At 42.9% G+C, this 140,722-nt stretch overlaps 10 protein-coding genes across 23 annotated transcripts in view; 6 read left to right on the top strand and 4 right to left on the bottom strand.

Annotated features, from left to right (window-relative positions):
- Positions 1–8,487: 8,487 nt before the first annotated feature.
- Positions 8,488–20,300, top strand: si:ch211-159i8.4 (matrix-remodeling-associated protein 5). Its single transcript, XM_066648708.1, has 6 exons — positions 8,488–8,678; positions 8,791–8,920; positions 9,146–9,536; positions 9,729–12,866; positions 13,833–14,736; positions 18,392–20,300. The coding sequence occupies exons 1-6, from the start codon at positions 8,488–8,490 to the stop codon at positions 20,298–20,300; spliced, it is 6,663 nt and encodes a 2,220-aa protein (XP_066504805.1).
- Positions 20,301–22,295: 1,995 nt separating this feature from the next.
- On the top strand, positions 22,296–26,688 carry rab33a (RAB33A, member RAS oncogene family). The gene is made up of 2 exons (XM_066650043.1): positions 22,296–22,630; positions 23,765–26,688. The coding sequence occupies exons 1-2, from the start codon at positions 22,376–22,378 to the stop codon at positions 24,209–24,211; spliced, it is 702 nt and encodes a 233-aa protein (XP_066506140.1). The 5' UTR covers positions 22,296–22,375; the 3' UTR covers positions 24,212–26,688.
- A 1,903-nt stretch (positions 26,689–28,591) lies between these two features.
- Positions 28,592–32,530, top strand: selenot2 (selenoprotein T, 2). Its single transcript, XM_066649123.1, has 6 exons — positions 28,592–28,907; positions 29,501–29,611; positions 30,237–30,363; positions 30,596–30,683; positions 30,824–30,966; positions 31,277–32,530. The coding sequence occupies exons 1-5, from the start codon at positions 28,702–28,704 to the stop codon at positions 30,943–30,945; spliced, it is 654 nt and encodes a 217-aa protein (XP_066505220.1). The 5' UTR covers positions 28,592–28,701; the 3' UTR covers positions 30,946–30,966; positions 31,277–32,530.
- Positions 32,531–33,304: 774 nt separating this feature from the next.
- On the top strand, positions 33,305–38,701 carry rnf4 (ring finger protein 4). 4 transcript variants are annotated; one of them, XM_066649136.1, is made up of 8 exons: positions 33,305–33,400; positions 34,324–34,400; positions 35,409–35,523; positions 35,855–35,931; positions 36,070–36,082; positions 36,777–36,894; positions 36,985–37,036; positions 37,482–38,701. In XM_066649136.1, the coding sequence occupies exons 2-8, from the start codon at positions 34,389–34,391 to the stop codon at positions 37,629–37,631; spliced, it is 537 nt and encodes a 178-aa protein (XP_066505233.1). In that variant the 5' UTR covers positions 33,305–33,400; positions 34,324–34,388; the 3' UTR covers positions 37,632–38,701. The 4 variants fall into 4 exon arrangements, with proteins under 4 accessions (XP_066505233.1, XP_066505237.1, XP_066505234.1 ...); XM_066649140.1 differs by lacking the exon at positions 33,305–33,400 and adding an exon at positions 33,456–33,487; XM_066649137.1 differs by lacking the exon at positions 33,305–33,400 and adding an exon at positions 33,550–33,993.
- A 1,205-nt stretch (positions 38,702–39,906) lies between these two features.
- On the top strand, positions 39,907–95,427 carry fgfrl1a (fibroblast growth factor receptor like 1a). The gene is made up of 7 exons (XM_066648940.1): positions 39,907–40,331; positions 41,245–41,341; positions 62,509–62,781; positions 86,903–86,980; positions 89,147–89,431; positions 90,925–91,278; positions 92,895–95,427. The coding sequence occupies exons 2-7, from the start codon at positions 41,269–41,271 to the stop codon at positions 93,299–93,301; spliced, it is 1,470 nt and encodes a 489-aa protein (XP_066505037.1). The 5' UTR covers positions 39,907–40,331; positions 41,245–41,268; the 3' UTR covers positions 93,302–95,427.
- Positions 95,428–105,618: 10,191 nt separating this feature from the next.
- LOC136673828 (probable E3 SUMO-protein ligase RNF212) lies at positions 105,619–111,855 on the bottom strand. Of its 7 annotated transcripts, XM_066649564.1 has the most exons (14): positions 111,127–111,230; positions 110,928–111,015; positions 110,367–110,478; positions 109,926–109,987; positions 109,768–109,842; positions 109,594–109,650; positions 109,441–109,499; positions 109,291–109,350; positions 109,134–109,186; positions 108,515–108,587; positions 107,134–107,176; positions 106,978–107,041; positions 106,790–106,859; positions 105,619–106,223 (listed from the first exon to the last, which is right to left on the bottom strand). In XM_066649564.1, the coding sequence occupies exons 3-14, from the start codon at positions 110,473–110,475 to the stop codon at positions 106,079–106,081; spliced, it is 870 nt and encodes a 289-aa protein (XP_066505661.1). In that variant the 5' UTR covers positions 110,476–110,478; positions 110,928–111,015; positions 111,127–111,230; the 3' UTR covers positions 105,619–106,078. The 7 variants fall into 7 exon arrangements, with proteins under 7 accessions (XP_066505661.1, XP_066505662.1, XP_066505666.1 ...); XM_066649565.1 differs by lacking the exons at positions 110,928–111,015; positions 111,127–111,230 and adding an exon at positions 111,672–111,855; XM_066649569.1 differs by having other exon boundaries at positions 108,515–108,584; positions 109,318–109,350; positions 110,928–111,201.
- Positions 111,856–112,095: 240 nt separating this feature from the next.
- Positions 112,096–114,163, bottom strand: si:ch211-255i20.3 (transmembrane emp24 domain-containing protein 11). The gene is made up of 5 exons (XM_066648709.1): positions 114,034–114,163; positions 113,286–113,377; positions 112,998–113,123; positions 112,371–112,517; positions 112,096–112,245 (listed from the first exon to the last, which is right to left on the bottom strand). Exons 1-5 carry the CDS (start codon positions 114,161–114,163, stop codon positions 112,096–112,098), a joined length of 645 nt encoding a protein of 214 aa, XP_066504806.1.
- Positions 114,164–115,821: 1,658 nt separating this feature from the next.
- spon2b (spondin 2b, extracellular matrix protein) lies at positions 115,822–120,443 on the bottom strand. Its single transcript, XM_066649870.1, has 6 exons — positions 120,247–120,443; positions 119,149–119,356; positions 118,787–119,010; positions 118,295–118,486; positions 117,766–117,949; positions 115,822–116,351 (listed from the first exon to the last, which is right to left on the bottom strand). Exons 2-6 carry the CDS (start codon positions 119,345–119,347, stop codon positions 116,137–116,139), a joined length of 1,014 nt encoding a protein of 337 aa, XP_066505967.1. The 5' UTR covers positions 119,348–119,356; positions 120,247–120,443; the 3' UTR covers positions 115,822–116,136.
- Positions 120,444–125,826: 5,383 nt separating this feature from the next.
- On the bottom strand, positions 125,827–134,466 carry wfs1b (Wolfram syndrome 1b (wolframin)). Of its 3 annotated transcripts, XR_010795991.1 has the most exons (9): positions 134,327–134,466; positions 132,698–132,896; positions 131,579–131,655; positions 131,049–131,193; positions 130,729–130,902; positions 130,558–130,632; positions 130,304–130,467; positions 126,505–129,713; positions 125,827–126,087 (listed from the first exon to the last, which is right to left on the bottom strand). XR_010795991.1 is itself a non-coding variant. In XM_066649841.1 (8 exons), the coding sequence occupies exons 1-8, from the start codon at positions 134,327–134,329 to the stop codon at positions 127,878–127,880; spliced, it is 2,673 nt and encodes an 890-aa protein (XP_066505938.1). In that variant the 5' UTR covers positions 134,330–134,466; the 3' UTR covers positions 125,827–127,877. The 3 variants fall into 3 exon arrangements, 2 of the variants coding, with proteins under 2 accessions (XP_066505938.1, XP_066505939.1); XM_066649841.1 differs by having other exon boundaries at positions 125,827–129,713; XM_066649842.1 differs by lacking the exons at positions 131,579–131,655; positions 132,698–132,896; positions 134,327–134,466 and adding an exon at positions 131,274–131,379 and having other exon boundaries at positions 125,827–129,713.
- A 2,524-nt stretch (positions 134,467–136,990) lies between these two features.
- The window catches only part of jakmip1 (janus kinase and microtubule interacting protein 1), an 18,268-nt gene continuing 14,536 nt past the window's right edge, over positions 136,991–140,722 (top strand). For 2 of the 3 annotated variants that reach the window (XM_066648825.1, XM_066648827.1), the window contains exons 1-2: positions 136,991–137,070; positions 139,649–139,939. In XM_066648825.1, the coding sequence (XP_066504922.1) occupies positions 139,802–139,939 (138 nt within the window). In that variant the 5' untranslated portion in view covers positions 136,991–137,070; positions 139,649–139,801. Of the gene's footprint in view, positions 137,071–137,446; positions 137,557–139,648; positions 139,940–140,722 lie in introns of those variants that run through there. The other variant, XM_066648826.1, reaches the window with a different exon arrangement.

Raw genomic sequence — 140,722 nt, forward strand, 5'->3', positions numbered from 1 at the left:
TCCCTAAAGTGTGCTGACCTGTGGTCCCTAGGATTGAATCTCAGTGTCCCGGTCATTAACCTATGTTACAATGTGAGCATGGTGTAACTGTATGAGTTAATATTGCTCCCTCTGGAAATTTCAAGCCAGATTTTTTTTTCTTTAGACAATAAAAATGCTGTAAAAGTGGAGGAGAAAATCACTCCCATCTGATTCTGAAAACACATCTGATCCTGGTTGTACATCATTAGAGTGGAGTGTTTAAAAGCGGGTTTCTGGGAGAAAACGAGGCCTGGGGCTGAAAGAGAGAGTCACTGAGGCCAGAAATACTCTTCAGGTCTGCCAAGAAGATTTTCCCAATTCTGTTCAAAATAAAAGGCACTGAAAAGCCCCGTCTTTCTCTGTTGTGGTTTAATAATTAGCTCTTTAGTACAGAGCATATTCCGAGTAATGGCAGAAAGACACTACAGCAGGAAATGGTTATTTGTCATGTTTTTTGGAAATAATCACAGCCATCACAGCCACAAACAACCCACAAATGTGCAAGACAAATGTAGGATATGAGCTCTTTCAACTGTTATTATTGTCTGTTTAAATATGGCTTCGTGTTTTAAAAAAATATTGTTTCACTGCAGATTCCTCAGGTTCTGTTTTCAGCACATAATCTGAATCAACAACCAGATGGAACGCAGTTCAAGGTTTAAAGATATCACCAGCTGTAAAGTACCCAGACTGAACAGACCAGGCTTTAACTGTGTGCTCTGACTCCGACACAGACTCAGGCGGCATCTTTTGGGCAGATGTTATTCTGGTTCGCCATCTGCTTTTTGGGTTGAACTTTCTCTGTTCTGATGTTTTGGGACTTTATCCAAGTCCAGTGCCCTCGGGTTCTGTTGTTCAGTCCAGGATAATAACACACACACACACACACACACACACACACACACACACACACACACACACATGCACATGCACGTACATATAGGCCCAGAGACCGCCACCATCTGCTACCACCCCAATGCTTCAGAGCCTCAAACTTGCCCAGAGAAATCTCCAGAAATCCTCAACTCTTCCACATCCCTCATTAACCACAGCACAGTCCAGGGGATTATCAGAGGCGAAGGCAACCCGCTCCCTTCATACTCACTAATCAAATCTGTAATGATCAATTGTAATTAAACAGTAGGAAATGAGAGGGAACGCCAAAGGTCTCCTGGGAGAGGCAGAGGGAGTCTCCGTGCTAAATTAACACTGGACTCTTCACACTTTCTGAGAAACTGAGAGAGGAAATGAATTTGCAGAGATACTCACCCTAAACACATGTTTTCATGATGTTAACGTCTTCCCAGATTGGTCTCTTATGGACGAATACACTGCCCAGCATTTTTTATTATTTTTTAAAGAACACTAGATATGCATTTTACTCTCAAATTCAAATTTTACACCTTCAAATTCATTGTGATGCTCCACTGAACTGTAACAGGGAGAGAATAGAGCTGCTTTCATTGCTATTCCAGGTTCAGGACTGCAGAAATTGCACTATGTATATTTGGGAGGAGGGTAGGTAATCAACCCTCCTCCTATTTCCCTCCCCCTTGATTTTAGGGCAGTGCTGTAAAAGCAAATTACACTCTGCAAAAGCAGGGGGAGCCCAGGAGCAAAAAATACCAAATCTTACCTAGGGTTCCTATGGTTCCGTGATATATTAGGAATACCTAAGATTATAGGATATCTAAGAATATACATAAGATTTAAATGAATAAATCCAATAGACACTGACCATGTAATTATCAGTATTACATATTTGGAGGGAAGAAAAGGCAAAAGGACTGTGGAATAAAGTCCACAATACAATAGCTGTGATGAGTTGGAGTGTGATACAGAACTAATCACCCAACATCAGGACCTAACCTTACTGAGGTTTATGCAGCCGAATGCCATCAAAACCTCACAGCAATGTTCTAACATCCGTTGTAAAACCTTCTCAGAAGAGTCGAGGCTTTTTTCAGAAGAAACAGAGGGTACTACAGGTGTCCACAGATTTTTGTCGGTGTGGTGTAGGAGCGGTGTGAATATTTTTGGATGTGTGTTATTTCCAGGCGCTGACAGCAGAGCAGTGATAATGGGGAGAATGGAGGAGAGAATGTCTGTTCTCTGTGGACTCAGATCACACACATTCCTCTTGTGTGTTTAACAAAAGTCAAGAACTCTGAGCCAATGACGGCACGCCAGAAGGAAAAAAGAGCATTATTTTTTTATTAAAAAGCTTTTACAGCAGCCCAGAAGCTCAATGCCAGCGCAACCCAACGCTGCTCTTTGTGCGAGGAGCCGGGTGTCTTTGTGCCTTTTGACAGAGGATTAAGGGCGTAACTCTGAGTTCAGGGAGAATCTTCCTGTAGGAAACGAAGTGTACTCTTTTTGGAAATGTGAATATATATATATATATATATATATATATATAGCCATCTAACCTCAACACATTGATACTTCCTCAATAACATCACTGTCCTAAATCCTTCTCCAAAATAGCAACTTTAAAAAAGAGAGGGAAACCTGACTGACGTCATGTGACTTAATGTAAAAAAGATTTTGTTCAAGCTCAGGGGCCTTTCTGTGAAATGCTGATGCAGTGTAAAGAGCAGCTGGTTTTAAGAATGTGGAAGAAATGGAGAAAAACCTTTAGATGGCACATATTCCCCATCGTGTGTGTGTGTGTCTGTGTTGCCCTGTGAAGGACTGGCGCCCCCTCCAGGGTGTATTCCCGCCTTTCGCCCAATGATTCCAGGTAGGCTCTCGACCCACCGTGACCCTGATCTGGATAAGCGGTTACAGATAATGAATGAATGAATTAATTAATTAATTAATTAATATTCTCCATCTGTGTTTCACAAGGGAATGCAGTTCTGGGGTTTTATTGAAAAGTCCTGATTTGGTCAAAACATCACAAGGGTCAAACATCACAGCAGCCCTGTTCAGAACGCCCACTTTTCAAACTCAAGGCCCGTGGGCCAAATGTGGCCTGCCGTGTCATTTGATGTTGCCCACAAGATCTTAAAAGATCTGATTGACTGCAATCTAGTGGCCGTCGTTTCACGGGTAAAACATAATCGGCATGAATTGTGGGAAATGGAGTTTATGGTCAATGCACGCTTTTAGACTTAATTTTTAATTATTCCGCCACTAATTCTAAAGCATGCATTTAACTTAAACTACATTTCCCACAATGCATGCCGATTATGTTGCCCGCCAAGTGACGGCATTCCACCACTAGATTGCAGTGTATCCTCTTCGATGTGATTTTTTTCAACAAGTGGAATTAAGAAGTTGCTACAAATATTGATCCCAAAATGCCCAGGAAAATAAAAACGTTTGCAGCAGAATATGTTCACAAGAGCTACGGCCCAAAATGACGCAGCTGTGAAAGCTAGCTTTATTGTAGCTGAAGAAATCGCTCGCTCGTCTAAGTCTTTTTCAGAGGATGCATTTTTGAAGCAGTGTATGCTGAAGGTCTGTGAGCAGGTGTGTCCCGACCGCTCATTTTGGTTCACATGTGTTTTGCCAGAATCTCTTGGTAAGACCAAGTTATAATAATTGCTGAGATTGTGCCACCCCTAAAATGCAAATATTACATCTTAATACTGAATACAGTAATTCACACAGGTTCCCATTTTAATAATAATTTGCTGGAACAAAACTCATATGTAATGCTCATATGTGTCTAATGTTTATTTATTTTTCTTATAATTTACCAAAATTTCATTTGATTTCATTTCATTTAAAGGCAGACCTTACATCATTTTAACAGGAAACCAAACGTCTATCTCTCTGTCATTAAACCATGCCCTGTTTATTCACATCTTCCTGTTTCTCCTCGAGTCTCAGATTGGCCTCGGGCTCCAGCTGAGCAACAGACCAGATGCAAATTCATTCACTGTCTGCAGAAAAAAAAACACCAGGGTGAAGAATGAAGAGGGAGCATTTCCTCCTCCAGCAGAAAAGCCCAGAGAAAAGAAGGGAACGTAGAGTTTCCTTAATCCATCCTCCAGTAAAAAGGCTGTTACTGTGATAAAAGATAAAAAACCATCCACAAAAATAACACACAGACAACAACACACACACCAACACACACACAACATCAAACACACCAGCACACCAACACACTAACACTATACACACCCCAACACACTACACCCACACCAACACACACACAACATCAAACACACCAGCACAATACACCCACACCAACACACTAACACTATACACACCCCAACACACTACACCCACACCAACACACACACAACATCAAACACACCAGCACAATACACACACAACACCAACACACTAACACTATACACACCTCAACACACTACACCCACACCAACACACACACAACATCAAACACACCAGCACAATACACACACAACACCAACACACTAACACTATACACACCTCAACACACTACACCCACACCAACACACACACAACATCAAACACACCAGCACAATACACACACAACACCAACACACTACATACACCAACACAATACACACCCCAACACACTACACCCACACCAACACACACACAACATCAAACACACCAGCACAATACACCCACACCAACACACTAACACTATACATACCCCAACACACTACACCCACACCAACACACACACAACATCAAACACACCAGCACAATACACCCACACCAACACACTAACACAATACACTCCCCAACACACTACACCCACACCAACACACACACAACATCAAACACACCAGCACAATACACCCACACCAACACACTAACACTATACACACCTCAACACACTACACCCACACCAACACACACACAACATCAAACACACCAGCACAATACACCCACACCAACACACTAACACTATACACACCTCAACACACTACACCCACACCAACACACACACAACATCAAACACACCAGCACAATACACACACAACACCAACACACTAACACAATACACACACAACACCACAAACACCAACACACTACATACATCAACACACTATACGCACCCCAACACACTACACCCACACCAACACACTACACCCACACCAACACAATACACACACAACACCACAAACACCAACACACTACATACATCAACACACTATACGCACCCCAACGCACTACACCCACACCAACACAATACACACACAACACCACAAACACCAACACACTATATGCACCCCAACACACTACACTCACACCAACACACTAACACAATACACACACAACACCACAAACACCAACACACTACACCCACACCAACACACTAACACAATACACACACAACACCACAAACACTATCACACTACACACACCAACACACTATACGCACCCTAACACACTACACCCACACCAACACACTAACACAATACACATACACTATACCAACACACTATACGCACACCAACACTTGTGTGTGTGTGCAAATGAAGATGATCCAGAGACAAGGTCACACCCACCATTCAGGAGCCACAGGTGAGAGAGAGAGAGAGAGAGAGAGAGAGAGAGAGAGAGAGAGAGGGGGGGGGGGGTGGGAGGGGAATGGAACGTGAGTGAGGTTCAGTCAGAAAATAAAGAAAAATGTGAGAGAGAGAGAGAAAGAGGGAGAGAGAGAGAGCGAGAGCAATAGAGAAATTAAGGAGAGAGTCAGACAGAATTTAGTGATACAAAGAACAGAGAGAGAGAGAAACAAGAATAAGAAAAGAAAGGAAGAAGAGAGTGGAGAGAGAGATAGAGAGGAGAGACCAAGAGTGAGACAGAGGGAGGGAGAGAGAGGGAGGGAGAGAGAGACAGAGAGAGAGAGAGAGTGGGTGGACGGAGGCCAGGTTCAGGAGCAGCATTCCTGTGTTCCGTTCGGAAGAAAGTTTAAGGAAAGTTAAGCTCTTCTCCAGATGTGGCGGTCTTGGGTTTCTGGAGAAAGAGTGTGAAGCTCAAACTCCATCTCTCCACACACGGAGCGCACCTCGATCACCCCAGATCTGAGAGAAACAACAAGAAAACAAGATCTGACTCCCTCACACTCTAGACGACCAACTCCTTTATTCCAGCTCTGAATCTCAAGGTAGGTCTGATTCCGTTCAGACTCGTCTGTAGGATTTATTTTTAAACTTAATTTGTCCTGTAGATCAGTTCTTAGCCTTTGTGCTCAGATGAGGTGTGTATCAGATGTACATTTTATAAATCATGGATTTTCACTTATAATCCTTTTATGGTAGTAAAAAAAGGCTATGATTAGTTACGTGTTGAGATCTGTAATATTCCCAGGGCATGGTTTAAAGGACAGTGATTAAACTCCACAGTTTCTTCACGGTTTCATCATCTGCTTCAACTTTAACATTAATTCCTCTGGAAGTCACGAAGGTCTTTGCATTTATTTAAACTTTGCACAAAAAGCTTTTCCCCTTTTCCCTCCCCACCGTGGAGTCCATACATTAACCTTTGCTTCAGTCCATTAACCAGAGTTTAGGAAAGTATTAATAAATAATGAAAGTAATGACTTAATCCCTTAATCCTTGCCTCATTCTGTGAGATGCATTAGTCTTAGTCCTGCGTGAAGAGAGTGAAGTGTACAGGGTCACGGTTCATTGTTAACATGTTAAACAGGGGGCAGGGTTTAACAGCTGGTGAGACAGGGGGCGCTCTATAGATTTACAACATTTCAGTGAGGATTTGGTGCAATTGCTCGACAAACCAGTGCTATGTGGCTTTATACCACTCTAGCCCACACTTGACATTGAGCATGGTGAGTTTGCCCATGTGCAGCTGTTCCAGTTGATGTTTTTCTAGAGAGATCATACACACTGTGCTCAGTGGGCGCGGCTTAAAGCTGAATTCGCTCACTGTAAGTGGTGTCTGCAGTTTTTTGCAGAAATAGCGTGCAGCCGTTGACTTCCACGTTTCCCTGTTTGTTAAACGCGTCACCAGAGAGCACATGTGATCAGGTTTTGTGACTACACTGCATACACACTGCATCCTTTCAGACCCGTAGTGCAAGGATGGACACAGACAGCTGTGGTTGTACTCAGATCTGAAGAGAGAGTGGAGCTTGCTTTTCTCCTCACACTCGAAGATCAAAGCTTTAAGTGCTGTTTATCTGCTGGGGGGAGTTTTAAGGCGAGACACCAGGTCTTATGCAGCTGTTCTGGGTCCTGCTTTCTCTGGCTGTGCTCTCCCTTATTCAGATGTTCAGATTATTATCTTCTATGTAATCCCTTTGGAAACATCTCCTTCAGTAAGAATAACTTGTATTTAGTGGCAATTTTGACTGAAAATGAAATGGTCCCTTACTTCTCCAGAGTTCTCCATGTTATCCTTAGCTAATCCTAGTAGATTACGTTCCCTTTTTGTTGTTGAGAGAGGTAATCCCACCAGAATCTGAGCAGTGAAACACGAGGAGCTCATTTTCCGAAATTACCTGCGTTATCAGAGGTCATTATCATCATTATCATTCCTCAGACAGGCGAATATATCAGGCCTCATATTTCTCTGCCATGCTCACCCTCAGAATGAAGGGGCTGGAGTTACAGACGTGGCCCTCTCCTAATCTCTTTGCCCTGGAGTCTAAAGTAGTGTGGACATTAGGAAGCAGAGGGCTTGACGTCATCCTCCGAACGCGCTGCTGTGATTGTGCCGTCGAGGGGCCGCTCGCAAACGCTTGTGTTGTGAAGCTAATGCTGTGTGTTTCCTACAGAAAACACTTGAGAAGTGATTATTTGGCAAGGACTCAGCAGTCCTGTGTGGGCGTAAGGACGTGACGGTGAATATCTCAGTCATCACAGTTGCACAATGCACAGGTTCCAAACTAAAAACAACTAACAGGGTCCTTTTTCAGAATACAGAAGCCCTTTAGCATTTATTAAACCCCTCTGTTTAATCACAGGCAGCGCATATTCATGGAAATCATTTCATTAAACACTAAACAGTGTTAGAGTGATCACATGATCCCCCCACGAAGTGCAGTGAGGAGCTGTTTGTGGTCAGTGAGTCACTGTGTAAAAGGGATGTCACTAAATCTTGCGAAAAGCGGTGACGAAAGAGAAGCAGTTTAAAAATACTGAGACAGCAGCTAAGTCACCAACATATGGGTATAATTTCCAGAGGCTATAATTCAGCGATATATCCCCATTATAATTCATTTTGATAATAAATATTTTGATAATAATCAACTGCTAAAAAAATGAATGAATATATGAATTAATTATAAGGGATTATCGAGCCCAGCTGCGTTGTCGTACTCATTACAGAACTGTCCTGTTGTTTTTTTGGGATGTTTTCAAGCTCAAATCACAAAAAAATAATACATTTTTAGCACATCCAGTTTTGAGAGAACAAGGCCTTCATGCTGACTGCTCCCCGAGGCCTTGCTCACTTTAGATATAAATAAAGCAATGTTTATTCTCAGTTACACTGGTTTATGTATGAAAATGTACCCTGTCTTCATCACATAGGAGATGGCATGAGAGCGTCATGGCTCTCTTGGGCGTCTTCCATCCCCGGCTCCAAGCAGCTCTGCTGCTCCTCCTTTTCCTGTTCCAGTCCTCGTGCTCCTGTCCAAGGTCCTGCAGCTGCCCAAACCCAAAAGAGGTTCATTGTACCTTCCGCCATCTTCCTTCAGCTCCTCGACACCTGCCCAAAGACACAGAGAGGGTCAATCTCGGGTACACACCCCTCAGCATCACCATTCAGACCATTACCCTCACCTTTCATACCTTTCCCTTCAACAGTCCACTATAAGCAAGTCTTGCTGATCTCTTCTCTCTCTGGTTCTAGATATAATAGCATTGTGGCAGTGGAACCCTCAGACTTCGAGAACCTGCGGCAGCTGGAGATGTTAATGCTGCATGGAAATGACATTGGCTCCGTGGCATCAGGATCATTTTATCAGCTACGACACCTGCAGGTTTGTGTGTGTTTCTCTGTACTGAAATATATTCAATCATTCATTATCCTTTAACACTTATCCAGTTCATGGCTGCAGTGGGTCCAGAGCATACCCGGAATGATTGGATGCAAGGTGGAAACACACCCTGGAGGGTGACACACACTCACACATTCACATCTATGGACACTTTTGAGTCACTGAAATATATAACATTCAATAGAGTATTTGTGTTTACCCTCTCAGATCCTAAAGCTGAGCTACAATAAGCTGAAGTCAGTCAATCCAGGCATGTTTGAAGGTCTGATGGGTTTGATTCGTCTTCATCTGGATCACAACCTCATCTCCTTCATCGAGCCCTTCTCCTTCAGTGGATTAACCTCACTGAAGCTCCTGCAGCTGGAGGGAAACCGGCTCCAGGACCTCCACCCTCACTCTTTCACCACCCTCTCTGTCCTGGGAAGCTTCTGGAGCTCGGGTCTGCGGCACCTCCACCTGTCCGACAACCTGCTGCAGAACCTGCTCCCAGGAACCCTGCAGAACCTGGACCGGCTGGAGGTTCTCTCGCTGCATGGGAACCCTTGGACCTGTGACTGCTCTCTCCGCTGGCTCCTGGACTGGGAGAGAAAGCACCAGGGTGAGGGTCCTGCAAACATAAAATTAAATAAACAACGGTACACTGTCAAATTCTGATCATATAAAGAGAACAATCTGGGGGCTTTCTCTCCTCATCAGCAGCTGAAACTACATCATGGAATTATTAAAAATGATGTACATTAAGTTTGACGTGCATTGACCAGTGTTTACTCTCACATTCTGTCCTCTGCAGGAGTGATCAAGTGCAAAAAGGAGAGAGACTCTGCAGCTGAGAACTGTGCTGTTTGTGCCTCACCTCAGTCACTTAACAACAGCCAGATTTTCCAGCTCTCAGCTCACAAGCTCTCCTGCGATAGACCCTCGATCCAATCGCCTCTGAAAACTGGCGAGAGCAGCTCTTACGAAGACCAGGACCCAGACCTTCCCTACACCAAGGATTTGGAGCACCCTCTTGGACACCTTACCTTCACACTCTCAGACAGCCACGGGAACAGGGCCCACGTGGCCTGCGAAGTCACTCGTCCAGTCGAAGGGACCTCAGTGCAGTGGGAGCAGCTGAAAAGATCGGAAGACGTGGCTGTAAACGTGACCTTGATGACTTTCCTCGAGTGTGAGATCGATAGAGAGGCGCTCCAGAACCTGTGGAGGCTGGTGGCGTACTACTACGAGAGTCCAGCCATCCTGCAGCGAGGAGCCAGGCATGAGAACACCTCGAAGGTGACCTTCCAGTATTCCCAGCTCACAAGCGAGGACTCTCCTTACTTCACTGAACTCAAAGGACATCTGATGGCTGAACCAGCCTGGCTCCTGCAACCCAAGGTCACTCTACAGCTGAACAGACGTAAAACAACTACGAAAAAGCTTGTGTTGAACTTCTCTGCTTTTATAGCCAAGCGCATCCACGGAAAAGGCGAAGAAGAGGATGTCACTTCTTCTTGGACTCTGATCCCAAGAGGAACTGCTGAGAGGATCCAGATAGTTCTGGAGCAATCGGACATTACTTTAGATTGTAATGTGTTAAGCTCAGGACATAATACAGTGGAGTGGATGCTTCCAGATCTAACATTGTTAGAACAAACTAATTCCCCCAGAATTATCTCAGAGCACAACAGATTAATCATCAAGAATGTAAGCATGTCAGACACTGGACTCTATCACTGCTTTGTAAGGACGGAGGCAGATGTGGACATAGTTTCCTACAGGCTTGCGGTTAGAGAACGTCTTCTAAGTCCCAGCGACCTAAATGGAAAGAAGATATCTGTGGAGAAGGGGGAGTCTCTAAGTCTTCCCTGTTCTGTTACGTCACCTCAACCCATTGAGACCAGATGGTATCTTCCACAACATGAGATACTTAAGGCAACCAGCGCAAAGGGAAGAGTCTATGTGTCCCCAAATAATACACTGATCATTACAAATGTGATGCATGAGGATGCAGGGGAATACAGCTGTTTAGCAGCAAACCTTTACGGGGCAGATATGTTGTCACATCAGGTGGTTGTAACTGGTGAAAAAGAAGAACCAACTGATGTTACCACAGAGAAAACTGAATCTTCTTTATTTGAGGACATGGAAGGGTCAGGATACCAAGAAATCAAAAAGCAGACTTCTAAGCAAGTACCAAAAGGAGGGGATGGAAAAAAAAGAGGGCCGACCACAGGGATTCATCGACAAGTTTTGAAAGGGAAGAGGATCAAAGAGAATGTGAGGAAACCAAATAAATCAGTCAAAGAGTTGGACCCAAGTCGATGGGCACAAATATTGGCAAAGGCAAAGGCAAAAATCACAACTTTGCCACCGACTACAGTTATGGCATCAACCACCACCACAACAACAACAACCACAACCACAACAACAACAACAGCAACAACTATAACAACAAGGAAAACAACTCCTGCTCCTATGACTCCATCTCCTACTACATCATCCAACAGTGCTAACACACATATCGATGATTTCACAACTAAACACTGGGTACTTTCACCGCATAAAGAGAACACAGACCACAAGTCAGCACAGAAAGCACAATCTCCTCAAAAACCTGGTGATTTTATTACAACATTGACTTCATTGACCACATCGTCCCCTATAAATCGAAGTATAGAACATGTGCCACAGCATAAGCATAAGCAACAAACAAGGACAAATATCAATCCAGTTCCAAGTCAAAGGCAAAGACCTCCACACAGAAGACCTCCACACAGAAGGATACGTCTACAAAGACCAACTCGTCCACCAACAACTACTAAGAAAATAATGTTCACAACCACACCCTCAACCACATCGGCTCCTATATCTATCATCCCTGTAGCCACTCCAACCTCAGATAACTATGTTCTCAATTCACAAGTTGGAAGTGAACATGACCCTCACAGGGGAGAAAGACTTAAGTCTTCTTCAGCTCCAATAAAGGAAGAAGAAATTCAAGCTAAAAACAAACTTGACTTTACAAGTTCTACACCTTTCAGCACTCAGGAAAAAGAATACAGGCGAGAAAATATAGAGGACACAGACTGGACAATTAAAGATAAGTATAATGTAACTTCGACAGGTCCAAGTACTGAAATCCCCGGCATTAAACTTTCCACATCACAGAGACAACCACTAACCACAGTGGAACCAATCCTGACTAGCGTCAACAGACACAAAGTGGAAATCTCAGAGGTCAAACCCGAGAGTCCTGGCCTGCCTCAGCACCCCTGGCTAAATCAGAACAAAAGAGAAAATCCAATTACACCTCCCACTAGGCCTCCCACTTTATCTCCCATCTGGCCCAAGGTTCACGGGTCACGCCACCATTCCTCAATCGACAGAACTTGGCATTTACTCACGAGAGGAAGGGGTGCCACCAATCGACCCGAAATCTCAGCACAAACAGCAAAACCCACCGCTTTTGTCCCTTGGTTAGAAGCAACTCCTTTTCCCAGAACTTTACCCCCACAAAGCAGCAGAGTTAGAGACTATTTACTTCTCAGCAGGCTTCGAAACAGATTCCGACAATCTCAGCTTGACACCTATCGATTGTCACAGCTGGGAAAACAGGCAACTCTTAAACCTAGGGTCCAGCCAACCCTGAGACCTCATCCAAACATCTACAAACCCCTGACTCCTCCTTCCACTGTAGCAACTCCCAGCAAGTCCCAGACTACTGCCAGCATTCTGTACGGAAACCGCTGGCACTACAGTCACCTCGGAGAAAAGAAGCTGAGTACCGCTCTTCCCTTCCCGAACCTGATGGCCAGCGGTGTGAAGCCTAGGATCATTATGACCGACTCGCTCTCTGTGTCCACACTGGCAGAAACTAACATTGTCCTCCGATGCCAGGCTTCAGGAGAACCAAAACCTGCTATATCCTGGACCAAAGTTTCCACAGGTAACTTCATATCATACTAAAATACATCATAATTGAAGTGAAAATACTTATGTGCAAATATTTGTGCATACATAACATACTGTCGCTGTCCAAATAAAAACGTGCATCTTATGTTGAAGTTTAGTTTACTACATTATTTAAACACAGCAGCTGTCCTTCACAATGTGTGAAAATTTCATGACGATCGAAGCAGTGGAAATGCTCCAAAATGCTCCGATAAAGTTTTGAGATTTTTGGAGATGCATGTTTTACTTTGGACAGCAATGATATGCGAGTTCCCAGCACTGACCGTGTGTACATTCCATTAGTGATCTTTATAAATGACTTACTTACATCTATTCAATGATAGATATTAATATAGAATCACTATTTGCTAACCATCTGTGGGCTATGGGATAAACATTATTAAACATTATTGTTATGCAAGGTCAAATTTAGCAAATATCTATTTACATGGAACATATAATAAATGTGGGCGGCACGGTGGCGCAGCAGGTAGTGTCGCAGTCACACAGCTCCAGGGGCCTGGAGGTTGTGGGTTCGATTCCCGCTCCGGGTGACTGTCTGTGAGGAGTTGGTGTGTTCTCCCCGTGTCCGCGTGGGTTTCCTCCGGGTGCTCCGGTTTCCTCCCACAGTCCAAAAACACACGTTGCAGGTGGATTGGCGACTTGAAAGTGTCCGTAGGTGTGAGTGTGTGAGTGAATGTGTGTGTGTCTGTGTTGCCCTGTGAAGGACTGGTGTCCCCTCCAGGGTGTATTCCCGCCTTGCGCCCAATGATTCCAGGTAGGCTCTGGACCCCCCGCGACCCTAAATTGGATAAGCGGTTACAGATAATGGATGGATATAATAAATGTCCTAGCTTCCTCAGTGAGATGGATAACCATAAATAATCCATACTACTTTAGATTTAGGCTTAATTTCATTTACCTAAATGTTATTTAATACAACACATCCTTTGTTTTACAGGTGCCACAATCCAAGCCAACACCAAACATGGACAAAGATTTGAGGTCCTTCCAAACGGTACATTTATCATCAAAAATGTCCAGCTGCAGGACAGAGGACAGTACCTTTGCTCTGCACAGAACAAGTTTGGCTCCGATCGCATGGTGGTAACTCTCACTGTACAAACTGAACCTCCAAAAATAGTGGGTCACAAGAGCCGTCACGTGTCAGTGTCCCTGGGGAAGCCGTTTAGTTTGGACTGCGTTGCAGTGGGAAAGCCCCAGGCTCAGATCTCTTGGCTTCTTCCAGACAGAACGTTTATTCGGGAAGCAGAAAACCTGGACAGACCCATCTCTCTGTTTCCTAATGGCACACTAAGCATTAAAGCTGCAAATTTCTCCAGTAAAGGAGACTATAAGTGTATAGCGAGTAACGCAGCAGGTGCCGACACTGTAACCTTCCACCTGCACATCGCCGGTCTGCCTCCAACCATTACAGAAGACTCATCTGAGATTATCTCTGTTAATCCTGGAAGAAGTATCTCCATACACTGTACATCCAAAGGAGAACCGGCTCCTCTCCTGAAGTGGGCTCTTCCAGACGGTTCCCAAATGAAACCCACACAGTTCCTTGGGAGACGGATCTTCGTGTTTCCAAATGGAACGCTGTACATCAGAACCATCACTCCAGCAGACTCAGGGGCATATGAGTGCTCTGCCATGAATGTGCTGGGATCTGTTAAAAGAACTGTGGACCTGAGCATGAAGCAGGGCTCTCTGGATCCGTGGAAGGGTCCGTTCCAGCAGCACATGGTCTCAGCTCTGTTCGGTTCCACTGTGTACCTCCACTGTCCCGAGTCTGTTGGTTCTCAAAGGGGAACCATCTGGAGATTACCATCTAAAATCCTTCTGGAGCACCGCTACAGGTAACACAGCACTATTTAAATTAGCCCTGTTCTGATTGGCTGCACTATGCTCTGCTTGAGTCTGAGCGGCAACACTCCTTATAACTTAAGCTTGAATGGGTAAGGCTCCAGAAACCTAGACTGAATATTTGTGGATGTACAGCACAGAAATAATTAATTCCAAATGTGCTACAGGTTAATTTTCAGAAACAGAGCTCATTGAAAAATGTTTATATTCTTCAGCAAACTCATCTATTTCAAAGAAATATGTTTCATTAGGAAAGTAAGTTTTTTTAATGATACAGTCTCTTAAGGTAGGAGACAGTAACAGGTTAAAACTGAAATTATCTGTGGATGTAATAGAGCTAGGGTTAACTTTCTTTTCATTACATCTGTACATGTAGTGAACATTATGAATGTTAGTCTTTCTAATGGAAGATTTAAAATACAAAACAAATAACATGCTCAGAAAGAAAAACACATGCTCAGCAGGAGACAATTATAAAGAACAGCTGGTGTCAGATAATTCAGACCATGCACAAAAACTCTCAGACATCCCTTTCAGCTTCTTCAAAAAATAACTGCACATAGTTATTGTAATAAACGGTGTCTCTGTAACGTCTGATAAATGTTAGACAGTCTGCAGGGTCAGACAAAACACCCAAACAAATCCTGATCAAACAATACAACAATTCCCAACAATCAGAGGATCTCAGTTCCTCATCAGACTGGTTAATCCCTGCAGTGTTTACCATGATGCATTAAAGGGCCCATGATGGAATGTTGGTGATGGAAAATTTTGGGAATTTATTCATTCATTCATTGTCTGTAAGAGCTTATCCAGTTCATGGCTGTGGTAGGTCCGGAACCCAACTGGATTCACTAGGTGCACTCATACCTGGAGGAAATCCACGTGGACCTCCTCCCAGACAGTCACCTGTAGCGGGGCTCGAACCTACAACATTAGAACCCTGGAGCTGTGTAACAGCGATCTGCTGCGACACCAGGCCTCCACATTGGGAATTTAAACAGAAGTTAAACAAATTAAGAACCCTGCTCCGGGTGACTGTCTGTGAGGAGTGTGGTGTGTTCTCCCTGTGTCTGCATGGGTTTCCTCCGGGTGGCTGTCTGTGAGGAGTGTGGTGTGTTCTCCCTATGTCTGCATGGGTTTCCTCCGGGTGACTGTCTGCGAGGAGTGTAGTGTGTTCTCCCTGTGTCTGCGTGGGTTCCCTTAAGGTGACTGTCTGTGAGGAGTGTGGTGTGTTCTCCATGTGTCTGTGTGGGTTTCCTCCAGGTGACCGTCTGTGAGGCGTGTGGTGTGTTCTCCCTGTGTCTGCGTGGGTTTCCTTCAGGTGACTGTCTGTGAGGAGTGTGGTGTGTTCTCCCTGTGTCTGCGTGGGTTTCCTTCAGGTGACTGTCTGTGAGGAGTGTGGTGTGTTCTCCCTGTGTCTGTGTGGGTTTCCTCCGGGTGACTGTCTGTGAAGAGTGTGGTGTGTTCTCCCTGTGTCTGCGTGGGTTTACTCCGGGTGACTGTCTGTGAGGAATGTGGTGTGTTCTCCCTGTGTCTGTGTGGGTTTCCTCCGGGTGACTGTCTGTGAGGAGTGTGGTGTGTTCTCCCTGTGTCTGTCTGGGTTTCCTCCAGGTGACTGTCTGTGAGGAGTGTGGTGTGTTCTCCCTGTGTCTGCTTGGGTTTCCTCCGGGTGACTGTCTGTGAGGAGTGTGGTTTGTTCTCCCTGTGTCTGTCTGGGTTTCCTCCGGGTGACTGTCTGTGAGGAGTGTAGTGTGTTCTCCCTGTGTCTGTCTGGGTTTCCTCCGGGTGACTGTCTGTGAGGAGTGTGGTTTGTTCTCCCTGTGTCTGTGTGGGTTTCCTCCGGGTGACTGTCTGTGAGGAGTGTGGTGTGTTCTCCCTGTGTCTGCTTGGGTTTCCTCCAGGTGACTGTCTGTGAGGAGTGTGGTTTGTTCTCCCTGTGTCTGCTTGGGTTTCCTCCAGGTGACTGTCTGTGAGGAGTGTGGTTTGTTCTCCCTGTGTCTGTCTGGGTTTCCTCCGGGTGACTGTCTGTGAGGAGTGTGGTGTGTTCTCCCTGTGTCTGTCTGGGTTTCCTCCGGGTGACTGTCTGTGAGGAGTGTGGTTTGTTCTCCCTGTGTCTGCATGAGTTTCCTCTGGGTGACTGCCTGTGAGGAGTGTGGTGTGTTCTCCCTGTGTCTGTGTGGGTTTCCAACGGGTGACTGTCTGTGAGGAGTGTGGTGTGTTCTCCCTGTGTCTGTGTGGGTTTCCTCCGGGTGACTGTCTGTGAGGAGTGTGGTGTGTTCTCCCTGTGTCTGTCTGGGTTTCCTCCAGGTGACTGTCTGTGAGGAGTGTGGTGTGTTCTCCCTGTGTCTGCTTGGGTTTCCTCCGGGTGACTGTCTGTGAGGAGTGTGGTTTGTTCTCCCTGTGTCTGTCTGGGTTTCCTCCGGGTGACTGTCTGTGAGGAGTGTGGTGTGTTCTCCCTGTGTCTGTCTGGGTTTCCTCCGGGTGACTGTCTGTGAGGAGTGTGGTTTGTTCTCCCTGTGTCTGTGTGGGTTTCCTCCGGGTGACTGTCTGTGAGGAGTGTGGTGTGTTCTCCCTGTGTCTGTCTGGGTTTCCTCCGGGTGACTGTCTGTGAGGAGTGTGGTGTGTTCTCCCTGTGTCTGTGTGGGTTTCCTCCGGGTGACTGTCTGTGAGGAGTGTGGTGTGTTCTCCCTGTGTCTGCTTGGGTTTCCTCCAGGTGACTGTCTGTGAGGAGTGTGGTTTGTTCTCCCTGTGTCTGCTTGGGTTTCCTCCAGGTGACTGTCTGTGAGGAGTGTGGTTTGTTCTCCCTGTGTCTGTCTGGGTTTCCTCCGGGTGACTGTCTGTGAGGAGTGTGGTGTGTTCTCCCTGTGTCTGTCTGGGTTTCCTCCGGGTGACTGTCTGTGAGGAGTGTGGTTTGTTCTCCCTGTGTCTGCATGAGTTTCCTCTGGGTGACTGCCTGTGAGGAGTGTGGTGTGTTCTCCCTGTGTCTGTGTGGGTTTCCAACGGGTGACTGTCTGTGAGGAGTGTGGTGTGTTCTCCCTGTGTCTGCGTGGGTTTCCTCCGGGTGCTCCGGTTTCCTCCCACGCTCCAAAAAACACAAGTTGGTAGGTTGATTGGCAACTCAAAGGTGTCCATAGTTGTGAGTGTGTGAGTGAATGTGTGAGTGTGTGTCACCCTGTGAAGGACTGGAGCCCCCTCCAGGGTGTGTTCCTGCTCTGCACCCACTGTGACCCTGATTTGGACTTTAAGCGGTTAAAGAAAATGAATAAATGAATGCATGAACAAATTAAACAGTTTCCTGGCCCTCACAAATTCCTCTATTCCCCTCTCCATCAGAAATCGATTTCAAACCCAAAACCTTCTCAGAACTATGGTCAGATATCAGCAGTGTGTCCACCACCATTTACTTTAATCACTTTCTGTGGGAAGCTTTTAGAGGCAGATAATATTCCTCATTTGCTTTAAACTGACTGTTAGACAAAGTAATGCTATAAATTACCAGAGCCTCTAAGGCTACTAAAATAACAACAGGCACACAACACAAAAACGGGGGGAAAGATCAGCTCTAGAGAGATTACAGCACTCAGGGTGTTTTTAAAATAGCAAGAGATGAAAATAGGCTGACTATTTCTGTATATCTGTCTTCAGTCCTCAGCGACACATCACTGCATTCCCTAACGGCACTCTGCGGATCCAGAGGCTGACAGAGGCGGACGGAGGTGGTTATCTCTGTGTTTATCAAAGGCCCAATGGAGAGGAGATGGAGCTGTTTCAAGTGGAAGTTCTGATGAAACCACCAAAGATCCAGAACCTGGGCAGCCAACAGAAAAGGGTCACAAATGGAGAGAACTTTGTCGTGGACTGTGTTGCGTCAGGCCTCCCAAATCCTGAAGTCTCCTGGAGTCTTCCAGATGGAACTATCATAAACAACGCTCTCCAATCAGATGACAGCGGAACTCGAAACCGCCGCTACGTTATCTTTGGGAACGGCACGCTCTTGATGCAGCACATGAGTAAAAACGACGAGGGCGATTATACGTGTTATGCCAAGAACACACTAGGAGAGGATGCAATGAGAGTGAGCGTCCAAGTTGTCCCAAATTCACCACGAATTTCCTCCAAAGATCAAACATCTCTCTGGGCTCCTCTTGGACGAGAGGCTCAAATGACCTGTGATGCCACTGGAGAACCAAGGCCTACGATCATCTGGATCTCACCCAGCAATGAGATAATAACATTATCTTCAGTCAAATATAAAATTCTGGACAATGGGACTCTCATCATTAAAAACGTGGCCCTATCAGACCAAGGGAAGTACGCCTGCGTGGCGAGGAACTTGGCTGGAGACGACATCAAGAACGTGAAGCTCCAGGTGGAGGTCAAGGAGCCCCACATTGCTGGAAAGAGGGGTCGAACCGAGAGCAAAGTTTTGGCTGTGTCTTACCAAACCCTGCTGCTTCATTGTAAATCCGAGGGAATGCCCGAGCCCCAGGTCACATGGACAACTTCCTATGGCATGACCCTGCCTCTGCCATATGCTGGAGGCCGCTTTCAAGTCCATAAAAATGGCACCCTGGAATTAAGAGGTGTCCGGAAAACAGATGAGGGTCAATTCTTATGTGTGGCCAAAAACTACCTTGGAGAGGCTAGTCTCGCTATTGACCTTGAGGTCGCATCCCTCGCAGAAAAGCCAAGTTTCCCAATGCCAAACATAGAGTTTATACCCCTCAAGCCAGACGGAGATGACCTCATGTTAGAGTGCCGAGCTGTGGGAAAGCCCAAGCCAGAATTTATCTGGATTCTGCCCAACAGCACAGTGCTGGCTCCGGGAATGAAACTTAAGAGATTTGTCCACTACTTTGAAAACGGGACTTTGCACATTATTCAGCCGGTTCCCAGTGACAAAGGAGTTTATCGCTGTTTGGCCAAAAATGTGGCCGGACAAGCCGAAAAGAGGTACGCCTTAGAGCCTGGGAGAAAGCCTCAAATCCGTGGCACTGGTTCACCCGTGAAGATTTCTTTTGGACAGACCATGAACATGCTGTGCACGGTGGATGGCTGGCCCCAAGCCACAATTACATGGACTCTTCCCAATGGTATGCTACTGGATAGGCCTCAGGTCATTGGAAGAGTCACTTATTTATCCAATGGAACACTTCAGCTCAGAGAAACCACAAAGTTTGACAGGGGAACCTATGTCTGCAAAGCCACAAACACATTTGGCTCATCCTCTATAGCATACCCTGTGAGTATAGTGGTGTTTCCTCCACAGATCACGAAAGCACCTCCCTCTATAACCAGAGTCACCAAGGGGTCTCCAGTCACTCTGAACTGTGTTGCTACTGGTGTTCCCAAACCTGAAATTTCTTGGACGCTACCTGGACGAACCACTCTTGTTCCCAACAACCGTTTCACAGCTTTGGGTGGACTTCACATGACGGAGGAAGGCGGTTTGGTCATTCAGGAGCCCAGCCTCATGAACTCAGGAATTTACAAATGTAATGCCAAAAATGCCCTGGGAATGGACTTCAAAGCAACATACCTTCAAGTGATATGAGAGTTAAAATACTTCAGCATATGTAAACAAATGTAAATAAAGCCTAAAAAGACATTGACTACATTTATATGCAAATATATACAAGGGCATTATTCACCTTTTTTAACAGAAAAGTAATAATTACTGGCTTCATTGCAGTCTTGGGTTTGAAGCCAACAACCCTGATGTTCAAATGTGATTTTTGTACTTAATTTATAAAATATTGGTTTGTACATACATTTATATCTGTTTAGGGTCTTGAAGCTCACATTTCTCTATTGTACTTCACATGGAAACAATTATTTTGTAAACCTCAAAATAATTTTGATCTGATTCCTGCTGTTTCTTTGAAGCATCTGTGCAAAATCTGAGACCACCACCAACTTCTCAGAGTGTCCTGTGTCCATCCCTCTGCCTTTATTCCAGCTTCCATTCTTTTCAGGAGACTCGCTTTCACTTTCTCAAACAAATCTGCATCCACACCCCCAAAGTCCAGTCTCAGAAGTTGGTTGCACTTTCTCCAAGTTAAACGCAAACTCATTTATTGATGTTGCAGTGAGGGTTCTGAGCCACAACGACAAGTTCTTTTGTTTCGGGTCTATTTGCTTTTCTCAGTGTGAGTTTATCTCTCCAGCTCCATGTTCTTTCAGACCCGTAGCGTTGAGTTGCTCTTCTCCCAGTGAAACAATGGACGCAAACATCTGTGAATTGGTCAGACACCAGGGTCTTGCATGGCTGTTACACCATTCTTAATGGTTTTATTTTGGTTTAGACTTTCCTTTTATTTATGCAAGTGTATTTTCTGCTTATAATTATCTCCAGAAAAGTGAAAACTGGCCTTGATTGGACACTAAATATACGAAAAGTGCTTTATGGTTTTGCACATTACTGTATCTATTATATACCCTTAAGATTCCATGCATTTATAATACAGAACAGACACCGCTTTCTTTGTGTGAGCAGAAAGGAGCCTTGTGTGGAAAATAAAACGTTAGCATTGTTCTGGTGGCTGCACCAAAGATGGGACTGGAGCAGAACTCTTACTGTGTGAGTGATGTGTGAAATATAAAACATGTGTGATCGACATGTTGTGAAAATTGTGAAGCTGTAAACAAATAAAATGATGAGCAGCCTAAAAGAAGGAGTTTGTGTGTGTGGATATTTCACTAACTATATCTGTTTGAATACTGCAGATCTAAAATTATATTATTAAAATGTGCATAACAAAATGATTTAAGTGACTCAGCCAATCTCTCTGTATTGTGATTTAAGTTGGTAATAATGAGATAATAACTATGAATAAGTAAATAATTATTATGAGAATGAGACATTCTCCCGTTATTATGATGTACTAATGAGCTACTTTTAAGTTAATTAGTGAATTATGAGAAATCATCTCATTCTAATAAAGCGCTAAATCATGTTTGAGATGGGCGGCACAGTGGTGCAGCAGGTAGTCAAAACTGTCCATTGGTGTGAGTGTGTGAGTGTGTGTCGCCCTGTGATTCCGGGTAGGCTCTGGACCCACCGCGACCCTGAACTGGATAAGCACTTACAGACTATTAATGAATATTTGTGATGCTAAGTCATAATTGTAAGATATTATCTGATTGTCATAATAAACTCATAAAAGTCATAGTTGGAGGCTTAATATATAAACGATATATAATATATATACTTAACATATATAAGGCTATGATATTATTTCATTGTTATGAGATATGGACGATGGTCATATTAATAGCTATTTCGTAATAATATGGGAGATCACCTCATGATTATACGTTGACTAATTATAAATTTGAAATATTACGTAATTATCATGAGATGTTAAGTCATTATCTCGTTAGATGTTGAGTCATCACTGCGGGAGACTTTCTCGTGATTTTTAGTGGATGAAAGTATTACTGAATCTGTTTATTTTGCACCTGTCTTCCATCCTCTGCCTCTGAGGAGGGAGAGGAAAGAGAAGATAGGGAGTGCCTTTCATCCTCCCCATCCTCCCCCTCCTTCTCCTCTTCCACAACACAGCATCGGCTCCACGTCTCAGTTATTCACTCATTCACTCAGTTTTTCCGTTACTCAGTTATTCCGTGATGGCAAATGAAGGCTGTGAGAGCAGCAGAGACCCAGTAAAACATCTTATCTCCTCGTCTCTGGAGCTGAGCTCGTCTCTGGACCACAGCGTCCAGACCAGGATCTTTAAGATAATCGTGATCGGAGACTCGAACGTCGGGAAAACGTGTTTAACCTTCCGCTTCACCGGAGGATCCTTCCCCGAGAAAACCGAGGCCACCATAGGCGTGGACTTTAGGGAAAAGGCGGTGGAAATCGAAGGCGAAAAAATCAAGGTAAGTCCTTTAAAGCCTCTGGAATTCATGATCTGGAACAGTTTCTTATTCTAATTATCCGTTCCACCTTAAATGGCTCCGTTCCGCTATTAATGGAGCGTTTGGGAGGTTGAGGAAGCCTTCTTGTTCTAGATGTGTGTTCCACCTTAAATATTTTCGGTTTATTTAATGGGGCAGCAGTCTGAAATGCAATGGCTTATTAATTCACAGTTCCACATTAAATGGTGCAGGCCTTAATTTGGTTTACTACAAGAATTATTTGTTCCTTCTATATTTGAAGCTGAAACAGAAAATCTTGGCCGCCTTAAGTAACTGCACTATTTAAGGTGGAATTTAAAATGTAATAAGAATTGTTGGATGCTGTTAACTTTAAAGTTGATCAGAAATTATAAGGTGCCAGTATGAAGCTGCTACAAAATTTAAGGAGGAAATGAAATTCTGAATTTACAGACTGCAGCTACTGAATTATTTAAGGTGGAAGTGAAATTTTGAAGTGACAAAATGAACCTGCTACAGAAATTAAGGTGGAACTGAAACTGGGAGATCCCACCATGAATCTGCTTCTAAATTTAAGATGAAACTGAAATTCTGAGGTGCCAGGATGAACCTGCTGCTAAATTTGTGAGCCTCAGCCTCACATTTGTGACAGTGCTTCAGTCTTTCTGAATCTTTCTGACAGCAGCTGGAAATGGCTCTCAAATAGGATCTGATCATATTTACACTCTGAGAAATGTCCTTCAGCTGTTTTAGACTTGTGTCTCAACAAAGATTTGTTTACATTAGCCTCTGGACTCAGAGACAAAGCCTTTGTGTGTCATTTAAAGGGCCCATATCATGCATTTTCATTCAATTTATTTCCCATAATGCCCCTCCTGAAGCCCATGTTATAATAGTTGTGTCTTTATATTTATGTTTGGGGCAAAAGCATTCAGTATATTTTTCCATATGATCATTTTCCAACCTTTTTTCCATCATTTTTCAAGCAGGTTGTGTCTGTTACTGTACCTTTAAGACAGATGTATGCACATGAGCCTGCCTGCTGTCAAAAAATTCTATAGTGATAGTGTAACTCAGTTGACCAAATGTTATAATTATGTGTTGACCAGGTGGTAATGTTGCATTTGTGTTGTCCAGGTGCAGGTTTGGGACACTGCAGGTCAGGAGCGTTTCCGTAAGAGCATGGTGGAGCATTATTACCGTAACGTCCACGCCGTGGTCTTCGTGTACGATGTCACTAAGATGTCCTCCTTCCAGAACCTGAAGACCTGGATCGAGGAATGTAACGGGCACAGGGTGTCCCCGTCAGTGCCTCGGGTGCTCGTGGGTAATAAGTGTGACCTGGTGGAGCACGTGCAGGTGCCTTCAAACACCGCGTTGAAGTTCGCTGACGCCCACAACATGCTGTTGTTCGAGACCTCCGCCAAAGACCCAAAGGAGAGCCAGAACGTGGACTCCATCTTCATGAGCCTGGCCTGCCGCCTTAAAGCCCAAAGATCCCTGCTCTACAGAGATGTGGAGAGAGAGGACGGGCGAGTGAGGCTCAACCAACAAGCACAGCCCAAAAACTCATGCCCCTGTTGAGGACTTACTGCCCCACAGTTTGGACACACCTGGTCAAGTCTCTGTTCTGTTGAGGGTCACAGACGTACACTGATGGCATTCGGCGGACCGACTTACAGTCCTAGTCCTGTTACAGATGATCATTAATGCACTGTTAGGAGTCTTGCCCCGGGGACTCAAAGTTTCAGCCAGAGCTGGAAATCGAACCCCACGCTGTCCTGTGTGGGGGCAGGGATGTTACCCACTAACCAACCAACCACTGTTCACTGTTCTGCATTAGTTACATCTACTTATAATAAAAAAAAACAGGCTGTTTTTCTGTTTAAATAGAAAGAGACCAAACCGAGAATCACATCTGAAAATCCCTGATAAGATGCTAGAGGGTGTGCTCAGCAATTCTGAATCCAAAAATAAATCAACAAAACATATTACTTGACCAGGGGTGCACAAACGTTTGCACAGGACTGAGACTGTGACAGTGTTCTTCTCTGATTTTCCCTTTGTTTGGAAACTATCACTGACAGCTGCGAAGAGATGGTGCCTGAAAACTAACAATGTTTCCTCTTCAGTGGGGACTGAGCCTGTTTGTTTGTTTGTTTGTTTGTTGTGGCTCTGGGTTGGTTTTGTCATTCGTAGCATCTCTAAAATATAATGGAGGCCCTTAAGGGTCATGGATTTGCATCTTTTATGTACTCTCCTTTCTTTCAGTATTCTTTCACTCGTTCACTCTTTCATTCATTCATGTGTTTGTTCATCTGTACCCAGAGTCATTGGGCAAAAGGCAGGAACACACCCTGGATAGGGCTGCGTCCTCTTAACTTAATTTTCTTTTCCCGCAAGTAAACAAACTAATGAACGTTCTATCACTCTGTAAACAGAGTGGAAATGTGTTAGTGCAAATGTGAACCCATGACCTGGTTTTATGGGATTTCTGTGTCTACATCCACTTTGATTTAATTAATTATGCAATCATCTGTGGATCTTACAACATTCATGTGATTTAGATTCATTTTCCTGAAGGCAGTCATCTCCGGAGTGCAATAAAACGTCCACGAGCATTATTACTGATTTCTGAGTCAGGGACTGCAGAGAAACAGACTCAAAGCTTCACGTACGTCCTGCATGAGCTGCCCTTAATTTACTGCACATTTTATAGCCATTCAAATCTCTGTATGCCTTAATATTTGGAGCTTATTGATGTATCCAATAATTGTCTGTGTAGCCTTTGCAGTATCTGCCACCTCCTTAAATAAGATCAAAATAATCGCAATGTTAAGTGCATGTCGTGTTATTCCTGATGACTGGGAGTGAATCCGTGGAAAAGTCTGTGAAATGTTTTTTAGGAAATTGATTTTTAAGCGAATTGAGAGGTTTCCCACAGCTACAAGTTCATTTAAATCATGATGTAAACACTGTGCTGATTCATTACTAATGTGATTTCATGTCAAAAGGAGAATTCACACTGGGTTTTTATCTTAAAACAACATAATGCACTGTTTGAGACGTAAACAAAGTGATGGAGATTGTTCTGGTGTGAAGTGGTTGATTGTAGAGACACAAGTGGACTTCTTCCCAGTGGTGGGGAATGGAACCAGACGTCTCCAAGTCTACAACACAAATCCAGCATTTTATTTCCTCTCCTCCGCCACCGGCCGTGACCTCCACCCATTTTAAGAGCTTTGTATGGAATGATGATGATGAAGAACAGTAGAAATATCAGCTCGGCTTCTTTACCTCACAGTGTCCTGCACCTCCCTCTCCACAAGGAATGGATTTAAACACCACCACAGTCTCAGAACTGTGGGCAAACATCAGCCATGTGTCCACCGTTTACTGTAATGACTTCCTGTGAGGAGCTGTTAGAGGAGGACGTCTGGTTTGGTTCACAAACACTGTGCACTGTTTAACCATTCTCCAGTCTCCAGAACTTCCTCTAGAACCTCCAGAACTTCCTCTAGTTCTGTGAAGAACATAGGTTTCTCCAAAGTACCACCAACTGGGTTCCCTCTCCCAGTGTTTCCAGGACAATCTCCATGACCTTTCCATCAATGTTCTTATTTTCTGGGTTCTTCCTATGACTGGAACATTCATCTTTAGATTTTCATATTTGAGGAGGCGGGGAAAGTGTGAAGATTACACTCTCTGTAAAAGCAAAGGATTAGTTGAGAGAAGATCAGAGATTACAGTCTTAATGTTGTTATTTGCTGTAAGAAAAGTGAACATGTGATGAAATACACACTTCAGGATTAAGGTTGCTGCTGATTTGGAGATGAAAACGTGTTGATGAAATGCAGAGCGTTGCATTTGCTGCTGAGGTCATTATAATTAATCTGTACTCCCTATTATTCGTACAGTGTTCTTTTCTTTTTCTGCGTCTCTGTTGATACGTGTCTGTACCTCAAGCTGTCTGGGCATTTTTTTTTATATATATATATTTCTTATGTGGTCTTAAAAGTGAGAGGAAAGTTCTGTTTGTGTTGTTTTTAAACAGCATCTGCAAAGCAACGTGTTTTTGTGCCTGTGTCCAATTTCGAGCTCCAAATTAAACTCCAACCAAATCATGTGGCTCATATTTTATGACACTAATAAGAAGAAAATATACACGTTTGGGCAGTGTCTTAGACTTTAATATGGGGAAACAGAATTAGTAAACAATATAAAAATGCACAGCATAATTTAGATTATAGCATAGGGTGACCAGATCTGAGATGGTGAAAAAGAGGACACGTCTCGGGTGGACGTTGTATGCTTAGCTGAACCTATGTGTGCTTTTAGGTCCTTTACTGCTTTATTTGCTACACAAAACATGGACATTTCCTTTTTAATTCATCCAAGAACTTACATTTACGTTTCGGCATAGCTGCTCGAGATGAGGGTAGGTACATGAGCTTTGCCTGACGTAAACAAGAACTACTGACGTTCAGACTGACCAATTAAATGTTTACAGAGAAGGTTATCGACCAATAACGGTAGCTCTACAGTCAGACCGTCCAATCTGAAGATTTTAGGCTACTTCACCACGCCCCCTTCTCACTCAAGCGAACCAATCGGAGTAGGGGAGGGCGGGACTAGTTTGTGAACGAAACGCTTCTGGCAATTCTATGTAAGCGCTAGAAAAACAAAATCCCGAACGTTTGTGAAATTCCGCCCGGACATTATTTTAAATCTAAAAAATGGGACATGTCCGGGTAAAAGAGGACGTCTGGTCACCCTATTATAGCATGATGAATCACTTAAAGCAGGAAAGGCTAAATTATTATATAGAGGGGATGGATTAGATTTATTGTTGGCTCAGTGTAAGTAAGAGAACAGACGTTTGATGCCAAAATAATTTGTATTAATGTTAAATAAAGTCTTTTTTGTTTGGAATGCACTACATATTTTATTAGTATTAAACATTCAATTTTTGTTCAGAATTATAATTACAGAAACAGAAGTTATTTCCAAAATAAAAGTCCCTTAATGGAAGGCACAATGGCGTGATTGTTAGAGAAGCAGGCGTGAGACTGGAAGGTCTCCGGTTTGATCCCCACCAATGTGTGCAACCATGAGCTAATGGTTAGAGAAGAGGGCTTAGGTCGTTGGTTCAATTCCCACAAGAGACGTGAAATTTCGGGGTGGTGGGAGTGAAGGAACAGCACAGTCCTCCCTCAATCCACTGCTGAGGAGCTCTTAAGCTAGGCACTGAACACCTAACTGCTCCGTGCTGCTCTGGGCTTGTGTTCACAGCCCCTAGTTTACTTGTGTGTGTGTTCACTGCAACAAATTGGTTAAATATGGAACACACATTACCTTATAAATTATTGCACATTTCACAACCAGCAGGAAAAAAATGGGGAGGACTGTACTGTTCTTTGTGCTCTGGTGTGTGTGTTCACTGCTAAATATGGGTTAAATACCTATGTTTTACAATGACAATAAAATCACATATATCACATTTTAATGCCTTAGAGGTAACTAAAAGTTGCCTTTAGTATGTCTGGATCTCTGAATTACTCCCCAGCCCTATCTTCACCTTCTCCTCCCTTTGGAAGCCTTTCCCCACGAGCTGAAAGGATTGGTTCCTTAGGTGTGTGATGTGTGAAACTCTGGCTTTTTGAATCCATGTTTTAGAGACTGTTTTGGCATGGTGTAGATTTATAGGGGAACTGCTCAGCACGGAATGCTGACAGCACACACACACACACACACAAATATAACATTAAAAACTGGACTTAGACACTGGACATGATTAAAATTGAAGGGACACATTAACCATCCAAGATAGATCCATGTGATGTTCCCCCAGACGGCCACCAGATGGCGATGTGGTAACATAATTCTGATTTTAACCTGCTGCCACCAGTAGATGGCAGCAATAAACACTGTTAGACTTTTATTTTGAAAACCCAGCAAATTTTTGCCTTGTCAGAGGCGGCGACTGGACGCTGAAGAGCGCAGTCTGTTGCCGCTGGGTTTATTACATATATTCGCTTTATTCCTGTAGATTATCCGTAGTTTCTCCTCTCAGGATGGCCGAATACAGCCAGACTGGGATTTTAACGGCTCTCCTGCTGTTTACTGTGGTTACAGTTAGAGATATTTACCTCGGCAGGAGCTCAGAGCAGGAACAAGCACAGCAGCAAAACAGCGGCTTCAAAAACACATTAAATACACACACTCCCACACAAAGCAGACAATCTCTCTACACAGGACCCGTCCTCAGGTTCCAGTACTGGTGAGTAGGGTTTGCTTTATTGCTTTATACAAAACGTGGCAAAAAAAAATAGTGCCTCATTCCCCAGTTTCCTGACGGAATATCTGTTCCACCTTAAATGCTGCACTAGTGAACCTCGGTTGTTCCAGGTTTTCGTCAGTGTTTAATTCTGTTGTTTTAGCTCCTTATTCATAAGATCTGTCCATCTGAAATAGTTATTTCTGGCGCCTTAACCAGTACAGCAGGTAACGTTAGTGTTAGGTTATAGTCTGGCACCTCAGATTCTCGCTTCAACTTTTATTTCCACCTTAAATGCATGCATCATTTAACGTGGACCCGAGCATTAATTCACTATATTAATTTGTTCCAGCAGCTAACATACAAACACAAGTACACAAAGATATAAAGGTATATAGCTTAATAGATTTATAATAGGATTGTAATATCCAATATAAACAGAATTGACTGTAGACTGTAATTGTATAGTTTACGTACCTATAGCTATAAATGTAGCTAATATTAAAGTGTAAGTACAAAATTAGGATACGTCACATATATTTAAATTAAGTGATAAATAACGTGTAATTAAAATGATATTTCCCTGTTGTTTTCAGTATTTCCTGAGGATACAGTAAGGTGTTCCAGGAGTACTCTCGCTCCATCAGCCAGCTGTACCCGGACATCAAAATCGAGGGGGAGAACTACCCCCCAAAACCCTTCAATAAGTAAGTTTTACACAGTTTTGGTTAACGTTTTTAGCCACTACATATTTACATACTCATGCAGCACCCACAAAACACTTTTATCCACCCTCACCATGTCCAAGTTCCCTACATTTGGAATTCAATATCTAATGCATATTGTAATGAAACTGTATTTCATAGTTACATATTAAGAGTTTGTACACTTTTAAGCAGTGCAGTAATGTGAGGTAGTATGCGCAAAAAACCTGATTTGACTTGATTTTACATTCTATGTCGGTCAATAAAGTACATTATTGTGGTAAAACAATCACTAAATGTCCAGTGCAGCCTTTGGCAGCAGCTAAAACACAACGTCCAATCCCACCAGGCCATTAAGTGTCAGTATAATAGATGTCTCAGAACATAAGGGAATATCATTGGAGAATATAACTGTTCCTCTACAGCTGTTTTGAGATGGAAGTCATTGTTTAGCAATCTCTAAAACACACATTGTAGGGAGTTATCTGAGCTACAGCCCACACAATCAAGTGCATTCATTCTTGTTCACAGAAGTAAGTAAATACAATTCCTCTCAGATGTTTGAGTGGATAACCTCCAGAGCAACTACGGTGACAATACCTTTTACTGTTCTTTCTCTGTTAAACAGATACTTTGCCAATTTCATGTCCTACATTAAACTGCTCACCATCGCTCTGGTCGTCACCGGTCAGAATCCGTTTCAGATGCTTGGAACAGACACGCCAAGGGTTTGGACCTGGGGCCAGGAAAATAAGGTAAACTTTACTTAAAGTCATTTTGTATATTTCATAAATGTAAATTGTTCCTGTTTATAGAAATTATTAGAAAGTGTAAAGTAACTTGCATTGTTTCAAAGTGCACTGACGTTTGTGAAGTTATTTCCAGTCGTTCACATGTTTATAGCCCTGTTTTGTACATTTGAGTGTTCACCAAAAATCTACCTGGATTTTTGTGTTACCCATAGTTTTGTTTTTATTTTTCTTACAGATCTTCTCATGTCTCATGGTGTTCTTCCTCAGTAACATGCTGGAGACACATTTTCTTTCAACTGGAGCTTTTGAAATAACATTAAATGGTGAAATTACTCAACCTTCATATTCAGGCTGACTGCGTTGTTCAGAAAATTTACAGTTGGATATAATGCACCTGTAAGCTTTTTAAAAAGGTGTAAAAACCTTTTTAACTCGTAAGAATATACTCCCTTCTTTGTTTCAGATGTTCCCATTTGGTCAAAGCTACAGTCGGGGTATGTTCCTAACATCCAGGAGCTTTTCCACATCCTTGACAACCACCTGAAGATGAATCAGGTCGACAAACTGAAGTTTGCCTCACCGTAGAACTGCTGTTCAGAGAGAGAAGTATGTGGTGAACAGCTGCTGTTTCAGCTTTAATGTTAATACAAATGTACAGACTTTTATACACTTTGGAGGGTAGCAGCTTTATTTGGAGAATACATCCTTAGTTTTAAAGTTAGTAATTTGTAAAAGATGATAGATGTTCAGGGAGTTAGCAAATGAAGCACGTGTTAATTTTGAACACTGCTTTAACCACACACAACATTATAACATTTTATATACATTTTTTAAATTTGATGGTTATATTACAACAAAGTGCCATTTCATTTTTCCTCTGCAGAATATAATAACTATCCCTGTTTTCCCTGCGCAGGTGTCTGGAGCTGTTTCTCCGGTCATTGAGTCTGTGGCTTTAATGAAGGTCTGCACTGAAAACAGTTTTCTGTGAGTGTGGACTGGATCTCCTTGCCACAAACTTCCTCTGCCCAGAAACACACTCGGGATCCTCACTGTCTCCATGGAACAGCACACTTCACAGGAGCCACCTCCTGATCACAAAACTGGATTTAAACTTGATTTTAAAAACAATCCTAGGGCTGAATCTCTAATGAATTCCTTTCTCCCTCCTGTAGGTTGCTTTGTGGGTCACAAAATAATGTTTCCAACACCAAACAGTACCTCTGTATATCAGAGACCCATATATAGGCTGTGCTTTACTCTGGTTTAGATTTAGTGCCCTGATTGTGTGTGTAGTAGGCATTGATTTATGACCCGTTTTGTGCACTATGTAGGGGATATTTGGATTCAGCCCTAGGCCTGAGATCAGTTTTTTTTTTTTTTTTTTTTTTTTTTGGGTCTGAACTCAAGGGCAGGTTTTTGTGTTTTGAAAAATGATCCTCACATCATTGAATGGTCTTAAACATGGTTGTTTGCACTGCTGTAAAATAATTGCCCTTTGGGGATATAGGTGGGCAATAAAGCAAAACATCACTATGTAGTAAAATTGGAGACACAACTTAAAAATTAAATACTACATTTAAAAAAAGGTCTAATAAGTGACTAGTGATTACTGTTCTCTTCACACTCCTGTAATGTCAGTCTAATAATGTTGTATTGACCACTCCTAATTAGACACAAGTTCTTTCAGGGTAGGGGAAATTGTTGTCTTGCTAAAAAGGTGCAGTTTGTTTAGACTACACTTAGAAAAATGCTTCAAGCTCTCTCTCTCTTTCTGTGCTAATCTCAGATCTGTTGCTCGTCAATGGGACAACTAGATTCTCTAGTCTTGGGATCTACAGCTTCATCTTTCTGATCTCTTCAGGCTGCTGGTCTATAGAGTCTCTCCTTAAAGAGATTGTTGAAGTAAACAGTGTCTTAGAGTGAGTGAACACTGAGTATGAGTTTAGCTGTGAATGGTACTCTTCTCTCCAAAGACTATTTTCCATCTCTCTGTATAAACGTGGTGGGGGAATATAAGCCCGTTCATCTATTTAATGTTAGATTTGTTGTGAAATTTTAAAAATGGGAGGTCAATTTTTGTTGGGATGAAGATTGAGAAAGCATCGCAGAGATGTTTGTCCTTGTTTCAAAGTGATGTAACGTGAAAATAAAGAAGTACAATAGACAAGCTGTCTATCTTTGTAGTTTAATTCTGATCTTTGACATGATCTGTTATATCATTGTTTTCTTGTGGAATGTGACACTAATCCTTTTTTTAAGGAAAGGGTTATAGTGCATTATTTTGCAGACAACTTTCTTAAACTTGAGCAGTAATAGATTACTGTAAATAAGAGCATTGGTGTGTTCTATTTTGAACTTAATAAAAATCAACAAAAAGGTACATTTGCCCATGCCAAATTTTTTAAAGGTATATTAGATACTACCATACCATATACTTAAGTAAATAATGTATTGTAATAGCATTTCTTAGAAGTAGATATACAGATGGCATTTTGGGAAAACAAATATAAAAATGTATAAATATTGCTTTTTATTAAAAGAGAAATAGTCAAGATTTAAAATATGACATCTAGTGGCTGAGTAGGTGAATGTACACAAACAAACGTTTTACCTGAGTCCAAATACTGTTTAAAGTAACAGTATACAGAACCAGAGAAAAAAAACAGTGAAACCATCTTTTTTCAGGTGTTATATACATACTGTACATAGTGAATCTGAATAATAAAATATTTTTGGAAAAAAATGTTGTCCTGAGCACAGGATACACAGGACTGCCTTGCCGAATATCTTATGATAATTGATACTTTTCCGGATAATTATAAATTATTTTGTCAATATGCTTGTATTCTCAGCTCTCACCAAAGAAAAAAAACCCTGGTAACAATCGCCTAGTGCACCTTTAAAGTCTTTTTTATTGTACGTAGTGCTAATGTAGTTGTGTGGTCCTCCGCTGCTGTGAACGTCGCTGCGAACCTCAGCCTTGCTTTGTTTTCATTTGAAACAGAAACAGACTGAATCTGGCCTCGGGTGTGGAGGAGTATGTAGACGAATTCTTCTGCTAACCTGTCTTAAACTAGTCGTTCTGACGAAGACACTTTGTTAAAAACAGACCAGAATATTTCAGGTTTTTAGGTTTATTTGAATGAGAATTGTAGAAGAGGAAATAAGCCGACCAGTCGACAACCGTCTCGTTATCGTCGGTTGAGCTCTGTTTAAACAAGTAGTCTGTAACTTACACCTGATAACAGCGGGGTAGAATGTGTTTCATCGTTGTTGCTGTAGTTTGAGATGGTGCTGTATTTTGTGTACTTAATGACGATTCAGCGAATGTAGCTCAGACAAACAGCACCGAAGAATTTTCAGCTCCACCTTAAATGGTGGAACAGTATGTAACGGCTGCGCTGTTTAAGGTGGAACAGGAATTTCTGAAAAGAAAACTGCGAATTGTCATTCAAATAACACTTCGTTTCTTTTTTTGGTGGAATATAAGTCAGTATCTGCGCGTATTTTTTTGCGTTTATAAACAATATTTAATATAGTAAACCCAGCATTGTGAGTGGAAATATGCTAAATCGTTTTAAGTGACCAATCCCCATAAACACAGGGATATAACGTTGCATATCTATCTAGGTAAACATAGTTGAAGGATTTATTTACAGTATTTCTTTATAATTTTAACTGAATCTATAAGGTTTTCTAAGTAAATAAAGAAATACTACTTTATATCTGAAATACATAGCTAGCTATATTTTTATAGTTTTCAAACGCATCCACAACAGCAGATTATGAAAATCTGTTTCTAAATATGTAGCCTGTAGTTTCCTGGAGTCATTTCAGTCATTTACAAATGTGTCCCCAGGCTTGGTTAATTATCTTAAGAAGAGAGACAGAAAACATTATTTTTTCCAGTTTTAATCTCTATATGTGACATATTTTGATGAAAATCTTTGCTTTCTGCAGCCCTGAATACCTGCTGTAAATGTGTGCCTTTCACCCTACATGACAGCTTCAATTTGACAACAAGCATGAGTAACCTGGTGAGTATTTATATATTTTATTATTAGAAACATATTTGCATCAATCTTAAAAATCTAGTGCCCCTCAATGTCCATGAAACCCATGAAAATCCACATCTGATCATTAAAATATCTTTAATTATTGCCAAGAAGAAAATCCCCTAATTCCTTACCACTCACCTGCAGCTTTAGGTTCATGATGTCAGAAACCATGGCTGCATGAATCTAAGATTTAGAGACTTTCAGCCATGGCCTTGTCTGCTTATTTCTCTCATTACTATGTGATATATATAAACACCACCACTCAGACATGCTAAATAGGTTAAACCCTGACTATTAATGGAAGTGGTCTATAAAGTCTTTTCTAAAAACCTTTCTAAAAATATCATAAACTGATGACAAAACTGGCTTTTTGCCTCAAATCACTTGACTACAAACATTTTAGAACTAAAGCTAAAGAACTAAAATAAATTTAGCACTTAAGCAAGCTAGTGAAAAACAATGACTATTTCACAATGTTAGTGTTATGTTCATCTCCAAACAAAAATACACAAGGCTCTTTCTTCATAAAATAATCTAATTGAAAATACTTCACCCGTTTGTATCTAAAAACAGCTTGCGAGCACAGTCCCACTCGGTCTGGGGTTTTCTCCACTCTTAAACCTGGCAATTAACACATGACCTTAATCAGGTGTGAGCTGAAATCTGTTTGAATCTGCTTCTCCAGGGCCTGAGCCTCTTTTATGAGATTTAAACCAAAGACAAAGAGAAATTCCTGATGTCTGACATCCTTTTTGCATCAAGTGTTTTAAATTAAAAGCTTAAAGAGTGAAGCTAAAGCTCATGTGAGAGTTTAGTATCTACTAGAATTTGAAGTTCCACTTAAATATTTATCTGAATTTCAGTGAAGGGAAAACCTAAGGCTGAAATTCAGATTTCTGGTTTGATTCTATTAAGCAGAGTATAGGGAAATTGTGCTCTGTTGCTTTAGTCAACTTTTAATGAATGAAACTGGTTCTTTTTCCCCAGACTCAGAGAAAAAGACGGTCAAGTTCAACTTCTTCATGCTACAGACGTAGCAAAAGGCGCCCAATTCACACAGTGATGGAGACCATTGACGTGATTGAAAATGACAGACTCAGTAGTGAGTGAAATTTTTTTTTTTTTTTTTTTTATATAATGGAACCTGAAATAAAGCATTTTGCATCTAATTAATGGAAAGTGGGTGATGTAGCAAAATATATCATGATACACATACATCATGATCACGTTTTAAACTTGGACTGCTTTAAATATCTTTGTCAACCGTTACCCTGTTGTGGGAAATTCAGTGTGGAATTAAATTGTTTCAGAATTGTGAATGTATCCTCATCAGTGAGTTTTTAAAATGCTCAGAGTTTACCATAATTTAGTTGGTTATCAGCTCTTATTCAACTTTTCTTTGAAATCCCCCATTCTTCTGCTTTTTTCTGAAGGTGAGGAGGTGGTGGATTTAACCTGTGAAGGATCAGAGCCAACTGTGGTGGATCTCACTAATAATGACTCTGTTGTGGTCAGTTTTTTTCTATCTGACACCATAATAAGAGCTATTCTTTTTAACTTGGATATGATTTCAATTCATTTTTAAGAGTGTTTTATACTTTTCCCTCTCCTTTCTCCCCTAATCAATGCCTCACTTTGTGGATATCAGCTTGTGGAAGAAGGTAATTTGTCAGTTTTATACTTTTTTTTTATTATTATTATTATTATTATTTTTAAATCTGCACTAAATCCAGTTAAAGACAAATCCTACTCTATTTTTCGACATTAAACCATGCCGTTTCCATTAAGTTTTTATTTATTTATTTTTAATTTATTAAATACTGACCGGGCAGCACGGTGGCGCAGCAGGTAGTGTCGCGGTCACACAGCTTCAGGGCCTGGAGGTTGTGGGTTCGATTCCTGCTCTGGGTGACTGTCTGTGAGGAGTTGGTGTGTTCTCCCCGTGTCCGCTTGGGTTTCCTCCGGGTGCTCCGGTTTCCTCCCACAGTCCAAAAACACATGTTGGTAGGTGGATTGGCGAATCAAAAGTGTCCATAGGTGTGAGTGAATATGTGAGTGTGTGTTGCCCTGTGAAGGACTGGCGCCCTCCAGGCTGTATTCTCCGCCCAATGATTCCAGGTAGGCTCTGGACCCACCGCGACCCTGAACTGGATAAGGGTTACAGATAATGAATGAATGAATGATTAAATACTGACCAAATAAAATGCATACTCTTTCATCACAATTCAATTTAGAGTTATTTCTTTTTTTTTTTCCCTCATTTGGCTCTCTGAAGGATGAAGATTGCTGTATTGGTCTCTTATTAGGCTGTTGAAATGCTTTTGGGATGTAGTGTATACTCTGTATTTTTGTCAGGAACACAGAGCAGAAGAGGGACTGAGAGTTATGTTCTGAGCAGTGATGAGGAGGAAGAGCCCAGTCTGAGTCTGAGTTCAGATCTGCTCTCCTCACTACATGCCAGTTCCAGAGCCAGGTAAAACTCTCCTTGTGTTACAAATCCTGTAAAAATGACTCGCACTGTTCCCTTTTAAATAGATTCAACATTTTTTGTTCTTTTGCCCAGATCTACACCCGGAGCTGTTAGTTGCCCCGTGTGCATGGACGCTTATGCAGAGGTGAGGTTTATTTTGGTGTGGTTTTATCTGAATAATTGGACTCCTCTTGTCAAAAGCTGTTGATTTTATTGAAATAAAGTGACAAACCTCTGCACACAGCCACTGTTTATTTGCTGTTGAGCCATGTTTGCTGAAGGGGTTTGGACATCTGATTAAAGATGCCTCCCACTAGATGTATACCTGGGAGGAGACCCAGGACACGTTGGAGGGATTATATCCCCAGCTGGCCTGGGAAACCCTGGGGAACCCCTAGGCGAAGCTGGTCTGCCTGGGCTTCTGTGCTCACCCTGTTGCTACTGTGACCCTTTAAAATGGATAAATGATTGAATGGAATTTAAAATTGGAGACAGCATTTTGCAGCAGAAGTATGTTCAACTTCTCTTTATTTAAAAAGCAGTTGAACAATTGCTATGTTTGAGTATGTTCTCTGTTCTGTTTCCTCCAGATAATAGAGAGTGGTCGTCTGATGGTGTCGACGAAGTGTGGTCACCTGTTCTGTAGTCAGTGTATCCGTGATTCCCTCGCCAGGGCTCACTCCTGCCCCACCTGCAGAAAAAAGCTCACGCACCGCCAGTACCACCCCATTTACATCTGACCTGTCAGAGTACTTTTAATCTCTAAACATCACACACTCACAGACTTCTAGTACCTCCCCATTTTTACACTTGACCTGTCAGAAAACTTTAAACCCCCCACCTGTGCATTCCCACAGCCGGTCTTTTGTCTCAGCCTAGCAGCTCCTTTACAAAGGCGTCACCTGTGGTGGGGTGTTGCACAAAGCAGGATTTCAGTGTTGGCTTGACAAGTCCAAAGTGTCTCACCCAATTGGAACATCTCTTGGCTTTCCCTCTGTTATTCTGGACTAAATCTATCTGGTTTACTCTGAAATCCTGCTTTGTGAAACACAACCCTGGACTTCATCCTGTCATAGACCAGTAGTGCATCAGTAATTCAGGTTCATGTCAATCAAGACGGAACAAGATCCACGTTTTCAATGCCGTACAAAGCTGGATTTCTGTGTTTAGATGGATAACTTAAGCCTAGGATCAAACGTGTATAATGGCAAATTTACATTCCTGTTGGAACAGATATTAAGGCTAAAGATATCTCACTAAGAAATCCACAAAGCATGATTGATTGTTTATCTGGCGAACTGGATATTCCTGCTTTTCTTTGTTTAACCAGATAATTTAAGCCTGAAATCTCTGTTCAGTAGGAGGAGAGCTGAAGGCTAATTGATTACTGAGCTTTGGGTTTAGGTTTTCTGAAAAGTGCTTAGGAAGCCTTAAACTTAAGGAAGCCTTATCTTTGCTGAAAAGTTATTTTCAGAGTGTGTTTTAAGTTTAAGATTGTGATTTAATCTGGAGTTAGAAAAATGCTTCCTGAAGTTTGAAGTGAGAAAATTATTATTATTTTATTTTATTTTTTTTTTTTGTGGGGGAGAAAGCGAGAACTTGCCGAGTCTGAATATTTCAGATTGTTTCTCGTGCCTGGCTCTCTTATGAAAGGATTTAAAGGGTGATAAATATTGTCCATAGTGTGAGTGCGGTTTGTTCTTACTTGTACTCGTTAATTGTAAATATGTGAATGTATTTAATGTACAAAGTCTGAGCAACTTACCGTTCTAGTACTATGTTTAAAATCTCATTTCAATAAAGCTGTATTATGCTCAGAGGGTGGTGTTTGTTTAATTGCAGTGGAAACCTACTTGGGGTCACATCAAGGAGAGGCCATTTTATTCAAGCACATTTTTAGTCTGGCACATTCCTTTTTGGTAAAGAATAGTTATATACAGTTTTTGGATATGACATGCATTTGTGAAGCAGTGAACTAATTAAGGTGATAGGGTAGTTGATTTAAAATAAATATAACCAAATGTTCACATGCTTACGGGTGCACTAGGCAATTTCATCAGTACCTGTAGGTTATATTATTTCACTAACAACAACCAGAAATTATTCATCTTGAATCCTGAACACACTAGTGCATTAGTGAAGGCCACCAAGCAAGTGAATCACAGCTGTAAAGACAGGCCTGACTGGTTTAGAAGCTGTACACACGTGATGATGCTATGGTTCAAATAAGAAATGTTAAAAATGTTCTGTGTATTTGTACTAGTTAGAAAACGAAGGGAATTCACCCACTGAACTTTTATGTTCACTGTAGCGGATGTTGACAATTATATACACTAGGTATTGTGTCGATGCGGAGAAGAAACACTAGATGGCGCTGTTGTAAAAGCTTTACTCTGTAGTTCGCTTTAATAATGAACACGAGCCAAACAGCTTATTATTACATATTCATATTTTTGTTTGAGAATATATATAAACATAATTTTAGATTCTTTTTAAATTTGTTTTTTCACCTGAGACAATTCAGAGTTCAGTGTTGTGAAACCTCAGCAGAATTATACAGTGTATACTTTATTTATACTTTCATTGTTTAACTGTAATGAACTGTAATGAATTTAATCTAAGGACTGTTCCTCAGGGATGGCTTTACTCTAGTTGTTGGAACATTGCTGTGAGGATTTATTTGCATCTGGCCACACCACAATGGATGATTAGTCGCGAGGCGGGAGATCCGTCGCGCTTCATCACTCCAGAGAACACCTCTCTAGTTCACGTAGGCGCATGTGCAGCTGCTCCATAATGTCTCATTTCTTTGGTTAATGCATTTTAACAGACTGTACAATATAAGTCATTTCTTCAAACGTGTACTTTATACAGCGCACTCGAAAGTAATGTATTCTGACAGTGAAGGAATGTTGCATTCTGATTGGTCGGAAGTTGCCCGAGGGGTGTGGCCTGTGGCGGAGCTGTAGCGCTGGGGCTGAAGCTAAATCTGAGCTAACGGCGCGGAGCCTTTAAACAACAAACCGCTTTAATTCATACTCTCAAACTGTCTGAGCGATTTAAACGCGTTTGAGGGATGTAAAGAGGGTTTAAGAGTTTTAGTAAAGGTAGAAAGCGCGCTGGAAGGATACAGGAGCTTTTATAGAGCAGAAAGAGGAAGAAATAAGGAGAAATAAGCGAATATTAAAGTGTAGGGGAAACTTCTGGACTGTCACCGCTCCGTTTTTCCAATAATATTGAGGGAAGTTAAATTTGACATTTTTATCACTCGACAAGCGCTAAAAGACTCAACCGAGGTTCGCGTTCTGTGGATTATTATTATCTTTGTAATATTATGTCAGATGTTGGACACTTCTTTTTAGGATAAATAGTCTGGAGGATTTAGACATGTTCTCTCCCTCAGAGCTTCAGAGCAAATACAGGATTTTCATTCACTGTTGGTGAGTTTCATTTTAAAGAATCTTCATGCTTTTTTATTTATTCATTTTGTTTGTTTGCCTTTTATAAACGTACTTAAATTGCAGAGCTTCCAAAATAAAATCAGACCTTAATGCATCAGTTTTAATGGTCTATGGCTAAGAATGGCATTTTTCTCCTCCTTTTATAGTTCTTAGTTTCTGTGTCTGTGCTGAGTTTGAAGGGAAGGCAACACAACAAACAACACAATAATTACTTATAAATGTTCTTTAACTTTTTCAAAATACATATGTGATTATTTATTCCCATTAATTAAGTTAATGTATGCAAATAATGTAGTTTAATACAAGTTTAAACCATGTTTATTCCAGATATTCTGTCAAATATCACGATTTATTGATTATCTGAGTAAAATAAAACACAGGTTGAAACCTCCTCTAAATGGTGTAGACAGAAACAGAGCATTTTCCGCTCAACTACTTTAAAAATGCAATTAAGCTATTAAGTGAAACTATTAGTGAATTATTATAAAATAAAATTAAAAAAGCACGAAACCTTTACACAGAGTTGTTCTCTCAGCATTATTTCAGTGCAGAAAAGTGTTTTTGTTATTATGATAAATAAAAATGGTAATAGTTGAATTAAATAGTGGTAGTTGAGTTCTAACCATTGAAAAGATTAAAATAAATATGAGAAAAAAGAAATAAAGCTGACACAGTCAGAGGCGGGAGTGTTTCCCTGCTGTTTTCTGAGTTAAATGATTAACAGTGTTTTATTATTGAACTGTAATCTTTGTTACAGATTTCCCCAGAGCCTTGACCTTCCTCTAAAAATTATGGAGCTGAACATATACTACACTTCTTATTTGCACACTTTGTCAGGAATGTTGCAGGTGGTTTTTAATTTACCAAGTGCTTGCTTGTGATTTTCCCACAGATTGCAGCAGCAGAGCCCTATTTTATGAACATCATGGACTTTTTGTGGATTGTTTTTATCTTTTCGGATGTTGTTCTTCTGACACACGCAGCTCGCAGTGAGTATCGCTCAGCTGTTTTATACCATCCCAAAATATCTGGTATAAATGGTAAATAAATGAGTGGACTGGATTGAGATGAACCTTTCACTGTCAAAAAACATATAACTACCGTAAACACAACCTGTTTTTACTGTTATTGTATAAAATGAAGTGTTTATTTCCCTTCCTGGTGGATATTTGCAGAGAGATGTGTACACAGTAAGACGCTGAGCTCCAGATTTTTCAGTTTGCTGCTTTTTAAAGTGGCGAGAAAGTATGAAATTGTTTTAAAACAGTGAAGCATCTTATTCTTTTGCGACGTAAAGAAGCATTTGGATCATATATTTTTCAATTTATTGCTGCATTTAATCAAAATGAGCTGAAATTCTAAAATTGGCTGCATTTTTTGCTTTTATTTATGTGCTTACTTTTTAACAACATACAGTTTGCCACCTTATTTACAACGTTTGGAATTTTTTTGTGATGAACTGTACAAAGAGAATAGAAATTACTCTGCACACATGTAACAATAGAAAACATGTGGCCAGAGAACAATTTACCTGGTATTTTTACTCTCAGGAAATACACAAACATTCCTTCATTCATTGCCTTTCACACACAAACATATGAATTGTAAATATTGGGACTAAATCTACTTGGTTATACTAAGGTCTGTATTAGTTATATACCAGACATAATAGCATTCAGAAAGTTTAGAAAATGGAACTCAGTCTGTTTAAACTTGACTTAGACAGAAACAGACTATTTATAAAGTGGATAAATAATGACTAAATCGACTCAGATTCACATACAGAGAAAAGCAATGCTGTAAACTGATAAAACAAATCCAGATATGTTTTACCTTTATGGGTGACATGAATGTGAATGTCTCTGATACCAATATGACTCTGATATAATCGTTCGCCTGTGCACTCAACCGCTGTGAATGAGCTGCAGTCTGAAACTCGACCCTCAACTTTCCCCAGGTTTCAGAGACTGAGACATTTAAAAGCTCGTCCTCTGGCTTTGTTCAGCTGAATACATTAGTCTTCTCTCTCTCTCTCTCTCTCTCTCTCTCTCTCTCTCTCTCTCTCTCTCTCTCTCTCTCTCTCTCTCTGATGGAGGAGATAATCACAGTTCAGTGATTCTGAGTTCTGCAGGTGAAGCGTGAGTCTCTGCCTGTCTTTCCAAAATCCTTAAAAATTCACCTCAGACTCAACAACACGACGCCAAGTGTCTGTGTGCGTGTGTGTGCTGTGTGTGTTTCTGTGTGGGTGGATTGCGATGGGTGATAGAGGATGGCGATACAAAGATATTTTATTGCTGTTTTGATGAAGGACAGAACAATATTATCCTCAGAATGCTTTGATATAAACATAGCACAGTAATTGCAATATTATTACACTGTGGAAATATATCATGATGTGATCATTTTGCTGTATCGCCTGCACCTGATGAGGGGATTCAGAGAAGAGAGGGAGAGAGTGAAGACTGAATGCGCTGGTGGAGAGAGGAACAATGCAGCTTTCAGGCAGACGCTGAGCCTAAAGTAAACAGAAACGCCGCGAGCAGTGAGATTAGATTAGGTGGTTCTGTTTGTTTGCAGGGTTTTGGGGCTTGTAAATCAGCGGCGTCGAGCCGAGCCGATAGCATCAGGACGTCGAGCTGGAGGCGGGTTTGATATGATACGCTTGATACTGAACGAGGGCGAAAAACAGAGGGAAACAAGACAAAAGTTTGCCTGTTCATTGCCACAAAGCTTGGTCATGTTACTCCAGGAATCTGATATGCTAGATCATTAAAAAAGTGTGGATGGTGGGAGGCAGACTCTTGTGATTCTGACTGTATTTGAAAGGGTGTTGTACATACTACTTGCTAGTCGATTGGGCCCAATATATAGTAAGTATTTTATAGTATGTGAGCAAAATTACTGCGAGGAGTAATAGGTAGTGTGTCATTTCGAATACACCCTCCTAGTCGAGAGGTTTCAGAGTGGGAGCTTTGAAATCCAGGGGCTCGTTGCCTGGTAGCCCCCACAGTGTTGTCGGCTGTTTACTCACATTTGTCAGATTCTCTACGAAGCAGAAGCAGATATTTATGGATCTGCCTTTGCCTGCCTTACAAGGACATGTCTTTGATTAAACAAAATGATTCGGACATAAGCTTGACACAGAAACACGTCTTAAACAGCGTCCTGGAGAATATGAAGCGTCTGGTTTACTCACTGCTCACAGGTCTTACATCAGCGTATAACACGGGATATTTCATAAACAAGTGTAACGTGAGGTAATCCACATCATTGCTCTTATTCACTTTTAGAAATTAAAACGTGCCTCAAATTGTTCGGCGAGAGGATGAACTTATAAAGATGTTTTAAAAACTAGTTTATGTTGAAGTTGAGTATTACATTTTATTAAACCAAATCCAAAATCGTCTCTAAATGCCCTGAATTTGGACTCCACTCTCTTTGTGGTGGACTTTGGTGGTTCTCTGTACGTTGTAAAATAACATTGTATTTACAAAACAACAAAATTTCGCTCGCAGGAAGCAACTTTTTCTGGAATATTCTATTATATAATATCGCCCCTAATGCCACTGTAATGTTATTGTTCTGCTGCTGTTGGGTTTGGCCCATGTTTGATCCTAGAAGTTGAAGCCTGATTTAATCCATATAATAATGTTTTGTGTTTAGTGCATTACCCAGCACTTATTTCCATCTGATCAGGTCAGAAGTTAATCAGAAACTTCCTCCGCCGCGTCTAAACAAGTTTTAACTTTAATCATTCACTAAATGTAAATCACGGCCATCAGCACAAATCACTGAGTTTACAGTGAATTGCAGTGAATTACTGTGCGTTTCTGCAAATTTCAGCCCTGATTGAGTGATTACTCCTCGTTTTGTTGAGACTGCAGCGTGAGAGGTGACTAATATTTTCCGTTTTCTGGCGGAAGTCTGTTTCTCTCCTGGATCCTGATTATTTCGGTGGAAGGATCCAAGTTGAGGCTGAAGGAACTGCTCTCTGCTGTGGTTCCTGAAAATCCGAAATAAGTCCCTTGGCCAGAGTTTAACAGTTCCACATGGAATTCCAGCAATTTGTTCACAGAATAATAAAGCGAGTGTGTGTTGTTTTTTTAAGAAGCAGAGTTTGCGGAGCATGAATGGACGTCATTGTCTGAACGCACACATGTCTGAGGATTTGTGACAGCACTGGGCCATTATTCACAATAACCTCAACTTTAGGACATTAAATCAACTGAAGGTTTGATTTAGGCACATTATACACTAAAATAACATAAAGAACCCAAAGACAAAAATGTGGTTTTCTAAGGGTGTGTTTATATCGTCAGCTTTGGTTAAGATTAAAAAGACCCCTGCTGCGATTGCTCCGATAGCATGCTTCATTAGAGTAAGTGTGACCATTTCCTGTTGAACTCTGATGTGCTCTAAACAAGCAGAATGAGACCACCTGAGCAGGGTCTCTGTCCTTTTCTAACCGAGTTCTGGAGCAGTTCATTTCAAGTGTGAACACAGTATGATACAAATGGATCTAAACAAACCAAACACAGGTGATGATGAAAACAGCGGACCTTGTTTAGTTCTTGCAGTGGAGTAGTTTCTGACACAGCTTTGGCTCTTTTATCCATTTCACCACCTCTTTTTCAGTGTTTCCAGGTACGCAACTCTCATGTATACACAACCCAGATAATGCAGTAAGCCCAGCGTGGGCCAATGTTCTGATCACTGGCTCACAAATAGACCAAGGGACCCGAACTAACCGAACAAGTATAAACACACTCTAAAGCAACCTTCAAAAAAGATGTGTGATAGCAGTTTTCTACTGTAATAAAGATTGTTGTTGAACAGAGAAACTGGTGCTGTCCTGACCCTGCAGTCTTGCTGTTCTTGAACTAATGAACCAATGACGCAAGCAGCCGAAGCGCAGGGCCCTGGCCTCTCCACGTAAAGATGTTAAACGTCTTATCCATCATTTACAACTAAAAATACGAGAGCTGACTCCGGACAGAGAGATATGACCTCAAAAAAACAAAAGGGAGAAGATTTGTAGACAGTGTCTGGGTACGAAACGCACACATACAGATATGTAAAGGAACACTGTGTCTTTTCTTAAAAGGTTCACTGGCTCACAAGAACCAGAGATCCAGATTCAGATCTAGAACCAGCACCAAGCACTAAGTTGGTAGAAGGCGGTGAAAGTGACTGGCTATTTTGCACTGGTTGGATGTACTCTGCTCAGTTACAATGAAGTGGAATCAAATCTGATTAAATCTGATGTGAAACACTGAATACCACCCCCTTGTTTGAGCAGCTCCTTAACAATAGTCAGTGGTGCGACCTTGTGCATGGAAATGTATTGTCAGAATGGTGTTAGTGAGTGAGCACGTGAGTCAGCGTGTGAGTGTATGTAAGCATGTGTGAGTAAGTGTGTGAGTGACTAGTTATAAGTCAGTCTCATGAGGTGCTTCGCAAGTTAAAAAAGTGAATGCGTAAATCATGTAAAAATGCAGTACTTTTACATGAGGTGGAGATTTGTGGGATATTCAGCCTCTGTTTACATCCTTGTGCTTCTTAAATGAAGTTGTAAAAGAAATTCTTCCTTGAATTAACACACACTTTTTAAAGAAACGTTCATTGAAATGTTCTCTGAGGAACCAAAATTGGTTCTCCTTCAGCAGCGCTCCAGAGAACCCCAGCACATTTAAGGTCCACTGAAATGTAAACAGAGATAAAGGCAGAACGTCCCACAAATCTCAGTTTAATCGTCAGCACTGAGCCGTGTTTGAGAGTTTACAGACACAAATCTCTCTTTAATCATTACGGCAGGCTCCAGTGCTTCAGGACATTAGCATTAAACCCAGGCTTATATTTAACATTAACATTAACTCCGTGTTAATATTTAATTTAACATTAACTTTAACATTAGCATTGCGTTAACTGCAATTTAACTTTAACACAGAGGTTCCTGTGTTTAACCTGAAGAATGCGGGAGAAAATAAAAAAAGGTAAAACAAGGATGTTGTGACATTTCTTCTGCTTTAAGTAAAACCCAGGGATTAACCCACCGCAGAGGGAGGAGAGAGAGGTAGAGGGAGGCATGAAGAGAAGAGAAGGTGGGAGAGATAAAGAGAAGGGTAAGGAGAGAAGTTCTGAGAGAGAGAGAGAGAGAGAGGGGGGGGGGGGTAGGATACAGAGCAGAGGAAGAAAGAAAGCACTGAAGGGTGAGAGAGTGGAGGAGTAGCGTAGAGTTAAAAAAGAAAGAGGACATTTGGGGGAGAAAACTGGGCGAGTACAAGAAAGAAAGGAGAGAGAAACTGGGGATATGAAGAGGTAGAGAAGCATTTGAAAGTGAGAAGCTCTGGGGGAAGAAGAGGAGCAAATGTTTCTGTCTCTGTTTTTAATAGCAGTCATTTGTTATTTGTAATAAATGAATGGACTGTTCTATTGTAGTGGAGAAGCTGTGAGCGAGGGGGAGCAATGAAGTGTGTGTGAATTCGGACGCTGTTTATTCAAAGCCGTTTATTTATCACCTTTTCTCATTAACGGCAAACTGCGAGGGACATTTCTGAGAAATGAGGGGAAGGTGCTGGCCGGTCACGTCCTGAGCCCACGTCGGAGTAAAGTTGGTGTTCCTCGGTGGAGAAGGTGTTCCTCAGTTGAGGAAGTGTTCCTCGTGGGGGGGTTGTTCACAGCTGTGGGAGTGTGAAAGGAAAGGAAAAACAGGGCAATTAAAACAGGGGGTGGCTGTGAAAATATTTATACAAACGAGGGACGGGGGCATGAGCACAACTCTCTCCTCGCAGAGAGAATGAACTGCTGAGGGGGGATTTTAAAACAGTTTTCTGAGTGGAGCACCACCTAACAACAAAAAGTAAAGTGTTTTTAAAGGTGTGTAAATGAAAGTAAAAAAAAGGAACACTGTGTGGGTTCAGTAATCTTATGCATGGCTGACTACTGCGGCGGTGCCTTTGAAGTGTCTGTCGTGTACTGGGGGGCCACTGTATGGTGGTGGGGTATTAGGACCTGGGCCTGTGACTGACAGGGGCCCAGAAAAGTGCTGAACATGACACGAGGTGTGTGCTGCGAACCCACCGTCTCACTCTGCTGATAATGTGCCATGCAAACCCGCACCTAAGGGTGAATCTAAAAGACATGATGCCATGCAGATGCTCACACTGTCTGAGAAATGCAACCCCACAACCTTTCTGGACCCGTGAGCACTTTGTTCAGTAAGGCTTCCCCTTCACACTGCATGTCAAATCAGGGTACATGAAGCTGAAAAACAGGGCTAAACCTAGTGCTGGGTGAAATGAGCGCAAAAAGGGGGCTGAATCATGTGACTACAGCTTAGTTTTAAAGTGACAGTACATTAACACACAGTGGGGACATAACAGAATAAAAGCAATCAATATAGACCAGATTATGTCGAATAGAAGTTCTGAATGCCCAGCCCCAGCTAAACCCATACAATGGAGTATTCAAACTATGAAACTATGACTTGTGCCCCCTATAGGTGCCTGGAGGAATTTCAGGTGGTGTGTCTGAGAGGTGAGGTTGCAAAGAGTAAATATTTAAACAAATCTGTCATAAAAGTACGTGCTGGGTTTTATATTAATTATTTTTTATTTTATTTTGTACTTTGCATGGGGTTGCACACTCTCAAAATAATGGTGTTGGGGGCCTCAGGAGGAAGATGTTGGAACAACTCTGACACAGTGTCTTCTCAGCTCTACGTTGTTCTGTTTTTTCAGGACTGGGTTCAGAAGTTCTAGTTTAGTCATTAATTATGTTACACGCAGTGACCAGACGCCTCGACCTGTTGAGCTGCGCTGTGTAAAGTTCTGCTCCATCACTAGGAAACTGCTGTGATCCCAGTTTCCAAAAATCCAGTCCTCCATGATGCCGATATCAGCCGAGCGATGTATCCATGTGGTTCTAGTGGACGCAGAAGTGAAGGTCTGATGTGCGATGGTTTGGATGCATGTGAGGGTCAGGAATGTGACCTAGACCACACTCTGTTTCTCTCTGTGACCTCTGATCTTTCCTGCAGAGAACCGAGTAAACACAGACCACAGGGAAACAACTACAACAGAAACTACATTAACATCCCTCTGAACCGACCATGTGACGGGTTGGTTGTTTGGTTTTTGTAGTGGTTCTTGTTGGGTGTTCTCTAGTTCCATGTGGTGTCTTCTTGGTTTATTATGTTGCGTCTTTGTGAAGGTTTGTGGTGATAGCTGTTTGTCATAGTTTTTCAGTATTTTTGGAGGTTCTGTTGTTCCTGGTGGTCCTTCAGTTCTTTGTGAATGTTCTCTGGTTCTTTGTGAATGTTCTCTGGTTGTCTGTGAAGGTTCTCAGGTTCTTTATTCTGGCTCTTTGTTTCATTGTGAATTCTCTGGGTTTTCGTTAAAGTTCTCTGCTTTTTTCTGATGGTTCTTTGGTTCTTTGGAGGTTCTCTTGTTCCCCGTGGTCCTACACTCCTTTGTGGAGGTTCTCTGGTGCATGATGGTTCTCACAATGCCGTAGACCAGCCAGAGAGAGGGGTGTGAATGTTCTGACTCAGAAATAAAGCCAGGTTCACAGCCCAAGACTAAGCCTGTCTTAGTCTGGACCGAAAATTACTTCCAATGGCACTAAACATTTAGTCCAAGTCTAGTCTTCAGTGGCTGAGTTTAAAAAGAATGAGTTATTGAAGTTTTTTTTTATTAGTTTAGTAAATATATTTATCATATACTTCACAAATGTATATATACTTTTTTATCATCTCTCTCTCTCTCTCTTCTCACTTCCCTCATTTCCCCAGCTGTTCTTTTGGGCGAGTTACAAATGAGATGTTGAAAAGCAATCCTGGGACTGGAGACAGCTTCTCTTGTTTTCTTTGGGATTTGGCGTGTCAGTTTGTGTTGGGGCCTGCTCCCTTCCAGCAGCTGTGGATATGTCATGTGTTAGAGTAATCTGGGGCTCTCTCGACCAGAGAGAGAGAGAGAGAGACAGAAAGAGAGAGAGAGGGGAGGGGGGTGAAGAATACCACACCAGTCTAAAACAAAACAAGGCCCACAGATGATTGATCGCCCGTACCTCTTTGCTTCCCCTTGTCTTTCCCTCTCTCTCTCTCTCATTCTGCTGTACATAGATCAGGTCTGTTCTTTTTTGATGAGACCCTCAGGTCTCTGAGCTAGGTATCCACCTGTGATCCTTCAGTGTTCTAGATATATAGCCTATGCCATGCTGTTTTGTACTAGACGTTTTCATGGCCCCCAGCCCAGTGCCTCTGTTATTAGTAGTTACATGCATTCTGGGGGTGTCAACACACTACCAATTTTACTGTATATCTTAATACAACAACAGGACACTTTCACCAAGCTGATGCTCACATTTAAATGTTGTTTCAGTAACAGCTGACTGAAGCTGAAATCTGACTCTTTATTGATGCGCCATTCAAGGTGGAACGGAAAATGCGAATAGGAAGCTGGCAAATAAGAGGTTAACATCTGATTAACTAGTGTCCCACCTTTACAGTATTAGGAGCAGTAGTTAAGTTGGTTTGGATGTTTAGAGCAAATTCCTTAAAACTGTTATTTTGTGGCGGCCTGAACTGGCTTTTGAAGTGGGAGCCTAGACCCCCCCACACACAGGTACGATCATAGCTTCTCTGGTGCATCAGAAAGAGCTTTGTGTTAAAGAGATGTTTGGGATGTTTGACTTTGTGTCTTGTTTATGTCTCACAGTTTCCACGTCTGTAAAACGTTCTGCTTCTCTTTAAAGTGTGTTCCAGCTCCTCGCACATGGTAACGATGCTGAGTAACGGGCACGGAGATCAGGAGCTTGTCTGAAACCCAAAGGTTCACTCCCTGTCCCTGTCCCTGCAGAGAGTTTGGCCTGTTATTTGGCGAGTGTGTTTTTAGGCCGAATGTGAATGTAACCTACTGCCCCTGTTAATACTGCGCCTTATTTCTTGTGCACTGAACATGGCGATATATCTGTCCCCAGCTCTGTATCCTTTTCAAGGTTAAAAGAATCTCCCCACAGACACAGTTACATACTTACAACCCCAGACAACATGTATACACACTGCTTGTGGACATAAATGTGTGGTGGGCAACCACTGAGGTCTTTTGATATTTTGAATGTCAAACTACCTGTTTTGTAGTGGTTTGAAGTTCAGTCCCAGCTCTGTTTTTGTTTCCATCTTCACTCAGGACTCTGGGAGTCGTATTTTTATAATGACTCAGTAATGGTAACGCTGTGGCGTGGTAAACTAAAGCCCGACTGTCAGTGGCTTTTCAGTTGTTCGTCTGTCGTCCCATTGAGAAGTGCAGCCAGCTGTTGAGGTCGGGCCGAGCCGGAGGAATGTGTGAAGCGTGTGAGAGTTGTGGGAGTGGTTTTGGGGGCTCATGGGAATCTGAAACGATGGCAGGAACGAGTGTGAGAGCTGCAGACTGCTGGCACTCGAACAGCTTCACCCGCCTACAAACACGGGGCTTAGACTTTGGCCATGGGAAACGCTCAGCCAGAGAAAGTTAGTGGGGAAAAACGTGCTGCGGGGTCGACACACACAACACAGCGGCTTTAGGGCAGAACGGTCCAGAATGAATGAGCTCTGCACCTGTGACAGTCTTCATCTGCTGCTGGTTCTGATGTGTCTCTCATCCCCATGAAGGGTCTGCCTTGATAAAATTACATGGCGATATGAGCCAGGGCCTGAGCGATGTATCGGCCGGATGATAATATCAAATGATACGAACAACGCGCTTCAGGTCTTTTTCCTCTCTTCCAATGCTTTTTAATGGCCCTAACACTTCTCTGAGCTTGTGTAGGGCTCTCAGAGCCTGACCCCCCTTGTGGCCCCACACAGCAAAAATACTTGTAATATAAGACGTTGTGGCACGGAACAACTCCATTCTCTTTGGGATCTAAATATAAGATCTGGGCTTGGAGAGGGATTCCAGACCTGCCCTTGAGGGCCAGGGTGGGGGTGTTATTTAGAGAGAGAAGAGGGAGAAAGAAAGAGAGAGTTAGCTTCAAAAAGAGTAAAGAGTAACCCAGAAGGCAAACTAAGAGATTTCTATGAGCTCAAACATGGACAGGTGCCTCAACAACTGACCAGTTTGAGACGGCTGTCCAGGAGTTTGGGCCATAGCTGAACTCACACCACACCAGAACATTACATGATAATATATTGTTGTTATATCAAAAATCAAATTTTGTACATGTAATCAAACCTGCTCTTGAGGGCCTGAGAAGGGAAGAGAGGCAAAAAAGAGTGAACAAATGAACGAGAGAAAGAAAGATGAAAGAGAAAGAGCTTGTGAGAGAATAGTGACTCAGACGACGGATCAGTGGGGAGTTCTGCTCTGACAAGGACAAGTACCTGCACGACAGATTTGTTTGAGTCCGTTTTGGAGAATTTGGGCCTCGTGAGCAACGCCGTGGTGAAGCGACAGCTTGTGGAACCTGGACCACATCTCAGGTCCAAGTGGGGGGAGGGTGGGGGACGGGGGGGTGATTGGAGAGATTAGGGGGTTATTCTACTCCTGTGGCGCCACAGTGAATGAGGGACAGAGAAACACTTTACAGGAACTAGTCAATGGCGGGGTGAGGGGTGCTGTGTGTGTAATTTAATACACACGCTTCATGAGGAACCATTCGCACAAACCCAGCACCGGGGAGCTCTGGTCTTTACCTCACAAACACACTCTCATTTATTTTTAATCCCAAAATACAACAAAGCCTCACTATGAACACACTGCATGCTGCATTAAAAACACCCACCTGCGACTTTATACATTTTTCTCACTTATTAAGGTGATAGTGTTATTTACACAGCTAGCCACAACAAATTATCATAGACACATCATGATAATGCAAACATGTATCTCATTTGTGCCTTTTATTTACAACTAACAATCACACATCATTAAAAGCGTAGGAATATGTGTTCATTATTGTTTTGTTTTTGTTGCAAAAAGTGCAAATGTTGCAGCAGGTAGTGTCGCAGTCACAGAGCTCCAGGGTCCTGGAGGTTGTGGGTTCGAGTCCCGCTCCAGGATGACTGTCTGTGAGGAGTGTGGTGTGTTCTCCCTGTGTCTGCGTGGGTTTCCTCCGGGTGACTGTCTGTGAGGAGTGTGGTGTGTTCTCCCTGTGTCTGCGTGGGTTTCCTCCGGGTGCTCTGGTTTCCTCCCACACTCTAAAAACACACATTGGTAGGTGCATTGGCGACTCAAAAGTGTCCATAGGTGTGAGTGTGTGAATGTGTGTCGCCCTGTAAAGGACTGGCACCCCCTCCAGGGTGTGTCCCCACTGCACCTTGTCATACACTACATCCCAAAACACACATTTGTTTTCTTCATGTACTACATTAAAGACTGTACTACATAATATTTAATGTGAGTAATTTAGTAAAAAGTAAACACAGTCAAAGCCTTTTGTTTGAAATGCATGGAACCTCCTTTCCCCCGCGCACACACACACACACACACACACACACACTTTTACAGATGTACAAAAACGCCGAAACATAAAATACAAAGGTAAAGAAGAGTACAGAGGTGTGAGAGGAGCAATCGGAGAGAGAACTACCCCCAGTACAGTGAGGAGAAGGAGGAGGTTGTAAAACAGGCAGAGATCAGAGTTGCAGAGCCGTCCTGCTACGGGCGCCTGGGAGCTGTTGGTCTTGAGCAGCTGTCGGCCGAGTGGACGAAACCTTTTCTGACAGAGACCTGATCTCAGTGAATTGAGTTAGTCACGGCTCAGCCGCGCTCAGGAATGTGGGAGTAACAGCGAGGAGAGGGAGAGAGAGAGGGAGACGAGAGAAACTGACCTTTAAGACTGATATATGTACATAAGCTCTATTTCAATTGGCAGTTCTCATTCAAAATACCAGGCTAAAATAATGGGTGGAGCTAAACTGCTGACATCACAAATGCAGTGATTTCAAAGCGGGACATTTCTGCTCATGTTTTACTTGGTGAACCTGGAGAGATGCTTGAATATGACCAGTATAATGTGTTTATTGATGATTCTAATCTGTTTCTATGTTTTTTTGGGAATGTTTCTGTGTCTACATTTTTTTAATATATATGCACTTAGACAAATCAGATTACAGCTCACCATTCAGGACATTTTTTTACTACATGCCTGAAGGTTCTGAGTTCAGTGCTCACTCATAAGAAGCTCGCTGTAGTTTCCGCACACCCACTACACACAGTAATCTTCATCATTACCCTAATGGCCTCTGTGTTTTCCTTTGACTTGTAAAAATACCAGCTCTTTTCCCACCGTGACCTCGAATAACACCATCTCCAGAGAAATCAAGAGTGTGTTTATCTGAAGGTTGTTGGGAAAGCACAGCACGCTGAACCTAGGTCCGATCCCTGATGGTGCGGGGGGCTCCCAGTCAAATATTGACAAGTGATTAGGAAAGAAAGAGAGAGAGGGTGCGCAGCTGCCGGAGGAGAAGTGATGTGAGGCAGTGCTGCAGTTTATCAGAAGTTTATCAGAGCTCTGGAGGCAACTATAGTTACACATTAGCTGCAGAGATATACCCTACACACACGTCTCTATATTCAGGTGTGATGTTGTGTGCTGAACCTCTGCTAGAATCACAGTTTTTACTTAGAACAGCCATTGTCTTTTTTTCAAGGTGCTTTTGTTGTTTGTTTTTGCTTGTTTTGCATTTCATTCTGTTTAAAGAGAAATGAATGTTATTTTGTGAAAGTGCAGAACCCTGGACCTACCCCAGGCTAAAATGTGAAAGTGTTACTGACCCAGTTCCAGCGTTCCCCTCTTATCTCGGAGTGTCTGAGTTGTGTCGTGGCTCCTGTTCTCGGTCAGTTTTATCTGCCCCGAGTGAAATATAAAGCCCCTGCAGCAGCCACGTGGAACTGAGGTCTTGGCCTTTAGCACAGTTTTTCAGCAGCGTGCCGAGAGGAGCCTGGCGTTCTCCGGTTCTCCTGCTCCGGTTCTACGCTTTGGGAATGTTTCAGCTCTTCTTTCACTGCTAGTACATGTCAGTATTGAGGACTTCATCATCTCGGCTCTGTACAGTACACTCTAAACACAGAGGATCGATATAGAGCTGGAAACTACATTCTGGTTAAAATTATTTCATTTTGCACTGGGTTCTTTAGCGACCACACCCACCACAGTGTAGTGCTTACAGAGAATGAATGAATGAATGAATGAAAACAGATATGTTCTTAACAACCATGTGTAAATTCATTTGGTGACATCCTTACGTCTTCGTGAAGGTGGTGTTTCTGTACAGAACCAAGAGCGACCATTTGAATGCCTTGTCTGGTTATAGGGTCCTTCTGCAGTTGTTAAGACTCAAAGGACCCTTTCACCGGAGTGAAACAGTCGCTGACATGAAGGTTTTCCTCCGCTGAGTTTTAATAAAAGTCCTCAGGAGTCTGTGAGTGTGTTCTCCATTAAAATCCCCTCCTGCTCTTTGGCTCCTCGCTTGAGAAAACATCGGCTGTGAAACTCGTCTTCGTTGTTTTTCAGGTTTTATTGCAGAGTTTTGTTTTTTAATTCTGATCATTCCTGGTCAGACAGGTGCTGGACGGGGTTAATTTGGATGGACAGTCGTTTCTTTGTTTCCGAATGTCTGGACTAAGTCAGGGTTTTGAGTTTAAATTACGTTAGTCCTAGTCTTTCATTTTCTTGACGTGTCTCATTAGAGTAACACATAACAGAGCCTTTCTCTTTCTGCTCTCGGGCCACAGCCGGCGCTCTGTGTTTAATCAAAGCGGTTTGATTCAGAGGAATCAAAACTTCACAAATTAGCTTTGTGTCCATGTAACTGTGCTTTAAAGTCCCCTCTGTTGCAGGCACAGTATCAGAAACGGTTCTAAACTACCACACACATTCTCTACTAGTTTTTAATACTTTCCTGTTTTACAGTTCTATATTTTCTCTTGTAAATTACCCATAATCTGCATAATCTCCATAATCTGTGATATTTTCCCCAGCTCTCAGTAGTAGTGGCTTAATGTTCTGCATCTCAAGTTAATCCCAAACCCATCAGTGGATTGAGTCCATTGTCAGTTGCTCTGACAAACACCAGCAGCTTCATGAGTTTGTTGTTGTGTTCAGATCTGAGTTGTGTCTTGAAGATTGAAGCTTAAAATGCTGATTATTCGATGGGGACAGTTTTGGGTTTCTTTTTTGCCTTTGTTTTTCATATGCAAGCGGATTAATAATAAAGATGTTAATAAATAAATGAAGGTACTCTCTGTCTTTAACAGTAACATTTTGAAACATTAAAAAAACGCTGCAGTTTTGTTTTATGTGTAATACATTCCCTGTCCCTCAAAGAGGAAAAGACTGTTTGGATTCTGCTAACTGTTGGCTGTGGCAGCTCGATCTGCTCAGACCCAACACCCGACTGCCTCAGCGCTGAGAAATTCCTCTGAGAAAGAGAGAGTTGCCAAAACCTCACTTTTCCCACCGCTCGATATCCCTCATTAAACAAACCGACTCTTACCATCACCACCGTTAAAGAAAACACACATTCATCATTTGGCCACTGAGACACTGTTGCTGTTTGTTTACTATAAATATCCAACTTAGTGCTGTAAATCCTATTTAGTTCCATTTCTTCTCTAAGTGTAAGGATCCAAACAAGGGCCAAACTGTGATGGTCCTAATGTTTTGGTCAGTGCATCTCCAGAGCGGCTGGTCTTGTTTCGTGTTCCCGGTGTGTGGTGATTGAGTCTCAGTGTCTAATGTAAACACACCCCGCCGCACCTCCTCTCGCCGTGGGGCAGTGTTACCTGTCATGCTGTAGCAATTGGTAGCAATTGACCTATTGACAGCGAGGAAATGAGCGCTCTTTACCTCTTTACCGCTCTTACCTGTCTGAGTGGAGTGTTGTAAATGGAACGCAGCCATCACTCTCACCTGTCACCTCCGGCGTTTGGGGGGGGGGGGGGATGAGTGCGAGAGACACTCAGGTATTGCTTTCATAAGAGTTGGAGAGAGAGAGAGAGCACTTCTCATGATACCTTAGTCGTAATATAGTGCTGTTGCTGGATGTCAGTTCATTATAGAGATAAATATGAATAATGCTACATGCTAAAAGCTACAGATAACACTCCTGCGCACTGAAATGAGGTCACACTGAAAGGTAAATCCAACAACAGCTCTTCAGACCGGAACCTAACGTTATCAAAACCTCCCCCACTGGACAAAGCTTGGTGGTGTGTGTGAGTGGAAAGATGAAGACATTTCCTATGTCATGGTTTCACAGCAGTTTTAGCTTATTAGCATGTAGCAAATCTGTGTATGACTCCTTATTGATGTCATAACTGGGTCTGGCTACTACTCAGACTCGTTGGGTGCAAGGCAGGGACACACAATGGACAGGACGCCAATCCATCACAGGGCATCACACTCTCTCATACACACACACACACACACACACACACACAGCTGGGGACAGTTACACACTTTCACCCAGTCATTCACACACACCTATGAACACACACTCACACCTGTTGACAGTCTCACTCAGTCAATCCATGTACCAACATGTGTCTTTGGACTAGGAGGAAACCCATGCACACACTGGGAGAACACTCCTCACTCCTCATAGACAGTGCCCCAAGGTGGGGATCGAATTCACACTGGGATTCCTCATTTGGGCCTGAGTCCAAGCACAAAGCGCAGGCTAAAATTCTGATCTCGTAAATACTGTCCTCTGCGTTATAAAGCTATCGTTTTCATGTAGTTGCTGAGCGAGTTCATTTTTGAGCGCCTGACGTCTCGATTCCTGCATAAACAATAGCCGGAGCTTGGTCTGTAATGAGGGGTTTTGTTCTCCGGGGCGCTGTGTTTATCTGAAACGGAGTCTTTGTGGTTTTATTAAACACACGTTACATCCTGAAGAACTGTTCCAGTTCTGAGCCCATCCGGCAGCGCCCATGTGAAATGCTTCGTTCTAGTGGAGCTCCGTTTGAGATGAAAGTGTGTGGATTTTGGCTCAATGAGGTCTCACGACGTCTCCCAGTGGCAACAGGAACCAGCCCACAGAAACCTCTCATTCCACATAGGCCCGTACTGTTTGTTTACACTTCGGCAAATTTTTCTTCTGGTCGGCTGGCACCTCTCCCTCTTCGGCCCACTTCTGTAAACAGTTTGGAGAGTCCAGTGCTCGAGGAGCGGGTGTCCTGATGAAGTTACACTCTAAAACTCCTCTGGTGCCCGAAGTGCCAGTGCATTTCTAGCTTGTGTAAACACTGGACTCCATGATTAATGGATGTTAGAAGGGAATTAAACTGGTTTTTCTGAATGGTTGGAGATGTAAAGGAAATGATGGTGAGTGGAGAAATGTCTGGACATTGAGTAGCTGACAGTGATGGCGAATGGACCCAGAAACTCTTCTAAAAGCTCAGAACACACTGCTGATTTCTTAGCAAAGTTTTGAGTCAGAAAAACTTTTTAGAATTCATTGAAGACAGAAAGATACACCTCAATGAGCAATTTTGTATTTCCCATAAACCTCTCGCCCACAGCACACAAAAAATGTGACTAGGTTCACTAATTGTTATGAAATTATTGTATGTGTGTTATACATACATGTTATATAAATGGTATTTAGCTGATTCTGTGTTTATTTTTGAGTCTGATGAAGTGTTTAGTTTTGAGCCTGAGGCAGTGTTTAGCTTTGAGTGTGAGTTAGTGTTTTTTTTTTGTCTGAGAAAGTGTTAAGTGTCTGAGGAAGAATTTGGTTTTGAGTGTGAGGCAGTGTTTAGTTTAGAGCCTGAGGCAGTGTTTAGTTTAGAGCCTGAGGCAGTGTTTAGTTTAGAGCCTGAGGCAGTGTTTAGTTTAGAGCCTGAGGCAGTGTTTAGTTTCAAGCCTGAGGCAGTGTTTAGTTTCAAGCCTGAGGCAGTGTTTAGTTTAGAGCCCGAGGCAGTGTTTAGTTTAGAGTCTGAAGCAGTGTTTAGTTTAGAGCCTGAGGCAGTGTTTAGTTTAGAGCCTGAGGCAGTGTTTAGTTTCAAGCATGAGGCAGTGTTTAGTTTCAAGCATGAGGCAGTGTTTAGTTTCAAGCCTGAGGCAGTGTTTAGTTTCAAGCCTGAGGCAGTGTTTAGTTTCAAGCCTGAGGCAGTGTTTAGTTTCGAGCCTGAGGCAGTGTTTAGTTTCGAGCCTGAGGCAGAGTTTAGTTTAGAGCCTGAGGCAGAGTTTAGTTTAGAGCCTGTGGCAGTGTTTAGTTTAGAGTTTGAGGCAGTGTTTAGTTTAGAGCCTGCGGCAGTGTTTAGTTTAGAATCTGAGGCAGTGTTTAGTTTAGAGCCTGAGGCAGTGTTTAGTTTAGAGCCTGAGGCAGTGTTTAGTTTCAAGCCTGAGGCAGTGTTTAGTTTAGAGCCTGAGGCAGTGTTTAGTTTAGAGCCTGTGGCAGAGTTTAGTTTAGAGCCTGTGGCAGAGTTTAGTTTAGAGCCTGTGGCAGTGTTTAGTTTAGAGCCTGCGGCAATGTTTAGTTTAGAGCCTGAAGCAGTGTTTAGTTTAGAATCTGAGGCAGTGTTTAGTTTAGAGCCTGAGGCAGTGTTTAGTTTAGAGCCTGATGCAGTGTTTAGTTTTGAGCCTGAGGCAGTGTTTAGCTTTGAGTGTGAGTTAGTGTTTTTTTTTGTCTGAGAAAGTGTTAAGTGTCTGAGGAAGAATTTGGTTTTGAGTGTGAGGCAGTGTTTAGTTTTGAGTCTGAGGCAGTGTTTAGTTTCCTGCCTGAGGCAGTGTTTAGTTTCAAGCCTGAGGCAGTGTTTAGTTTAGAGCCTGAAGCAGTGTTTAGTTTAGAATCTGAGGCAGTGTTTAGTTTAGAGCCTGAGGCAGTGTTTAGTTTAGAGCCTGATGCAGTGTTTAGTTTTGAGCCTGAGGCAGTGTTTAGCTTTGAGTGTGAGTTAGTGTTTTTTTTTTTTGTCTGAGAAAGTGTTAAGTGTCTGAGGAAGAATTTGGTTTTGAGTGTGAGGCAGTGTTTAGATTTGAGCCTGAGGCAGTGTTTAGTTTCGTGCCTGAGGCAGTGTTTAGTTTCGTGCCTGAGGCAGTGTTTAGTTTCAAGCCTGAGGCAGTGTTTAGTTTAGAGCCTGAAGCAGTGTTTAGTTTAGAGCCTGAGGCAGTGTTTAGTTTAGAGCCTGAGGCAGTGTTTAGTTTAGAGCCTGAGGCAGTGTTTAGTTTCAAGCCTGAGGCAGTGTTTAGATTAGAGTTTGAGGCAGTGTTTAGTTTCGAGCCTGGGGCAGTGTTTAGATTAGAGTCTGAGGCAGTGTTTAGATTAGAGTCTGAGGCAGTGTTTAGATTAGAGCCTGAGGGAGTGTTTAGTTTTGAGCCTGAGGCAGTGTTTAGCTTTGAACCTGAGGAAGTGGAGGTGATGGAGGATCTTTTTCCTCTGTCAGGACAGAAGTGGAGGAACCTGGCACTAGCTCAGAGTTCTCAGTTTTAAGAAAAGTTTAATCAAAGGAATTTGTTCAGGAATCTCTCCCTCACTCTCATCGCCGCCAACAAAAATACTGTGTGCTGGTTTTCTTTAAGACCAAAGGCCCCTATCTTTCAGGCTCAAGGCTAAATGCAGACTCTTAAGGGAGTCTCCGGTCTTTAAGGCGCTTTTGGATCGGGCTCTTAAAGTTCCTCGGGCAGCCGGAGTTAAACGGAGACTCTGCTGGAATGCTACTTGCATTTGGCCTCCTGCTGAATCCTGGCCTTTCTTTTTTCCTGTCATTAGTGAACATTCCAGGCGTGTTCAGCTACCTCCAGCCGCCAGCCGTAAAAGGCAAAAGGAGAGACAGCAGGCTGTGGCTTTAAGGCTCAGAGGAAAGGGTCAGCAGCAGCACAGGGAAATGTGTTTAGGTTAAATGGACAAAACAGACCGCCTTAAAAAGAGTTGACCCCCTCCCCACGCCACCTTAACTCCTTTTCCACGTTCAGACTCCTGCACTTTTATAAGGACATGCTGCGCTTTCTTCTTTGCTTTTCGTTTGATATTTTAAAGACTGCTTGTCTTTTTCTGGTCACTCTGTAAACTGGGTCCTGCATGGTCCTGAAAAAGGGTTTCTGTGACTCACCATTAGTGGAACGTTTTGGGGGTTTTTCAGTACAGAACCACTGTAGAATGTTCTTTAAAGAACAGGTTTTCCAAGCTGAAAAGAACCTCTTTAAGAATCACTTTCAGAACCGTGTATAACTCTTTATTTCCTGAGTGTATAGAGACATTTATGCAGTTAAATGTGGTCGAGCGTTCTCATTTCAATTTAGAAGACTTTATTAAAGTTGCCTTAAAACACCCCTTTATATTGTTCCCTGTTAAGATCCTCAGCCTGTTGCTCCATCGTTTAAGTCTCACGCTCCATTTAGGGCAATGTAAAGATGATTTTTTTTTATTTTTATTTAGCCCTAAAAATGTTCCATACCAGTTCCGTCAATTTGTCACTGGTGTTCTTGACAGAGCCGAGAGCTCATGAAAGCACGGGTCTTTGCTTTCGCCTGCAGTCGTCTGATCTGAGAAACAAGGGAGAGAGCATTGGTCTCGACCCGAAACAGAAGGACGAGAGCAGGATACTCATAAATCTGACCACAGAGTGGGCGTCCGTCCTTCAGGGAGAATGAGATTTCAATCTGTGAGAGAGACTCACCGGGAAAAGGTTTTAACTTGAGGTTTCTGTCTGATGGGAAAGACATTTGGAGAGAGAGAGAGAGAGAGAGAGAGAGAGAGAGAGAGAGAGAGAGAGAGAGAGAGAGAGAGAGAGAGAGAGAGAGAGAGAGAGAGAGAGAGAGAGAGAGAGAGAGAGAGAGAGAGAGAGAGAGAGAGAGAGAGAGAGAGAGAGAGAGAGAGAGAGAGAATTTTAGAGAAAAAAAGAGAGAGGTTCGTGCCTGTGACTAATTTCTTTTTCACACTTTTAGCCGCAATCTGTCAAAACGTCAACTCCACTTCCTCTAGCGAGAAACAGTAGTGTGATACTGTCAGACCCAATACCTGAAGAACTGTGCTCTAAATAATACTATCTAGAACTGTGCATTCGCGTAGACAACCGTCTGCGTCCAGAACAGGACTGTCCACATACTCGCCTGTGTGCTACGCTTGTTAGTGGAGGCTCCCAGAAGAGGGCAGACCAGAGAAAGGATTTGGACCAGATTTGGTTCTGACACCGCCTTCTTCAAAACTTTCCATCATTGTGATGCCGTTTTCACGTGCACTGCCCTGCACCCTTTATGCGTGTACTGCACGTTACTTACGTGTAGCATTTATTTTCTGAGAAAATGCACAACCGATACGCAAAACGGATGCAGGAAAAGCAAGGAACCCATGATGCCTAAATGAACATGTAGTTAACAGCAAGTATACCTCTGCAGTTACACAGTGATAGGAAACACTGGGCTTCCAGCAGTAAAGGAAGCCTTCTGCATCTTTTACGCAGTGATAGGAAACACAGTGGCTCACAGAAAGCTTCTCCTATTGGACGGTTTAGTGGCAAGTTGTCAAACCTCATGCAGAGTGCTCTTGGTTTTACTGTAACTCCTGTTTGAGGAGCGTTTGTAAGAGCCTCCAGTTTAGAAACAGCTCTAGTTAGCTCCAGTAGCATTGTTAGCATGTGGCGGTAGCGCTGAGAGGCAGAGCGACATGGCCGACTGACAGAGCACTGCGGTTACTCTCTCCCTGCAGACATAAACACTGACACTATCAATTTCCTGCCTCCAGTCTCAGAAACAAGGGCAAGCGTGCTCTGCGTGGGCTGGGGGTGGAAGCCTCTCTCTCTCTCTGTCTCTCTCTCTATCTCTCTCTCTCTCTCTCTCTCTCTCTCTCTCTCTCTCTCTCTCTCTCTCTCTCTCTCTCTCTCTCTCTCTAGAGCCTTCTAAGTCTAGCTCAAAACCATGAAGAGCTACACTTTTACAATAAAACAATAGATGGCCGTTTTAGAATCAAAATCTTTATATTTTATACAGATGTTGTGTTTGATATTTCTCAGTTATCTCCTGTGTCTGTGAGCTATGGCTGACCTCTGTACAATCAGCTGCAATGGGCGGAGCTTCTTATGTGGCATGGCTTTAAATGGCTGTAGTTAAAATATACTTTGCTTCTTTGAATTTTAGGCTCCGGTAGCCCTCTGTGTCCTAACAGAAAGGATCAGAAAGTGTTGTTGATTGCACAGAGTTAGAGTGGGTTTATAATAACTGTCTGCTGTCTCCTCAGGTCCCCCCCGAGTCTCAGAGAAGGTGGTCCATAGGCAGGCGGTGAGAGTGGGGCGAACAATGAAGCTGCCGTGTCCAGTAGAAGGCGATCCTGCTCCGCTGATCATGTGGACGAAAGACGGACGGAACATCCACAGCGGCTGGACGCGCTTCAGGGTTCTGCAGAACACGCTCCGCATCAAACAGGTGGAGAACCAGGACGCGGGAACCTTCATCTGTAAAGCCACCAACGGCTTCGGCAGCGTCAACATCAACTACACGCTCATCGTCATCGGTCAGTTCCTCCACCTCTCAGTCTGCTCCGTGCAGGTCCTGAACACCAGTGATTAGACTCTGCTGAGGTTATTGTTTTCGTAATCAGTCTCCAGTGTGATGTGATGGTGTGTTGTTGCTGTCCTGGTTTCTGATTGGTCGAAGCACTCTGTCTCGTATGTGTCAGGTTTTGATGGACCAGAACAAGCTGAATCCTTGGAAACCAACCCAGTCATCATTAAATACTTTCTCTTTAAAAATCCCCTTCACTTTGATAGTTAGGGCTGGTCTCTTGGCCTTTGCTCAGGTGCGATGTCTCCTGGATGAGCCTCTCTCTCTCTCTCTCTCTCTCTCTCTCTCTCTGCTGCATGACTGGTTAATCAGAGCCTAATTTGGTAATTTTTCTTGCAGAGATCTTGTGTGTGTGTGTGTCTGGTGGGGTAGTTGCCGTGGGGGTGAATCTCGTGATCTGACCCCCCTCACTCAGACCTCCAGGACGTGAACCCTGATCCCGGATCAGAGGGATTTAAATAGCACACAGAGTTTAAAAGCCGTCATGAAGCTATTGGAGGCTGTTTTCAGACTTTTACAAACAACAAACTACAAGCAAACAAAGAGAGGATAGAGTGAGCTACAGAAATGAAGGGATATTTAAGGACCTCACAGTTCGATGTTATCCCAGTCGTTGGTGGCACAAAATGCTCCATTTTTTATTTCTGCGGCCTGAAAATGTGGGCCGTAGACACGCTTTTTTTATTGAATTTTTTGTTTTCCTAGAGTCAATACTGGGGACTGATTTTTGTGACTGATATAAACGTGTTTTTGATTTGAAGCGCTTGTTTAAATGCCAGTTAAGTAAACAGTCATTTTAGTTTTAATTTCCCCAGTCGTTTCATCATTCAACATCGGCTCAACACCAAGGGAAAGTAATAATAATTGTCCTGAACTGAAGAGGCTCTTATTTAATGGCTGAATAAGAAAAGACCTGGACAAATTCAGACCAAATAAAAACGCCCTGAAAGCGATGCCAGCTCTAAATGGAGCCAGCGTGGTGCCTCTTTCTGGGTCGGTCTTACATTAGCCCGACTGAGTTAATTATCCTTTTATTTTCTTCTCAAATGAGCCCCGTGTAATGCAAGACAAAGAGGCTGAATTAAGGGCATTGAGCACATCCTCAGCAGTCAATGGACTGTTTGTGCTGAGCGTACAGTGGGTTGTTAGTAATCCTGGACCCCGAACATGGGTCCCTTTGAGTTCTGACTGGTCTAAAGTGCCCTCTGTGGAAATATGGATAGCACTGAGAACCTTGCCGACCCAACATTGTTCCAGGAGATGTTTTAACCCTCTGTATTTTACGGTAATTTATATTAGGATCATTCCACTACAACTAAAAATACTTTTAAATGAGACAGAACCAGTGCCATTGAGTCGATTCCAAAGAAGCATTTGTTCATCAGACACAAGGACATTTATTTTGAAGTGGAACAGAGTCAAAGAAAGCTAATTTATCAAATGTACCAGCACAAAAATGAACTTTGTAAATTCTTTAATGAGACTAGAGCCAGAGGTGTCCTTCTAGGACCAGGGGCCACATTCACTTAAGCTTTTTTTTTTCATTTTTTATTTCCACTCAAAGCAACCTTTAAGAACAAGTTACTTGTTTATCAGCAGATGTTTCTGAAGAGTTTAGATATTAGTCATTCATCAGCCCACCTCACTACACACTGTGAAACAAGACCACCCAGTCAGGTCTGCCTAAGTTAGTAAACAGGGGATGAAGTGCAGCCAAATTAGCGTTTCCCCACCCCCTCGTCTGACTCTTTCCAATCACAGCGCTGGACAGTGTTAATGTGAGAGCCCAGCAAAACAGACACAATGAGCGCGGAGAAATAAGAGCACTGAGTAAAAACGGCTAAAAACCAGAGCTTCTGCTCCTTGCTCCTCACTGCTGTGCGCTCGGGGTCGGGGTGAACAGCGAGCGGCTCATTATCATTTAAAGGAACAGGTGCTGAAAGCGGGCGTTTTGAACAGGGCTGTTTACACAGGGGGAGAACACTGCTGTGGGGAATACGTCACTTTAAAGGAAAAACAGGACTTTCCATTACCAGAGTTCAGAAAATCTTGAAATAATGGAACCCATGACAACACCGTGCAAGACCCGGGGTTACACCAAAACAGAGAAACTTGGCATTTATTATAAAAACAACATTAGAATGAAACTGTACATTTGCCTTTACATTAGGCCCCAGGACAGTCTTGTCTGTATCTCATTGGGAATGTGGAGACTGCCTCCATTCCCAACACCCAGCCCCAATCCACCCACAAATCGCTGGGGCAGCTGTTATGATGAGCTCAGTGCCAGCAGCTGTGCCCGCTGTGTGAGCAAAGCTTTGATGAGCCGTCACTCAGGGTCTTAAACCCCCCCCCCCTCTTCTGGTTCTGTCCAGTTGAGCTGCAATGGACTATGGGGATTTAACTGTTTTGTTTGTACAGAAAAATAATGACCAACCTTCCTACATTTAACTGTCAGTGGAAACAGTTAACACCGTTTTCATTTCTCAACAAATCGTGTCTGTTTTCTTCTCTCAGTGCAGAGTACTTCTGTGCCAAAGCACATCCTTTCAGACCCATAGAGTTGAGTCGTTCGCACAGTGGAATGGAGGATGGACAGCAGCTGTGGATGTGTTCAGATGTGAAGAGAGAGAATGCAACTTGAATTTTTATTTAAGAGCTGTTTATTTGATGGAGACAGATTCAAGTTCATCACAGGATCAATGCATCTGTGTGATTCAAGTGTACAAAACATGCTTTAGCCTCCATGTAAAATGTGTGTAAGATGGATTTCGTGGTTGATTGTAGGTCCAGTGTCTCTGTGTGTGTTTGAGCCTAGAATTCACCAAACAGGATTTTTGAAATGGTCGAGTGACAAGAAAAAATAGCTAACTCCTTTAATGAAAGTTGTGCGTTTATTTGGAAATCAGCAGTAAATTGTTTCCACATTGTGCGAGAAAAAGAAGTGTGTAAAGTGACCCGCGCTTCTCTTCGTTTCTGTGTGTGGTCTCGGGAATTAGTGGAGCACCCACCTGAACCCCTGCGCTTGTGTGTTGTTATAAAATTTTCAAGTTCTCGCTCTCGTCTCAGAACATCGACACCTTTTTCTCATTACAGCTCGCTTAGTCTCGCAGGCGTCTCGTCCCTCTCGAACCCACACGTTCCCTCGGATAAATATTTTCACGGTTTTCCTTTTCCTCTTTATTAAACTCACACAAAAGACCTCTGTTTCTCAGCGGAGCAGCGAGACACACTCTTCTGTTAAACAAACGACACAAAACTACAGCTCGGTCCCTGCGCACCGTCCGTCTTTGCTGGAGGTTTCCATTTGTTGTTATTGCTCCGGTTGGTTTACTTCACTCCTTCACCTCTGCCTCATGGTTTTGAGAGCACCAGCGGGAGAACGTTCACCTTTAACACAACGACTAGAAGCACAAAGGCAAGTGCTACTGCTACTACTACAGTTTGTGTCGTTAGAAATGTTGCTTTAAGGGTGTTTTAGTGAAATAGTGAGAGAAGTCTCCTCTTTTATTATGTTTAAATGCGTACAATCAAAAGTAACACGAAACACAATGGGTCAGTAGAGCTGTCTTTACGATGAGTTGGAATGGTGTTTGTGAAGCAGAACTAATCACTGCACTGCTACCTGATATTTACTTATTTATATATGAAGGTTAAATGCCATCAAATCCACACAGCAATGGTGTAAAGCCTGAGCATGAGCAGAGATAGTTACTGCAGTGACGAGGAACACACTCCTGATTAATGCCTTTCATTTCACTATTTCAGGTGTTCACGATTGTCTATGAGTATAGATAGTTCCAGTACTGTATAGAACACTTAATCTAGGCTTAATCCCCAACTTCCGACCATTTGGTGGGACACTCATCACTCAGACTAACCTCAGTGTAACCCCCAGCCTCTTAATTCCGGTTCTGTGATTGGACGCTGTGTGGATGGTCTCATTAGTAGCTTCTCGTTCCTCCGTCCAGATGTTAAAGACATTAGCGTCTGTCCTGAAAGACTGGCTGCGGGAACCTCTCTTTCCTCTTTTAGGTTCTAAATTTGCTCTGTTTCTGTTTTCCTCCTTCGCTTCCTCGCTCTCTACACTCATCCACTTGCGGGGAGGATTTTTCTCTTCCCCTCGCTGCTAGAGTGACTGTGTTTACTTACTGTTGGTCACAGTTGCAGACACAGGGAGAACACACCACACTCCTCACAGACAGTCACCCGGAGGAAACCCACGTAGACACAGGGAGAACACACCACACTCCTCACAGACAGTCACCCGGAGGAAACCCACGCAGACACAGGGAGAACACACCACACTCCTCACAGTCAGTCACCCGGAGGAAACCCACACAGACACAGGGAGAACACACCACACTCCTCACAGACAGTCACCCGGAGGAAACCCACGCGGACACAGGGAGAACACACCACACTCCTCGCAGACAGTCACCCGGAGGAAACCCACGCGGACACAGGGAGAACACACCACACTCCTCGCAGACAATCACCCGGAGGAAACCCACGCGGACACAGGGAGAACACACCACACTCCTCATACAGAGTCACCCGGAGGAAACCCACGCGGACACAGGGAGAACACACCACACTCCTCACAGACAGTCACCCGGAGGAAACCCACGCAGACACAGGGAGAACACACCACACTCCTCACAGACAGTCACCCGGAGGAAACCCACGCAGACACAGGGAGAACACACCACACTCCTCGCAGACAGTCACCCGGAGGAAACCCACGCGGACACAGGTAGAACACACCACACTCCTCACAGACAGTCACCCGGAGGAAACCCACGCAGACACAGGGAGAACACACCACACTCCTCATACAAAGTCACCCGGAGGAAACCCACGCAGACACAGGGAGAACACACCACACTCCTCACAGACAGTCACCCGGAGGAAACCCACGCAGACACAGGGAGAACACACCACACTCCTCACAGACAGTCACCCGGAGGAAACCCACGTAGACACAGGGAGAACACACCACACTCCTCACAGACAGTCACCCAGAGGAAACCCACACAGACACAGGGAGAACACACCACACTCCTCACAGACAGTCACCCAGAGGAAACCCACACAGACACAGGGAGAACACACCACACTCCTCACAGTCAGTCACCCGGAGGAAACCCACACAGACACAGGGAGAACACACCACACTCCTCGCAGACAGTCACCCGGAGGAAACCCACACAGACACAGGGAGAACACACCACACTCCTCACAGACAGTCACCCGGAGGAAACCCACACAGACACAGGGAGAACACACCACACTCTTCGCAGACAGTCACCCGGAGGAAACCCACGTGGACACAGGGAGAACACACCACACTCCTCGCAGACAGTCACCCGGAGGAAACCCACATGTACACAGGGAGAACACACCACACTCCTCGCAGACAGTCACCCGGAGGAAACCCACCCAGACACAGGGAGAACACACCAGACTCCTCACAGACAGTCACCCGGAAGAAACACACGCGGACACAGAGAGAACACACCACACTCGTCACAGACAGTCACCCGGAAGAAACACACGCGGACACAGAGAGAACACACCACACTCCTCACAGAGAGTCACCCGGAGGAAACCCACGCAGACACAAGGAGAACACACCACACTCCTCACAGAGAGTCACCCGGAGGAAACCCACGCAGACACAGGGAGAACACACCACACTCCTCACAGACAGTCACCCGGAGGAAACCCACGCGGGCACAGGGAGAACACACCACACTCCTCACAGACAGTCACCCGGAGGAAACCCACGCGGGCACAGGGAGAACACACCACACTCCTCACAGTCATCCTGGAGCTGTGACAGAGACACTACATGCTGCATCACCATGCTGCCCTCACTTCATGTTGTTCTAGGTAAATTAAACTCACTGTGTCTGCATTGAAATTGCAGGTGCGCAGGAACATTTAGACAGTGTATAGAATTTTTAAGGCATTGGCCAAAGCAGCAAGTCACTCTGGGTTAGAGGGGTTTAAAGCTATCATCATTGGGCTGTGGAGCAGTGCGACTGTGTTCCTGGAAGTGATGGAGCTCCATCCGATGCGTCTGAGATGAGCTGGAGTGGGGTTTGGGATCTATATCTAATCCTCCAACATCAGCACCTGACCCCCCTAATATTTATGTGGCTGTCTGCCATCAAATCAACAGTGATGTTCCAACATCTAGTTTAAAGTCTCCCCAGAAGAGCGGAGACAAACTCATAATTAATGCCCTTTGTTTTAGAGGGAACGACTTGAATTGTTTCCACTCTCTGGCAGATCATTCTTTTTACTGATGCCTGTGTCCAGCGTTCAGATATATATCATTTTATATATTATTTTTACAGTTCTGCCTAACTGCTGAACTGGGGCTCAGGTCTGCGCTGTTTAGGAAACTGTGCGTCACTGGCGAAACTAATGAGAGGAAAGGTAGCCTTGAGAGGGGCCAGCGGAAACGAGAAAAAAAGAAAAGAAGGAAAGAAAGGAGATTGTGTTCAGCGCCACAGTAAAGTCCCAGGCTCCGTTCAGCCGGTCCTTCCACAGAACTGAATCCCAATAGAAAAGCAAACAAAAACCAGAGGAGATTTACAGCTGAAACACAGGTGAGAAGCTGCTGAGATGCAGCCGAGAAGATGCTGAGATGCAGCCGAGACACAGATGAGATGCGGCCTCCACTCTGAGAGACAGCGAAATTGAGATGTAGGAAGCTTCGGGGAAGTGCCGGCTGATTTACTGTGATTTGTGAAGCTGCTGCTCCGCCAACATCTGGGAGTGATCTAGAACCGAAAAACTGGAGCTCCAAAATATCTGAGCTCAGGCTTTCCCTCAGGAGCTCGGGCCAGAGGAGGGCAGAGAGAGTCGGACCCTCTCTGAGCTCTGGTAACTCTCAAAGATGGAAAATAAACCGTTCGCAAAACAGATTGCAGTCAGGAAGACATCATTTAGCACAATGTCCTTGTCCTAAACCTGCAGAGGGATCACTTCACTGGAGAAAGCAAAACAGAGCTTGGGTCCATTTTCACACTGCTGCAGCGTTCAAACTCACCTTTATTTTTATTGAAAATAATATCTGAGAAATATTTTACACATCCAAAGAAGATATTCTGTCACTAAGCAGCTTCTGGGTCCTAGCTCCATGTGAGTGTCACAGAGGTGATAATGGCAGGAGAAATAAAGAGCAGAACTCGTGTAATGAGTGTGTTCATTATATCATATAGAATAAGCTGCCAAATATAGACACTGGCCTTCCTTATGACTAAGGCCATGCTTAAGCCTAGTTTATACTGCGCTGAACCTATGCCGTCGACGAGAACCCTATGCCATAACAGACATGGTGTGAACGTCAGGGATGAATAAAAGTGTTTTTTATTCTCTGGAGGGGAAAAATAACTCAATGAGAAGCAGGACCACATGGGAAAAACGTGCCCACTTTGTATTTGTTACTTTCCTGGCACCTCATGTAAAGTATGCTCTGTCCCAAACAACCCCCTGCCTCCTTTAAAGGTTTATAACAGTAATTCAGTTTCAGTAAAACAGATTCACTATCTGTTGCACCACTGTGTCGCCCAAGAATGGATGTGAGTTGTTAAAGTTCCACACTGTCCCTTAATGTCAGTCTCAAACCCACACGGTCCTTTTCAAATAAATGACTAAACGCTCTGATGCCATTGCTGCAGGTTCGAGTTCTTTTCCTTGGCTCATTATTACAGGAATGATTTGGCTCTCCGCTGTGTAAATGTTGTTATGTAGGAACAAGGTCCTCGTCTTTCTGCGCGAGACTGTTTTTAGGTCAGAGACGACTGATAAGAGACGATAACTCTGGATTCTCTGAATACTGATCTTGTCAACTTCGTCACTGTGGGCTTTATCAGAACTTCCTTTCCTTAGTGTATCTCTCTCTGTGTGTTCTTCTCTCTCTCTCTCTCTCTCTCTCTCTCTCTCTCTCTTTCTCTGTCTTGCTCTCTTTCTCCACTTCTCTTTCTATCTCTGTCTTTCACTCCCTCTCCCCTTCTCTCTCTGTCGCTCTCTCTCCCCTTCTTACACACTCTCTCTCTCTCTCTCTCTCTCTCTCACTCTCTCTCCCCTTCTCTCTTTCTCTCTCTCTCTCTCTCTCTGTCACGCTCTCTCTCTGCCTTTCTCTCTCTCTCTCTCACTCTCTCCCTCTCTCTCACTCTCTCCCCTTTTCTCTCTCGCTCTCTCTCTCCCTTCTTTCTCTCTTTGTAATGCTCTCTCCCCCTCTCTCTCTCCCCTTCTCTCTCTCTCTCTGTCTCTCCCCTTCTTTCTCTCTGTTGCTCTCTCCCATTCTCTCTCTCTCTCTCTCTCTGTCCCCCCCACTTTCTCCCAAACCTATGTAAATAATTATATAAATATTTCTAAAAAGGACCAAAACTATTGTATTTGTAAAATTCTCCACTCAATAACATTATACTATTTATTTTATTAGATGAACTATTTTAATTCCATCTCCATCCGTCACTTTTCCAAAGATGACCTCTCAGTTCCTCCATGCGGAAAAAACCCGTTCCTTCAGAGACGCTTGAGCAGAGAACTTGAAAGTAAGAGGTCCTTCTCTTCTCCGCCGGCTGGAGGAACGTGATGCGAATGGAGACGCCATTCCGCCCTCCGTCTCATCGTCACGCTCTCTGTGAAAGCAGTGTCCGATTCCTCTGCCGTCTGGAGACAGAACCTGAGAAAACAGATCTCTCTCCCTGTGAAACCCGGCAGAAATTAAACCACGTCCAAAGCCCAGAGGAGCTGGCGTTTAATTGAGAGATCTGGGGTCGTCCCAGAGGAGAGCAGCAGGGACCGGATCGGATTAAATTTGGATTAAATTCCCGCGGCGCTGACATCAGATCGCAGGCTTCGGTTACACACAGCTTGTCTTCATTTCTGAAGAATCTGAGCTCTTCTTAATGTATTTACTTTAGATCTAACCTCTATTTACAGAGGCGTGTGGGGACTGTGTAGAGTTTTCAGAGCACAACAGATTGGTCCACATTTCGGTTCCTTTGACGAACTGCACGTTCTGAGAAGCTTTACAGACCACAGCTCACTCACTTGGGCCTTCAGGAGCTTAGAGTGCTGCCACTAACGATATAACATTCAGGCAGAGTGTAGTACGTGAGCAGTGTGTATCTGGGTCTCCATACTGACCTTTGTATTTGGCAGTGTCTGTGCTGGAGGTATCTTTTGGATCCTGTCCCATACAAACGGGCTGAGGATATTTTCAGAGTAAACAGCGAAGCATGTTTGGAAGTCGTGTCTGTGCTTTTATTGAAGTCAGTGCTTCACCGCAGTAACACACTGAAGCTGCTGGTAAAAGCCTTGAGTGAACCATGCAGGGGTTTGATGGGAAGAGAAAAGGGGAAGAAAGAAAAAAATGGGCGTGAAGACGAGTGCAGAGCTCCCTTCTGTCATCCTTTCATGTGTTAAACAGTCTTTTGTGGCGGATTCTTCGCTAGATTTGTCTTCACTTGTTCTTCTCTTGGTTCAGCGGGTCAGCACTCGCTCGCTCACTCGCCCAGACACGACCAGAACTTGGGTTTAAACAAAGAACGAGCAGAGAGAAAAGGATGCAACATCATCAACAGGGAGAACAGAACGCGTTCCTAACCCCGGGGAGTTATTCCGGACTGTTTCTGTTGGGCTGATGTTCAGACACAGCTGGATTTTTTAAATGAATGCAAAGAAGTTTTAAAAATATGACAAAAACGAGAGGTTGGTTCCAAAGATAAGGACACATTTGTTCTCCACGGAGGGCCGCGAGGCTCTTACCAAAACAACACGGAGGAAGGACCTTGCCAACCTCCAGAGTTAATACGTGTATAAATTTACAATAAAGGCGACTGCCCTGTTGCCGAAGCTCTTTGTCTTTGATCCTGAAGACGAATCTTATCATAAACAAACACACAAACCTCCGAACAGACCCCAGGAGGAGATTAATGCAGGTTTGTGTCTGATCTGTGTTTTGTTCCATGTTCTCACTCCTCATTAGAGAGTCAGACAACCTGCATCTGAACTAGACCTTTTTATTTTTCCTTCCATTGTCAGGGTCTCCATCCTCCTCCGGAAACGGAGCGAAAGGAAGCAGAGAGGTGATTTCAAACCCTCAGTAAAGTAAACACACATACGTCTCGATCGGGTCGAGCGGAGCTTGGGTTTCAGAGCCTCAAATATCCGGAAAAAAAGAGAAAAACACAAACAAAAGCAATGAAGGCTGGAGGACGAGGATTACATTTCACGCTTGGATGTTTATAGGGGTTCTGGGGGAGAAGGGGGCAAAGGAGGGGGCTCAAGGCCTCTACAGAACTTATATCAAGAGATTGCAGTTTCAAAGAGTTTTTTTTTTAAGGGCAGGGGCTGCTTCATTTAACGTTTTGTTGAAGCACATTTGTACATTTTTATAATCTGAAGTTGCTAAACTCTCCCTCGGATCTGTTCCTATGGGATTAGCTCGGCTCTTACTCCTGGAAATGTGATTATGTTCTTAAAGACATGAAAAACTAAAGCTACTGCAGAGTGACTTTGACACAAATGAGACACTAGAACTTATTTTTTGTTGTTGTTCTAAGTGTGCACCCACCTCACCGTCGTGCATCATTTCATTCATTCATCTTTTCTGAGAGAGAGAGAGAGAGAGAGAGAGAGAGAAGAGCAAAAGGATAGAGAGAAAGGAGGCACATTCCAATCCTCAGAGTTGGAATTCTCGTATAGGAGTGTAAGATATGATTCATGAGAGAGAGAGAGAGAGAGATGAAACTGAACAGTTCTCTTTGAGCTGAAGTGAAGGGGTTGAAAGAGATGGAGATGATTCATCTTTAGGGGAAAGATGTAAAGAAGCATGACGTACAGAACAAATTAAACCAACATTTTCATACTAACCTCATTCATCCTGGAGGAAAGGTGGATCTTAAAGGGCATGGACCAGATTGCTTTGGAGGAGATAAGTTTTTTGGAAGTGCTTTAAATTCTTTTTATATTTTGTGAACACAGCTTTACACTTTTGGTGGCCTGTTTGTTTGTATGTTACACTCATGGGTTTCCTCCGGGTGACTGTCTGTGAGGAGTGTGGTGTGTTCTCTCTGTGTCTGCGTGGGTTTCCTCCAGGTGACTGTCTGTGAGGAGTGTGGTGTGTTCTCTCTGTGTCTGCGTGGGTTTCCTCCAGGTGACTGTCTGTGAGGAGTGTGGTGTGTTCTCTCTGTGTCTGCGTGGGTTTCCTCCAGGTGACTGTCTGTGAGGAGTGTGGTGTGTTCTCTCTGTGTCTGCGTGGGTTTCCTCCAGGTGACTGTCTGTGAGGAGTGTGGTGTGTTCTCCCAGTGTCTGCATGGGTTTCCTCCGGGTGACTGTCTGTGAGGAGTGTGGTGTGTTCTCTCTGTGTCTGCGTGGGTTTCCTCCAGGTGACTGTCTGTGAGGAGTGTGGTGTGTTCTTCCTGTGTCTGCGTGGGTTTCCTCCTGTTGGCTGTCTGTGAGGAGTGTGGTGTGTTCTTCCTGTGTCTGTGTGGGTTTCCTCCGGGTGACTGTCTGTGAGGAGTGTGGTGTGTTCTCCCTGTGTCTGCGTGGGTTTCCTCCAGGTGGCTGTCTGTGAGGAGTGTGGTGTGTTCTCCCTGTGTCTGCATGGGTTTCCTCCGGGTGACTGTCTGTGAGGAGTGTGGTGTGTTCTCTCTGTGTCTGCGTGGGTTTCCTCCAGGTGGCTGTCTGTGAGGAGTGTGGTGTGTTCTCCCTGTGTCTGCGTGGGTTTCCTCCAGGTGGCTGTCTGTGAGGAGTGTGGTGTGTTCTCCCTGTGTCTGCATGGGTTTCCTCCGGGTGACTGTCTGTGAGGAGTGTGGTGTGTTCTCTCTGTGTCTGCGTGGGTTTCCTCCAGGTGACTGTCTGTGAGGAGTGTGGTGTGTTCTCCCTGTGTCTGCGTGGGTTTCCTCCAGGTGGCTGTCTGTGAGGAGTGTGGTGTGTTCTCTCTGTGTCTGCATGGGTTTCCTCCGGGTGACTGTCTGTGAGGAGTGTGGTGTGTTCTTCCTGTGTCCGCGTGGGTTTCCTCCAGGTGCTCTGGTTTCCTCAGCTGCTCCAAAAACACACATTGGTAGGTGGATTGGAGACTCAAAAGTGTCCATAGGTGTAAATGTGTGAGTGTGTTTCACCCTGTGAAGGACTGGTGTTCCTGCCTTTCGCCCAGTGATTCCGGGTAGACTCCAGACCCACTGCGACCCTGAACTGGATAAGGGTTACAGACAAAGAATGAATGGATGAATAATAGCATTGTGTTTTTACATGTGCACTTGTTTGATTCCCTTAAATCTCACCATTGGCCAAAAATTTAGGCCATTTTGTTGTGGACAGACTGTGGCAACTTGAAAAGCATGGAAAGAAGAAGCTGCTTCACTTTCTTCATGGTCCGTAATGGACAGTTCTGTTTCTCTCTGTGAGCATCTGCTCTTCAGAACGTCCCAAACAGAGGAGCTGTCGCTCTCATGGCCCTCCCCCTCCCAGCGATTTGGACTCTTAGAAAAGCGCGGGAGAATTGAAACTGAAGGACCGAAGGAAAGGGGAGAAGGGTTAGAGGGGAAGATGGTAATGGGGAAAGGGGGAATAAGGGACAGGGGATTTCTCTGAGGCTGAAAAGCGGGATATTTGTCCCTGATTAGCACAGAAGAAGGAGAACAGTTCTGTGCTGAATAGGAAGCTTAGCGCTCATTATGAGCTGTGGGGATTAAGCTTGTTCCTCTATTGTTCTCTGAGAAGAACCAGGGGCCTTTCTCTCTCTCTCTCTCTCTCTCTCTCTCTCTCTCCTCTCTCCTCTCTCTCTCTCTCTCTCTCTACTTTGAGCCTTTACTCTGCACACCTTCCCAAATGTTTCCACCCTTTTAAAGACATACAAAGGCTCTCTCTCTCTCTCTCTCTCTCTCTCTCTCTCTCTCTCTCTCTCTCTCTCTCTCTCTCTCTCTCTCTCTCTCTCTCTCTCTCTCTCTCTCTCTCTGGTTGTGGTGGGTGAGCGTGTCAGTGGAGGAATCCTCCCTCATTAGAAATGCTTTTCATTTCTCTCTCCTTCACTCTCTTTGTGCTTCTTTGGTGATTATCAGAGAAGGAGGACAAGTGGAGAGTTCTCTCCGAAAGAAAAGATGGTCCAATTAATTCAGACTGTGTTTGAGGAGAGGGTGCAGCTCTTTGAAGTTGGTCTTTGTCCCACCGCTGGAGTGCGCTCCTTTTTCATTTTCTCTCTCTTTTTTTTTTGTCAGTGGCTGTTGTGTTGTGTTGTGTTGTTTGTTCCTTTTGAAAAAATCCAGAACCGTGCAGAACCTTTGATGATGAATCAGGAGAGGAGCTGTTTACACTTCGCTGTGTTGCTGCTTCTAAAACCTGAAAGGCTTGAAAAGTTACCTCCAGGAGTAATGTCCAGTGTTTGCACATTCTCATCAAAGGGGTGCAGTTTCAAATCAGTATGAAAGGGTCCTCAGTTCAATTCAGGGATTTTTGTTAGAAAAGAAAAAAGAAAAAGCAGGAAATACATAGAAAATAGATGTGTTTAATAGTTCTAATATATTTAAACAACTGAAAACACTAGATAAGGGCGGCACGGTGGTGCAGCAGGTAGGTGTCGCAGTCACACAGCTCCAGGGGTCTGCGTGGGTTTCCTCCGGGTGACTGTCTGTGAGGAGTGTGGTGTGTTCTCCCTGTATCTGCATGGGTTTCCTCTGGGTGACTGTCTGTGAGGAGTGTGGTGTGTTCTCCCTGTGTTTGTGTGGGTTTCCTCCGGGTGACTGTCTGTGAGGAGTGTGGTGTGTTCTCCCCGTGTCCATGTGGGTTTCTTCCAGGTGCTCCGGTTTCCTCCCACAGTCCAAAAACACACGTTGGTAGGTGGATTGGTGACTCAAAAGTGTCTGTAGGTGTAAGTAATTGTGTGTGTGTGTCTGTGTTGCCCTGTGAAGGACTGGCGCCCCCTCCAGGGTGTATTCCCGCCTTGCGCCCAATGATTCCAGGTAGGCTCTGGACCCACCGCGACCCTGACTTGGATAAGCGTTTACAGATAATGAATGAATGAATGAATGAATGAAAACACTGGATAACTAGCTTTAAACATGCATTCATATCCCTCCTTTCTAAGTATATTGTACACGTTTAATTAGAATCAATTTGGCTTTAATTTGATACACATTATTTGAGTGTGAGACTAAAAACAATCTACAAAATCAGCAACAGACTCGGTTAATAAATCTGTGTCCCACAAACACTGTTTTCACTCTGAGTAATGAAGCCTGAATAACTTGGTAATCAAGGCTGACTACAAAATAGTTTTCCAGACACTTTATAAATCCATAACTAATGCGATGACACAGTTTATTTACAGAATTCCTGAAGTGTGTTTTAACAGAAAGAGACCTGTGTAAGTTCACATCAACTGCAGTGAACGGGAGCCACAGAAGCTTCCCTTCTTTAAGGTGATCTTTGATGTGGTTTATAAACCTCCCACTTCGTGTTCTGTTGGATTTAAGTAAGTGTGACTTCAGAGGAACGTTCGCGAGGAGTGTGCCAGGCACCGGGGGCGGGGGGTGGTGGAGTGTGCGTAAGTATACGGACACATGTTGCTGATTGTCAGACAGAAAGTGTTCTTCTTTGAATCGAAGCAGGTCTCAGCTGTTCTGTCAATTCTTCCCTTCATCTTCAAACACTCTGCTCAGAGTCCTACACTGTTTTTAACACAGCACACGACGCCCTTCATGAGCAACTTCAGGGTTTAGGGGTTTGTCCATCAATCGAATGGAAAGTACATAACACGACGCTTCAATTTAAACTGGTTTTCCGATACACATTGTTTTGACAAAGCCACATTTTAAAAAATCTAAATATTTATTGAACACTTCACACACTGAGCTGAACTAAGTCCAGTTAAACAGGATTAAGTCTGCGCTAGTGCAGCCTTTTTTGAGAAACGTGTGTGTGATTGTGCTCATTAATACTGAGCGTATCCACCATTTACCTATGTTCCTTATCGATTAACACGTTCTCACAATAAAAATTAAACTGTTACTGTGTTAATGCTGGTTAAAGTCGAGGTGTTAAAGTCGGTCTTAATTAGTGCACTGACACCTCATGTTTTAGGCTCGTGTCCAGCTCTTTAGTTTCCTTCTTGTCCCAGTGTATTTTGGTCAGTAACCCACTCCCTGAGTCTTTAAGGCGGCACTTTATTCCTAAACGATTCGGACGGGACAGAAGTGTTGGGACGGCAGAGGTGTCCTGTTCAAAGCGGCTCGGAGCGATCGACATGTGAGAAATGTTAATTCGGTAAAGCTCCGTCCAAGCCTTGATGTTTTCTAGAGTTACACACAGGCAGCTGGGTCCTGAGGAGGGGGGTGTTCCTGGTGGCGTGGGGGTAAAGTGGGCGGTTGAAGGAGAGGATCCAACTCCAAAACCCTCCAAACATTCCCCACTTCTGAAAAGTGCAGTATGCGAATCTCAAGAGATGAAGTTATTATTATTAAAGCCTACATCATCAGCGGTGGAAACTGAACCCAAAAACAGCACACAACTCTTACACAACCCAACTGTCTGTAGATCATTTCAACCAATCAGAAGAAACCAAACACTTAAAGAAACAATTGCATTTTAGTTTGTAATTGCAGTTCTGCTCAGAACAGTTTCCCGTGCTCCTCTGAGGTCAGTTTACTTTAGCGAGACCTGATAGACTCACATAGATTTGTTCAGTGCCCCATACACACACACACACGTACACAAGCCAGCCATAACATTAAAGCCACCTCCTTGTTTCTCCACTGACTGTCCATTCTTTCAGCTTCACTGATCACACGGCATCACTTTGTGGTTCTACAATTACACACTGTAGTCCATCTGTTGCTCTGCATATTTCCCAGCCCCCTTTCACCCTCTTCTTCAGCGCTCAGGACCCCCACAGAGCAGGTGTGATGTGGTGGTGGATCATTCTAAGCGCTGCAGTGACACTGACATGGTGGTGGTGTGTTAGTGTGTGTTGTTCTGGTGTGAGTGGATCAGACACAGCAGTGCTGCTAAAATTTTGAAAGACCTGTGTCTCTGCTGGACTGACCAAAAACATCCAGCCGACAGCGTTCCTGGGTCAACTGATGAAGGACTAGAGGATGAACTACAAGATGAACCAACAAGGCAGGACTGCTGTGTCTGTACCAACACAATTGTGTGACACCAAAGTGCCCCCTATGGTCAGTGGAGCTGATTCATTCATTCATTCATTCATTATCTGTAACCGCTTATCCAGTTCAGGGTCGCGGTGGGTCCAGAACCTACCTGGAATCATTGGGCGCAAGTTGGGAAAACACCCTGGAGAGGGCGCCAGGCAACACACACAGGGCAACTTACATACTCACGCCTACGGACACTTTTGAGTCACCAATCCACCTACCAACGTGTGTTTTTGGACTGTGGGAGGAAACCGGAGCACCCGGAGGAAACCCACGCAGACACGGGGAGAACACACCACACTCCTCACAGACAGTCACCCGGAGGAAACCCACACAGACACGGGGAGAACACACCACACTCCTCACAGACAGTCACCCGGAGGAAACCCACACAGACACGGGGAGAACACACCACACTCCTCACAGACAGTCACCCGGAGGAAACCCACGCAGACACAGGGAGAACACACCACACTCCTCACAGACAGTCACCCGGAGGAAACCCACATGGACACAGGGAGAACACACCACACTCCTCACAGACAGTCACCCGGAGGAAACCCACACGGACACAGGGAGAACACACCAGCTCCTCACAGACAGTCACCCGAAGGAAACCCGGACCCACAACCTCCAGGCCCCTGGAGCTGTGTGACTGCGACACTACCTGCTGCGCCACCGTGCCGCCCCTAAGAAGAAAAATGTATATATAAAAGCCTGAAATCAATGACACTTATAAACTATAATTACAGGGATTTCAGGTGCTGTCTCGTTCTTTAACTGAAGGTTCTCGAGATGTTTCACTGGGGGTTCAACTCTGTGACTGTTTACACTTTCCACTAAACTGAAAATGAGGATTTCCCTCGATGTCAACTCAAGCTCCAAGTATTGGGAGAAAACCACAGGAGCAGAGAGGCGCTAGTGTTAGCCGTTAGCTCTGCTCTGATTTACTGAAGGCTTATGGAAACCATTACAGATGTTGGTATTAACAGCCAGCTCTAAATAGAGGAAATTTATGAGCAGTGGTCACAGCAGAGACATTATACATCACTCACTGCAGCCCGACGGTTGACAGCGAGCAATCGGACGGATTAACGGGAGGAAACCCACACAGACACGGGGAGAACACACCACACTCCTCACAGACAGTCACCCGGAGGAAACCCACGCAGACACAGGGAGAACACACCACACTCCTCACAGACAGTCACCCCGGAGGAAACCCACACTGACACAGGGAGAACACACCACACTCCTCACAGACAGTCACCCGGAGGAAACCCACACTGACACAGGGAGAACACACCACACTCCTCACAGACAGTCACCCGGAGGAAACCCACGCAGACACGGGGAGAACACACCACACTCCTCACAGACAGTCACCCGGAGGAAACCCACGCAGACACGGGGAGAACACACCACACTCCTCACAGACAGTCACCCGGAGGAAACCCACACAGACACGGGGAGAACACACCACACTCCTCACAGACAGTCACTCGGAGGAAACCCACCCAGACACAGGGAGAACACACCACACTCCTCACAGACAGTCATTCGGAGGAAACCCATACTGACACAGGGAGAACACACCACACTCCTCACAGACAGTCACTCGGAGGAAACCCACCCAGACACAGGGAGAACACACCACACTCCTCACAGACAGTCACTCGGAGGAAACCCACACTGACACAGGGAGAACACACCACACTCCTCACAGACAGTCACTCGGAGGAAACCCACCCAGACACAGGGAGAACACACCACACTCCTCACAGACAGTCACTCGGAGGAAACCCACGCAGACACGGGGAGAACACACCACACTCCTCACAGACAGTCACCCGGAGGAAACCCACGCAGACACAGGGAGAACACACCACACTCCTCACAGACAGTCACCCGGAGCGGGAATCGAATCCACCACCTCCAGGTCCCTGGAGCTGTGTGACTGTGACACTACCTGCTGCAACACTGTCCCACCCTCAGTGGAGCTGATGAAATATGTAAAGGGTGTAGAAGCACGGAGGCGGCTTTGAAGTTGTGTCTATATATATATATATATATATATATATGTTAAGAAATTCCTTCTCCTCCACATAACGCTATATGATGCAAGTGTGAACATGGCGTAAAACAGCCGCCAAACTCCAACTTGTGGAAAATGTTTCCAACTATTTCTGTGAAGAAGGAACTGATCTGTTTCTTTTTTTTTTTTACTGCAGTTCTGTGCAGAACATGATCCCCAACTCACAGAGCATAAAAACCTCTCAAATCCATCACACTCGACATTTACAGCCCGGTCTCCACATGTTCACCACAGCTCAGTTCAAACTGTCTGTAACTGTATTTGGAAATGGTTACAGATGAAGAGAGGAGGTTGTTTAAAAGAGGGAATGAGATCAGGACGTAATGGTGTCTGAAAGAGTCGAGAGAAGACGAGTGAAGACCTAATGCCAACTCTAATATAAAAGGAAGTCTTCACATTTCGCAGTAGCACCCTGTTTCCTTCAGTTCAGAGTCAGACCTCCTCCTGCAGCATTGTGCTTGTGTTAAAGTTTTGTTAAGTTATTGGTTTTTAAAGGGAACCCTGACCCTTACACCTTTAGAACGTGACCAAAACGATACATGCCAAGAGTTATGGGTGTTGGCAGGAAGACTGACCTGATAGTTCAGCACACGTAGCTGCTACAACAAATAAAGGGAAGGAATAAATCCTCAGCGTGGACTGGGTTTAGTCTGTCAGAACATATTTGGAAAAAATATCATTGCAATGTTCTGGTTAGTATTGTATTTTCTATTTGAACGGGACTGATTTCTATAAATTAAGGTCCCTGCTTTTTTTTCTAACTAAGAGTACATCAGTATTTTTGGCTTGGAAGTCTGGATATAGGGCGGCACGGGGCTCTGCAGGTAGTGTCGCAGTCACACAGCTCCAGGGTCCTGAAGGTTGTGGGTTTGAGTGCTGCTCCAGGTCTGTGAGGAGTGTGGTGTGTTCTCCCTGTGTCTGTGTGGGTTTCCTCCGGGTGACTGTCTGTGAGGAGTGTGGTGTGTTCTCCTTGTGTCTGCGTGGATTTCCTCCGGGTGCTCCGGTTTCCTCCCACAGTCCGAAAACACATGTTGGTAGGTGGAATGGTGACTCAAAAGTGAATGTGTGTTGCCCTGTGAAGAACTGGCGCCTCCTCCAGGGTGTGTTCCTGCCTTGTGCCCAATGATTCCAGGTAGGCTCTGGACCCACCGTGACCTTGAACAGAATAAGGGTTACAGATGTTTAGACAAGCTTAAATAACAAAGTCAAGAATTTAACTGATTGAAAATAAATATAAAAATGGCATCTCTCACAATTAGAAAATATCACACTTCCAAATATTATTTTTACTACAACGATTAATTGTTCAGCTCCAGCATTTGGTGAGAACAACCACTGAGCTTTTTGATGCTATTTGAGCTTTAAGTCCTTTAACACAAGTCTTCCAGTTCCTCTTCACCTTCTGAAAGGTATTTGAGCGTCCCCAGGGGATGTCGTTTTATCTGTCTTTACTGACCTCTTCTCTCCAAACTCACTCTAAAGCCCCGAGAGAAGCATCCCAATCCTCTCTGATTTCTCCAGAATCTCCACATGAATCCCGCTTTTATTCTTCGCTCAGTAAAAGCTTGAGGCAGAGAACAGAGTAATCCAGAGTCATCCTCCTCCCCTGCCACAGTAATCTTTAAAAGAGAAGAGGAAGCTCCTAAATCCAAGTCAGGTCTCAGTCAGGGCTCAGTGAAGCTGAGAGAATCATTCGGAGGATCCAGAGTCTCAGGGACTCAGACAAACACACCACATTCTTTAGATAATCACAGAAAACTGGGATTAAAGCAGTGCAACTTTATACATATTTTGTTCAGATTTAATAAAAAAAGTGCTCAAATGAGTTCTCATCAGTTCTCCTCTGCACTGGCAAATGAGTCTAAGGTCACCATGCCCAATGCCAGAAGGGTCTTGTGCCATCCAGTCCTCACAGCAATGTTCCAGTATCTGTTGTAAAGCCTTCCTAGAAGAGCAGGGCTGTAGTAAATGGAACACACTCCTGATTAAAACCCTGCACTACAGCAGGAACAGGTTGGCCATGTAGTGTACGCTGGTGATTGGTTCCAGGGCTGGATGAGGTAACCGTTAAAGAGGAGCTGTTGTTTGGAGAGTTTGGGTTGAGTTTGATGTTGAATTAGTGCTTTAACAAGTCTGAGGAGTGAGAAACACATTTTTCCCCAAAACCATTTTTTTTTCTTCCTTTCTCCGAGGACGCCACACTTTCAGCTGCTTGCGGTTCACGTTTTTCCCAAAGTTCAGGACATGGTCATGACCTCGAGTCTCAGTTGATTAAAGTAAAGAGGGAAAGGCTTGGGGACTCAGGTTCAGTTGTATCAGGCCGATAAGTGACACTTGTAATCGCTCCAGTACAAATCGATGTTCTTCCAGATTTAAACCTCAGAGACGTGTCTGTGCGATGGTCGTAAATCTCTGGACGGCCGTTAATCCGTCCGATTGCTCGCTGTCAACCGTCGGGCTGCAGTGAGTGATGTATAATGTCTCCGCTGTGACCACTGCTCATAAATTTCCTCTATTTAGAGCTGGCTGTTAATACCAACATCTGTAATGGTTTCCATAAGCCTTCAGTAAATCAGAGCAGAGCTAACGGCTAACACTAGCGCCTCTCTGCTCCTGTGGTTTTCTCCCAATACTTGGAGCTTGAGTTGACATCGAGGGAAATCCTCATTTTCAGTTTAGTGGAAAGTGTAAACAGTCACAGAGTTGAACCCCCAGTGAAACATCTCGAGAACCTTCAGTTAAAGAACGAGACAGCACCTGAAATCCCTGTAATTATAGTTTATAAGTGTCATTGATTTCAGGCTTTTATATATACATTTTTCTTCTTAGGGGCAGCACGGTGGCGCAGCAGGTAGTGTCGCAGTCACACAGCTCCAGGGGCCTGGAGGTTGTGGGTCCGGGTTTCCTCCGGGTGACTGTCTGTGAGGAGTTGGTGTGTTCTCCCTGTGTCCGTGTGGGTTTCCTCCGGGTGACTGTCTGTGAGGAGTGTGATGTGTTCTCCCTGTGTCTGCGTGGGTTTCCTCCGGGTGACTGTCTGTGAGGAGTGTGGTGTGTTCTTCCTGTGTCTGCGTGGGTTTCCTCCGGGTGACTGTCTGTGAGGAGTGTGATGTGTTCTCCCTGTGTCTGCGTGGGTTTCCTCCGGGTGCTCCGGTTTCCTCCCACAGTCCAAAAACACACGTTGGTAGGTGGATTGGTGACTCAAAAGTGTCCGTAGGTGTGAGTGTGTGAGTGAATGTGTGTCTGTGTTTCCCTGTGAATGACTGGCGCCCCCTCCAGGGTGTATTCCCACCTTGCGCTCAATGATTCCAGGTAGGCTCTGGACCCACCGCGACCCTGAACTGGATAAGCGGTTACAGATAATGAATGAATGGAAAAAAAAAAGGTTTCAAAGAAATAAGGTAATTATAAAACACCTACATTTGAGGGAGCTCTGATCACAGCGCCGGACCCACGTTAATATGAGGGCGCAAGAACAAAAAGTGCGGAGAAATAAGAGCACAGAGTAAAAAGGGTTCTAATCCAGAGCTTCTGCTCCTGGCTCCTCACTGCTGTGCACTCGGGTGTAGGGTGAACAGCGAGTGGCTCATTATCATTTAAAGGAACAGAGACTGGCCATTCTTAACAGGGCTGTTAACAGTGGGAGAACGCTGCTGTAGGGTTAGATTTTTGTGGGCTTTTGACCAAAGCTGGTCACAGACGTTCCGTTAAGACCCAGAACGGTACTCACTTGCAGAAAAAGAAAGAACATGTCCCTTTAAGGCATTAAAAAGAAGACAGATGCAACAGTGTTTCAATAATCAGGGCTTGTTTTTCTGTGTTTGTCGATGATGGAATAATTCGGATGTACAGTGTTTTTCTTGCTGTGGTTCCAGTGAAGTTTCCAGTTAAGGTGGAACCAGAGCCACAGCAGCTCTGAAGTAATCATTTGGATTTTACGGCGGCACTGGAGGTTACAGGCTGAGAGCAATAAACTTGTAACTCAGGGGGGTTTTCGCTCACCACGACAAACTCCAAAAACTGGACGTTTCAGACTCGAGAAGAGGGACGTGGCTCTTTAACTTCAGCCAAAATCTACAGAAAACCATGGCACCGCCAAGTCTCCCTCAGTCTCAGGGCTGAGAACACAGTGTGTAATGATGTTACATTTACTGAAGAACATGTACTTCATAAAAACACTCATGGATTTGCATTTTTCTAAGTGTTTTTAAGGATATTTGAGTACATCAGTGAATAATCCCTTATAGTCCATATTCGTCTCTAATTCTTTCCTTTGTGCGGTGTGAAGGTGTGTGTTGTGTTTGAGCTTTATCTTTTCACTTTAAAGCAGGATGGGTCCAGAAACAGAAGAAGGACTAAGACATTTCCCTGCAGTAGTGCATTGCTCTGAGCTGGTCTTATTAATGGTTTCGCTTCTGTGTAGATCCTTAATCATGTACAGGGCCATTTGTATGATTTAATGGTCTTTTGTTTGCGTAACCGCTTCTTCTCTGTGATCGAGGGCCTCGTTTGTGTTTCTTTAAAGACGTTTTTCCTCAGACTCTTATTCCAGTTCTGTATAGAAGCCTTTTTGTTGAGACTTTGCTTTTGTACTTGTGCTCAAGTTATTTTTGGACACTTCAACATTTTACTGCCATCGTTAGATTCGCAGCAGTGAGAATATTTTTATTTGAGCGTTTAGAGAGAAGCAGAAGCAGATTCAGGTTAAAGTCGTGGATCGAGGCCCGGGTTCTCCAGCGTCTCCATGGCACACGCGAAAGCAAACAGACGCCGGGGTTATACAAACATCTCCATCTCTCCCTCCCTCAGTCTTTCCAGCAGCCACCAGCTCAAGGCAAACGGCGGATCAGTGAAGTGTGAAAAGCAGCACTTGGTGGAGTCTGTAATGAAAAGGAAACAGCGGTGTGTTTCGTTTAGAAATCTGATCACTCTCTCGCCTCAGAGCACTGCTGTATTTCCAAGAATTAAACCCGGGCTTTTTTTATTGTTTAGAGGCAAGAAGCACACACAAGAATAGAATATAAACTTGTATCTTTCCAAGAGATTTTGTCATCGCGTAAACCTTTATTTATAAAATGTATTTGTTGAATTTCACATCACAATTGGCCCTGACCCAATGTAATCCTCCACAATGTGCTGTTTCTTGTTGGTTTTCAGAGTAGGGTTTGTTGGTTCTCATCGGTTCTCCTCGGGTTCTCAGTAAAGAAGAGCTGATTTGTTTTGGAGTGTTGTAATAAAGCTGTTTGCCTCAAAGCTACTAAGTTTCGGTGGAGCAGTAAGCTGCGTACACACTCACATCAAACCTGCCGCCGGCTTCAAAGAGCCGCCAGCTCCCAGAATTCCAGTCATGTGCCGGAGGAGGGGGGTGAGGGGGGGGGTAACCAGAGATCAGCAGGCCGAATATCCACCCCCTGCACTCCCCCTCAGTATTTCATTACGGTGAAAGTGGTCTGGACAGAGCTGTGCCACACACAATGTCCAACCACGGCCTTTGGGTTCTTCACTTTCTCTGCGATGCACTTTTACAGAGGAGTGTGGTGTGAACCCTTAAAGCTCCTGAAATGGACAGAGTGAGCTGTGGTCAGAGAAACTTCTCAGAACATCCAGCCTCTCTCAGCTCAGGAATTAAAGTGTGGAGTCAGTGGTGAGAACCAATCACAGAGCAGCACAGCTATAACTCACTGTCGCACCACACACTGGAAAAATAAAGTGAACTCTGGGTGTGAATCAGCCTTTATCAGAATGACTTTAGTATGAGCTTCAAGCCTGATATCTCACTCTCTCTCTCTCTCTCTCTGCAGACGACTCAGGCTCGAGACGAGATGGCGATGGTGCTGCAGGAGACAGTGAGATCTCCTTCGACCTGCCAGGGAAAATGGGTGAGAATGCCTGAGTGATTTCTTTTTAATCGTCAGTTATTTCCAGATTCCTGTTTTTCTGAGCTCATACATTTTTATATGTATATGCTCCTTACGTTCATACATTATTCCTTCTGGTCAAATCAAAACTTTCAGCTCAGCGCGTTTGGAGGACACTAACTGCCCAGTTCAGTTGTGCTATCTAATAAATGACTGTGGCATCACTCGTCTCCTGATTAAAGAGTTACTTAAAAGGTTCTACCACTTTAGAGCCCTCCTGAAAAGTTTTTGCTATTTTATTTCCAAACAAATCTGTGCTTTAAAAAGTTGCACAAACTTGGCCTAAAGTCCTGAGACAGGGTCAGGGGTAGGGGCAGGTATTTGTGGCTATGGTGTCCCCGGTATTAACCCGTGTTTGTGTTGTGAATTGTCTCTGACGAGCAGAAGAGCAGCTATTTAAGTCCAGTGCGAAGAGAGAAGCATTCCATTCCCCTCTGATGGCTGCCGTCCGATTAGATACAGAGTGAGCGGTCAGAGGAGGCTTGTCTGATTATTTTTGCTCAGTGAGGTGTCGGCCCTGAGGCTCCAGTTCTCTGCTGTGTTTTTTTGCTGATGTTTGTTCGGACGCCGCAGTGAAGGCACACAGTGAACGGTGAGAAGCTCCAGCTGCCGTTGTTTTGTTAAATTATCGTCACGTGGCAGCGCAGTAAATCACACTCCACCTCCACGCTTATACAGGATATTTTCGCTGTAACTTTATCGGTGTTGTGGAAAACACACAGCGTCCCAAGTCTGGGCTCAGGCCGTGCTTCTCTGAGCTTCTGTCAGCCAACTTTTTAAAAGTGCTATTGGTAATGGTTTTTAAATCTCAATATTAAAACAGATTTTACAGTTTTGGATTTTTTTCATATCACGGCATCAGTCATCTTCATAGAGGTAGGTGTCGAAGTCAGACAGGTCCAAGGACCTGGAGGTTGTGGGTTCGAGTCCCGCTCTGGATGACGGTCCGTGAGGAGTGTGGTGTGTTCTCCCTGTGTCTGCGTGGGTTTCCTCCGGGTGACTGTCTGTGAGGAGTGTTGTGTGTTCTCCCTGTGTCTGCGTGGGTTTCCTCCGGGTGACTGTCTGTGAGGAGTGTGGTGTGTTCTTCCGGTGTCTGCGTGGGTTTCCTCCAGGTGACTGTCTGTGAGGAGTGTGGTGTGTTCTCCCTGTGTCTGCGTGGGTTTCCTCCGGGTGACTGACTGTGAGGAGTGTGGTGTGTTCTCCCTGTGTCTGCGTGGGTTTCCTCCGGGTGACTGATTGTCTGAGGAGTGCGGTGTGTTCTCTCTGTGTCTGCGTGGGTTTCCTCCGGGTGACTGACTGTGAGGAGTGTGGTGTGTTCTCCCTGTGTCTGCGTGGGTTTCCTCCGGGTGACTGTCTGTGAGGATTGTGGTGTGTTCTCCCTGTGTCTGCGTGGGTTTCCTCCGGGTGACTGATTGTCTGAGGAGTGCGGTGTGTTCTCTCTGTGTCTGCGTGGGTTTCCTCCGGGTGACTGACTGTGAGGAGTGTGGTGTGTTCTCCCTGTGTCTGCGTGGGTTTCCTCTGGGTGACTGTCTGTGAGGATTGTGGTGTGTTCTCCCTGTATCTGCGTGGGTTTCCTCCGGGTGACTGATTGTCTGAGGAGTGCGGTGTGTTCTCTCTGTGTCTGCGTGGGTTTCCTCCGGGTGACTGACTGTGAGGAGTGTGGTGTGTTCTCCCTGTGTCTGCGTGGGTTTCCTCCGGGTGCTCTGGTTTCCTCCCACACTCCAAAAAACACACATTGGTAGGTGGATTGGAGACTCAAAAGTGTCCACAGGTGTGAGTTTGTGAGTGAATGTGTGAGTGTGTATCGCCCTGTGAAGGACTGGCGCCCCCTCCAGGGTGTGTCCCTGCCTTGCACCCAGTGATTCCGTGTAGGCTCTGGACCCACCACCTCCCTGAACTGGATAAGCACTTACAGACAATGAATGAATGAAAATAAATCATATTTCAGGGTTTACTGTGTCCACTCTTTGCCTTCATCACATTCAGTGAGGCTGAGGAGTGTCCTGGGAAACCTCAACGGCATCTGCCTCTCCCCAGAAATATCCATGGGAAAATAATGGCTGGTTTTACTGGAAATAAAGTAAAGAAATATCTCTGACTTACTGTTTGTTTGTCTCTCTCTCGCAGTTCGTCCACGGTTCACGCAGCCAGCAAAGATGCGCAAGCGTGTGATCGCGCGGCCGGTTGGCAGCTCAGTGCGTCTGAAGTGCGCTGCGAGCGGAAACCCTCGGCCCGAGATCGTGTGGCTAAAGGACAGCAGACCCCTCTCTCAACAAGAAGTGGGCGAAGGACGGAAGAGAAAGTGGACACTGAGCTTAAAGAACCTCACGCCGCAGCACAGTGGGAAATACACGTGCCACGTGTCCAACCGCGCCGGAGAAATCAACGCAACCTACAAAGTGGAAGTTATACGTGAGTCTCTCTCCTGTTTCCCAAGTTCAAGCCTCTCAGTAATGTTTCTCTCAGTAATGGTTCTAGACTCTCTCTCACTCTCCTCAGGTTCTAAACTCTCATTTCCCCTCCTCTTCCTTGGATTCTTCACTCTCCCTCTCTTCCCTGTTTTTCAGGTTCTAGAGTCTCATTTTACTGTTCCTCAGGTTTAGACCCTGTCTCTCTCCTCTCCTTTGGGTTCTAGACTGTCAGTCTCTTTCTCAGGTTCTAGACTCTCACTCTGTCTCCTTTTCACAGTTTGTAGACTCTTTCTTTCTTTCTCTCTGGTTCTAGGCTCAGTCTCTCCTCTTCTCTGGGTTCTAGACTGTCAGTCTCTCTCAGGTTCTAGACTCTCAGTCTCTTTTATTTTTGGGTTGTAGATTCTCACTCAGCTGTTCCTCAGGTTCTGGACTCTGAGTGAGTCTCACACAATGTATCAGAACCATGGGTAGAGTGTCAGGGGGGGGGTCGTCTCTGGAAGAGGATTTTGAACCTGGGTCCAGAGCAGCTTGATGTTTTAACCCTTCAAGGTTGTTCTAATTTGGTTAAATGCAGTTACACAATAAAGTATATGTAATAACATGATCACACGTCAGTCAATCACAAGCTCGGTCCACTCCTGTTTTGATTAATTAAGAACATAGTGATGAAAGAGTAAAGGTCTGTGGAAATGAAAAGAGTGCAGCAAAATAGTAAAATAGACAAAGCAGAATGAAAAATAATAAAGATTTATTTTGGCAGCCCGCATGTTTTAGTTGTTACATCCACCAATGACGCACAGCGATATGAAGGAGAAAAGTGAAGGTTTAGATTTGTGATTCTCAGATCCTGAGCAGTGTACCGAGAGATACGGAGTCAGTTCTTTGACCGCACTGAAGAAGAGTGGAGGGATGGAGTAATGCCTGGGATTTCCATTTGCTTCCGGTGGTTAATTTCCCTTGTCAGTCGGCTGTAACCCTTCATTCTTCACTTTATCTGCTCAGTGTGTGGTTAATGTTAACCCTAGTGTGTGTGTGTGTGTGTGTGTGTGGTTAGTGTTAACCGTGGTGTGGAGTGGTGTGTGGTGGACCGACAGAGTTATTGTTTAGTAAAGAAAGAACGAGGGAAAGATTCTGTCCATTTTGTTTGCCATCTGCTGCAGATTAAGCTCCAGCTGCTGCTGACTTTACAAAACACATGTTTCCACAAACTCTCAGAGCAAAGGGGGGTAGGGGGGTCTCACTCTCTCGTCCCAATACTTCTCTCTACACGGAGATACAAGCTTTAGTGACAGCTCAGTGGATAACCATTGTGTGTACCAGGTTTTTTAATTGTTGAATTAAGTAAACCGAGGACAACATTTACATTTTAAACTCAAATAATTTTTATGAAAAAAATCAATACAAATCTGTGTCTGTACTTTTAAGCCACCGCTATTACCTTACAGTGGTTAGATACTGCTTCCTAAAGTGTATTTCTGAATCCGTTTCCCCCAGAGCGGACCAACTCGAAGCCGGTTCTGACCGGGACTCATCCCGTAAACACCACTGTGGATTACGGAGGAACCACATCGTTCCAGTGTAAAGTTCGGAGCGACGTGAAACCCGTGATCCAGTGGCTGAAGAGAGTGGAGCCAGGAGACGAAAGTAAATTCAACTCCACCATCGAGGTGGGGGACCACCACTTCATCGTGCTGCCCACCGGAGAGGTGTGGTCTCGACCCGACGGGTCTTACCTGAACAAACTCTTGATCACGCGCGCCAAAGAGGAGGATGCTGGGATGTATATCTGTCTTGGAGCCAACACCATGGGCTACAGCTTCAGGAGTGCCTTCCTCACAGTGCTTCCAGGTCAGTGTACAAAAGATATACAATACAACCCCAATATAACAACAATTAACTCCGTATACCCTCAATACAACCTCAATATAACCCCTATACAACCTCAATATAACCCCAAAACAACCCTCAATACAACCCCAATATAGAAACAATTAACTCAGTATACCCTCAATACAACCTCAATATAACCCCTATACAACCTCAATATAACCCCAAAACAACCCTCAGTACAACCACTGTATAATAACAATTAACTCAGTATACCCCCAATACGACCCTCAATACAACCTCAATATAACCCCTATACAACCTCAATACAACCTCAATATAACCCCAAAACAACCCTCAATATAATCCCAATATAGAAACAATTAACTCAGTATACCCTCAATACAACCTCAATATAACCCCTATACAACCTCAATATAACCCCAAAACAACCCTCAGTACAACCCCAATATAATAACAATTAACTCAGTATACCCCCAATACGACCCTCAATACAACCTCAATATAACCCCTATACAACCTCAATACAACCTCAATATAACCCCAAAACAACCCTCAATACAACCCCAATATAGAAACAATTAACTCAGTATACCCCTAAATACAACCCTCAATACGACCTCAATATAACCCCTATACAACCTCAATATAACCCCAAAACAACCCTCAGTACAACCCCAATATAGAAACAATTAACTCAGTATACCCCTAAATACAACCCTCAATACGACCTCAATATAACCCCTATACAACCTCAATATAACCCCAAAACAACCCTCAATACAACCCCAATATAGAAACAATTAACTCAGTATACCCCTAAATACAACCCTCAATACGACCTCAATATAACCCCTATACAACCTCAATATAACCCCAAAACAACCCTCAATACAATCCCAATATAGAAACAATTAACTCAGTATACCCCCAATACAACCCTCAATACGACCTCAATATAACCCCTATACAACCTCAATATAACCCCAAAACAACCCTCAGTACAACCCCAATATAATAACAATTAACTCAGTATACCCCCAATACAACCCTCAATACGACCTCAATATAAACCCTATACAACCTCAATATAACCCCGAAACAACCCTCTATACAACCTCAATATGACCCCTATACAACCTCAATATAACCCCAAAATAACCCTCAATACAACCCCAATATAGAAACAATTAACTCAGTATACCCCTAAATATAACCCCTATACAACTTCAATACAACCTCAATATAACCCCAAAACAGCCCTCAATACGACCTCAATATAACCCCTATACAACCTCAATACGACCTCAATATAACCCCTATACAACCTCAATATAACCCCAAAACAACCCTCAATATAACCCCAACATAACAATATACTACCTCAGCATACCCAACCACAACCCTTGATATAACTCCAATACAACATCAATATATGCCCAATACGGCCGTCAATATAACCCCAATACAACCTGAGTACATCTCCACTACAATGTTCAACCCAAATTGAATATTGAGGACAGCTTTAGTGGAGAACATTTCACAGGTTTTGACCAGGCGTTTCCCTGTATCACACCTCAGTGTTCATTGTTTTTTTGTTCTCTCGTTTATTCCAGACTCTAAGCCTCACTTCCCCTCGGTTCCGTCCGTGTCGTCTCCAGCTCTTCCGTGGCCCGTGATCATCGGTATTCCAGCAGGAGTAGTCTTCATCCTGGGAACAATCCTGCTGTGGTTCTGTCAGTCCAAAAAACACTGCTCCTCCGGAACCGCCATCTCAGCCCCGGTTCTGTCGAACGGCTCTCGGCAGACCCCCAGAGAACGGCCGGTGCCGGAGAAGGACGTGACTTATGAGGATTTCATCACACAACAACAACAACAACAACAACAGCTCCTCCTCACACAAAATGCCCCCAAAATCTTCCCCAAAATGTTCACAGACATCCACACACACACACACACGCACACACACTCTCACGTGGACGGGAAGGTCCACCAGCACCAGCACATCCACTACCAGTGTTAGCCCCAGTCTGAGAATAAGGCCCGGTCTACAGTCTGGTCTAGAGTCCCACCGCAGTGATGTTGGCTTCTCTCCGGATCCACAGAACCACTTGAAAACCACTTATATATACACACACACACACACACACACACACACATACACATACACATATAAACAAGATCTCGGACCAAACGGTCACAAAATTCACTGCCTAAAAGAACAAAAAAAAAACTACAGAGCATCTGAGCGCCAACTGTTTCTGAACTGGATCAGGATTCTACAAACACACGCTGGAGAAAAGGTACAGAAATGGAAAGCATGGACAAATCCTGAACCTGGAAAAATCATTTCAGACACGACAAGCTGAGGACTGATAAAACGCAAGCAACACTGAACACAACACAGAACTTTCTGGAAAAAATAAACTAGATGAACACTGAACACTTTTTTAGACAAAACATGAGCAAAATGCAAAGAACTGAACACAGAGAAAAGAAAAACTGAGCAGAACAAACTGTGTCTGAAAAACAAAATCCAGGAGTGAACAGGGACTTCTGGACAATCTACAGTACAGAATAGAATGAATGTACTCTCTCTCTCTCTCTCTCTCTCTCTCTCTCTCTCTCTCTCTCTCTCTCTCTCTCTCTCTCTCTCTCTCCCACTCTCTCTCTCTCTCTCTCCCACTCTCTCTCTCTCTCTCTCCCACTCTCTCTACTGGGAGCATCAAACTCTGGTCTTTTTTGTCACGACAGTTATCACCTCTTTTTTTCATCCGTTTCAAATGTTTTGGTCGGGGCCAAAAAGGATCAGCACTAAACTGCAGTGAAATGTGTTTAAATTTCTGCAGAATGTAAGAGCTCCCGCTGCTGGAGGAGTTTGAATCTCCAAGGAGCTTTATACACATACAATTACATTTACTCACTAACTGATAGATCTCTTAAAGGTGGGGGATTTTCTGAAAACATTGGGAGCTTGTTTTCTGTCGGAATGAGACCCTCGTCTTCGGTACAAGCTGACGTCATTTACAGTCATTTACAAAACATATCGATTTATTTAAATATATATCTGTTTTTTGGAATGAAAAATGAAAACAGACAGAAGTGCTTATTGTGTTTTATGGAGAAAGTATTTTTTATGTTTTTCCGAAAAAAGGAAAACTCAGAACGTGTTTAAGGTACCCCAGATTCCTGCTCTCGCTCAGGTGGCCCTTTGTCTTTGTGTGTTTTATTTTCTGTGTTGTTTTGCCTATGGACACATCTGTATCATGACCACTAAATAGAAACTGTGTATAATGCCTTCGACTGCTTCATGAACAGCAGCCCTTGAAAATGACATGAACATTATTGGAAAAGTCCAAAACCTAAGGTACGGAGAGTTTGTGAAAACAGGAGAGTAATGAACTGAAATGATTATGACACAGTGCCACGAAAGCGTCCTCAACAACCGAGGGCAATAAACTTCATTTTGTAACAAAGCTAAAATTAACTTCTTATTCAGATTTTCCGTTCCGTTCCGTTCCACCTTAAATGGTCAGAAGCACCAGAATGTCACTGCTGCAGTATTTAAGGTGGAACAGAATCTGGAAATAAACAGCTGACAAAAAGCCACCTTCAGAAACAGCCGTTTTCTCTTTATTTTAGACCAGTTTTGGTGCATCACTAGAAAAAAGACAGTCTTGACCCAGTGGCCTGGTTATTTCCGTTTCTCAGTGAAGGGGAGGTGCTGATCAGACTGCTGCAAAGATTAGGACCCACAGGGAGGCACTTAAGCCCACATTTATTTTTGTTTTTGTTTTAGTTTTTAACCCAAAGCAGAAATCTTCAGTGGTTCTGAAAAACAGCAGGTTTAGTTATTTATTGTTTAGTGCAACGTTTTTTTTTTTCTTCTGAAATTGGGCATTACATAAATGTTCTGAACCAAAAGTGAACAATATCAGTTGTTTGTTTGTTTTCTTTTATAGCTGCAATGTAAGCTATGTAGCATATATCAAGTGTAAAATATTTATATGAGCTGTTAAATAAATACAGAACATTAGTATTTAGTTTTCTTTGTATGGACAATCCTGTACAGTCTGCCTCTTTTTATGTTAAAATATTAATATTTGTTTGTCACATTGAAACATTTAAAGTCATTTTATCATCGCCAATAAAATGATGCAAAGATTAAACTCGGTTTGTTTACAGCTTTTATTTTGTCGTGACTCGGATCAGGTGGAGAGTGAAAATGGGCTCTAGATAATAACCTGGGAGTTTAATGCCTTTAATCAATAGAATCAGTGTTTTTTATAGAAGTGTATTTTGAGCCAGAACGGATTTCCTCCTCATGTTTTTTACTTTAGTTTTGTCTCGTTTTGTTTTGATTTGTGCAACTTTTCGGAGGCGAAGTGAAGCGGAAACCCTGTCCAGGACACCTGGGAAACCTGCTCCTTCCTTTCAGAGAAAGGAGCTTCTGTTGGCATTTATCCCTCATTCAGAGGCTTACAAAGGTCCACTCTCCGCAACAAAGACTCTGTCTGAAAAGAGAGAAGTAAAAACAACCCCCTTCACTCACTCACTCACTCACTCTCTCTCTCTCTCTCTCTCTCTCTCTCTCTCTGTTTTAATGAGTGCTAGCAGTTCTCTCTTAAATGTTTACCTTGCTGCGTACAGAAAAGGGAGGGGTACAGGAACAGAACCGAGAGAAAGAGAGACAAAGAAAAGAAAGAAAGAGAAGAAAGAGCAGGAATCTGGAGGATGGGAGCAGAGCCAGGGTCTTTAAAGTCATCCACAGAACCGTGACAAAAGCGTCCTAATCTCGGTGTTGTCTTTCAGCCTCTCTCTGCACTTCCTGCAGAAATGCCCGCCGCCACGATGACATTACTCAAGCGTGCAATGACATCACTGAAGCGTGCGATGGAGGATCATCAAAGAATCCTCAAATCCTCCAAGTGTGGGACATCTGCAGAAAGAGAGAGAGAGAGAGAGAAGGAAAGAACGTCCACTTGCATATTTTCCGTTATTTATTAAGGAAAACGTTAACCTGGGGATTTTGGGTTTACTGTATTTTGCCTCTGTGACGACGTGCAGTGAACTGTGGGTAAGTGAAGGAAGTGAAGGATACACAGGACCCTCCTCTCAGTGAAGGCTGCATTTCTCTGCTGTAAACGAAGGATCCAGGCATCAGTGACGTAACCAATGTAACAGAAATGTAACCCGACTCACTGCAGTCAGGGCTTTGAGAAACAATCTCAGACTCGGCTCTATATAAAAACCCCTTCAGCGGATTGTACGGCCACCTGCTGACCACCAGGGGGCGCCTTCACAGCTTCTGGGTTTTGGGTCCTTTATGCACACATGCCAGTGGGACTGGGAATTCATGTGCAGCTGCTCCAGAGCAGTTCTGTAGATGGAGGTGACGCAGGTCACTGTGAAATAAAACAGATCCGTAGAAGAACACGGAGATGAAGAACGGTGTTCTTGAACTCGACAGGTTGGGAACACACTGCTCAAATTAAACTCAGCCTGCAGAGAGCGTCCGATTAGTTTCCTGTAATTACTCAGATGACTGAGGGTTGAAGCCGTGTGTGTGTGTGTAGTCAAGATGTGATGGTGTACTGGATAAATGTGGGATCAATTTCTGACAGGTTCAGTTAAAACTGAGACTCAGAAACAAACCAGGCGAGTTAAGGAGGGGAGACAACGCACAACACACACACACCTCCACACACACCATCACACTGCACACAAAAGGGAACGAGATTACGACACACTTCTGGAAAATCCACCTGAAAACACTGACAAGGAAAAGTGAGAGTTAGACATAACCACATTACACACACACACACACACACACACACACACACACACAGAGGGCTTTAGAGAACAGATCATGAAAAACAGCACGTTAACCACAGAACAGCAGCAATTTCAGAGGAATATCAAAACAAACATGACTCCATAACCACTTCACACATGAGATTAATCACTACACACACACACACACACACAAACCGCTTCCCTCACACAAGACAAACCCTAACATAATCACAATAATCACCACAATCAAAGTGAAATATTCTAGTGATTTTGAACTTGAAAAGAAACTCTGAAACTAAAAAGCCTGGCCCCAAACAGAGCAGGTAAACCAGCGGCTGTACACAGACCCCGGATCTGTTGTCATGGTTACAGTCCAAACCTAAGTGCAGTCCCTGTCTTTCGATTTTTCTGTGAGGGTACAAAGGCCCTCCCTCTCCCTCATCACTCAGTCTGAGAGCGAACACGACAGAATGAACAGTTAGGGTTCCTCTCGAACTGTGCTGAACTGATGCAGTGTTGTCCTCCAAGCATGTTGAACTGATGGAGCCGAATGAATGGCATTCTCAGATGACATTGTTCTAGGTGCAGAGAGTAAAAAAGTGGCACTGTACCTTGGAGGAAGCTTTCGCGCAGTGTTGTGTGAACGAGCACACAGGTGGAAACTGGATTAATCAAAATCGGAGTAAAAACACTACCCATCCCCAACCCCTTGAGAAAGGTCCCTAACCCCAAACTGCGCCCCTGATGCTGTGGCTGGCATCACACTACTTCAGTTTGCTCAATGTCCCAAGCGTGTTTACCTGAAAATTGCTCTATTGTGTGTTTGTGTGTTCAGTACCACAGATTTGGGTTGGGTTAAATACAGAGAATCAACTTCCCCAAGGGGATTAATAAAGTAACTCTTATTCATCAACGTTCAACCAGAAAAAACAACAGAAATGTAGCCTTTCATGGGCTCAAAGAGCCGTCCGGATATTTTTAGGCAGAATAGGTGTGTGCACTCAGGTGCTCCTGGAGGATAAAGGACAGATGTGAATGGAGAGAGAGATTACCATCGCTGTGAGCGTGTCGTGATTTGCCTGAAACGGTGACTTGCCGTCGTGTTTCTGTCATCGCCTGCGGAAGCCGCACGATTACACAGCTTCGAAGAAACAGAGGTGTGAAAAGACGCTTTTTGTGTGTGTGTGTGTGTGTGTGTGTGTGTGTGTAAGTGAGTGAGTGAGAGAGAGAGAGGGATGTGTGGAGATTTCTGAGGGATTTGAGTTTGTTTCCTGTCCTGAGTTGATGGAGAGTGAGACTCACAGTGTCTGTGTTGGAAAAACAAACTAAAATCAGCCCCTAACAGGGAAGTGTCTACGGATGGGCTCAGAGGGCATTGCCCATCTAAAGGAGTCCTGTGCCCTTCCAAAGAGCGCTGAAAAGTTAAAAGAGTTAGCCTTACTATTTTCAATGTGAAAGTCTGTAATGTTTGTTTGATTCTGTTTTAAGGGGTCAGTTTGGCTGTGAGAATGCAGCTGTGTCAGTGTTGTTGTGTCAGTGTTTTTGGGTCAGTGTTGTTGTGTAAATTTTTTTTGGGTCAGTGTTGTGTCAGTGTTTTTAGGTCAGTGTTTTTGGTATCAGTGTTTTTGGGTCAGTGTTTTGGTGTCAGTGTTTTGGTGTCTGTGTTTTTGGGTCAGTGTTTTTGTGTTAGTGTTTTGGTGTCTGTGTTTTTGGGTCAGTGTTTTTGTGTTAGTGTTTTGGTGTCTGTGTTTTTGGGTCAGTGTTTTGGTGTCTGTGTTTTTGGGTTAGTGTTGTTGTGTCAGTGTTTTTGTGTTAGTGTTTTGGTGTCTGTGTTTTTGGGTCAGTGTTTTTGTGTTAGTGTTTTTAGGTCAGTGTTTTTGGTATCAGTGTTTTGGTGTCTGTGTTTTTGTGTTAGTGTTTTTGTGTCAGTGTTTTGGTGTCAGTGTTTTTGGGTCAGTGTTTTTGGTATCAGTGTTTTTGGGTCAGTGTTTTGGTGTCAGTGTTTTGGTGTCTGTGTTTTTGGGTCAGTGTTTTGGTGTCTGTGTTTTTGGGTCAGTGTTTTGGTGTCAGTGTTTTGGTGTCTGTGTTTTTGGGTCAGTGTTGTTGAGTCAGTGTTTTTGTGTTAGTGTTTTGGTGTCTGTGTTTTTGTGTTAGTGTTTTGGTGTCTGTGTTTTGGTGTCAGTGTTGTTGTGTCAGTGTTTTTGGGTCAGTGTTTTTGGTGTCTGTGTTTTTGGTGTCTGTGTTGTTGTGTCAGTGTTTTTAGGTCAGTGTTTTTGTGTTAGTGTTTTGGTGTCTGTGTTTTTGGGTTAGTGTTGTTGTGTTAGTGTTTTGGTGTCTGTGTTTTTGGGTCAGTGTTTTGGTGTCTGTGTTTTTGGGTCAGTGTTTTGGTGTCAGTGTTTTTGTGTCAGTGTTGTTGGGTCAGTGTTTTGGTGTCTGTGTTTTTGGGTCAGTGTTTTTGTGTTAGTGTTTTTAGGTCAGTGTTTTTGGGTCAGTGTTTTGGTGTCTGTGTTTTTGGGTCAGTGTTGTGGTGTCTGTGTTTTTGGGTCAGTGTTGTTGAGTCAGTGTTTTTGTGTTAGTGTTTTGGTGTCTGTGTTTTTGGGTCAGTGTTTTTGTGTTAGTGTTTTTAGGTCAGTGTTTTTGGTATCAGTGTTTTTGGGTCAGTGTTTTGGTGTCTGTGTTTTTGGGTCAGTGTTTTGGTGTCTGTGTTTTTGGGTCAGTGTTGTTGAGTCAGTGTTTTTGTGTTAGTGTTTTGGTGTCTGTGTTTTTGGGTCAGTGTTTTGGTGTCTGTGTTTTTGTGTTAGTGTTTTGGTGTCTGTGTTTTTGGGTCAGTGTTGTTGAGTCAGTGTTTTTGTGTTAGTGTTTTGGTGTCTGTGTTTTTGGGTCAGTGTTTTTGGTGTCTGTGTTTTTGTGTTAGTGTTTTGGTGTCAGTGTTGTTGTGTCAGTGTTTTTGTGTTAGTGTTTTGGTGTCTGTGTTTTTGGGTCAGTGTTTTTGGTATCAGTGTTTTTGGGTCACTGTTTTTGGGTCAGTGTTTTGGTGTCTGTGTTTTTGGGTCAGTGTTTTGGTGTCTGTGTTTTGGTGTTAGTGTTTTTGTGTTAGTGTTTTTGGGTCAGTGTTTTTGTGTTAGTGTTTTTAGGTCAGTGTTTTTGGTATCAGTGTTTTTGGGTCAGTGTTGTTGTGTCAGTGTTTTTGTGTCAGTGTTTTGGTGTCTGTGTTTTTGGGTCAGTGTTTTTGGTATCAGTGTTTTTGGGTCAGTGTTTTTGGTGTCTGTGTTTTTGGGTCAGTGTTGTTGAGTCAGTGTTTTTGTGTTAGTGTTTTGGTGTCTGTGTTTTTGGGTCAGTGTTTTGGTGTCTGTGTTTTTGTGTTAGTGTTTTGGTGTCTGTGTTTTTGTGTCAGTGTTGTTGTGTCAGTGTTTTTGGGTCAGTGTTTTTGTGTTAGTGTTTTGGTGTCTGTGTATTTGGGTCAGTGTTGTTGTGTCAGTGTTTTTAGGTCAGTGTTTTTGTGTTAGTGTTTTGGTGTCTGTGTTTTTGGGTTAGTGTTGTGTTAGTGTTTTGGTGTCTGTGTTGTTGGGTCAGTGTTTTGGTGTCAGTGTTTTTGTGTCAGTGTTGTTGGGTCAGTGTTGTGTCAGTGTTTTGGTGTCTGTGTTTTTGGGTCAGTGTTGTTGTGTAAATTTTTTTTGGTGTCTGTGTTGTTGGGTCAGTGTTGTGTCAGTGTTTTGGTGTCTGTGTTTTTGGGTCAGTGTTTTTGTGTTAGTGTTTTGGTGTCTGTGTTTTTGGGTCAGTGTTTTTGTGTTAGTGTTTTTAGGTCAGTGTTTTTGGTATCAGTGTTTTTGTGTCTGTGTTTTTGGGTCAGTGTTTTGGTGTCTGTGTTTTTGGGTCAGTGTTGTTGAGTCAGTGTTTTTGTGTTAGTGTTTTGGTGTCTGTGTTTTTGGGTCAGTGTTTTGGTGTCTGTGTTTTTGTGTTAGTGTTTTGGTGTCTGTGTTTTTGGGTCAGTGTTGTTGAGTCAGTGCTTTTGTGTTAGTGTTTTGGTGTCTGTGTTTTTGGTGTCTGTGTTTTTGTGTTAGTGTTTTGGTGTCAGTGTTGTTGAGTCAGTGTTTTTGTGTTAGTGTTTTGGTGTCTGTGTTTTTGGTGTCTGTGTTTTTGTGTTAGTGTTTTGGTGTCAGTGTTGTTGTGTCAGTGTTTTTGTGTTAGTGTTTTGGTGTCAGTGTTTTTGGGTCAGTGTTTTTGGTATCAGTGTTTTGGTGTCAGTGTTTTGGTGTCTGTGTTTTGGTGTCTGTGTTTTTGGGTCAGTGTTTTGGTGTCAGTGTTGTTGTGTCTGTGTTTTGGTGTCAGTGTTGTTGTGTCAGTGTTTTTGGGTCAGTGTTTTTGTGTTAGTGTTTTGGTGTCTGTGTTTTTGGGTCAGTGTTTTGGTGTCTGTGTTTTTGGGTTAGTGCTGTTGTGTTAGTGTTTTCGTGTCTGTGTTTTTGGGTCAGTGTTTTGGTGTCTGTGTTTTGGTGTCAGTGTTTTTGGGTCAGTGTTTTTGTGTTAGTGTTTTGGTGTCTGTGTTTTTGGGTCAGTGTTGTTGTGTCAGTGTTTTTAGGTCAGTGTTTTGGTGTCTGTGTTTTTGGGTCAGTGTTTTGGTGTCTGTGTTTTTGGGTTAGTGCTGTTGTGTTAGAGTTTTCGTGTCTGTGTTTTTGGGTCAGTGTTTTGGTGTCTGTGTTTTTGGGTCAGTGTTTTGGTGTCTGTGTTTTTGGGTCAGTGTTGTGTCAGTGTTTTTGTGTCAGCGTTGTTGGGTCAATGTTGTGTCAGTGTTTTTGGGTCAATGTTGTTGGGTCAGTGTTGTGTCAGTGTTTTGTTGTCTGTTTTTGGGTCAGTGTTTTTGGGTCAATGTTGTGTCAGTGTTTTTGGGTCAGTTTTGTTGGGTCAATGTTGTGTCAGTGTTATTGGGTAAATGTTGTGTCAGTGTTGTTGGGTCAATGTTGTGTCAGTGTTTTTGGGTCCGTGTTGTGTCAGTGTTTTTGGGTCAATGTTGTGTCAGTGTTTTTGGGTCAGTGTTGTTGGGTCAATGTTGTGTCAGTGTTTTTGGGTCAATGTTGTGTCAGTGTTTTTGGGTCAGTGTTGTTGTGTCACTGTTGTGTCAGTGTTTTTGGGTCAGTTTTATTGGGTCAATGTTGTGTCAATGTTTTTGGGTCAGTGTTGTGTCGGTGTTATTGGGTCAATATTGTGTCAGTGTTTTTGGGTCAGTGTTGTTGTGTCAGTGTTTTTGGGTCAGTGTTGTGGTTCCAATGTTGTTGTGTCAGTTGTTGTGTGTGTTGTGCAAGTGCGGTTGTGACTTGTGCGACTGAATTACTCAACTGCTGTCTTCTAATGAAGTGTGTAATGTTTCCTCTACAGCTGTAAAACACAATTAAGCCATTGTTCAGTCTCCATCAGCCGAACATATGTAACGCTCACATTCGATTAGAACCGACTGCAGCAAGACTCGAGTAACTCAATCCCCCACCACGCCTTCTTCATTAAACACCATTCCACTGTGCCAGCATCTGAGGGGAACTGTGTCCCTGTCAGCCTTAAGGGCTTGGTTCCAGTTCTAGATTCTTTCTGAAAGAAAGTAACACTAAGACTACGTTTGTTTTGGTTCCATTGTTATGAACTCACAGTGGGTTTGTTACAGTTCCTGTTCTAGATATTCTTAGTGGAAGTGTATCATTGACATTGGGCATGTTTGGTTCCTGTTCTAGAGTCTTTTAGTAAGATTGGAACAATCAGACCAAGATGTTTTGGCTCCTGCTCTAGATTCCCATAGAGAGAGTGGAATGCTAAGACTGGGTTTGTTTCTGTTCTAGATTCTCTGAGAGAGAGGGGAACACAGGCTGGGTTTATTTAGTTCTACAGTCTGAGATCGAGAGCCAGTGGCAATGCAGAGGTGAGTCTGAACTCAGAGAAATAACAAGCTCCAGGTGGAGAAACATGCACACAAACCTGTACACGGGCCCAGAGCGTCCGAACGCTACAGCACAAAGAACTCAACAAGGAGGGGACATGACTTTCAGGCAGGACTTTACACAAAGGGAGACTGGTGTATTGTCATGTTCTGGTTTGTTTTCTTCAAGTCTGTTGTGTCCACTGCGTTCAATGTTGACACAGTGAACACTGGGTGCTACAGAGAGCTTTTGTTTGTGTGTCCTATTTAATGTTGTCATCTCTTGTCTATTTGTTGTTTACGTTGTGGTTTACCTTGCTATTATGTGTTCTCATCTTTTGTTTTGGCCACGGCTTGAACCTCCAAGCACTTTCTTCCTCCTCCTGTATGGTGCCCTCTACAGTTCAATCACGCAACTTTCTGAGATTTTTCTTTGTCATAACACAATAATTAGTTTTCATCCCAAGAATAAATAAGTGATTTCACGCTCATGTTCTGTAAGTTCTGGCATGCGAGGTTTGGCAGAACCTGAAGTGCAGAAAGTTTTAAAGTCGTTGAGTTTGAGTTCGTTCTCCGATCTCCGGGTTCCACAGAGATTGTGTGTTTCCTATGCATTCCAGAGAGGTGAGCAGCCTGGAAATTTAACTGCCTCCAAAGAGCTTTTTTTCCTGTTGTAGTAATTGTGGGAAGTGATTATTGTACACACACACACACACACACACACACACACACACCATGCCCCACACTGCTGTACCACCGCGGCAGAGAGAAAACAGTCTCCAGATGTGAGCCGTTACAGAACAAACCTTCACACAGAGGTAAAGACAGAAGGACATTGTTTAGTGTGGAGTGAGAGAAATTGTAATGTAGTGTGATGCCAGAGTAAGACGACAGAATTTCTCTCTCTCTCTCTCTCTCACACACACACACACACACAGTGCCCAAAACCTTGTAGAAGTCCCTTATAGTGAATTAATTCAGCTACTCTTGAGCTTGACACATTGCATACACAGCCTAAAATCACCATGCCCAATGCCAAATGTGGACTAGAGGGGCATCCACCCCGCACTGGACTGAGTGATGGATCTCTATGCAATAGTTTTGGGACAAGCTGGTGTTTATGACCCGACATCAGCAGCAGACCTCTCTAACTTTTATATTTTTGTTTATTTTGCCAAATGAAATCAAATCCTCACAGCAATGTTCCAAAAGTCTAGTGAAATACCTTCTGAAAAGAAACTGAGGTGAAGTGGGTCACGTCCTGATCAACACCCTTCATTTCAGAAGAAACATTACAACATTTATCAATATTTAACAAAATTTCATCAACTAAACCGTTCTGTAATAGTACACTGACCTTGATTTTACAACCAAGTCAGGATAAGTGAGTCCTGAAACTGTGCAAACACACACACACGTTCTCCTTGTTGTATAAATCCAGGTTGTTGTACCCACTGAGAACGCATAGCTGAGATTTTAACATTCCCCTCTTCTCTGTGGAATACTAAGCGGACATTTGAGTTTGGCCCTAAAAAGCCATTTCCTGAAGCAATCCCCATGCACTTATTACTGAAGGAAACCGAGGGCTTAAATAAGTTCCAGCACCTCAAAACGTCAGGCGCCTCCAGGTAACCAGTGGCACTTTACATTGTCCCTTAAACAATCCACATAAAAGTAATGGCTGTGTACACGGCAGCACTTGAGCACCTGAGAGTAAATCTCGGAGAACGTTAGAGAAAGTTGTGACAGGACAGAGAACAGTGAGGAGAGCCTTCTCGCCTCGAGGCCCAGCACAGATCAAACAGCAGCGGAAAAAAACAGGAGAAATGAAAGAGTGCCGAAGTTGTTCTAATATGTCAAATCTGCCATGTTCCACAAGTCGTTTAGAGCGATGGTACAATTACTTTCAGCGTGTCTCTCTGCGCAGCGTTTGATTTATTCATGCCTCACAGCGACAGGGTTGGGTTTCTGCAGTGACTCATTCTGGCTCTGAGTTCGTTTATTACGTCCTTAAATATCTCCAGCCCGGGGGTATCCAAACTTTTCAGAAAAGGAGGCCATAATGGACCCCCTCAGAACACCTGAGGGCCGGTCACTCTGCCAAAACACACAACATCAGCCTTCAAATGTCTGTTTCAATAATCAGGAGTATGTTCCTCTTCACTGCAATAAGAGTCTCTACTCCTCTGAAACATTGCTGTGAGGATATGATGGCAGGCATTAGAACATATGTGTGGTCAGGTACTGGTGCTGTACGATTAGTTCTGGATCACAAACACCAAATGTTATTGGATGGCACTCTACCACTGCATTGAACACAGTTCCACTGCCCAGTGCTCTGCAAGTGAAATGACGTGTTTGTTAAAGTGTTTTAACATGTAATTACTGCTTGTGTTGGATTTCACAACAGCTTTGTGGTTACTATTTTCCCCAAAATAAATTTAACTAGGCCAATTGATCAAATTTGTTCCTCGTAAAGGATGTGTTCACTTGCTGTCATTTAGAAAATTAACTAAAGGTGTCACTGTGCAGGTGTCTTCAAAAATTTACAAGGCCGCCTCAAAACGCAAGATTCACGATTCTTAGAAATGTACAATAAAATGGCACAGAACCTCATCCAAATCAGATCAACATCTTACAATCGCTTTAATAAAGTCATACACCATGCTGCGAGATTGTGAGCAGGTTTAAACGATTCAGTGATGTGGTATTTATGAGTTTTAGGGGAATAAATGCTCAGATTCTCAGGTGCAGCTGACACACGGTGAATCAGAGAGAATTAAAATGAACATCCACTGCCAGGTCTGACATCGATTAGCGCAGATACACAGACATTTATGGAAACAAGCAGTGCACCAAGAGGGCTATTATTTCATGCCCCAAAGCACTAGTTAACCTGAATGTACAGCAGAGGGGGGGGGACTACAAATGGTTACAGTTGCTCTGAATAAGCATAAATATGCATAGTTTTACTCTGTTTTAGTCTCTCTCACACACACACACACGCACTGCTTAGTGCTTCCACAGCGGCTTCATGCTGGAGTCCTTTATAAATAGCTATGTGTTCTATGAGTGTGGATATTTTAAGGTGGATATTATGATCTGTCATGGCAGAGGTCCCAGGGAGGAGGTGGAGGGGAATTTGTAGGTCAGATTGAACATGGACGCTTCCCATGGAGTATCTCTGCGATAAAGAGCGCTACTCGAAGAGGACATCTTCGGCTCCTTCAGACTACCACAGAATTCTCTACTGCGAATGAGGACAGAGGAGACATGCTATTATTCTTCTTTTATACACACACAGAAAACACATAGACCACTGAAGTCCTGTGGTCATTCAGTAGTGAGTGTCATGCCTGTATCAGGAGTATGACCAGTTGTTCAACATCTTCTACACGTGGTGATTCAATAATTTTTGCCAGGTGTTATAAAAAGCTAACACTGCTGTGACATCATGCAATTAGTAACCTCCCCACAAACCCCCACCCCACCCCCCTTACACCAGCAAGCTTCATCCAGTGGGAGTTTAGTGGGGGGTAGTGTTAGACTCCAGTTTGAGGAGCAGCTGTTGGTTTACAATAATGCATGAAAATTAACAGAGGACTACCTTTCAGTCTAAGCTCAAGTTGGAGAGTCTGGCCTTATTCATATTTCTATTTGGTTTACCACAGGACACAAATAAAGCTGTTTGGGACAATCTCTGCGATTTTATTTACATGGGCAAGGAACCCACAACAGAATGACCACCTCAGAGGTCTAACCAAAACAGCACTGTTCTGGGTTAAATAACAAATCCTGCAATGTGTGATGAAATACCTGACAGTGGCACTTCTCACTGACTGGCTGCCCATCGTGCCCTGACTCACTGCTCTGTGAGGAACGGTACCTTAAATAAACAACAACAAACATAAAACAATACATCAGCTGTACATCACACACAGTCCTGAAGTTTCGGGGCACAGGAAAGTAGAAAGAGAAATGGTATTTGTTGTACGCGGACTAACCAATTCGTCCATCTTGTGGAGGGCTGATTAGACAAAATCTTGAAATTCTTCCAGAAGTTTCTGGCTAAAAAATTTCAACACAGCTTTATTAGCACAGAAAATAATAATAATATTCTGACAGAAATAATTACATATGTGTAATTAAAATAAACGTACTTTATGGGAAAATGCCCTGCTTTCAACTTCTTCGCTTTCAACCCTAATGAAGAATAATCAAATATCTATAATAATCTATGATCAGTGATTATCAGTGACTGCACAGCAAGAAAACACCATAAATTTTTATAAACTCTACTGTATTTACATACAGTTTATAACAAAAATGGTTCACTGGTGCCCCCTTGTGTTACTAAAGATTAATATTCATATTAGAACAGAAGCTAAACATTACAATGTCTTTTTCACACTCAGGGGACATCACTTATTTCACAGATATATGTTGGAACATCTATGTAATCAAGTTAATCTCTGTAGCACATTTTATCCACACAGGCAATTCAAAGTGTTTTACGTCAACAAAATAAATAAGATCAAGTCTAATACACTTCAAGAGACAGTCAAACTGAGTAAAATTAAGATTTCTGATTCAGTAATAATTCCGATTACATTATAGTGAATAAACTGCTGCTGATAATGACTTTAAAGCTAGAAATGCTTTACACTGATATCAGTGGAGTTCTGAAATGTGAACGTGAAGCTTAACTGTCTCTAGAGCTTCCCGCGTTTACTTTACTCTAAACCACGTCCAGACCGTTACAACATCATCACTGCTTTGCTCTAACTCTTCTCTAAGTCTGCGGTGGGCACAGACTCCATCAATGCTAGAGCTTATCCAAACACTTCAGACTAATGAGGGACAATATGATGAATGGAGCTGGGATACACTGGGTTTAAACGGACTGGATCACCTTTCTGTGAGCTGCTGTGATGGAGGAGGAAAAGCCTGGAGACGACCCCCAGTCTCTGAGCTAAAGCTAAAACAAACACACTGCCACAGGCTCCATATGTCAACCATTTACAGCCATTCAGCACAAACAGACTGTGTGTGTGTGTGTGTGTGGTGGGGGGCTGGGGGTAATGACTATTTGGCGAACAAATACAAATCAGATACTATCAGAGCTTATTTGTCTTTATATGTTGTCAACCTTTGTTTTGTTCTTTTGTAACTGATTTGACTCTCTGTTCCTTTTATTGTTTTTTTCCTGTTTCCCTTTTCCTTCTGCTGCAACCATTTAAAAATATATAGATTTTTTTTATTGAAGGGTTTTGTTAAAATTTAAGGAACTGTGCTGCCTTCTGCAACATTCAGAGCTGAAGTCCCTGAGCAAGGCCCTAAGTCCCACCTGGGCTGGGAATGGCTGCCCACCACTCCAGGTGTGTGTGCTCACTGCTCCTAGTGCACAAATGTGTGTGTGTACCTGGTGTTGATTGATTTGTTATTAATTAACACTGACAAGTCCATTTCCACCCAATATATAAGCTGAGTAAGGGAACAGTTTACTGATCATGAAATAATGCTGACATTGCTATTACTCACAGACTCGAACCAGATAAATGATGGGACAGAGACACTGGAGAAGAGAAGGGGATGTGTTTCACTGAGGACACTGCTGTACATGAAGAAGTGCAAAGATATTAATGAATGGGACCAGTTCAATAGTAAAACAACCATTAAACAATGCTTTCATCATTTGGTTACAAAGATCTAATCAATGTCTCAGTGGCTCCCTCTGGTGTTTGTTTCTGTGTCAGGCCACAGTCTGCTCCAAGAAATATTTATTTTAGAACACAAATTACAACAGAAAATATTCATTCATTCATTATCTGTAACCGCTTATCCAATTCAGGGTCGCGGTGGGTCCAGAGCCTAACTGGAATATCACACTGAAATTAATGTATTTGTCTTGGCACGCCAAAATAATTGTACAAAAATAAAATTTATTTTATATTAACAATAAAAATGACTTATTTTTGCTGTAAGAAAAAAGCACTGAAGAAAGAGTTTGTACAATCATATCAATATTCTGAATTTTGTTGTGAACTGTAAACATATTTTAATTTCCACTGCAGTAAAGCTGTTTTTCTAAACTAATGAGTTTTATTAAACTGGTTTTAAAAATCAAAACCCACTGTGTTAAGGAACTGTTTCACTTCACCTGGTTTGAAATTTGTTAATGAGTGTAGATCCCTGTTAGACTGAGAGACCAGTCTGGAACAAGAGGAGAAACAAACACAGATTATACAACACAGTTGATATACATGAAATACCTATACAAAAATGTATTATGTATCCAGAAGTCTAAGAAGAAATACTGTTGATGTTGAAGACTTAATTCCAACTTTGATATGTAGGCATTCTTCTCTTTAATCTTCCTGTGGAAAACAAAAGTACAGAACAATTCCTGAGTGAAATGTTGAATAGTCCTGTCTCCAAATTCATTCATGTTTTCAAACAATTCTCACTTTGACATTTGTTGCATCTCTTGTTGCATTTTGATTAAAGTCTCCTTCATATTTTCACTCTATAAACAACAAAGAAATATCCATTCACACACTTGTCAAATGCTATATATATAACCATATAGAAATAATGTGACTGAAGAAAACAGTTCTTGCCATCTGCTGATAGTGGGATAGTAATCTTTTCTGATGCTTTGTCTGGAAATGCAGGACCTAAATTGGAGAATAAAAAACCTACATTTTAATAAGTGGCAGACTGTCAGAATACTTCAGCTGTAAGAAATGAGGTTGGGTTGTGGACTGTAAAAGCACAGTGAATGTACTTATCACCTTGTTTATCTCTGAGAGATATTTGGCTGTGATTTCGCTGAGGTCAGAGAACAGCACCTTCACCTCTGAGCTGCTCTGAAAAAAAAATTTTAAAATATATAATCAGGCAGATAAAAAATGATAAATCCCCAATAACAGAAATGTCTGACACATATTACTTTGTCTGAGAGACGATGGAGCTGACATTTCGTTTTGCAGATCAAACACTCGCCTGGTTTTCCTAAAAATAATAATATAAAAAGCAACAATGACCAACGCAAACAAACAGCATCTGAGACACATTGTAAATTTACAATACAGCCACCAGAGGGCTGGATCTTCTAATAAACAATGAGCAGAGATTCAAGCTGTGTGCAAATATACAGTTTATTGTCAAGTTTCTAAATTAATGCAAGTTATTTATTTATTTTTTAAACTGTAACATACACATAATGAATCGGCATTATATATATGGTTTCGCTAATGTTTACTGCATGAACATTAGTTTAACGTATTAAAAATAATAGTCTAAGACGTTTACAAAGTACTGACATGAGGAGCAGAGACATAGGCTAAATGTATAAATTTACTTAATTAAAATACATAAAAACCCAAATTACCCTTTTGAAAGCACACAATGCAGATGATATGTCCACAGGTTGTGACAGCCAGTTGAAGTTCAGGTCCTGGAGACTGGAAGCAGCAGTTACAGCAAATCCACTGGGACATTATCTGTTTAATTCAGAGAGATTTCAAATATAGGCTCAAATACATAACCTTATACAATGGTTATGTATAAATTTGATCAAATGTGTATGAGGAGTTCTGCTAGCTTATAGGAGAATAAAGAGCTAAGTATATGAAAGACTAATTTAGCTTAAGCTTCTTGTTTGTTTTTTCATTCCACATAAAATGGTGCAACGTTTAGTCTACATTATGGTGCCTTTATGGTGGAAAGATAACTAGCTGAACTCCAAAAAAAAAAAAAAAAAAAAAACTGTCAAAACAAGACCGGAGTGTTATTCTTACTAGAAATTTCCTGTTCCACATTAAATGCATTTACGTTCCCCGGAACTATTTAAGGTGGACGACAAATAAGAACTTAAGCTTCGTAATACGTAGCTAATATATTGTCTTGCGATACAGTTTAAAAAAACTAATGTGAAATGAATGAAGATTACCTTTAAAGTGTATGAAATGGGTTCACAGCCCAAAACAACTCAACTCTTCCTCAGAACACAAACGGCTAGGTTAACAGTTAGCTCGCTGCTAACGAATGGAAAAACCGCAGCACAGTTACCACAGTTGATCTACTGGCCATTTCATCAGATCCGCGATATTAATATTACATTATAGTTAGTTCAAGATAATGACTCTTACCAAATCTGTACTATTAATTCGTATAATTATCTAAATGAGTACATGCAAATCAAATTGACCGTTGATGTTAACCCATTAATTCAAATTCAGTCTAAAAGTTCATGTTGTATGCTTCCCAAAAGCTAAATGATTATTAAATAATTTACTTGTGTTAACTAATATTGTACTAGAAAATATGGTTGTTTGATAACATAGCAAATAATTTACTCTAGGTTTAAAAATCTCATCTCACTCTTTCCCAGAAATAATAGTTTCAACAGCTTAAAATAAATTATATATATATATTACATTTTATTCAACCAGTTTGTATTTAATCTTTTTTTTATTGAGGAAAAAAATATATAATGAGGCTGTTCATGTTTAAACTAATATAGTCTATAAAATAATTTAATATATCAGTCCATAACAGATCAAAACATGATTTACAGAACAGTAATGTAATAATAAGTCTGACTAACTTTAAGACAATCGTGTCAGGTAATTTTTAAATAAAGCCTGTGTTTAGATAAAAGGAGCACTCCAGCCAAAATGGAAATTTTAACCACCTGATGTAAACAAGTTTACTTTCCTGATTTGGATCTGCAGTGATGTTAAATTTTCCATTGTGATGACTAGGAAAAACCCTTCTGATGATGTATTTTGAAAGCAGGGTAAACTCAGAAGAATCAGCATCTGCTTTGGAGTGTTTTTGGAGGTCTGCGTTGATTACTTTCTCTGAGAAAAGCCTGAAACTTTGGTTCCTTCTTCATTTATGATTTTTGTTTGTTTTTTTATGATTTCTTTAAATGTTATTTCATTGTTTTTATTTCAATAGACGTAAACTTTACACCAATACTAGCTTTGATTTTTTTAGCCTATCTCCTTTGGCCAGGCTAGCAATTAAGGATAGTTGACAACAATAGGAATGTTCAATTTACGATTTATTTATGTAAAGTCCAACTCTGTCCAGAATGCCTTTAACTTAGGAAGTTAAACCAGTTTCTTTTCTATTAGGAAGTTTTTCAAACTCCTCATTTGCCAGAATCCCACAGCGAGGAGAATTGAGGTCTGGATCATTGCCCACCACAAAACACTTCCATTCGTCTCTTCACTCATCTGCCGAAACGTTTCCTCACGCTCCTGCAACAACAGCAGAGTAATAACTTATAAACAGTTCTAAATCTCTCTTAATAATGGAAATGTGGTCAGAATTACAGTGATGGGGGTTTCTGTGAGCTGTAATTGTTTACTGAATGTTTTCTGACCCTCTGGAAGTCTTGCTGTTTGCTGATGTACTGGATCTGGTCGATGAGGTGTTTTATTTTAAACTCAATATTTTTCACCGTGTCCTTGGTCTTTTCTACTGTTGGGTCGATGGAGTGTTCCCCCATCTGAATGTCGAGATGAACCTTCTGTGGGTTTGGAGCAATTTATAGACACTGATTAATAATTTGTCTTCAGAGTCTAAGAATAACTTTAAATGAGTGTCAGAACACAAAGGAAACGACAAGTAAATACAAACATTGCTGTTTTCATATTCATTATACAGACCGTTTGGGTGCACTGGTCAAAAAGTTTGTTTGATTTTTTGAATGAAAACTGACATATTCTACAGAGAACACATTTGTATACACCGTCACTTTTTTATGTGATGTCTTGTGGTTAATTTCTATTCTGCGTCAAAAGAGATAATTTACACTCAAATGTAATATTTAAATGTGTTTTCTTCAGAGGAGGTGGTTTTCACTTAGAATATGCAACATACCATATAATCACTATTTTCTATTTATACAAAACTGCACTGTTTCCATTTAAACAATATACAAAATATAATAAAATGAGGTGAAATACAACACAGGGCTAATATAAGGTATAGGCTAACTTCAACTGACTAGACGTTCTCCTGCAAACACTGAGAACCGGGTGGAGTTTGATTGCACACAGAGGAAGTGCTGCCCGGAGGAATGGGATGTGAAGGTGAACTTCCCATATCTCCCAAAACGCTTCATCAGCAAAACCTGGGCATCAAACACAACAGGGAATGTTATTAATAATATGTATTTACATCTGGAGATTAATCAGAGAGAGGGGCCTGCTCTAAAAGGTCACAGATATTTAAAAAATACATGTAAGACAAATGTGCAATGTTGCGATGTTGTCCCTTACTACCTCATACTTACCTCATTGTTCGGGTCTTTGACAGTGACGGTTAAACCCAGATGTGGAGAGCTGTCTTGTTTCTTTTCATCCCAGTGCTCTAGAAAAAAATAACCTGACAAACAATCATTGGTTTAGTTTTACTGTAGAATTTGTTGTTTTAATCTTAATTATTTATTATTTATTTTTTAATGTAGTTATGTACTGCTAGTCCTTAAAATTAATATATTTGAATTTGAATTTGAAGTTTAATTTTTAAAGTTCTGCATTTTTTAACAGCAGCTCTACACAGTGTTAAAAATTCATAACGATTGCTCTGATATACATTGTAAATATATATATATATATATATATATATATATTTATATAATGTCAACTTTCATTTCATCAAAAATGTATTTGCCTTTTCCTGTAGTTATGCCTTTTTAAAGCTAATAAATTGTGTTGTACATGATGTCTCATTGGATTATTTAGAAAGTTCATTCATAGCACATCATCTGCTTTTTATTCTAATGCTGTAGCAATATAAATGTACTCTCTTTGATGATAGAAAAACAAGTGTAAACAAAACAGTTATTCCTGCTGAGTCCTCCATGTTTTAAAATCATGTCCAAAAATTTGAATATGACCTTGTGAACTGTATGTGCTACATGAATGAATAATTCTATTAATGAATTACTACAGTATCTCAGCTTGTAAACGCAAATAAATGACAAAATCTAAAATATATAAAAAAAGTTTCAGTGTAGTATTTTGCTGTATTTCCTTCACCTGTGACGAGTGTGTCCTCTGGTATCTCCTCGATGATGCACTTCTCTCTTTGTTGAAGCAAATCAAAGTACATTGCAGAGGAGAAGCTAATAAAACATGTTAAAACCACGTAAATCCTGCCTGGATTCATCACAGTATCTTTAGGTTTAGTTTTAATATCACAAATAGACAGAGCTCAGTGGAATAAAGCTGTTTTTCTGCAGGTGAACAGTGTGAGACACACAGCTGGGTTTCTTAGTGTTGCTCTGTTCTCAAACAGAGCTAAAAGAAAAAACTGATAAGAACAAAGCTCCATCTCAAAAACTCTGATAAAGAGACTGAACAGTTACTTATTAATAAAAGGAACCCGACACTTAAGTGTGTGGGAACATACCATTTTTTTCGGATGCATGGGATCATTTAAAAATATTACTTAATGACAATTGCTGATCATCTATCAATTAAAAAACAGGTGAGTCATTACACCAGAACAGTAAAGTTATTAGTAAGTTATTTTGAGTAATTTTGTATTTATTCATTGTCTGTAAGTGGTTATTCAGTTCAGGGTTGTGGTGGATTCAGAGCCTACCCGGAATCAATGGGCACAAGGTGGGAAGACACCCTGGAGGGGGCACCAGTACTTCACAGGATGACACACACTTACTCACTCACACTAACGGATACTTCTGAGTCGCCAGTCCACCTACCAACGTGTGTTTTTGGACTGTGGGAGGAAACCGGAGCACCCGGAGGAAACCCACGCAGACACAGGGAGAACACACCACCCTCCTCACAGACAGTCACCCGGAGGAAACCCACGCAGACACAGGGAGAACACACCACCCTCCTCACAGACAGTCACCCGGAAGAAAACCACACAGACAAAGGGAGAACATATTACACTCCTCACAGACAGTCACCCGGAGGAAACCCACGCAGACACAGGGAGAACACACCACACTCCTCACAGGACCCTGGAACTGTGTGAAAGTTAAAAAGTTAAAAGTTTTTTAACAGTTATGTCATTAACTTGGATGAACTTGATCTGGAGAGAAGTAGGGGGTTTTGGGGGAGTTGTGTAAATTGAGAAATTTGAATTCAGATTAGGTAGTGTCACAGTCACACAGTTCCAGGATCCTGGAGGTTGTGGGTTCGATTCCCACTCCGGATAACTGTGAGGAGTGTGGTGTGTTCTCCCTGTGTCTGTGTGGGTTTCCTCCGGGTGACAGTCTGTGAGGAGTGTGGTGTGTTCTCCGTGTCTGCGTGGGTTTCCTCCGGGTGACTGTCTGTGAGGAGTGTGGTGTGTTCTCCCTGTGTCTGCGTGGGTGTCCTCCGGGTGTTCCGGTTTCCTCTCATAGTCCAAAAACACACATTGGTAGATGAATTGGCGACTCAAAAGTGTCAGTAGGTGTGAGTGAATGTGTGTGTTGCCCTGTGAAGGACTGGCGCCCCCTCCAGGGTGTATTCCCACCTTGCACCCAATGATTCCAGGTTACAGATAATGAATGAATGAATGGATTCAGATTGGAATATTCTTTTATAGCAAAAGTAATCCAACATTTTTGTTGAACACATCATTAAATAATTCACTCCCTCACTCATGTTAACAAAAATGTCCCATAAGGTACACAGTTCAGTGCTTCACATCAAAGACACTATGTGTTCTTGTTACTCTTGTTACTAGCCCGGGTTGTGTTTTCCCCTGGACAAAGGTCCTTCTGTTGTCATTAGTCTAAGACCAAATTGTATACATTTCCACAACACTTGTGTTTACAGAAAACAGTTTATTTGTTCATATTTACAGTTTATATGTACAGTGCAATGCAAATAATGTACAAACCTTAACATTAGTTTAATTTCCTCAAAAAAGCCTTTTGTTTATTAACTCAACTAAGTCTGAATCTTTATACAGAGAGAGACCCAGCTGATAAAAACCTTCATTACTTTCCATAACATCAGCAAGAAAGTCGCTGATGTAATGTAAGAAAGTAGCTGAGCTAATGCTGCAGTTTAAAGCAGTTTGTGATCCATAGCGAATCTATCTGATGTCTTTATACTGGAATTGCTCTCGAATGATGTTTATGGCTCTTCTTCTCTGCATCAGTGATGTTATATTTTTGTTTATTATGATTTTATTGGTTTCACGCTTGGACCAAGTTCTGAGACACAGTTATCAGGAACACAGCCCTTGTGTTCCTCTAGAGGGGGGCACTCCGCCCCGTTGTTGGCCGGCTGAATGGTGATGTATCTTGTCCGACGTCTCTCTCCTTTCTCTCCACACTGACCTCGACACAAACCCCACGGAGACCACACTGAGACCTCACAGTCCAGAGGAGTGTCTGAGAACAAACACAAACAGCACATCGCAGTTTAGAGGAAAGTCTATTAAACAGGGAAATCTTTAAAAGTTAAAGTCTATAAATCATGAATAAACTATAAATCATGTTTCTAAATGTTGATAATTAAATGAAGTATTAGTGAACCCAGCCTGTTTCTTAATGCTGCAGTCCTTTCCTTAAGTACGCAATGAAAATTTAGAGGAGGAGGTTGAAATATAGCTTTTCTTTTTAGACTTTGGATCTGTTAATGATGTAACATGCCCAAAAGGATAAAAGGTCAGAGCTTCAGAATTTTATGGAGCTGAAACTTTGTGGTTTTCCTCTCCAGCTCAGGATTAAGTTTAATTGTTGGACATAATTTCATCCAAATGTGTCCCACATGGAGTGGAGGAATAAATATCTGCAGATACAGAGTTTGACTGGAACCCTCTCTTTTCTGTGCAGCTTCCCGAGTCGTGACCTTATAAAACTCTAATGTGTTTCACAGACGGAAGCCGGGAATAAAACCCTGTTAAACTCGTCCGGATCCGAGCTGCTCCAGATGGACCGGGCCTGTGGTCCTGTTTGGGCTTTGTTGTTCCTGTTTCCCTGGCGACAGTTGAACAGATTTGTTGACTAATCAGATTTGATCAAACATAAATCTCCTTCATGAACCACCATGTGTATATCAGATCTGAACTACACTCAGAGAAGATTTATAATCAGTGAACTCAGTTACTTTAGAGTGCATGCATTTAAAAACATTGACCGATAGACTGGGAAGTGCTGGAGCAGCTGGACACGAGCCTAAGATCATCATGCCCTGGAGAGCTAGTGGGGTACAAAGTCTCTAAAACAATGGAAACGTGTTCTCTGAAGTGATGGAGCTCTGGGTGAGGAGTGTGGTGTGTTCTCCCTGTGTCTGTGTGGGTTTCCTCTGGGTTACTGTCTGTGAGGAATGTGGTGTGTTCTCCCTGTGTCTGTGTGGGTTTCCTCTGGGTGCTTCGGTTTCCTCCCACAGTCCAAAAACACACGTTGCTAGAAGGATTGGTGACTCAAAAAGTGTTCGTAGGTGTGAATGTGTGTGTGTCTGTGTTGCCCTGTGAAGGACTGGCGTCCTCTGCAGGGTGTATTCCTGCCTTGCGCCCAATGATTCCAGGTAGGCTCTGGACCCACCGTGACCCTGAACTGGATAAGGGTTGCAGATAATGGATGGATGGATTTTTGTTTTTACTTTTTGCCATATTTTCTTGTTTTATTCAATTATGTAATTAATAACTGTTACGGTAAAAGGCAAAACTAGGCAAATGTAACTTCATAAAAAACAAATGGGTGTACAATTTAAAGCTCTGATCCACTAAGACACTCACATTAAGACATGCACAAGATCAGATGTGGTTTTGTAATATGTGAATAACTGTATTTGGACACTCACTGATGAGGGAGTCCTGTATGTCGTTGCCGGTGGGAATCTGATTGGACTGTGTGGGTTCGATGGGGAGAGTAAAGATGTCTTGGCTCTTGATTTTGGAGAGCGTGACCTTGGCGATCGGAGGGAGGTGCTTCAGTCGAGGGTAGAAGAAGGAATTTGCCGGATGGGAGGGAAAGGATGAGGTAATCTGTGGAAAACAAGAGAACGCTCGATGACAACATCAGATCAGGAGTGGGAAAATAACCAGAACGCAGATGGAATGTGATTCTCTTCTGCAAGATTCAGAATCAAGTCACAAAATATGTTAGTACAGTTTTGTGTGCATTATTTAAAGAGAAGAAACTGTCACAATACAGGAGCTGACATCATCAACACTGATCTGTGAAATCCCCTCTCTCAGATATTTCAATTATTGAGGCATGATTATCTCAGGTGTGTGTTTTCAGGTATATCCAGATGTTTTTATTAGTCGTTATTACAATATTCAAATTCAGGTGAGTGTATTAGTGTGTGTGTGATTGTGTGTGTCCACCTGGGTGACTTTATCCTGGGGGATGGTCTCAAAGTTTGGAGAGGAGAAGGTAAAGCCGCTGTCCGTTCCAGCATCAAAAGGAAACAAGTCGATGCTGATGTTTTCTCTCCAGTGATTTCCATCGCAGAGGTTTAAGCTGTCCACTCCAACGAACCAATCAGGGCTTGGCACGAGCCGCATCATAAATGACAGCTGTGTGATAAGTACAGTATCAGAGTGTGCAGCATTTTCTGTGGAACCCTACATTGAGTCTTTATAGTTTTTGTTGATTTTCTACATAAAAATACATCAACATCAAGTGCCCAATTATTAAATATGAAATGTGCACAAGTGACTAATTTCACAGCAAATGTAACAAAAGAAGAAGATCCACAATCTAGAAGTCAGACGCTTCTTTAAAAGTTAAGAAAATCTTTCCTTCTGTTATATGAGGTTTGTGCTGAAGGGAGTCAGACCTCAGAAGTGCTGTGTATTCGATGCTGTTGAACTTACGAAAGAGTGTCTAGCGTAGACATGGAATTCTGTTTGGGTTTGTCCGGTTCCTTGGAGCACAGCTGGCGTGGAGAAGAGTCCGTAAACGCTCTGAATCCGCTCTCCAGCTGTTTCCACCTCTTTAATCAGAGTCCACGCCTCACCTTTCTCTGAAAACTCTCTGACCCCGTTACTTGCAAACTCGCCCTGCTGCCACATGTGGAAGTCCGAACTGTGGGTCACTCCTGAACAGGTAGCATGGGCACACAGAGTTTTATAACAATTACACAGATAAAGTCAGAGCATTTGAGTGTAAAAATACACAGGGCTCTGAAGTGTTAAACAGTGAATATTCAGCATTAGTCTGAGAGAATCCCTCTCACCAATCAGGGGAGACCACTGAGCTGGGGGTCTGTAAACGGGGTACTGTTTGGGGAAAGACATCTGGCTCCATTTTCCTGTGAAAGTGAGGCTGTACTTGGCTGTGGACGCCACAGAACACACAGAGTCAACATTTACAGGCATCGGACTGACTCCATTCAGCAGCAGAACTACCATCCATATCTTCAGCATCTCCTCCATTCTGCTGCCCTGAGAATAACACAGAGACAGGGGGCATGCCATCAGCAACACTACAATGATCAAGGTTCCTTGTGGCAGTGGTCCTATCAGAGAGTGTGTACAGTGCCTTGAACCTAAAGCAGTGTCCTAAAGTGAAACTTCTCATACCCTCCAGCTTCTCTCAGCACAGCAATAGCACACAAAGGAATGCAGATAAAACACAGCTACACCTTTCCTGTCCATTCTGCAACTCTCAGGTTTCCAGTCACATGTCAGGGCTTGATCTGTACATCTCAGGAACTACGTCTCCTCAATGCCATCTTTGAGAACTCCCTGGATATTTTTAAGGGGGCCTTCTGTCTGGGGAGGACACCCAGGGGCTGCTTCAGTCTGAAAGGCTTGACTCCTGCAGCTCTCACCTGCCTGGTTTTTACTGTGGCCCATTAGACCCTTACAACGGAGCTAGAATTCAGCAGCTTGACCTGCCTTTGGTTCTCCTCTGTCTCTGACGGTCTCTGAATGTCTCCCACCGTTTCTCACTTTCTCTCACTGATTCTTACGGTCTCTCACTGTCTCCAGTGGTACTTCAAAATACAAAAAAGTGAAGAATTAACATGAACAGAAACCCAAACAAAATGAGGAAAAACAGATATATTTACTCATTATATTGGAGTAGAAGTAAAATATTTATATGTGAAAACACTCAGGAAAGTACAACTCCATCAATAATTGTTTCCCACTGTGAAACTTCTTAAAAACAATCCTAGCTCCAACGTGTTTAGCTATGTTTGCACCTTAAAGAACCCTTCTTAGGTTTAGATTTAGAGTGTATGGTTTAATTAATGTTGCTAATTAAATTTCACTGGTTGAATTTACAAGAGAAAATAATCACTGAATCTGAATGAATGACTGGTACTCACGATGTCTTGAGAGACAGTTGATCTTAAGGAGAGAGAGAGAGAGAGAGAGAGAGAGAGAGAGAGAGAGAGAGAGAGAGGCAGAAGGAGGGAGGGAAAGAGAGATAGAGTAGAGAAAGAAAGAGGGAAAGTGGACAGAGAGAGAAGGAGAGAGAGAAAGGGAGAGAAAGAGAGAGAGGAATGTCCAGTGCCTAGGCTGTCTGAGAGAGACTGTGAGATTTCAAATCTTCTCCCAAATATTTATTGCTCAGTAACCTCCTGACCCCGCCCAGAACCGGGTTCTCCACTCTCCACAGAACCAGGATTTTGCTGGGAGTCTTGGTTTAGTAGGTCACTGCTGGAATATAGACCCTCCTCTCTTCTCCTCCCCCCTCTTGGGCAAAACGTCTGCAGGGGATGTTTTCTTTTTTTCTGAGAATGTATATGATTTAAGATGAGGTTAGAAAAATCAAAATATGGTTAGAGAAAAAATAAAATAAGATAAAATAAAATAAAATAAAATAGATGTCATTGCCCTCACAAAGACATTTGTTTGAACATAATGTAATTACATTTCTCTGTTTACAATGAATGTGTATGCACACACACACACGCACACACACACACACACACACACACACAACCAGAAGTGCCATCAGTCAGAGCTTACAACAGCAGTTTTAAACCACATTTCAAATGTGTGTGTATTTTGGAGTGATGTGTGTGTGTGTGTGTGTGTGTGTATGTGTGTATTGAGTGTGAAAACAGCCTATCACCCACCCCACCCCCAGCCAAACACACCCCCACCACCACTCACTGCTCTCTAATGCTAAGCTAACGTCCTGTATGCTGCGGGTAATAGTTTCCACATGCTCACGTTTCTGCCTCTCTCTCTCTCTCTCTCTCTCTCTCTCTCTCTCTCTCTCTCTCTCTCTCTCTCTCTCTCTCCTCACACTTCAACTCTTCTTTCTAAGAGAGTTTTATAGAGCAGTTTGCAGAACTGAAGTTTAACACCTCTGGACAACAAATGTTTTGTTGTGTTAATGGAAAATGAGCTAATGGTCTCCAGGCCGGAGGAGGGTTCTTCACTACTGGGTCTGCTCAGAACCACTGTGTTTACAGAAAGACTACCTCTCAGGGTTTAGAGTCCAATTTCTTTCTTCTGAACATGTCTCTCTCTCTCTCTCTCTCTCTCTCTCTCTCTCTCTCTCTCTCTCTCTCTCTCTCTTTCTCTCACTCTGTGTGTGTGTGTGTGCGTGGGTGTGTACACACTGCTGTAAATGTACAGTGCATGTGGGTCTTTCTCTGTGGGAATTTGTATGGATCTGTTGATGAAAAGTCACCCACTGTTTTACTGCAGTCTGAGCTGCTTGTGAACTCCACCGTTTCTGTAAAATAAGCTCTAATGAGCTGCTTTTAGTTTCTTTAAGTGTGGATGCAGTTGCTGGATGTGGAGTTAAAGGAGGTGGTGGAGATCCGTGAAGTAAATGGAAATTAAATGTGTTCAGATTTAGTTCTGATGGAGACAACTAAATCCGGCCACAGTAAAACCATCAGCAAAACTGTTGTCCACATGACAGTGAATTATCGGAGGATGAGCTGGTGTTACACTCAGGAACGTCCGCACTGACCTTGTTATGTAACACTCCGTGTAACATCTTTATCCCAAAGCTCCATCACCGGGGGAGAAATAATTTAAAAGGTGAAATATTATTATAATCAGCCCCTCTCCAGTTCTGTCTCACGACAGCTCAGCATCAATCTTTCCAATTCATTCAGATGACTTTAAGATCAGACTATGACTAATCTGTGGTTACTACACCGTTATATCACCACGCAACTGTCAGTGAGAATTAAGACGGCTCTCGAGGATGAGGAACAGACACAGAACTGAACCGGAGTCATTTAAGGTCAACAACCTCTGGCCTTGTTACAAATACACACTTAAATACTGCCCCTTTAGTGTCTCAAGTCATTCCTGTGTGTACTTTGACAAGTTAACCTTCACACTGTGTATTTTTTACCAAATTAGCCCCATCTAGTTGCTTCAACACTTCTCCTCTAATCACATGCTGCTGGAGCTAAAGGAGGTCCACCACGTCTTCACACCCTGCAGCTAACAGGGCAGTACTGGCACTCAGCACATTTGGAAGAGGACACTAACTGCTAGCTGTAGTTCTGTTACTTCAGCTCTACATGCTTGGAGGAGAATACTAACCACCAGTCTCTCCTATGTTGGCTAACAGGTACCTGGATCGGCTAGCATTATTCATGAATTGATGAATAAATTTTGTAGCAGAAATGGTTTTGCCGATATTTGGTTCTTACGTTTGCATACGTCCTGCGATGGACTGTTCCCATCTGGCATCCAGTGACATTGTGACCCTAAACTGGAAAAGTGGTTCCAGACCATGGATGAATGAATGAATAAATGAATGAATGTCAGTCTTTCTTTCAGACCCTACTGAAGGTCCTGTGTGACCCAAAGTCACATTCTTGACTCTAAACTTGTGAAAAAGCCATGACTGTGTTGAAGATCGTCCAGATTTTATCCCAAACTCTCCAGAGAGCCAACCTCTAAACCTGCAGAAAGAAAGATGACAGCAGAGGAAAAAAAAAACAGAGCAGAGGCCAAGAATTTCTGGAAAAGTTCCTGGAAAGAACTGGACATGGCTGTGTTTGTGATCGATTAGAGAATCGCTGATTGTAAATTTATTCCTTAGCTGTTCCACAAAGCTCTCAGGCCTCAGTTTTCAAACAGAGGTGCGCTCCAGATGTTGACGTAACTGTTGGAAAGCGTTGGTTTACAGAAAGAATGAGGGATTTTTCAGAGAAGAATGAGTGACCTCCTTTTTTTTAAACTTTGTAATGGATAACAGGCCACATTTTACACATATTGTTTTGCACAGAAAAATTCCTCTACATTACGTGTGGTTTGTTTTGATGCTGTTGCTATAGCAATGTAAACAGTGTTTATAAGATGGAGTTTGCGATGTTTGGTGTTTGTGTGTTGAGCTGAAACCAGACAAAGTTGTAAATTACACTGCATGCACCACCTAGTCGTGCACAAACATGACAAACAAAAAAGTGAAAATAACTTTTGATAGTTTATGGCATAGCTGTTATGGTTTTGCTGAAATTATAATACTGAAAAAGCCTTTTTATAAACATTTGAACCACACACTTGAAGTTATTGACCTCTAGTGTCATGATGAGGCCTGGAGATGTCCTCTGTATGGCCTAATGCAAGAATCCTCCATAAGCTCTTTAGAAAGGAAGGGTGTTATTCAGGAGGGTGTTGGTCTTCAATGCAGTGACAGCCTCTACTCGTCAGTGAAGGCCTTACGCTAGGCCTCAGTTTGCTAGCTCTCTGGTGTGTTTGTGTGCTAGAAAAACTCTTGTAATTGTTGAAACCCTGGCTTGGTAAATAAGTTAACAAACTTGTCTCAGAATGAAACGGCTCAGGAGCTCGTCCATCGTGTCACTGGCTGAGCCACATCCGAGAAACAGCATCTGTGGTTTGGACGGAGAACCACTAAATGTTGAATGATATTTGTACTGTTAAAGTTACATTATTTAAAGGAAAGTCTATGATTGTGGGGAAACAGTTCTAAGCTCTGAGTTTTTTTAAGTGGAACAGTGTGTTTGAGGGGGAATAAAGGGCTGTTGTTTGCACGTGGCTAAATTGTAACTTTAGTGTTTAGTTTTATAGCACTGTCGGTAATGCAGTTAACCGTCTCCTGAGTTTGGAGACATTTTCACCTTAAGTGATCTGAAACAGCAAAAAATATGTCAATATTACCACCCCTATGGAGCAGGAATAGAGTAACATCCTAGAGATGCCTCTGCCGTGAGCAGAGAGAGAGAAAGTCTAGCATACCGGACCGAGCCAGTTTGTTTTTCTACTAATTTACAGACACTGGGGCTTCATGAACACATTAAACTGGCTTCGAGTGCAAACAAATTAAAAAGCAGCAAATGGTGAGAAAACATCTACTAAAGTTTTTATTCAAAAAGTGTTTTTTTTTATTTTATTACAATCATGAAATACACCTTCAACTCCAAATTCAGGAGACTGTTCTCTTCGCATGAAAGTAAACGCAGACTGAAAGTGCTCCAAAAGTAAACAGCTTGAGTTACAGATGAGTTTCTGTGGTAAATCAAACAGTAAATAACATCTTACAGAAAAGTTCAACTTCAGCTATGAACAAACGACAGTCTGCTTTTTACTGCAACACACCATTCCACCTTAAAAATGCAGAGTTCATGGATGAACACAAACGATAGGGGAATTGCTGTGCTGTGAGAACAGTAGTTCTCCAGAATCATCTGTGTTGCCTTTAAAGTTTTAACTCTAGAGGAAGCTGAATAAAGTGTTAGGAGTCTTGCCCAGGGATCGCTTACTGGGGTACTGTGTTCCTACCTGAGCTGGGAATCGAACCTTGAAGGGCAGCTGTGTTATCACAGCATTAAAAATAAATTTAAAAGTAAAAAAAACATCAAATTTACAGACCCACTGAGACTGTGACTTTTTTTCTCTCTGTTCTCAGTGTTTTTTCAGGGTGCTCTCTGTGGTTTTAAAGTTTTCTATATGTTTCTTTTTTGTTCTCGGTATGTTTTCTTTATATTTTTTCTTGGGTTCTCTGAGCGTGTTTTTCATGGTTTATTGTGTTTCCCGTTTGTTTTCCATGTGTTTCTGAGTGTATTCTCTGTGGACTCAAGTTTGTGGTTGTTGTTAGACTTCAGTAAAGGAGCTGATGATGATGAAGAATGTGAACAGGATCAGAGCCAAACTCCATTACACGAGGAAACAGGCTGAATGTGGGTCAAAGGAACAGAACAGAACTGGCCCAAAGTTGTGTTTATATCAGAAAAACAAACAGGAATGTGTTACCACTGCAGTAAATCACTCTCTCTCAAACACCTCCACATTGAGAGTGTGTGTTCAGAAAGTGTGTGTGCGTCTCTTAATAGCCCCAGGCCAATAATTGAACATTGTTAATTGTCTCAGAACTCAGTCTTAGGTTTGTGTGGTCAAAGCGAGGTGTGTGTCCAGTGTTTTTATGGTCTCTGTTTCAGGAAAAGTTTCTCAGTATGGTTCTTTAACGTTTCACTTGAGCGTGAAGCTGAGAAACTGATCGGGTATCAGCTGGCAGTAGCGGTAGCCTCTGCCAGGACTTAACTCTGCTGCAGCCGCTCAGGAAACGGACGTCTGGAAACTTCTGGCTCCTGTGTCTGTGTCTGTGGCTGCTGACCTCAAACTGTTAACACAGCAGAATCTACACTGTGAAAGTTAGGGTTCTTTAAGGGTTCTGTAATAACCAAGAACTTTTAAAGAACCATCAAATTATACAAATTCTAAATGTTTTGTAAAGTGCTTTAAGTTATGTTCCAATTTGATGCAAGCTGTTCTTTTAAAAATGATTAAATAAATAAATAAAGCTTTTAATTTTTCAATACAACACCCAAACGCATTGAGTTAAATAAACCTTACAGTGGCCAAAAAAAGAAAGTGGTGAATGTTAATTCTCAGCACACTAAAGGTTTCCCATGATGCATCTGAGTTTAACGAGAGAGAAACACAGTACAATCTCTAAAGGGCAGTTTATTTAGTGTAGTGCTTCATTACAGTACAGAATAATAAACACGGGAGACCAGCTCAGACTCACTCATTTACAGAACATCATTTACTGGAGATTAAACACTCACATATTTATATAAGTATATATTTATATAATTTACTGGGTCATATTTATATAATTACAGTAATCAGACAGTGGTTTCATTTCAGTTTGTTGAGAGTTCATTAGAGAGTTGTTCACAAAGGTTCTGGCACTTTTGGACAGAGGTGAATTCTACTGATGTCTGAAAAGAAACCACAAGTTAATTTACATGTAATAAACCTCTAAAACAGAAACACAAAATTGCTGCAGAAGTTGTGTACATTTTTTAAAAAATCACTGAAACTGTAAATCTGGCCAAAGGTGCAAAAACAGTTGCACACAAGCCTTTACCAACAACGTACAAAGTCGACACTTTCAAAATGAAATTCACTCAGCATTTACAGTACATCAGATCACTTAGTATTATCCATAATTGTCCTTCTGATAATAATAACAGTACAAATAAAGTAGTAGTATGTTCTATGTGATAAAAATACTGAAATGTACTTAACAAAAGGGTCCTGTCTCAAAATGTACTCAGTTAACTCCAAGTGGAAATGTGCTACCAAAAAAAGTGTTTGGTAGTGTATTTGAAAAATATCAAACTACTAATACTTACAAATAAGTATCGTCCACCTCTGTTCCTCTGCACTCAGGAAAGACACCTGTACACTCAGTGATCACTATTTATCCTTGAAATAACAAATGTACAATAACTCACATTTCTGCATCTCTAAAGATAGCGATTCAAAGTCTCCACACCAAACATTTCTAACAGAACAAACACGATCTGACACTATTCTTAATGAAAAGCGACAAACAGAAATAAATGGAAAGAAATCTTTCAGTTGGTCATCTTCGTATCCATGACGTTATCGTGATCCCGATTGTATTCTGAAATGTTTAAATCTTTGGTGATGAAATGCTCAAAAATGTTCGTCCAGCCTGATTCTGATTCTGATTCTGGTCCTGCTTCTGGTGAAGTCCTGATACAGATCAGGGTTCAGCGATTGTTTCGAACCTGAAGCAGCTGTTTCTGAAGATTTTTTGTTTCTCTCCCTTTAAACTCAAATTGATCGAAATCTAAACTCGTACCTTGTTCACACCTACATCACAGAAACATCTGAAGTGAGGGTTTTCCACTGAAAATGATTTAAGTGCAGAACTGGGCCAAACAACTCAACCCATAAAAACAGCCAGAACCTGGAGTTGACCATCTTCATCTTCATGTGGAGCCTCTTCACTCTGTTCATCATCATCTCTGGGAAAGAAGCTTATTTTCTGGATTATCTTCGTAAACTCTCAACGAAAATTTGCTTAATCCAGAAATGCACTGAAGTTCACTGCACCTGGAAGAATTCAGTGTTCAGACCCCATGCCAGAGTTTCGTACTCAGGGAATTATGTGGAAAATATCTGCAGTAAGAGCTTAAACTGGGTTTGGGAAGATTGCTCCTTCGTTGTGCCTTCTCATCTGCTAATTCGTTCCTAACTCATTGAGTCAGAGTTAACTGCCCCAGAAGCAGACACAGTGATAGTGTTTCAGCTGAAGATTAATCTCTGTGAAATAAAAGAAGGTAATAAAAGTGCAGTTCTGTAAAAGCTGTGGTTGTATTAAGGAGTCATATTTAATTTGGCCACATGAAATTAATCTAGGAATAAAGAAGGCGGCTGTGAATGTAAAATAAACTCTGCTGCCTAGGAGTATGTGGTCTTGGCTTGTGCCTTGTGGTTTCTTCTTTGAAGACGCTGCGCCTCGACATGTTTAAAAGTTCAGTCAGTGGTTTTTACCATCACTGGAGACCCAGGGCACAGGCCTAGAGCTAAACCTACTTCTGACTGTTGGGCAGGAGCATCTCGACCCAACGCTGGTGCAGTCTTAGTGTACGTACAAAGGACTTTCCTACTCAAATTAATATTTTTGGGGGGAAAAGTAGTTTGCTTTTCTGTTACACGGGGTGTCTGGTTACCCATATGAAACCCATGCCCAGTCTTACACAGATACTTCTGTAGACACAGCAGCGTCCACCTCAGCAGTAAGTAAAGGATGGAAGAGAAAGTTAAAGGCAAATGCAAAGGCGTTCCTGGCGTTAACCCTCCAGTCCTGTTCGATCTTGACCTGCCGTCGTAAAGGAACCAGGCGAGACGTACAATTCCGACAGCGAAGTGCTTTAAGCTCGAACACGGGCCACTTACTCCCGAGTCGTCCTTCCAGAACCGTACTGAACTCCACCAGGCTGCCAGAACCGAGCGCCAGGAGAACGCTGCGGAACTCGTTACTTGCTCGAAGCACAATGTCTTTGGTTGCATCGTCAATGTCGTGCATATGTTTCCCCTTCCTATCCCCATGGGGCATTCCCATGGTCACTTCAAACTTGTAGCGGTCAAACCGTTTGACATGGCACCTGTGATTGGCTAGAGCTTTGAGTTGACAGAGCGGGTCACTAGGCCCTGGCACAGTCTTGTCACAGGGTGGATATTCGTCTCCGTACAGACACCGGACCCAGTCCGCTATAACACCGGGAAGCAGGTTGATCACAGCCTGAGCTCCGTTCTCTATCTCCGTGACTCTGACGTATTTGAAACGCCCCTCCCAAGTTACGCGGTGGCCCTCCAGGTGACTGCAGAGGATCTGTGTGTGCGCCATGTTGCGTTCCTTCCATGCACGAGGTCCACACATCTCTCCGTACTGCTGCCAGGTCAGGGTGGAGTTATACACCTTCATCCCCTCAGAACGGTAAACGTAGAACCAGCTGAAGAGCAGCAGTGCGGAAATCCACACCAGGATCAGCTTCACCATGCTGCTGCGGCGCAGAGAGCGGACCAGTGCCAGGGGAGACATGCTGAAGCGAGTCCACCATCGCAGCAAGACCGGCAGCACACAGACGCACAGCGTCACAGCCATCTTCGCCAGCTCCAGTGCCAGAAACCACTGCAGCAGCTGCACCAAGAGCACGGCCGTGAGCGCCAGAGACAGCACCGGGAGAGTAAAGAAGAAGAGGAAGTAGCCTACAGCAGAGCGCAAGAGTCCTAGCACTGTGGACTCTCGCAACAATGTTATGGATAATTCACACCAGACAAAGCAGAGCAGGTACGGCAGCAGGATGCTGTAGGAGCCGTGCATCCCCCTCGAGGCAGCCATGCGTCCACACAGGAACAGCAGGAAAACATACAGGACACAGGGAAAACTAACGTGAAGGACTAACCAGTCACAAACCGCCACGTTAAACCAAGACCCTCCCACCAGCCACCACATGGTGCCCCCTAGCAGCTTGTTAGCCTGGGAACATGCAGCGGACATGACCTGCGTGAGAAGCGCTGGTTTTGCGTGTTCTTGCACTGCCGGACGCAGACTCAGGAAGCTGCTGACAGTGAAGAAGACCGCCACTGTGGCCAGTTCAGAGCATGGCAGCCAGGACTTATCCGCCACAGGAAATGACAGGATGAGGAAGAGCGCAGAGAGCAGGAAGTGCAAATGAGGCTCCAGGTGAGTCCAGGTAAAGTTGGACTCCGCCTGCTCCAGGTCCAAGCCCGGCTCGAAATGGGCCAGTAGGCCCGTCAAGGTTCTGAAGTTCTCCCAGGCTTTGCTGTTCTGGAAGACCCTCAGTGTGCAGATGACCATGGAAAGAAAGGAGAGGTAGAATACGACCAGAGGGATGACCAGGAGGAAAAAGTCCAGTGTGAGGTTGGAGATGATGAAGAAGAAGATGAGCGTGTTGACGTGGTGGGTGGGGATCAAGGTGCTGATCCACTGCATCCCAGCACGAGACGCCCAGTCGATCAGCACCTCCTTCACTTCCGTCACTGCGTGGAGGGGGAACTTTAAGATCTAGAGGGATAGAGAAGACAGAAAAACACACTCATCAGCGACATCTGCATCCCCTCATGGCCCAGCTACGTGGCCCTGTTCAGATCGGAAGAGAGATTATAGCTTGAGTTTCTCTTCTCCCTCAAAGATCCGATAGTGACAGTTCTGAGGAGACCGCAAAGTCATTTGTGTCTGTCAGAAAATCCACTTTCTTTAAATCTTTCAACCATTTATTGAACTCCCTCCTTTTATGAAAAGCCCTTCTTTTTGAAGTAGGATTATCTTTCACCTCTTCGGAAATATATCCTGAAAAATGAGCTGCTCTGAGTCGAAATGAAATGAATGATGGCTGCCAGAATATGAATATTCATTACTCTAAGAGTGAACATCTAAAGACCTATGTTTATAGTATTTATTTTCTCAATCCTGGTCTCAATGCCACTGCAGTGGTCCAAACCTCTCCAAAAAAACAGATTTAAGATCATCAAGAGCCATTTCATAAAAGCTTATATGATTTGAATGATGTAACTGGATATTGATCTTATTCCGAGCACTGATCTGAAGCACAGTATTGGCTTGAAGTAACTGTTTTTCTTGGTTGTACTTTGTACCTTCTGACGCAGAGGCAGTTCATCAGGGTTCTTTACCGGTTCTTCATCATCATCATCGTCGTCGTCGTCAACAGCATCAGCATCCAGAGCTGGAGACGGAGAGAAGCCTTGAGCGTAACGCTTTGTGTTCTCAACAAACTCCTCCACTCCAACAAACTGAGTCCCTACACAGACACAAAAACAAACAGAAATAAAGACTCATCTTTCTTTATATAAATTCCTTCAATTTACATCCACACACAGCTTTTTCTCACCATCAGCGGAGACGAGGCTCTCCAGAACCTTTCTCTGTTTCAGAATGGACCTCGAGAGCGGAGTAGTGGCGCCATCTACAGGGAAATAAGAGCACAAATATTAGGATACAGTTACTACATCCGACTGGACCAGACTCCCGATGATTTCCCATCAGAGTAAAGGACATTTACCGGGTTCTGTATTGACCTGGCTAATGTTTTCCAGCAGTTCTGAGGCAGTCACTCTCCTCTTTCTTTCTGGATTCAGTTTCCAGAACATAGACAGAGCTGCTTTTCTGACGCTTCGCTCAAAACGAGATTCGGACGCCAACCTATGCACTTCCTCCCGGTTCTCGGCCGTGATGCCTGAGACACAGACACACACACATCCGCAGTCCTGTTACATTCATAAGGACTTCTTTATAAAGCATGTTTCACATCAGTAGCAGCTGAATGTGCTTAACAGACAAGCGATGCTGAAGGCCTGTATAGGAGTGTAATAACCCTCGTACCTTTCCTCTGGTTTAGACACCACTGCAGGAGCTTTACTGCATCTCTACGGCCATTTCTTGCTGCCTGCAGGAGCCACGTTACAGCAGTGACACTGTTCAGTTCCTCATTCTCCTTCTCAGAGAGGCGCAGGTAGTACCTGCCAACCTGGAAAATGGTTCATTTATTATGAATTATAAAACCACATTGAAAAACCACTATTAAAAAAATGTAAAATGAAATATAACCTTGTGATGCTGTGGTGTCATCTGTAGTGGTCATCATGACCATATAAGGAATTCCAAATCTAAGCTCTGAACTAATTTTTGGAATACTGTTATTGTGTCTGGTGATCCACAAAATCCCAAACAAGACACATTTTTTTGTGTTTTGTTTTAACACGAAGCACATTCTGAAAACGAGACCCTGAATTATGCCTGATGCTCATTACAGAATGACCACAGTTCAGTGGGGGTCTGTAGAAAAGGCGGTGTCATTTGAACTGTAAATCTCAGCTTCTGTATGTGGCGGTTCACTTGGTTGCTATTCTGACCTCAGTCTGGGCTTTGTAGTCTCCATTCTTAGCTCGGTGCTTCAGTTCCTCTACGTCCACATTCTCTGGAATGTCCCCTGGAGATTAGAGCAAGAACGTTATCTCACACACACTTCAGCTGTGACTAAAGCTGGATCATATTTAAGGTGATATTTATAATTAAAAATAATCACAAAACCACAAATGTTGTCAGATACGATGAGTGAAAACTAATGCCATTTTTCTTTTATGTAGTTGATGATTGTTTGTTTGGGTTTTACAGTTCTTTTTTATTTCTATTTTTCACATTAGTTTCTTGTAACATACATAGAATTACTGTCATAAAATATATCCAAATGTATGTTAATAAAAACATTTGGAGGAAAAACCCAACTATTCACAAAATAGTTCACTGAAATAAGTTAAATTAATATCTATGTAACATCTGAAAAATATTGAACAGAGGACAACTAACAACGTTCGTTTTATCCTGTAAATACTGTATAACTAATGGGTAAGTTTTGTAGCTCTGAGACTAAAGGACGGATGTGTTGTAAAAGAGGTTTAAGATTCTCAACATCTCAACAGAGATGAGAGAGAGAGAGAGAGAGAGAGAGAGAAAGAGAGATGTAAATGTTGTAAATGCTGATGTAAATATCCTCTTTGCATACTCACATCTGTATGACCAGAGTCAGTCATTGCTCAGTTCTGGAAGTTGACCAAATTCATGTAACTTTCTACTAAAGGACAGAGTCATTCCTTCAGATTACATCACACCGCCTTAAAAAATCGGTGAATGACTGGATTAAAGGACACCTTAGAGACGCACTGCATCCTGTTCACACTGTCGGCCACTCGTGATCCAGTCAGTCAGGACACATGGTAATATCAGTTGTAATCAGGGCCTTTAACCTAAAGTAAACCCTAAACAACAGAGGGAGAGGCAGCAGATATTCCTATTGGACAACTCTAAAATCTCTCTATATGGAAAGCTGTGGCCTCTACCCCAGTGTTAAAGCTCTGTTCGACACACTCTCAGTGTTTCAGAGGCTTTGCACTGCTATTTATAGACTCTGTGCAGAAAGTTCCCGGACACCGAAGGTCAGAGCAGAGTGTGTTGTGATTGTGGTGAAGTGTCACCTGCAGGAGAATCTGTATGCAGATAAGGGGGCGTGGCTTCACTCATCATGGTATCATCTCTGCCTGCATTCAGCTGGGAGCGTCCTCTCTGGAGCCTAGGCCGAGGGGGTGGAGTCATGTGGGTGGAGGAGTCAGGGGTGAAGGAGGCAGAGACTGAAGGGAAAGGGGGCAGAGAGGGCGGGGCCACAGGAGGATCCATCTTTAATAGAAAAATACATAAATTAAAGATTAACATTAATTGTTCATCACACACTGAACACACATTCTCTAAAAATACGCTCTTCTCCCCAAATTATGTTTAATGCAAATAACTTTTTGTCTTTCTACACTGGGCGTCTAAACTGGATTTCTCCATGGCAGAAAATAAGATTTGTGTGAAATTGTCATACTTAAGTGACCTTTGTAAAGGACACGTTCACTCATTGTAACTTTTTGCAAACGTCTTTGTTTCAGTTCCTTTTCGTGTTACCTACTTCTCCTTTAAATCTCAACTTGAAACTGATCATTACTTCAAAAAAAGTAATTAATCATGTCATAATATAAACTCACATCAAAAAATGAATGCATGAATCACACTTATACACAGATCAATCATAACATTATGAACACCTTCATGTTTCTACACTCACTGTTCATTGTCTGAGCTCCACTGTCCACACTGGAGCACTTTGTTATTTTACAAATAAAGACTATAGTCCGTTTGTTGCTCTTTATACATTATTTCCCCCTTTCACCCTGTTCTTCAACCCCTGGGTTTTATATATATTTAACATTTCACACACTGCAGCCGTTAAAACAAACACAATTTATATATTTGTACAAATTAATTAAGCTCTTTCTTTGATGAAATGTGGTGACACTAGTCTTCAGTGAGAGATTTAATTCAACTGTAGAGAATATATAATTAAAATAATGAAATGTTCCTGGAGAACAATACTACAATGCTGTTGCTTCTAAGTTCATCAGGTGGATCTGTTAGTACATACTGATATAGTACAGAAGAGCAATGTGTCATTTGTGGTGATTGTAGAGGACTAAACTATAAATATATTTGACAATATTACGTTAGTGTATAGTACCTGGCACTGTGACAAATTATTATTAAAATGCTGTTCATCTTTACAGAGCAGACTCTCAGTGATACATCAAAACTTAATATAGTTTACATTAAGCTCATTGTGCTCTGGCCTTAGCTAAAATATGAGCTGTTAGGTAGGAACGTTAAACTTTAACCTCAATGACGTTTAAATTGAATTTTAAATAAACATTAAATTATTCACTGATATATGGTTATTTTAAAATGTTATTAAACTCTCTAAAATATTTATACAACATTGGTGAATTATTTCAGCGATTACACGTTTAATATATAGCGCTAAAATATGACGTTAGTGTCTTTATTAAATATAAAAATTATTATTGAATTTTCAGGTCCACCTTAAATAGTGAAGCAGTTAATGCATCATTTAAGATGGAACAGATAATTCCAATAAAAGGGCAAGTATTGTAATTCGTACGACAGATGTTCTACTAAGTTCCATTAAAGTTCTGCAAGTTATTCATACACAGCATTTAAGGTGGAACGGAGAATTCGAATTAAATCTGTCGAAAAATATTAAATTTACTTACCATTCATTAAAAACGCAGCTAAATTCCTTTCACGTTTAGCGTCTTTTATTAAATAACACGGTCCCTCCGTTTCTCTCCGTTTTCTGTCAGTTATCGAGAACCCAAAGAGGTTCTAAAGGTGAACACATCCAGCTGTTCCTCTATAAACAAACTCCTCCCTCCACTGAAGGACTTTTACCTTAAAGGACAACAACGCTGACGTTCATATTATTCACGCTGATTGTGATTGCCAAAATAAAAGCCCTGAAAGGACAAAGTTACTAATTTTAGGAAACAATTATTTTATCTATTATTACGTTAGACTGATGCATCTGCACACTCTCACTGATGATATTTTCATGTCTGACGTAAAATAAATATATAGAAAATATTATTTCTGAAGCATGTAGCATTTTTTAACATTGCTCCTAGTGGATTACTGGATCTACTGTGGATAATGTGTAGACGGTAAAAGTAATTTATCAGTTTGAATAATAATAATAATAATAATAATAATAATAATAATAATAATAATAATTGACATGGTAGTAGTTTTACAAATAAGTTTTACGATAACAAGGACAGTGGATTCATACACAGGAGCTCTGACTGATATTTGAATTATTAAATGGTAAGTGTTAGCACCAGAGGGCACTGCAAACCTTGAAATGAATATATATATATATATATATATATATATATATATATATATATATATATATATATATATATATATATATATATATATATATTCATTATCTGTAACCGCTTATCCAGTTCAGGGTCGCGGTGGGTCCAGAGCCTACCTGGAATCATTGGGCGCACAACCTGGAGGGGGCGCCAGTCCTTCACAGGGCAACAGAGACACACACACACACACACAAACATTCGGACACTTTGGAGTCACCAATCCACCTACCAACGTGTGTTTTTGGACTGTGGGAGGAAACCGGAGCACCTGGAGGAAACCCACACGGACACGGGGAGAACACACCAACTCCTCACAGACAGTCACCCGGAGCAGGAATCGAACCCACAACCTCCAGGTCCCTGTATATATATATTGATGTAAGTGCTAAATCAACAACTCATAATTTGACCAATGTGCCTTTGAACACATTTCTCCTTATTTTGGTCAGGGGAAAGAATGTGGTGTGTTCTTAGGTGTTTCAGGTTCAAAAACATTCATAGATGTGAGTGTGTATGTTGCCCTGTGATGTATTAATGTTGTGCAGTGTGTGTTCCTGCCTTGGGCCCAGTAGACTCGAGACCTACCGAGACCCTGAACTGGAAGAAGTGGTTACAGAATATGAACAAACGAATGAACGAATGAATGAACGAATGAATGAATGAACGAACGAATGAATGTAGCATTCACTGAAACCAAAAAGACATTCTCTGAAGTGAACATTTTATGTGAGCCGTGTTTGTCTCTAAAGAGTCTCAGTATTCCTCTCTTGCTTCCTATAACTCACGGCCTTCTGCTCAAACTGATACATTATTTACTCTCACAATTGGAGAGAGAGAGAGAGAGAGAGAGAGAGAGAGAGAGAGAGAGAGAGAGAGAGAGAGAGAGAAAGAGAGAAAGAGAGAGAGAAGGGGGTGGGGGAGAGACAGACAGAAAGAGAAAGTGAGGGAGAGTCCTTTACTGTTTGTCTAGTGTTGAGGTGAACAGAAGGTCTCCTCTGTCTCTCTCAGGATTAGACTTGAGAAACAGAGCTGAAGGGTTTAGATAATAAGCTGCTGTATGTCTGAGAGAGAGAGAGAGAGAGAGAGAGAGAGAGAGAGAGAGAGAGAGAGAGAGAAGACATACTAAGTCGTATTCAGTGCTTTATGTAACAAGCAAAAGAAGCAGGAAAATGTGCATCCGCCTGCGGGTGGAGCCATTCTGGACAGAGAGAGAGAGAGAGAGAGAGAGAGAGAGAGAGAGAGAGAGAGAGAGAGAGAGAGAGAGAGGTATGGATGAGTGAATCTGGGTCAGAGTCGTGGTGGTGTTTCTGATGCTGGTTTTCCACATAAGTCGATAATAAAAACACACACTCACTGTCCACTCTGTTTAATTCAGTGTAATATGAACACATGACCGACCAGAGCTCAGGTTTCAAACTGCTAGACAGTAATGTCTTACACTCTAGCTCTGCCATGCACTCAGCATCTTTGCACACACACACACACACACACACACACACACACACACACACACACACACACACACACCCTGGCTGATTCAGAATAAAACCCTGGTGAATGAATCTGCTCTCATCAGTTTCACCTGATCTGTAAAGCATACTCTCACTGAGCCTATTAGCAGATCTGAACAGTGTGCGGATCTCCATGGTTACCAGATCAAAGATCACAGCAGCATCAATAAAACAGATAAGAAAAAATATAGTGCATTCATCTACAGACACACACCCATCTCAATAAAATATTATCGTCGTCTTAAGACTTTTCCAGTCCACCTTAAACCGAAGCCGTACACCACTGGTGGTATTGATGGAAAGGAAATTTCGGCGTTAGAATATAGGCTGCAACCCCTTCACCATTTAAGGTGGACCGGTGAATTCAAATAAGCAGCCAATTCAGCCTCGTCAGGTCTCGCGTCGCTCCACAGGCTCGTGAGTCATGTGACGACATTGCCGTGGGCGGGGCTGAGTGGCTCGAGCGCCGGTGTGTGTATATGTGTGTGTGTGTGTGTGAGTGTGAGAGAATCTGCTGAGCGCGCGCCGCTGGAGAATATCCCCGTGCTCGCAAACACTCCGCAGGTAAGACCTTCCAAACCTTCCTCACGTTTCACGCGCGAGTCGCCTCTTTGCCGCACGGGTTTACTTCATGTTGTGAGTGCATGCGCGTGCGTGCACGAGCGAGAACAGCAGCATGCATATGGGTGTAAATTCCCGTATGCATGCATCCTCGAGCATTAACGTCAAAGCTCCGGACGGTGAATGCAAGGCTCGCGCTCATGTCCGTGTAAATGCCCTCGGTGTCCGTTACTAGGTTCGGGCCCGGTTTGCGCGCGCGCCTGCTAGTTCGGTTCTGTCTGTTTGGGCCGTGGGTGGATGGATGGACCGAGCTGTAGAGGAGGATGGATCTCTCTCTCTCTCTCTCTCTCTCTCTCTCTCTCTCTCTCTCTCTCTCCCTGAGGGTGTGGTTCTGTTCTGAAGGCCCAGTCCGCTGCAGGATGGAGGAATAAAAGCTTGTGGAAGATGAGAATAATAAAGATATTAACTGTTCACTGTCCACATGTCCAGGTTGGTGGGTGCTTCATTATTTTTACTACTGTGTGTGTTCTGATGAACACAGCAGGGTCCAAAAAAGACCAGAACCAAACACTGGTCTGATCCAAGGCTAAGAGCAGAATGAGAGAGAGGGTTTATACACAACAGAGAAGGACATTTTCAAATTATTTCACAGAAGCTGTAAATGTGTATGTGTGTGTGTGTGTGTGTGTGTGTCATGGGCCCAAGTCCAATTTAGGAGTTTTGGTGATGTCTCTAGTCAAACTCTTCAGCTAAATCCAGACATCAGCTGTTGATCTGAGTGTGTGTCTGAATAGAAAAAAACTGAAAACCCCCTTCGTCATAAACTGTGTAATAAACTCTGTAATAAACTCTGTAATAAAATGTGCAGTAACAGACACATGGCAGAGTCGTGGCAATACATCTCCTGTTCTCAAAACACATGGCTTTAAACAGAGGTAGAACCCACAGAACCATAGTTAGAGAACAGAACCTGACGCGGTCAGAGGAAACGGGTATCGCTCAGAAGTGTCTCGTTGATGTCTCAGGAGAAAATAAGACATTTGTGTCCAGATTAAAACAAGTTCTGGAAATGTATGTGTATGTGTTTATTTCTTGTGTGTGTGTGTGTGTGTGTGTGTGAGATTCATTATTATATTTCTCAGTGTTTTCTCATGTCCCCCTCCGAACTCCACCACGACACTAACCTCGTATCAGCCGAGGCACTGAAAAGTACTTCCTTCTCTCTTTTACGTATTCATTCTTTAAATGACAGTTTACTGTCACATGTCAACATCATTATAGTTGTGTTTATACTCTCCACATGTGTGTGTGTGTGTGTGTGTGTGAATGAGGAACTAGAGAGTGTTGCCATGTTAGCCATATGTCGGCATAGTCAAATCAGCTGCTTGATTGTGATAACTGCTGTAAAACAACTGAACAAATACAGAGGAAGGGAACCTAAGTATCGCTGATTATCAATAGCATGTGTGTGTGTTTGTGTGTGTTGAGAAAGAGGCAGGCATATTATTGAGAAACTGGTGTTAATCTGATTTCTGTTAAATCTTGTTCCCTTTTTGTTTTAACGCTCTGTAAACCCTCTCACAGAGTGTTGAAACTTTCAGGCCTTTTACAGGACGATGTGTGTGTTTCTATGTGAGAGAAAAAGGAAAGTGTGTGTGTGTGTGTGGTTAGGTTTATTTCTTCTCAATGTGTAACTGTTTCAAAATGCCAGAAAACTGTGTCTACATCTTGCAGCCAAATGTATATGTGTGTGTGTGTGTGTGTGTGTGTGTGTGTGTGTGTGTAAATAATTATATAATTAAGTACCTGCTGTAATGCTGAAAGCACTTAAAGTCTAAATATAACCCTAAGATTAAATTGATTTTAATCTAAACTTCACGCCAGTCACAGAAACAAAACATCTGTCTCTACTGCTTTATCAGTTCCCCTCCAGATTCATTTCACAGTAAGTTACAAGCTGTTACTCTATTAAAGAAGGAGTTTGACGAATGTAAGTGGATTCAGCCAAGCTTCTCCTGCTTGTTTATGATTTCAGGAGCTGGACTTAAAGCTGAGCACATTAAACCAACCACCAGCATCATTAGGCTGAGAGAGTGCCAAAGAGAGGACGAAAATGTGAGGTGTTTTGTAAAAGGCAGTTCTCCTGAGCTGTGTAAAACACACTGATAAAAACACATCTGGGCGAGGAAAACTTTGGCTGTTTTACACTGAGATGCTGTGAAGGGCTGTCATTAATTTTGGAGGGGATGTTTTTGTCTCCACTAGAGGGAGCCACCAGCTCAGAAAAGAGCCTCAGTGAAGAATCTCTATCAGCACAGAGGAGTGTCTTATACCAATTCTCCAGTTAAAGTATTGTTAATTTGGTTAAATACCGACTGGTGTCAAAGTAAAAGTGTCTTGAGATTCAGTCCAAAAGGGAGAGCGGTGGAATGAGGAGGAACTTCTCAGTACATCCACCATCTCACAACACAGGATCTGAAGTGTGGACCACTCTGTTCTTCTCTTTCTGGATCATTCTGGTCAGAAGTGTGTGTGTGTGTGTGTGTGTGCACGCTGAACTGTCCTCTGTGTGTGTTTACAGGTAGATGGCCCAGCTCCTGCGGTTGATGATGTTGAAGAGGAGGATGATGATGAAGATGGAGAAGCATGTGAGTGGTGTGTGTGAGTGTGAGATGTTTGTGTGAACTGTGTGAGTGATTAGCTGTGAATGTAAAGGGCCCTAAAGGAGTAGAAGATGTCGGCAAACACACCTACCTCAGCCCCGCCCCCTAAGAAGAGTCGAGGCAAGCAGGAAGCTCTGGAGGCGGCCAATGAGGAGCTGAGAACCAAACTGAGCGAGATTCAGAATGAGCTTCAACAGGAAAGGAGCAAGGTGATCATTTACATTCATTTATATGTAGGATTTATGACTTTTTATTGATTTATCTTTTTGTGGTTTTTTAACCTTCCAGTGACTGACATTGTGACATCACTGTGTCAACAAACAAGTGACATCAACTTCTGCTGACGTTATTCATTCATCCGTCCATTCATTCATTTTCTATAAACACTTTGGTTTGGCAGGAACAAACCCCACAGGGCACCACACACTCGCCCAGTCACACACACATTCACAGCTGTGGCCACCCAGCACCCAGAGCAAACCCGCACAGACACAGGGGGAACACACCACCCCCCCCTAAAGACAGTGACCCAAAGCAGGGTTCAAGCCCACAACTTCTGTAAATGTCTGAGCGCAAGAAAGAAGGAGTTACTCCTGAATTACACCAGCTTTCCCACATTTCAGGTCGTGTTAAGCTCTTTAGGTAAATCCAGAGGTTTGTAGAATTCCTGCATGACGCACACACTCCAAACGTCTTGCAGCAATTCAACACAAAAGCTCACATTCCCTTCACTTTTTTTTGATGAACTCAAGGCCAGATTGTGGTAAAGCTCCTTGTGTATGTGTGTGCCAGGTATATATCACATTTTAGGGACCATAATCTGTTTACACACTCAAATTGTGGGGACATGTCTTCCTTCTTGGGAACACAAAGCTCACCCCAATGATGTAAATCATTACATTGTAATGTGAAAACATGTTTTAAGGTTGGGTTAAGTCTCCACAAAATAAATGAAAGTCTATGTAATGTCCTCATTATGCACTTATACAAGA

The sequence above is a fragment of the Hoplias malabaricus genome, chromosome 17 (genome assembly GCF_029633855.1).
Source record: "Hoplias malabaricus isolate fHopMal1 chromosome 17, fHopMal1.hap1, whole genome shotgun sequence".
In the NCBI taxonomy this organism is placed as follows: Eukaryota; Metazoa; Chordata; class Actinopteri; order Characiformes; family Erythrinidae; genus Hoplias; species Hoplias malabaricus.

Bases quoted from the DNA above. Each gene is read 5' to 3' on its own strand.
- rab33a (XM_066650043.1), top strand. From the start codon at position 22,376: ATGGCAAATGAAGGCTGTGAGAGCAGCAGAGACCCAGTAAAACATCTT. The intron at 22,631-23,764 runs GTAAGTCCTTTA...TGTGTTGTCCAG, and splicing joins TCGAAGGCGAAAAAATCAAG to GTGCAGGTTTGGGACACTGC.
- LOC136673828 (XM_066649565.1), bottom strand. From the start codon at position 110,475: ATGTCCCAGTGGATTTGCTGTAACTGCTGCTTCCAGTCTCCAGGACCT. The intron at 109,988-110,366 runs GTAATTTGGGTT...TATTATTTTTAG, and splicing joins CATTGTGTGCTTTCAAAAGG to GAAAACCAGGCGAGTGTTTG. The intron at 108,588-109,133 runs GTGAAGTGAAAC...CTTCATGTACAG, and splicing joins ATTAACAAATTTCAAACCAG to CAGTGTCCTCAGTGAAACAC.
- si:ch211-255i20.3 (XM_066648709.1), bottom strand. From the start codon at position 114,163: ATGAATCCAGGCAGGATTTACGTGGTTTTAACATGTTTTATTAGCTTC. The intron at 112,518-112,997 runs GTCAGTTGAAGT...CCAAACCCACAG, and splicing joins TGTTTGCAGGAGAACGTCTA to AAGGTTCATCTCGACATTCA. The intron at 112,246-112,370 runs GTCAGAAAACAT...CTGTTGTTGCAG, and splicing joins AACAGCAAGACTTCCAGAGG to GAGCGTGAGGAAACGTTTCG.
- fgfrl1a (XM_066648940.1), top strand. From the start codon at position 41,269: ATGAACATCATGGACTTTTTGTGGATTGTTTTTATCTTTTCGGATGTT. The intron at 41,342-62,508 runs GTGAGTATCGCT...CTGTCTCCTCAG, and splicing joins TCTGACACACGCAGCTCGCA to GTCCCCCCCGAGTCTCAGAG. The intron at 91,279-92,894 runs GTCAGTGTACAA...CGTTTATTCCAG, and splicing joins CTTCCTCACAGTGCTTCCAG to ACTCTAAGCCTCACTTCCCC.
- rnf4 (XM_066649136.1), top strand. The intron at 35,524-35,854 runs GTGAGTGAAATT...TTTTTTCTGAAG, and splicing joins TGAAAATGACAGACTCAGTA to GTGAGGAGGTGGTGGATTTA. The intron at 37,037-37,481 runs GTGAGGTTTATT...TGTTTCCTCCAG, and splicing joins GCATGGACGCTTATGCAGAG to ATAATAGAGAGTGGTCGTCT.
- wfs1b (XM_066649841.1), bottom strand. The intron at 131,656-132,697 runs GTGACACTTCAC...TCTAATCTCCAG, and splicing joins GCATACAGATTCTCCTGCAG to GGGACATTCCAGAGAATGTG. The intron at 130,468-130,557 runs GTGAGAAAAAGC...GTGTCTGTGTAG, and splicing joins GAGCCTCGTCTCCGCTGATG to GGACTCAGTTTGTTGGAGTG.
- spon2b (XM_066649870.1), bottom strand. From the start codon at position 119,347: ATGGAGGAGATGCTGAAGATATGGATGGTAGTTCTGCTGCTGAATGGA. The intron at 119,011-119,148 runs GTGAGAGGGATT...CTACCTGTTCAG, and splicing joins TCAGTGGTCTCCCCTGATTG to GAGTGACCCACAGTTCGGAC. The intron at 118,487-118,786 runs GTAAGTTCAACA...CTTATCACACAG, and splicing joins TCTACGCTAGACACTCTTTC to CTGTCATTTATGATGCGGCT.
- si:ch211-159i8.4 (XM_066648708.1), top strand. From the start codon at position 8,488: ATGGCTCTCTTGGGCGTCTTCCATCCCCGGCTCCAAGCAGCTCTGCTG. The intron at 8,679-8,790 runs GTACACACCCCT...CTCTGGTTCTAG, and splicing joins ACAGAGAGGGTCAATCTCGG to ATATAATAGCATTGTGGCAG. The intron at 14,737-18,391 runs GTAACACAGCAC...ATCTGTCTTCAG, and splicing joins CTTCTGGAGCACCGCTACAG to TCCTCAGCGACACATCACTG.